The 143,231-nt window shown below is 44.9% G+C and overlaps 3 protein-coding genes across 3 annotated transcripts in view; 2 read left to right on the top strand and 1 right to left on the bottom strand.

The window, feature by feature from the left end:
• Positions 1-13,286: 13,286 nt before the first annotated feature.
• Positions 13,287-39,649, top strand: ITIH5 (inter-alpha-trypsin inhibitor heavy chain 5). The gene is made up of 13 exons (XM_070947127.1): positions 13,287-13,331; positions 14,484-14,647; positions 15,868-15,960; positions 17,584-17,837; positions 19,482-19,651; positions 20,562-20,678; positions 26,452-26,623; positions 28,169-28,478; positions 31,657-32,213; positions 34,372-34,425; positions 36,272-36,388; positions 37,774-38,151; positions 39,247-39,649. Exons 2-13 carry the CDS (start codon positions 14,499-14,501, stop codon positions 39,543-39,545), a joined length of 2,670 nt encoding a protein of 889 aa, XP_070803228.1. The 5' UTR covers positions 13,287-13,331; positions 14,484-14,498; the 3' UTR covers positions 39,546-39,649.
• A 7,807-nt stretch (positions 39,650-47,456) lies between these two features.
• On the bottom strand, positions 47,457-87,403 carry LOC139319535 (store-operated calcium entry regulator STIMATE-like). Its single transcript, XM_070947433.1, has 8 exons — positions 87,256-87,403; positions 77,933-77,981; positions 76,952-77,047; positions 74,556-74,677; positions 56,853-56,965; positions 55,254-55,337; positions 49,374-49,487; positions 47,457-47,997 (listed from the first exon to the last, which is right to left on the bottom strand). Exons 1-8 carry the CDS (start codon positions 87,401-87,403, stop codon positions 47,899-47,901), a joined length of 825 nt encoding a protein of 274 aa, XP_070803534.1. The 3' UTR covers positions 47,457-47,898.
• A 14,519-nt stretch (positions 87,404-101,922) lies between these two features.
• Positions 101,923-143,231, top strand: part of SFMBT2 (Scm like with four mbt domains 2) — a 48,241-nt gene continuing 6,932 nt past the window's right edge. Inside the window, exons 1-17 of the mRNA XM_070947376.1 lie at positions 101,923-102,031; positions 104,938-105,035; positions 107,646-107,886; positions 112,999-113,087; positions 113,458-113,704; positions 116,631-116,728; positions 118,543-118,644; positions 121,259-121,406; positions 124,906-124,988; positions 125,890-126,016; positions 127,177-127,293; positions 134,939-134,981; positions 136,143-136,210; positions 137,722-137,861; positions 139,961-140,070; positions 141,610-141,785; positions 143,165-143,231. The exon at positions 143,165-143,231 is cut by the window's right edge and continues 112 nt beyond it. Coding sequence (XP_070803477.1) covers positions 101,923-102,031; positions 104,938-105,035; positions 107,646-107,886; positions 112,999-113,087; positions 113,458-113,704; positions 116,631-116,728; positions 118,543-118,644; positions 121,259-121,406; positions 124,906-124,988; positions 125,890-126,016; positions 127,177-127,293; positions 134,939-134,981; positions 136,143-136,210; positions 137,722-137,861; positions 139,961-140,070; positions 141,610-141,785; positions 143,165-143,231 — 2,063 coding nt within the window. The remainder of the gene's footprint in view (positions 102,032-104,937; positions 105,036-107,645; positions 107,887-112,998; positions 113,088-113,457; positions 113,705-116,630; positions 116,729-118,542; positions 118,645-121,258; positions 121,407-124,905; positions 124,989-125,889; positions 126,017-127,176; positions 127,294-134,938; positions 134,982-136,142; positions 136,211-137,721; positions 137,862-139,960; positions 140,071-141,609; positions 141,786-143,164) is intronic.

A 143,231-nucleotide genomic window follows, 5' to 3' on the forward strand; every position in this document is an offset into this window, starting at 1 on the left:
CTTTTGTGAGGTGCTTTCATCGCACACAAAAGCGAAGGCCTTTTTATGATAACGTTTGTTCCTGGGAAAAGCTGCTACCAGACTCCCGATTCAGATCACCTGTTTATAGAATTACGAATTAATTATATGGAAATTGGAGACTTGACTTAACCTACTTCCTGGGTCTGCCAAAGGCAGTCTGAACTCTCTGGATCGACACAATAATAACCCCCCCCTCCTCCTAATTTTAAAACTAAATGCAGGTAGTCCTCGACTTACGGCCACAATTTGAGCCCAACGTTTCTGTTGCTGAGTGAGACACTTGTTAAGTGCCCCATTTCACGACCTTTCTTGCCAGAGTTGTTAAGTGAATCACCGGAGTTGTTAAGTTAGCGACACGGTTGTTAAGTGAATCTGGCTTCCCTGTTGACCACGCTCGTCAGAAGGTCGCAAAAGGGAAACATGTGACCCCGTCATAAATGTGAGTCAGTTGCCAAGCAGCTGAATTTTGATGACCATGACCAGGGGAATGCTGCAATGGTTGTATGTGTGGAAAAGGGTCGCGAGTCACTTTTTTCAGAGCCATTATAACTTCAGACAGTCATTAAATGAACTGTTGTAAGTCAAGGACTACCTGTAAAGTTAATATACAGTAGTGGCCAAAATTGTGGAAACCTTTTGGGAGAAGTGGATTTTTGAGGTTTGATGGCTAATAACACCACTTTTTTTTTTTTTTGAGTTTGAAGATAATCCTATTCCACTGCTGGAATGGCCTGGGAATAGCCCAGACCTTAAAACCCAATTGAAAATTAATTAACCCTAACCCTAACCCTAACCAGGCCACAAATTGGAGTGTATATGTTTTAACGTTTTAATGTCTTCTTTTAATTTTTGTATGGGATATTGTTGCATTGTTTTATTCTCTGTTGTAAGCCGCCCAGAGTCCCTTGGGAGTTGGGTGGCATAGAAATGCAAATAAATAAATAAATAAATAAATAAATAAATAAATAAATAAATAAATAAATAAATAAATAAATAAATAAATAAATAAATAAATAAATAAAATCTATGGAGCCGACCAGAGAAACTTTGTTAGTACTATCTGTACTGCATGATTCACTTAATAACTGCAGTGCCTCGATTTATGTCTGTGGCCAAAAAAAAAATCATTACATTACGGGCTTTACCAAACAGCAGGCTCATAATTTTCTCACACGTGAGAAGTCAGGATGTTTCTGATTTTTTTTTCCAGAATGAACAGGATGAGGAGTTTGGTGCAGCTGTTGCCATGGATTATATAGGAGAAAGGCAGGTTTTTAGAAACTGAGTCCATTAATAGCTTGTTGCAAAATCAACAGTTTTCCAGTTGGCCAGCGCCAAATCTCTCTTTCAGGAAGGAAACACTTAATGGGCTGTTTAATTAGGTGGCAAAAGTCGTTTGCAGTCAGCAATCGGAAAGTTTGCCACTTTAACTGAACTTTTAACTTTAAATAATTTCTTTATTTAAAGTTTTAATGTGTTTTTTTTTGGGGGGGGGATTTGGAACAACCTTATTTATTTTATTTTATTTGCTCAGTTTCTATAGCTGCTCATATAAAATAGAATATAATTCTTTATTGGCCAAGTGTGATTGGACACAGGGGTGGGTTCTAAATTTTTTTATTACTGGTTCTGTGGGCATGGCTTATTTTGTGGGCGTGGCTTCGGGGGTAATGTGACTGGGTGGGCATGGCCAACTTTTTTTTTTTACTTTTAAAAGCATTTTTTCTACAACCTTAAGAGGTTGCAAAAAAAAAAATGCTTTGAAAAGCCTCTGATGATTAGGCAACTCAGCTGGGATCGCCAGAGGCTTTTAAAGGCATTTTTTTTCCTACAACCCCTTCGGCTGAGGTAGAAAAAATACTTTTAAAAGCCTCTGACGATCCCAGCTGAGCCGCGCGATCATCAGAGGGTTTTTTTTTAACTTTTAAAAGCATTTTTTCGGCCGAAGAAGTTGTAGAAAAAATGCTTTTAAAAGCCTCTGACGATCCCAGCTGAGCCGCGCAATCATCAGAGGGGTTTTTTTTTACTTTTAAAAGCATTTTTTTGGCCGAAGAGATTGTAGAAAAAAATGCTTTTAAAAGCCTCTGACGATCCCAGCTGAGCTGCGCGATCATCAGAGGGTTTTTTTTTTACTTTTAAAAGCATTTTTTCGGCCGAAGAGGTTGTAGAAAAAAATGCTTTTAAAAGTTAAAAAAAAAAGCCTCTGATGAGGTGGGCGGGGTAAGCGAGCGGCGAACGGGCTGGGGACTGGTTTGGGGATGTAGCCAGCCAATGTTATTACCGGTTCTCCGAACTACTATAAATTTTTACTACCAGTTCTTGCGAACCGGTGCGAACCGAGAGCAATCCACCACTGATTGGACACATAAGGAATTTGTCTTTGGTGCATAGGCTCTCAGTGTACATAAAGAAAAATAAAATGCATTCATCAAGTATCAAAAGATACAACACTTAGTGATAGACATAGGGTACAAATACTATCAATCAATATCAATATAAATCGTAAGGATACCAGCAACAAAGTTACAGTCATGCAGTCATAAGTGGGAGGAGGTGGGTGATAGGAACGATGAGAAGATTAATAGTAATGCAGACTTAGTGAATAGTTTGACAGTGTTGAGGGAATTATTTGTTTAGCAGAGTGAGGGCAGAGTGATATCAATAGCAGAGTGGTATCAATATCAAGTACAACCTTAAAACAATTAAAGCATATACAAACATTAAAAGAAAACCCGAACTAACAGCAACCAGAACATGAACAGAATAAGGGGGTTGGAAGGGACCTTGGAGGTCTTCTAGTCCAACCCCCTAATTAAGCAGGAAACTCTATACCATTTCAGACAAATGCCTGTCCATTGTTTTAATGATTTATGCGGTGTTTTATGCCATGCCCGTAAGCCGCCTAAAGTTACTTTGGCTGAGATGGGCGGCATATATGTTTGATAAATAAATAATAAATAACAATAATATTTATTTATTTATTTATTTATTTATTTATTTATTTATTTATTTATTTATTGGTTCGATTTATATGCCGCCCTTCTCCGGAGACTCAGGGCGGCTTACCATGCGTTAAGCAATAGCCTTCATACTTTTGTATATACCTGCTTAGTAGGGATTTTCCCCCCCTCCAAGCGGTGTTCTTTTTTATACAAAGTCAGCTTATGGCCCCCACAATCCGGGTCCTCATTTTACCTCCCTCGGAAGGATGGAAGGCTGAGTCAACCTTGAGCCTGGTGAGATTTGAACTCGCAGTAATTGCAGGCAGCTGGCAGCTAAGTGCTAGCACTTAACAGCACTTTAGTCTGCTGCACCACCAAGGTAATAGTTAACATAATTGTTAAGCTCATCCTTTCCTTTTCTCTCTGCCTCCCTTCCCTTCCAATTATCCTTGTTTCACACCCAGCTTAATTTCTGCTTTTTAATTCATTTTGCGATACCTCTTGCGGCAGTCATTAAGTGAATGCCATGGTTTCAAGGCAGCCAACATAGTCATTAAGCAAACACCATGGTCATTAAGCAAGCCAATGGTTCGCTAGGTCCGGTTTTGCTGAAAACCAAAAGTAAATGCCAATTTTGGATTAAACCGTCATAAAACCCAGGTCATGTGAATGTGGGAATGCTACAAATGAGTGTAAATGCAGGCCAGTGGCTGAGCACTTCACATTGCAGTCACAAGACCTGGAGTTGGCTGTTAGAAGTTCAGAACCAGGACATATGTACAGATAGTCCTCCATTTACGACCACAATTGAGCCAAGCAACTGAGACGGCTGTTAAGTGAGTTTTGCTCCATTTTACAACCTTTCTTCCCCCAGTGGTTAAGTGAATCCATGCAGTTGTTAAGTTAGGAATACGGTTGTTAAATGAATCGGGCTTTCCCATGGACTTCGCTTGTCAAAAGGTCACAAGAGGGGATCGCATGACCCCGGGATGCTTCAACCGTCATAAATGTGAATCAGTTGCCCAAACATCTGAATTTTGATCATGCGACTATAGGGATGCTGCGATGGTCATGTGGAAAAATGATCATAAGTCATTTTTTTCAGTGCCGTTATAACTTCCAACAGTTGCTAAATGGTTGAAAGTCGAGGACTACCTGTACCCCCGGTGATGTCATTTGTGACTTGAAACGGTCTCTAAGCGACCAGTCATAAGTCGAGGACTACCTGTAATTTATTTATTTATTTATTTATTTATTTATTTATTTATTTATTTATTTATTTATTTATTGTTAAATTTATATACCGCCCTTCTCCCTGAGGACTCAGGGCGGTGTACAGCCAAATAAAAACATAGACTACAAACATTAAAATACTATTAAAAAGATATATATAAATTTGGCCCCGTAATTAAAAAAAACAATGACAAACCAATTAAAAAACATTTAAAAGTGTTAAGCCAGCCCAGCTTGCTGAAAAAAGAAAGTTTTAAGGGCACGGCGGAAGGCACCGAGGTCTTGGATTCTCCTTATCTCTGGGGGCAGCGGATTCCAGAGGGTAGGTGCCCCCACAGAGAAGGCCCTCCCCCTGGGGGTCACCAGCCTATATTGCTTGGCTGATGGCACCCCGAGGAGGCCCTCTCTGTGGGAGCGCACAGGTCGATGGGAGGCCGTCGGTAGCAGCAGGCGGTCTCGAAGATAACTAGGTCTTATGCCAATTGATAAAAATACTCTCCAACTCCCACTAATTCATTCCATGTGTGTTGTATTCTATTCACGTGTTGGTTGCTGAGAGCAAAAGTAATTATTCTGCAGTTTGCAACTCTACTGTAAATATCACCGACGATCGTGATGTCTGCATCCTGCCCTTTTAAGATCTGTGTTGCTGCCTTTTGCTCTATGTTCCTTTTCTGTTGTGACCTAGGATTCCTGAGTCATTAAAACACACGAGTAGTCCCAAAAACCTGTTTTATTGCAATAGCTGTGAATTACGTTCATTCACAGCTGAGTCCCAATTAGCTGCAAAAAGTCCTTTGGGATAATCACTAACCTTTATCTCCCTTGACACGCTGCCAAAGAGCTATTTGGCAAAGCCACGCGGAGTCCAGAATCAAACAGAGTTGCCGACTGGGAACAGAATTAACAATGTTGCTTTCCTGCAAAGTGCCCATGTGCCTTTGCTCCTCTTTTAAGCCTTATGGGAGGGGCCAATCATCTCCAAGCCTTACTCCCGAGTCGTCCCTTTTGTTTTACCTGTTTGTGCCTTCTGGCAGCTCTGCGTATGCATGCACTAGGAACAGGCTCCTCCTGTTCCTCTGCCTCTCTGATGTCTGACTCTGGAGGCTCCGGAGTCCGCAGATAACTCCTAGATGGCCCTGACCCCATCTCTGCCTCCGACACAGAGCCCTCATCCGAGCCTTCCCCAGACTCCAGGACTGGCCCATGTTCCTCCCCAGCCTCCTCACTCTCAGACTCCACTGCCAGCTCCGCAGGCTGCTGGCGGACCACAACATTTTCGCTCCAAGAACCATAAAGGGAGCAAGTTGCAAATCCCCGCATTTATTTTTGGCATAGAGGGCTGGTTTTGCTCCAGCGCCTTGGTGCAGTTGAAGCTTCATGTAAGCAATCTTAAAATCATCTCGCTTGGGTGAGCAGGTCCCTGTGTAGTGGAGATGCAGAGAAAAAAAGAAATAGTAGAATAAGAGAGTTGGAAGGGACCTTGGAGGTCTTCTAGTCCAACCCCCTGCTCAGGCAGGAAACCCTATACCATTTCAGACAATTGACTGTCAATCTTTTGTTAAAAACTTCCAGTGTTGGAGCACTCACAACTTCTGGAGGCAAGTTGTTCCACTGATTAATTTTTCTCAATGTCAGGAAATTTCTCCTTAGTACTAAGTTGCTTCTCTCCTTGATTAGTTTCCACCCATTGCTTCTTGTCCTGCCTTCTGGTGCTTTGGAGAATAGCTTGACTCCCTCTTCTTTGTGGCAGCCCCTGAGATATTGGAAGACTGCTATCATGTCTCCCCTGCTCCTTCTTTTCATTAAACTAGATATACCCAGTTCCTGCAACCGTTCTTCGTATGTTTTAGCCTCCAGTCCCCTAATCGTCTTGGTTGCTCTTCTCCGCACTCTTTCTAGAGCCTCAACATTTTTTTTACATCGTGGCGACCAAAACTGGATGCAGAATTCCAAGTGTGGCCTTACCAAGGCATTATAAAGTGGTATTGACACTTCATGTGATCTTGATTCTATCCCTCTGGGTCAGTGGTGGGCTTCAAATTTTTTTACTACCGGTTCTGTGGGTGTGGCTTGATGGGCAGGGCATGGCTTGGTGGGTGTGGCTTGATGGGCAGGGCATGGCTTGGTGGGTGTGGCTTGATGGGCAGGGCATGGCTTGGGGGGTGTGGCCTGGTGGGCGTGGCAGGGGAAGAATACTGTAAAATCTCCATTCCCTCCCCAATTCAGGGGAAGGTTACTGCAAAATCCCCATTTCCTCCCGATCAGCTGGGACTTGGGAGGCAGAGAATAAACTCTCTGTCTTTCATCCAGGAAGTTTGACGAAGGGGCTGCAAAGTGTGAGGGGTCAGGCCGTTCTTCATTTTGCAGAATGCCAAAACTTTCCACCCACCAATCTTGAGGTTTTTCAAACTGTGTTCCTAGGCTTCTGCAAAGCCTCAACGGAGTTCTGCGAGAGACTAGTAGCAAAAACTAAATTTAAAAAGCCTTTTAAACACAGCCAGGGACATCTACGGCCATATCTCTAAGGAACGGCCATTTACATTCCAGCTCCTTAAACCACCGATTCGCTTGGTTAAAACATTAACCGCTCGAGTGATGGCGAAAACCATGTTTTAATCTTTGTAGATCGGAAAAGTTAATGTTGCATTTACTTCGCTGTTTGTACTGTATTTATCTGTGATTGTAGGCAGGGGTGAGTTCTACTGACATTTACTACTGGTTCGCAACGGGATCACATCCGCACGCTCACTTTGCATGCGTACGTGCCTTGCTTCTGTGCCTGCGCAGATTGTTTCTGATGACATCAGGGTCAGTGGGCGGAGCCTCCCGCCGGTTTTACTACCGGTTCTATAGAACCGGTCTGAACCGGGGGCAACCCACCACTGATTGTAGGGTGATAGCTGGAGCTTATCTGGGATATCTGTTTGTACAGGTAGTGTTCTGCCTCAGCTACGGACCCCAAAGAATGCAGCACACACAAAGTCTGTACAAACCTTAGTTTACTAAAATAAAATCAGGGGTTTTTTTTTTCAAACAAAGGCTGTTAATTAACTTTCTTAACAGCCTGCAAGAATCCAAAGAATAAATAATCTTAATATAACTATGGTTGGCAGAAAGCGCAGAAGCAATTTGCAGATAACTAAGATCAAGGCATGAAGGAGAGTGAACGGTTGTTCCCTGCAAATTGCTTCAGTCAGTGTTCCTCCTTAAATAGGCTAAGGGAGTGGCCAATTAGCCCCAAGCTTTACTCTCAAGGAGACCTCCTCCTGAGGAGCCACTCCTGCCTTTTGGCAGCTCTGCGTGCCCGTGCATTAAGAAGAGGCTCCTCCTCTTCGTCCTCTTCACTTAAAGAAGCTTCTGGAGGTTCTGAAGGCCCTGGCTGGATCCCCACCTCTGGCACCACATCTTCTCCAGCCTCCTCATTGTCTGACTCGAGCGCCAGCTGCACAGGCGGCTGGCGCAGCACCACACCAGCCTCCTCGCTGTCTGAATCAGCCACCAGCCGCACAGGCCGCGTACGGGCCACAACAGGTAGTCCTCGATTTACGACCAAACTTGAGCCCAGAATTTTTGTTGCTAAGTGAGAAATGTGTTAAGTGAGTTTTGCTCCATTTTATGACCTTTCTTGCCACATTTGTTCAGCAAATCAATGCAGTTGTTAAATTAGTGACATGGGAATCTGACTTCCCCATTGCCTTTGCTTGACAGAATGTCGCAAAAGGAGAAACATATGAATTCCTGGACTCTGCAAACTGTCATAAATATGAACCAGTTTGTCAAAAAGCCTCCAAATGTAAATCACGTGACCATGGGGAAAGCTGCAACTGTTGTAAGTGTGAAAAAGGGTCATAAGTCACTTTTTTTAGTGCCGTTGTAACTTCGGTCACTAAATGAACTGTTATAAGTCGAGGTAGTGATTTTCCAAGTACTTTCGTATAGAAAGTGGCATGAAATACACAGATTTCCTTTACCTCCAGGTTTCTGTCACTCATGCTTTGTCTTTTGCTCAGAGGTTCTGGGAACGGTTATTTTTTTAACCAACAACCCCCCCACCCCCCCAAAAAAAGTTGGAAAATTTCTTGCTTACAGAGACCAGCGTACAATATATAATTATAGGAGCTGAGTGCATTGCCTAGTCTTGTTACCCTGAACTTGTTTTCTTTATTCATGTCAGAAGCATCACAATTAAAATAAAACATACGATATGACAGTGATGGCTAACCTTTTTTGCCATTGTGTGCCAGGAGATAGAATAGAATAGAATAGAATAGAATAGAATAGAATAGAATAGAATAGAATAGAATAGAATAGAATAGAATAGAAAATAAGGAATGGAATGGAATAGAATAGAATAGAATAGAATAGAATAGAATAGAATAGAATAGAATAGAATAGAATAGAATAGAATAGAAAATAAGGAATGGAATGGAATGGAATGGAATGGAATGGAATAGAATGGAATGGAATAGAATAGAATAGAATAGAATAGAATAGAATAGAATAGAATAGAATAGAAACCTCACTCTCTTTTTGCACTGATGATGTTATCTAGTTGGGTAATGAGAGAGAAGGGAAGAGAAGGGGAGAGAGAGGAGAGGAGAGGAGAGGAGAGGAGAGGAGAGGAGAGGATAGGACTGGACTAGACTAGACTAGACTAGACTAGACTAGACTAGACTAGAATAGAATAGAATAGAATAGAATAGAATAGAATAGAATAGAATAGAATAGAATAGAATAGAATAGAATAGAAATAAGAATTGGGATAGGCTAGGCTAGGCTAGGCTAGGCTAGGCTAGAGTAGAGTAGAGTAGAGTAGAGTAGAATAGAATAGAATAGAATAGAATAGAATAGAATAGAATAGAATAGAATAGAATAGAATAGAATAGAATAGAATAGAATAGAAACCTCACTCTCTTTTTGCACTGATGATGTTATCTAGTTGGGTAATGAGAGAGAAGGGAAGAGAAGGGGAGAGAGAGGAGAGGAGAGGAGAGGAGAGGAGAGGAGAGGATAGGATAGGATAGGATAGGACAGGACAGGACAGGACAGGACTGGACTGGACTGGACTAGACTAGACTAGACTAGACTAGACTAGACTAGACTAGAATAGAATAGAATAGAATAGAATAGAATAGAATAGAATAGAATAGAATAGAATAGAATAGAATAATAATAATGAGAGAGAAGGGAAGAGGAAAGGAGAGGAGAGGAGAGAATATTAGGATAGGATAGGATAGGATAGGATAGGATAGGATAGGATAGGATAGGATAGGATAGGATAGGATAGGATAGGATAGGATAGGATAGGAGCTGGAAGGAAGTCTTCTAGTCCAACTCCCTGCTCAAGCAGAAAACGCTATACCATTTCAAATGGTTGGCCGATCTCTTCTTAAAAACTGCCGGTGTTGGAGCATTCACAACTTCTGGAGTCACTGATTAATTGTTCTCACTGTCAGGAAGTTTCTTTTTAGTTCTACGTTGCTTACAGCATGCAGTGCAGTAGCAAGAACTTTCTGACTTGCAAGTTGAAACATTTTCCAGGGTTTTGTTTTTTTCCCCCCCCCTCTCCAAAAAGACAGCTTGGCTGGGACTCAAACATCTTGCATTCTTTCATACAACTTCTGCACGTTCGCCATTCAAACCCTGCAGAGGACAATACAAAGAGAATTCCATCTGCCTCTTTGATCTAGGTCTGTCATGGCAGAGAGGGAGACCCCAGGTGGGAGGGTGAGTCTATAAAAAAACTATAAAACTATAAAAACATAAAAACTCCATGGCTGAGAATATTGGCATTGCGCTGCTCTTTAGGATTTCTATAACGTAAATATTTATAACCGACACTTTGGACTCCATCTAAGGAACGTTCAGAGCAGCCGACGGCCTCCCCAGCCAAACGAACCCTGGATAGCAAAAGTGATGCAGAAGTTAAATATTCAAAGAATGCAGCATAGGCGTAATATTATAAAGGACACGAAATGGCTCTGTTTACACTAGAAGTGTCCAACTTTGGCCATTTTAAAACTTGTGAACTTCAACTCCCAGAATTCCCCAGGTAACATGGCTGGCTGGGGAATTCTGGGAGTTGAAGTCCACAAGTCTCAAAATTGCCAAAGTTTAGAAACCCTGATTTAGACAAATGCCCTACACCCGTGATGGCGAACCTATGGCATGCGTGCCACAGGTGGCACTCAGAGCCATATCTGCGTTGTGGCTCCGTTGCCTGAGCCTGAGCTATTGACAGATGCAGACTCTGAGAGTGAGGGAGAGGAGTTGGCAAGGCCTCCCTCTCTAGGACCCTCCTCTCTGGCAATGCCTCCGGAGGACACCGAAGGCCAAGAGATAGGCCCAGAGCCAAGCACGTCCCCGCAGCCACAGATGGACGGCGACGAAGGAGATAAGTGCTGGCTGGATCCTCGACAGCGGCTCAGGGAGAAGTGTGCGCAGCAGAGGGGAAGGCGTGCCAGAGATTAGCTGAGTCACTGGACCACACCCCACAGGGTATAAATGTGGGTATGGTGGCCGGTTCAGTTTGTGACGAGCAAAAACTAGAAATAATCCATGATCTCTGCATTACTGGACTTCTGTCTGCCTTGTCGGACTGCATTTGGACTAATCCTTGTATTGCTGAAACTTTGCCTGCTTTATCAGAATGCTAGCAGTCTAATCTTTGTTTTGTGTGAGTAAAGTCTGAATTGGCAGCTAGCCACTGGGTTACTGCCAGCTTTATCTTCAAAGACTTTGTTGTGTGGCTTATTAACTCCGGGCCGTCTGTGGGGGTGCGTGTGTGGGACAGGGACAGAACAATCTGTGGGCACGTGAACATTGCCCTAGCTCAGCTACAGCACGCATGCGCGTGCCGGCCACCTGATTTTCAGGCCTTCTGGGCCCACCAGAAGTCAGGAAAGGGGCTGTTTCTGGCCTCCAGAGGTTTTCTGCGTGGTGTGCGGGTAAGGCCTCAAAAAAAGCCTCTGGAGCCTGGGGAGGGCGAAAAAACGGGCCTACTGGGCCCATTGTGCCATCACGGGCCAAAAGCGGGGGAGCGCGGGGTGGTCTCGTGGGGGGGACAGGGTGCATTGAATTTTGGGTGTGAGCACACAACGTGAGCGACCCCCTGCGCGACCCCCACTTTTGGCACGCGACGGCAAAAAGGTTAGCCATCACTGCCCTACACAATAATACATCTCTATTGAGAATTAAATAGCACGAAAAAGTAGTTGTTGCAAGCTTCACAAGACAGGAAGTTGACAATTCAAGAACCCACAGAAAGGAAAAACTAGAATTGATGGACATTTTCTTTGCAGTTCTACTTCACTGGAGAACAATGCTGGAAAATATATAGAATAAGAATGAGGACATTTTAGAACTGTTTTATTTCTCGTGTTTGAATATCTCCCTAATCCTTTCAGCTGGATTCAAGAATTTTTGTAGCAGAGTTTGCATTAACACATACATTTATTTTGGTGCGTATTTTTCTAAACATAGGCATTTTTATTGCTATGGACATGATTTTTATACGTTTGTGTGTGACTGTGTAGGGTGGGGGTACGTGTGGTGTGTTTGTGTCGGTGTGTAGGTGTGTAAAATACTGAGTCTGTGATTCCTCAAATAAGACATTTGTACATTGCTTTCACTAAATGATGCATTCTCCAAGGAGTTTGAATAAAAATAATAATACAGATAGTCTTCATTTAGCAACTGCCTCATTTAGCATTCGTTCTCAGTTACAACTATGAGGAAAAAGTACCATAACTTTTTGACCAATCTTCTCATTTACAGCTTTCGCACAGCTACACCATAAAGCCAAGGAAAACGGAAATAAGATGATAAGCACAGTTGTGGTATCATTTAGCGACCATTGGCTGAATGACTGAGTTGCCAATCCCAGTTGTGGTTGCTAAATAAGGACAACCTGTAATAACACCCCAAAAATAAGACCCAACCGGAAAATAAGCCCTAGCATGATTTTTCAGGATGCTCGTAATATAAGCCGTACCCCCAAAATAAGCCCTAGTTAAGATTGTCAGCCAGATGGATGCATTTAGTACCGTATTTGTCCCAAAATAAGACCTAACCAAAAAATAAGGCCTTTGCGTGTTTTGGAGCAAAAATTAATATAAGACCTGGTCTTATTTTCGGGGAAACACGGAATTAATTTATTAAATTAATAAGCTGCTTGACTCGCAGAAACTCTGGGCATTCTTCTTGTAGCGTATATTTTTTAATAACCTAACAAACTGTAAAATGTGGGGTGGGGGGAAGTCTACATTTTGAGCAATAACTGTTCAGTGCACTGGTTAAATAATGAGAAATTATATCAGTTTATGTTCAGAGGCTGAATGTCCACTATTCTCTCTCATTATTAATGGAGGCTTAGCAGCCAGCCTAAGGATGCAGAAATGGCTTCTGGCCAGAGGTAGGATTCAAAAATTTTAGCAAGGGGTTCTCTGCCCAGTTGCTGGGTGGGTGTGGCCATGGTGGGCGTGGCCTACTCGGACTCCTGCACCATGGTTGGGAGGCATTTTCACCCTCCCCAGGTTCTGGAGGCTTTCCTTGAGCCTCTGGGAGGGCGGAAACGGCCTTCCCTGGGCTCTGGTGGCCCTCCGGAGGCTGGAAATAGTCCCATTTATGAACTTCCGATACTTCTGGTAGGCCCGTTTTTCACCTCCCCAGGCTCCAGAGGCTTTTCTTGAGCCTCTGGGAGAGCAAAAATGGTCTGCCCCAGGCTCCGGAGGCCCTCCGAAGGCCGGAAATGAGCCCGTTTCCAGACTTCCGGGAGGCCCATTTTTTACCCTCCCAGAACCTCTGCTCGGGCCCTGCACTTACCTGGTATCCAAAACGGGCCGTCTGGAGACTCCGGGGAGGGGAGGGGAGGGATGGGCGGGGCCAGATAGTCCTTGCAAGTACCGGTTCGGCGAACCAGAGTAAAATTAACATCCGGTTTGCTTGAACAGGTCCAAACCGGCTCAATCCCACCCTTGCTTCTTGCAAGCATAACATTTAAAAGGCACCGTTTTGACTTCTGCTGAACCTCTTGGTTTCCATTTTTAGCGGAAAACACCCTGAGTGATGGTCTTTTTTCCTTTGCAGGTTGCACGGAGAGTCCCAAGACAGACACGGTTTCTGCAGAGATTGGTGTGTAATATTCTAACTCTGAATTGTTCTCCTCTTGCAAGAAATTGTCGGCAATCGCCCTCTCCAGAAGAGCAGTGCGCAGCTGCTCTTCTGGTTTCCGGCCAGCTGGTCTTTGCGGGCACTGGAGTGCCGGAAAACAGCCTGAAAGTGGCTCAAAAAAATGGCCAAAAAACAGGCCGGTTTTGGGGCCATTTGGGGGCCTTTTTCAGACCATTTTTCAGGGTGTTTTTGGCCTGAAAAACACCTGCAAAACACCCTGAAAATGCCCCCCAAAACATCTTGAAAATGGCCCGAAAAATGGCCCAAAAATGGCCAAAAACAGGCATGCGGCCGCCGACCAGCTGGTCTTTGGATTTCTGGTGCTCCATGCACGCACATGCACACACGTGCACGTGCATGCACGCGTGTTCCGGTTTGGCCACTCAGTGCCAAAAAGGTTTGCCATCACTGGACTAAATGATCTCCATGACTAAGGGTGGCATGATAGCAGTCTTCCAATATTTGAGTGGCAGTCACAGGGGGAATCAACCAGAGATAGGTTTCAGCAGGTTCTGACCAGTTCTAGAGAACCGGTAGCGGAAATTTTGAGTAGTTCGGAGAACCGGTAAATACCAGCTCTGACTGGCCCCGCCCCCATCTATTCCCTGCCTCACGAGTCCCAGCTGATAGGGAGGAAATGGGGATTTTGCAGTATCCTTCCCCTGGAGTTGGGTGGTAATGGAGATTTTACAGTATCCTTCCCCTGCCACGCCCACCAAACCACGCCCACAGAACTGGTAGTAAAAAAACTTGAAATCCACCACTGGGCTCAACCTATTCTCCAAAGCACTTGAGAGCAGGACAAGAAGTAACTGATGGAAACAGATGGAAACCTTCAGTAATTCACAGCTTAAGGAAGGAGGACACCATTGCCATTTTTAGTAACAGGCAAATGGTTCGTAAATACAAGCTCCATCCGGCCTATAAATTCAAGTTAAAACAGTTAGGAATGGAATTTGTGCTTAACCTGGGCACTACCTATAACAAGACTTCCAAGATTCTGTAAATGTAGCAGCCTTACAATAAAGTAGAATTAGCTTATCTGGTCGTGTTTTGTGTCTACCTGGCATAACATTATCCTGCCTTTGTGGAACTATCGTTGTGTCCCCACAGGAAACCCGACCACGTATGTCCGAATTCTCAGTGAAAGCCACAATAATTTCTCGATACGCATTTACCACAGTCTCCTGCACTTTGGTGAATGGCGGCTCGGAGGCTCGCGAAGGTGTTTTTGAGATGCAAATACCCATCACGGCCTTCGTCTCCAATTTTACCATGTAGGTGAGCGGTTGTGTCCTAAAATAAATGGGATGGTCTGTGCGAATGGCCTTGGGAGACGGGAGGGAGAATCACAGAGTGGGCAACGAGGATATAAAAAGTATCTCAGCGTTTCAGAAGGGAGCTGCCCTAGTTTTCTCGGGGAGAAAAGGAGAAGGGGGTAGAGAACTTTTTAGATTTGCAAGACTCTATTAATGTAACCTTACAATAGGTAGTACAGATAGTCCTCAACTTACAACAGTTCATTTAGTGACCGTTCAAACATACAATGGCACTGCAAAAAGGGACTTATGACTATTTTCACACTTATGACCGTTGCAGCCTCCCCATGGGTACATGATCAGAATTGAGACACTTGGCAACTGGCTCAAATTTATGACGGTTGCAGTGTCCCTGAGTCTTCTATTCTATTCTATTCTATTCTATTCTATTCTATTCTATTCTATTCTATTCTATTCTATTCTATTCTATCCTACCCCATTCCATTCCATTATTCTAGTCTATTCCATTTCACTATTCTATTCTGTTCTATTCTATTCCATTCCATTCCATTCCATATCATTATCCTATCCTATCCTATCCTATCCTATCCCATTCCATTCCATTCCGTTCCGTTATTCTAGTCTATTCCATTTCATTATTCTATTCTATTCTATTCTATTCTATTCTATTCTATTCTATTCTATTCTATTCTATTCTATTCTATTCTATTCTATTCTCATTCTATTCTCATTCTTTTGCAACCTTCTGACAAGCAAATTCAACAGAGGAAGGCAGATTCACTTAACAACTGTGTTACTAACTTGACAAGTGCAGCGATTCACTTAACAACTGCAAGAAAGGTTTTAAAATGGGGCAAAGCTCACTTAACAACTGTCTCGCTTAGCAACAAAAATTATGGGCTCAATTGTGGCCATAAGTGTGACTACCTTACAGGCCTAACAATAAGAGATCTCTTATTGCAAAAAGGAGTGTAAATAACGAATTAAGGTGAAATTCATAGGGAAATCATTAGGTGTTAAAGGTGCTAAAATCAGTATAGGATTTTTGCTGAGTCCTTTTTTTTTTTAGCGAAATGTAATCTAATTCAAAAGTAGGAAGGAAGCAGTTTAAAGCTGAATAAATGAAAAATGGGAAGAAACCAGAATCAGAGGATTGATTCATCAGTCCCTGTGCCTATTTTTTTTCATGCATATCCTCTCTTTTGTCTCGATGCCAGGATTATTGGTGGCAAGATTTATTATGGAGAAGTGATTGGTAAAGACTGGTTACGTGCAGATCAAGAAATATATTCAAGACCCAGAAATGACAGGTAAGGTCTGCTTCGTCTTGATTTGGGGATTATGGAGATATAGCAACCATGATGAAGGACTGCAAGAATCATTAAGCAAAGGGCAATTCGCCCTGGGTAGGAAGAAGGGGTGAGAAAGAAGATCAAAGTAACCCTGCCTTGATTCTGATTGGTATAAGAGGAGGTTTAGGAAGCTCTGTTTTCAAGCATCTGTTATTATTATTGTTATTGTTAGTCACGAAGTCGTGTCCGACCCATCGCAACCCCGTGGACAATGTTCCTCCAGGCCTTCCTGTCCTCTACCATCCTCTGGAGTCCACTTAAGCTCACGTCGATTGCTTCAGTGACTCCATCCAGCCACCTCCTTCTCTGTCGTCCCCTTCTTCTTTTGCCCTCCATCGTTCCCAGCATTAGGCTCTTCTCCAGGGAGTCCTTCCTTCTCATTAGGTGGCCAAAGTGTTTGAGTTTCATCTTCAGGATCTGGCCTTCTCAAGAGCAGTCAGGGTTGATCTCCTCTAGGACTGACCGGTTGGATCGCCTTGCAGCCCAAGGGACTCGCAGGAGTCTTCTCCAGCACCAGAATTCTAGAACTTGATCTGGGAAGTTGAAAAACAACATCCTGGAAGGTCCTTGGTGCCCTCTGAGTTGGTGGTTTTCTTGCTGACCTTTCATTACCAAGGTAGATAACATCATCCGTGCTAAAAGGGACTGGGGTTTGTGGAGAGGAGGAGGAAGAGGAGGAGGAGGAGGAGGAGGAAGACTGTGGGGTCCTTGGTGCTCTCCAATCTTGGTGGTTTTCTTGAAGATGTTTCATTACCAAACTAGGTAACATCATCAGTGATAGGTGAGTCCTAGTTTGATAATGAAACATCACCGGGGAAGCCAAATTCACTTAACAACCATGTTACTAAAGTATGAACTGCCGTGATTCGCTTAACAACTGTAGCAAGAAAGGTCGTAAAACGGGGCAAAACCCACATAACAACTGTCTTGCTTAGCAATGGAAATTTTGGGCTCAGTTGTGGTTTTACATCGAGGAAAACCTGTAAAGTAGCCTTAGATTATCCGGGTGTATTTCCTGCCTGTCTATCTCATAAGGCTGCTGGCAGCAGCCGATGTTGGACTACCACACCCATCTCTTCAGCCATTGAGGCCTCTTCTCCCTGCTCCTTCCCTCCCAGTCTCATCAGTAGCCCCATCTAGCCTTGATATGCAGCAGGAAGCATGGAAAAATGTGTGTCAGTGTTCCAAGTAACGCACCCATTGAAAGCAGAACTTTAGAGGTAGATTCCTCAATTTATTGGATACATCATATTGGCACAACTGGTGAAAACCGACTCTGAAAGTTTCCGCGGTTTTCACCTAATTAAAAAGTGAAAGTTCACCCTTCCCCCCAGGTCATCAGTCACGTTGTCCAATAGAGGTGCTGGCCGGTTGCTTGGTGACTCTGCTCCTCCTCTCCGCAGCCACCTGTTGGAATGAACTTGGTTCCCACAGGAAAACTTTTTATTTTGACGGCAAAGCTGAGCTATCTAAATTTTCCCCCTCTCTGCCTTGTCGCAACCATGAAGCCGCAAAGATGGCCTCAGCCAGGTTTCTTCAGGGTTGACAATGTGTCTCTAAACAGCCTTTGAATTCTTCCAGCAGAGAAAGCCAAATGGAGACGTTCAAAGCCTCTGGATTAATCCCCCGGAAGGTGGAAGCCACCTTCATCCTGCATTATGAGGAGCTCCTACGGAGACGGTTGGGGAAGTATCACTACACGGTCAGCATCCGACCCCAGCAGCTGGTGGGCAAGTTACGTGTGGAAGTCAACATCCTCGAGAATTCAGGAATTAACTCTTTGGAAGTTCTGCCGCTCCAAAATAACAAAGGCAAGGGAGCAGAGAGCACCAAAGGTGAGTGGATAAAATGAGAGCCAGATAGACCAGATAGGAAAACACGACCAGATGAGCTCGTTATTGTTTATTAACAGAATCTTGCAAATCTGAGAGGACAAATCTGCCGTTGTTGGAAGAAATATCCATCCGGTTCAGTTCCAAGTGTGGAGAAAGACCCTGGAAACATGGAGGCTGATTGGAAAGATGGTTTATTGATGGACAGGATCACATGGGTTTTAGGTCCTGGGCAGCTAAGCACATGGAGTGGAGAGAGAGAGAGGTATTTATACCCTCTCTTGGGCCTTGCCCTTGAGCTTCCTGTTCCTGTGGCAAGAGCATGTATTCTATTGGTTGCTGTAGGGGTCACTGCTAACTTTGTAGGCTGTCTGAGTCCCAGGCTTGGTTGAAGCTTGCTGGATGATGCAGTGAAGGGGCTTGTTGTGCCATGTGGTGAGCTCTGCTGCTAGATGGTAGAGGGCTAATCCTATTATGTCCTGAGGGGTCATGTCTTAATCCCATCACCCTGGAGCTGAAGGTCTTTTGTCTTGTAGATAGGCTGGCCCAGTCCTGCTGCGGCTATTAAGAAAGGTGGGGGCTGCTTTCCAAGAGCATGTTTTTCTTTTAGGGAAATATAATATTCTGCCTTTTTTAATATTTCCCAAAATATTTCATTCTTCTAGGAGCGGGGTGGATGCTAACTTTCTACACTGTCCATCTGGATTGTCCTGTCTGCTTATTTTCATTCTTCCTTTTCATGTTGTTAGTTCTGTAATACAAGATGGAGCATGATATCTTTTGCTCAGAAAACACGGTATTTTGATTGAAATCAATGTTTCTCAACCTCAGCAACTTTCAGATGTGCGGACTTCAACTCCCAGAATTCCTCAGAAATTAGAAAGCTTTGCTGGCTGGGGAATTCTGGGAGTTGAAGTCCACATATCTGAAAGTTGTCGAGGTTGAGAAACACCCATCTAGGAATTCGAAGTCTCCTTCTCTTCGCTTGTTATCCAGAATGACAGGCAGGAAGGCTGCTATCAGAGTCAAAACAAACTAAATATGAATCTTGGAAGGTTACAAATTCAAAAGAAAGAATTAAAATAATAAAAAATAAAATAATGAAATAAATAAAGTAAACTAAACTAAAAATAAAATAATAATGAAATAAAATAATAAACTAAAATAAATAATAAAATAAAATCTTGGAAGGTTACAAATTCAAAAGAAAGAATTAAAATAATAAAATAATAAATTAAATAAAACTAAACTAAACTAAAATAATAAAATAAAATAAATGAAATAATAATGAAATAAAATAATAATGAGATTATTATTGAATAATCAAATAAAATAATAAACTAATAATACCCTGTTTCCCCCAAAATAAGACATCCCCTGATAATAAGCTCAATCGGGCTTTTGAGCGCATGGCAATAAGGCCAAGCGCTTATTCCAGGGTTCAAAAAAATATAAGACAGGGTCTTATTTTCGGAGAAAACGGTAAAATAAATAATAAAATAATAAACTAAACTAAACTAAACTAAACTACTAAAATAAATAAAATAATGAAATGAAATGAAATAATGAAATGAAATGAAATGAAATAAAATGAAATGAAATAAAATAAAATAAAATAAAATAAATAATGCTATGCTTCCTCAACAGATCACCCCACTCCACCCCCTTCAACTGTAGTTGGCCAGACAAAGACCTTGGCTAAAGTAACCTTCAATCCCAACTTGGCGCAGCAAGACAAGATCGCGAGGAATGGCGTTCTAGGAGATTTTATCATCCGATATGATGTCAACAGAGAATTGAGTGTTGGAGAAGTCCAGGTACGTTGGAGAAGGTCCTTTGTTTCATTTCTACCTGTACTTTCCTGGAGATGAACTCCAGGCCAGCATTCCCACCAGTGCTTTTTGGTACCTCTCTAGAGGTAGCCCTCAATTCACAGCCATTGGTTTAGTGATGGTTTGACGTTACAACGGCACCAAAAAAATGGACTTATGACCAGCTTCCACACTTAACGACCGTTGCAGCATCCCCATGGGTCACGTGATCAAAATTTCTATACTTCTATATGGGTGCTAAGAGTCAACAGCAACTTGAGGGCATGTAATCAACTGATTATTCCAGATGGATCCCCATTTAGGATTCCAGATTTAGGATTTGCTGATATTTTTCAAGATTTGGCAGATTAAATTCCTGAATTTTCTCTCCTTCTGTTCCCAATCCTTTGGAAAAAGGTAACTGGACTTTGCTTTTTTTTTTTTTCCTTTGAAAATGTCTCGCTTCTCATCCAAGAAGCTTCTTCCGTTCTTGACTGAATGGTGGAGGATGGAAGGATTTACGTTCCTTGCAGTCATCTGGTTGTTAGCACTCTCTCTGAGAATCATTGAGGCCCCTTGGAGGTTTAATTTGCCCTCAGGGTCACCTGAATAGTGCAAATGGCTGTGGGACCTTCTTTGAACTGTTGAAAGGACTATGTTGTAAACAGGAGATAGGTGGTGTCGTATCCCTCCCCATAGATGGCCAGTTTAGACCCCTCTTTCAGTGGTCCTTTCTCACCAGAATGTGGACTTTGCTGTCCTGAAAAGAATGACCTTCGTTTTTTCAAGTGCAGATGGACTGCTGAATCCTGTCCCCCATGCGTTTGTTCTCCTGTGTTGTGCCATGCGTTGGCGAAGTAGTTTTGCTAACAGAGAATCCCCATAGACACCTCTCCTTCTCTTGTTATCTCACCAGGTTTTGGATGGCTACTTCGTGCACTATTTTGCCCCCAAAGATCTCCCTCCCCTGCCAAAGAACATTGTCTTTGTCCTCGACAGAAGCGCATCCATGGTGGGCACCAAAATGAAGCAGGTGAGGGACTTCATTCCTGATCCATGATTTAAAGATGGTGAGATTCTTTTGCCATATTTGGGATTTTAAGTTGAGGCTAGTTTTGCCTCGCTTTAGACCAGGGGTGTCAAACTCAAGGCAGGGGTGAAATACTCCCGGTTCGAACTGGATCGCCTGATCTGGTGGCAATGGCTGTGGGTGGTTCGGAGAACCAGTAGCAAAAATCCCTGCCCCTCACCCCCACATGCCCAGCTGAGCCGCGCAATCATCAGAGGCTTTTTTTTTTTACTTTTAAAGGCATTTTTTTCTGCAATCTCTTCCGCCAAAGAGGTTGTAGAAAAAAAAATGCCTTTAAAAGCCTCTGAGGATCCCAGCTGAGTTGCCTGATCGTCAGAGGCTTTTAAAAGCATTTTTTTTCTGCCACCTCTTAAGGTTGTAGAAAAAATGCTTTTAAAAGTAAAAAAAAAAGTTGGCCACGACCACCCAGTCACATTATCCCCACCCCCCAAGACATGCCCACAGAACCAGTAGTAACAAATTTTACATTTCACCACTGACTCAAGGCCTGCAATGTGCTCGAATCCGGTCCCTGGGGCTGTCCTGCAAAATGTAAGGGGCCGTCCGGCATTGCTTTGGCTCGGTTTTCCCAGTGCAAAGAGCAAACATTGGGCCTCTGGGTCTATCCAGTGTGAAGAGGAAACATTGCGCCAGTGTGGCTTCGGCCCAGTCTACCCAGTGTGAGGAGGAAATATTGGGCCAGTGTGGCTTTGGCCCAGTCTATCCAGTGTGAGGAGGAAATATTGGGCCAGTGTGGTTTCGGCCCAGTCCACCCAGTGTGAGGAGGAAATATTGGGCCAGTGTGGCTTCGGCCCAGTCTACCCAGTGTGAAGAGGAAACATGCCAGCAGTTTGGGGAATGCCATCAACCTGGCCACCCCCACCCAGTCGGCCATGCCCAGTCAGGGCCCCCCCCCCAGGTCAACCAAAGCCCTCATGTGGCCCTCAATGAAATGGAGTTCGACACCCCTGCTTTAGACCAGTGTTTTGAAGATGTGTGGAGTTCAGCTCCCAAAACTGGGTTATTTCTGTTGTGCAAAGCTCAGTCTCTTTGGAGAACTGGGGGCTGGCGAGACAGACCTTGGCAGGTGCCCAACAATGCTGATCCTTGACTTAGGAGGAAGGCCTGCCCCAAAACACATCCACAGAAGAGCGCTTCTGAACTTCCTTCAACGGGTTTTCCGTCTGCAGAAGTTAGGTCAGAGTCATCTAACACATCCCAAGCAAAGGACTGACTCGGCGCCCAGTGGAAATGGCAAAGGGGTGAACCTGGAACCACCCCCAGAATGAGATCACTGTTGCCAGCCTACAAGTTCATAGGAAGCCTGCTCTGGGTCAGGGCTTGAACAGTTGAGCCTTGTCTTCTCCTGGAACGGGTTGGGCTTGCATTTCGTGGGCATCCTTTCAACCCGCACCGGGTAACAAGTGAGGGATTGTGAGACGGAAATGTCATTGCCCCTCCGTCTGTCTCTGCGTCGTGATCTCAGCTTCTTGGAACGAGCAGGCCAAGACCTGTGGCAGGTGGGAAGGGTTTGGTTCCGAAGCTCAGGAGATCTGCAAGAAGGGAGGGAGACAAGGTTGAGTCCCTTCCAAGTCAAGTCAAATTGTAAAATAGCAATGCGTAACTGGCAGTCCATGGGATCCCTAAATGTCTTAGTTGTACCCCTTGCAATCTTGCCCCTCGATTCTCAACAAATTGCAATATTTGATTATAACACAAGGGCAGTGGTGGGTTTTAAAAATGCTTACCACGGGTTCGCCCTGCGTACACACGCTCGCTTCGCACGTGTGCGCGCCTTCTTCGCATGCACCCAGCCTTCCGTGCAAGCACTTTGCTCACACGCGCACCTTCCACGCATGCGCCTGGCCTTGAAAACATGGCTAAATAGGATGTGTTTATGCCGGGGCAGGCCCCCACCCTCAGTCGCCACTACCAGTTCGCCCGAACCAATCTGAACTGGCTGAATACCGAACCGGTCCGAACCGGCTGAATACCGAACCGGTCCAAACCGGCTGAATACCGAACCAGTCCGAACTGGTCCGAACCGGTCCGAATCAGCACAAGGGAGATATTTTTCAGAATCTAGGTAGTCCTTGACTTACAACAGTTCATTTAGTGACCATTCGAAGTTACAACGGCACTGAAAAATTGTTACCGCTTTCCGCACTTATGACCATTGCAGCATTCCCGTCATGATGTGATCAAAATTCAAATGCTTGGCAACTGGCATGTATTTATGACGGTTGCAATATCCCGGGGTTACATGATCATATTTTGCAAACTTCTGACGAGCAATGTCCATAGGGAAGCTAGATTCACTGAACAACAGTGTTAATAACTGAACAACGGCAGTGGTTCCTTTAACAACGGTGGCAAGAGAGGTCGTAAAATGGAGCAAAACTCACTTAACGACTGTCTCACTTAGCAATAGACATTTCGGACTCAATTGTGGTTGTAAGTCGATCACTACCAGTAGTTGAATCCATGGATTCAATTTGCTTACCTTTCAATTAAAGATAACATTTGCTTGCGTTTCTCCCCTCCCTTTGTTCTTTTCATTTTTTTGGAGCATAAATCCTGGCAAGCCACTCAAAAACCAAGTTTGGCCAGAGACCCCAAAGTTTTTGGCTTAGAGATAATGGAAAATATCGCAGCTGTTCCCTCTTTAACAAAAGGGACGGCGAGGTTGGAAACAACAAGTAATTCACCTAACAGCCACAAGTATGGATTTTAATCCAAAGAAATGGCCTGGGTCTGGGGTCGAGGGGTGGGTATTCCCCTTGATCTCATCTGTACTAGAACTAAAAAAAAGATGTATAAATTAAAACCTTGGCCCTGATAGTTCCCGGATGTGATGGCAAGGCCACCAGCTGGAAGACTGACTCGGAATTCCTCTGCGGTGGATAATGTATTTCATCATGATGTTCCTAACATCCGGGCACAATTACAATGGGAACAAAATCTTTGCAATCTTCTCCAAATTTATCCTTGCGATCCAAAAAAAAAACCATTTTTCTTCTGACAGCAGAAAGGAAGAATCGAGATCTAGCTTCATTTCTTTGCGGAGCTTTTTTGACCAATGTTGCTGAAGTGTAGATGAGAATAGACAAGCCATACAGTGGTGGTTTGCTATTGGATCTGCCCGGTTCGGGCGAATCGGTAGCGGAAAGGGTGAGGTGAGAGCGAACCGGTTCGCTCCGACTGTCAGTTGGGCCCTCCTGTTCGCCTCTGCGCTATACCTACTATATTCGTTCGTTTTTAGCCCAGCTGATAGGTGCGGCAGAGTGGATTGCCGTGCCTCAGGTGTGCGCAAAGAGCATGCGTGAAGCGAACTGGTGGTAACACCGGTTGAAACCCACCACTGAAGCCATAGGATGCCTCCTAGATGGCTCGTACTACAGCTTCTGTTGTCCCTGGCCCACATGCTAGGGAATGATGGGGGTTGGAGTCCAATAGGATGGGAAGGCAGGAAGTTAGCAAGAGGCCTATTTAGCATCTGAGACAACTGACAACCAACCGGATGGAAGTTAAATAGAGGTTTGGCAACCAGATTCTGTAACGATAGATTTGTGATGGTGAACCTATGGCACACGTGCCAGAGGTGGCATGCAAGCCATTGCCTCAGTCCAGCTGGTCAGTTGGTCTTTGAGTCTCTGCTGAGCATGCGCAGGGGGCCAGGGTGCATGTGGGGGCTGCATGTGCATGGAGGGCCCACACACGCATGTAGGGGGAGCAGGGCACATGCAGGGGGCAACACAAGCATTGCATTTTGGGGTTCGGGCATGTGTGCACACGCGCTTTCGGCACTCGGTCCAGAAAAGGTTAGCCATCACTGCGATAGATGAACTGCTGCTAGGATTTTAGCCTGAATGTCAGCCTGAATTTTTAGATTCTTTAATCCTGGTCTTTTCCAGAGATTAAATCTGAAAAATCGCTGGTAAATCCATAAACTATAAAAATGGATGGTGGCTCCATCCCAGTCTGAATGCCTCCATTCCTTACAGAACAGAGGGTCTGTAGATCTGCAGATATTGGAAAGGAATTCCCATAAAAGTAATAGCACTTAGACTTATATATTGCTTCATAGTGCTTTACAATGCTCTAAGCAGTTTACAGAGTCAGCCTATTGTACCTCCAACAATCCGGGTCCTCATTTTACCAACCTCGGAAGGATGGAAGGCTAAGTCAACCTTGAGTCGGTAAGGATCGAACTCCTGGCAGTCGGCAGAGCTTGCCTGCAATACTGCATTCTAACCACTGTGCCACCAGGGCTCCTAATAATCTGAGATTATTAGTCACATTAACTCGGGCTAATGGAAGTGTAAGGTCACTGAAGGTCATTCCAAGGCAATGTAACACAATTGTTATTTCTTCCAAGAATGAGCATCCTCTGATGGTTTAGAACAATGGAACATGGCTGGCTGGGGAATTCTGGGAGTTGAAGTCCACATATCTTCAAGCTGCCAAGGTTGAGAAACACTGGTTTAGAACAGGGGTGTCTAACTCGCATCATCACGGTGTCATCACATGATGTATCACGACTTTTTTCTCCTTCGCTAAACCAGGTGTGGGCATGGCCAGATCATGATGCATCTGGCCTGCGGGCCGTGAGTCTGACAGCCCTGGTTTAGAAGAAGCAACCAGAAAGCTATCCTTAGCATCTGCCTGTCAGGGTTCCAAGTAATCCACCCATAGCAAACAGAACTCCGAGGCAAGCAGGTTCCTCAGAGAACAAGTTTATTGGATATATCGTATTGGCACAGACTGGTGAAAACCGACTCTAAAGGTTCCTGCGGTTTTCACCTAATTAAAACTAAAGTTTTTCCCTGCTTTCCGAAACAATCCAAGTGGATTGGACCACTTGATTGATGGTCCAATCAAGATGCTGTCTGGTTGCTCGGAAACTTCACTCCTCCTCTTTCCAGCCACTTGTGGGAATGTCCTTGGTTCTCAGGGGAAACTATTTTGTTTTGGCTACAAAACCTCAGCTATCTCTATTCCCCGCCCCCTTCCTATCCCTCACCACCATTGTGGCAGCCCTGACGCCTCCAGGTTGGCCTCTGTCAGGCCAGCTTCAGAGTTGACACTGCCATTCGAGACCCTTCTTTCATTCCTTCTAATGGTGGAGCCACCAAACCACGGAACCCAACGACATCTGGAGAACCAAGGTTCCTCGTTCCTCCAGATCCTACATACTCTCTGAAGATTGCTTGGCTTTCCGCTGTGCTGTGTGGGCGCGTAGATCTTTTTGCAAAGAATAAATCGCTAGGTTCAATTTATTTTGCGTATGATAGGATGCCCCTTGTTTATTTTTGGCTGCAGTTCATTGTCGTGTGCATTATAAGAAAGCACACACAACCTCTGCAGAGGTGGTATTCAGCCGGTTCGGACCGGTTTGGGCGAATCGGAAGCGGCAACTGCGGGTGGGCCTGTCCCACCCACCCGCCTCGGCATAATGCCGTTCTATTTAGCCACATTTTCGAGGCCGGGCGCATGCGTGGAAGGTGCGCGTGTGAGCAAAGTGCACGCACGGAAGGTCGGGTGCGTGCACACAAGGGCAGGCGCGTATGCGGTGGTCAGAATATGTGAAACCCACCACTGAACCCATGCCACATGTTTGATCGGTGGCAGCTTGTCCTTGGATCGTCATAAATCCATGGTGTCACAGGGTTTAACCAGCCCATTGTATAAACCACACCAACATTCCCTTACTGGTTTCCCTCCGTTTCATTTCCAGACCAGGGAGGCCCTGTTCACCATTCTCCATGACCTCCGGCCTGGAGACCACTTCAACATTATTGGCTTCTCCAATGAAATCAAGGTCTGGAAAGAAGAGCAATTGGTGCCGGTGACTCCTGAAAATATACGAGATGCAATCTTCCACATCCATCTCGTACCACCTAATGAAGGTAATCTTATTACTGATTGATTGATTGATTGGTTGGTTGATTATATCTCACCTTCTTTATTTTTATAAAGAACATAAGGTGGTGAACACATACCGAATACTCCTTCCTTCTCCTATTTTTCCTGCAACAACAGCTCTATGAGATGGGTTGGGCCAAGGCAGAAACCCAACTGGCTTTTATGGCTAAGGTAGAACTTGAACTCGCCTTCTCCTGGTGATTGGCCCAAAGTCACCCAGCTGGTTTTTATGCCTAAGGCAGGACTAAAACTATCAGTCCCCTGGTATTGGTCCAAAGTCATCCAGTAGAGTTTCATGCCTAAGGCGGGAGTAGAACTCAGAGTCTCCAAGTAATTGGCTCAAAGTTACCCAGTTGGCTTATATACCTAAGGTGGGAGTAGAACTCAGAATCTCCTGGTGATGGGCCCAAAGTCACCCAGCTAACTTTCATGCCTAAGGCAGGACTAGAACTCACCATCTTCTGGTTTGGCAAGAAATAACCCAACTTTTTTGAGCTGGAGTGCTCATTAAGAGATCTCCTCCTCCTCCTCCTCCTCCTCCTCCTCCTCGTCCTCCTTGTCCTCCTCCTCCTCGTCCTCGTCCTCCTCCTCCTCATTTCTCCTTCTCCTTTTTCTTTCTCCTGGAAATATAAGATTCTGGTTTTTGCTTTCTTGGCAGCCCCTACCATTGTTATTTGGTGCTGTTGTAATGGCACTGAAAATCTTCTGGATTTGCCTCATGTTATTTGACCTTCTCTCTTTTTGTATATGCCTTGTATGGTATGGAATCCCAAGGCATGGAATCTTGTCTCCTGTTGTAGTAAATTTGGATATTTCTAAGGAAATATCTTCCAAGCACTCATGTCTAAATGCAGCTGGATAAGATCAATCTCCACAATCTTATCTAAAGCTTTAGTTCACAGGTATCCATCTTGGCAACTTTAAGATTTGTGGACTTCAACTTCCAGAATTCCTGGCTGGGGAATTCTGGGAGTTGAAGTCCACAAGTCTTAAAGTTGCCAAGATGGGACACCTCTAAACTAGTTGATGAAAATTGGACACCTCCGACCTACCTAACCAGGGTTGGGATTCAGCCGGTTCAGACCAGTTCGGGCAAACCGGATGTTAATTTTAATCTGGGTCGCTGAACCAGTTGTTCCAAGGACTGGCTGACCCCGCCCACCCCTCCCCTCCCCTCCCAGGAGTCTTCATGCAACCTGTTTTGGATGCCAGGTAAGTGCAGGGCGCACGCAGAGGCTCTGGGAGGGTGAAAAACGGGCCTATTGGAAGTCCAGAAATGGGTCCATTTCTGGCCTCCGGAGGGCCTCCGGTGCCTGAGGGAGGCCATTTTGGCCATCTTGGAGGGTTAGGAAAGCCTCTGGAGCCTGGGGAGGGCAAAAATGCTCCCCCCTGCCGTGGTGCAGGAGGCCACATAGACCACGCCCCCATGGCTACGCCCACCCAGCAACCGGGCAGCGAACCGGTTGCTGAAATTTTTGAATCCCACCCTGATACCTAACATCACATCTATTTCCATGGTATTGTCACAGGTACCAATATCAACGAGGCTCTTCAGACCAGCGCAAAAATCCTGAACGATTACATCACCCAGAACGAAGCGGAATCACGAAGCGCCTCCTTCCTGGTGTTCGTGACTGATGGGCGCCCCACGATGGGCGAGGTCCAGACGAGCAAGATCGTCAACAACCTCAAGGAAGCCATTGGCAACAAGTTCTGCGTCTTCACTATCGGCATTGGGAATGACGTCGACCAGCACTTGCTGGAGAGGTTGGCCTTGGAGAACTGTGGGATGATGAGGTTGATCCGGGAGAATGAGGACGCTGCAACACACTTTAAAGGGTTGGTGAGAAAAATTTATTCCCTGCCATCTCTTCTGCTGGATCTCTGTTAGATTGTGTCAGCCTTTCCCAGGTCCGATGGCTTCTTCCTTCCTTCCTATACTTAATGGCTCCTTCAGAGCTTCCCTAAGGTCTGTCTTAAATTAACAGATTAACAGAGTTGGAAGGGACCTTGTAGGTCATCTAGTCCAACCCGCTAAACCAAGCAAGAGACCCTACACCTACACCATTTCTGACAGATGGCGGGGGCAGGGCGCATGCGCGGGGGCTGCATTGCATTTGGGGGGTTCAGGGGCACATGCGTGCATTCACATCTGCACATGCTTTAGGCACTCAGTCCAGAAAAGGTTAGCCATCACTGGTATAGGGTCTCCTGCTTGAGCAGGAATTGGACTAGAACAGGGGTGGGCAACTGTGGCCTGTTTACAACCTATGGAGTTCAATTCCCAGAATTCCTGAGACAGCCAAGCTGGCTCAGGAATTCTGGGAGTTGAAGCCCACAGGTTGTAAAAGAGCCACAGTTGCCCACCCCTGGACTAGAAGTGTTCTGTCCCCATTCCACTCACGCACCCCCACAGACAGCCCGGAGTTAATAAGCCACACGACAAAATTCTTTGAAAATAAAGCTGGCAGCAACCCAGTGGCTAGCTGCCAATTCAGATTTTACTCACATAAAACAAAGATTAGACTGCCAGCATTCCGATAAAACAGGCAGTTTTCAACAATACAAGGATTAATCCAAATGCAGTCCGATAAAGCAGGTAAAGTCCAGTAACGCAGAGATCATGGATTATTTCTAGTTTTTGCTCATCACAAACTGAACCGGCCACCACACCCACATTTATACCTTGTGGGGTGTGGTCCAGTGACTCAGCTAATCTCTGGCATGCCTTCCCCTCTGCTGCGCACGTTTCTCCCTGCGCCTCTGGCGAGGGTCCAGCCAGCACTTATCTCCTTCGTCACTGTCCACCTGTGGCTGCGGAGACGTGCTTGGCTCTCAGCCTACCTTTTGGCCTTCGGTGTCCTCCGGAGGCATTGCCAGAGAGGAGGGTCCTGGAGAGGGAGGCCTTGCCAACTCCTCTCCCTCACTCTCAGAGTCTGCATCTGTCGATAGCCCAGGCTCAGGCAACGGAGCCACAACAAGAAGACCTCCAAGGTCCCTTCCGACTCTGTCCTGTCTAAGGCAGGACTAGAACTCGTTGTCTCTCAGTTTGTAACTTGGTGACTTTAATGACTATTTTTGGTTCAGCTGGGCACAATTCCAACTGCTAAACGCAGTGTCCTTTCATTCTGAGTCAACGGTATTAGCCAGCTCTTCATTGGAGGAAATTAAGGTTATCTTGAAAAAAGCACTTAAGAAAATTGGTTTAAATTGGCTGGATTCCCAAATTTTCTAAAGCCAAGTTTTAGAGACGTCTTTGTGGAAATTCAGCCACCTTGGTTTGAAATCCATGGTTTGTTTTTGAATGGACGAGACCAGCCAAGTCATTTGCGATTTGTCCAAATAACCATGGTTACATGAATCATGACTTCGAACGAGAGGATCAGTGGTGGGTTGCTCCCGGTTCGCACCGTAAAAATTAGTAAATTTTAAAATTTACTAAAATTAGTAAAAATTTGTAGTAGTTCGGAGAACCGGTAATAACATTGGCTGGCCACACCCCCGAACCGGTTCCCAGACCGGTCGCCACTCGCTTACCCCACCCACCTCATCAGAGGCTTTTTTTTTTTTTTTTTACTTTTAAAAGCATTTTTTCTACAACCTCTTCAGCGGAAAAAATGCTTTTAAAAGTGAAAAAAAAAAAGCTTCTGATGATCCCGCGGCTCAGCTGAGATCGTCAGAGGCTTTTCAAAGCATTGTTTTCTGCAACCTCTTAAGGTTGTAGAAAAAATGCTTTTAAATGTAAAAAAAAAAAAAAGTTGGCCACGCCCACCCTCACATTACAGCCACGCCCACAAAATAAGCCACGCCCACAGAACCGATAGTAAAAAAAATTAGAACCCACCCCTGGAGAGGATGCTGTTGAGAGGAGAGTTTCCATGCAGCATTTTTCCTATACTACTTGGTGGGTAGCATAGGGATTGGAAGTGGAATTTCTGTCAGAATCACAGCTTCCTAAAACCGTTTTCAAGAATTTGTAGAGGTCATAAGAATGAAGGAATGGACAGAGCTGTGTTTCTAGGTGGGGTACAGATAGTCTTCAATTTACAAGAGTCCATTTACTGACCGTTCAAAGCAGGGGTGAAATGCTCCCGGTTTGGACCGAATCGCCCGATCCGGTAGCGATGACGGCGGGTGGTTCGGAGAACCGGTAGCAAAAATCCCTGCCCCCCCTCCGATGCCCAACTGAGCCGTGCAATCATCAGAGGCTTTTTTTTTTAACTTTTAAAAGCATTTTTTCTTCGGCTTAAAAATTCCTTTTAAAAGTAAAAAAAAAAAAAAGCCTCTGACGATCAGGCAACTCAGCTGGGATCGTCAGAGGCTTTTAAAAGCATTTTTTCTACAACTCCTTTGGCCGAAGAGGTTGTAGAAAAAATGCTTTTAAAAGTACAAAAAAAAAAAAAGTTGGCCACACCCACCCAGTCACATTACCACCACCCCCACCAAGCCACGCCCACAGAACCGGTAGTAACAAATTTTACATTTCATCCCTGGTTCAAAGTTACAACGGCACTGAAAAAAGTGACCCCTGACCATTTTTCATACTTACAACCTTTGTAGCATCTCCATGAGATCATGTGATCAAAATTTGAATGTTTGACACCTGGTTCATACTTATGACCGTTGCTGTATCCCAAGGTCACGTGATCCCCTTTTGCGACCTTCTCTCAAGCAAAGTCAATGGGGAAGCCCGAATCATTTAACAACCGGGTTAGTAACTTAGCAACTGCAATGATTCACTTAACAACTGTGGCAAGAAAGAGTGTAAAATGAGCCAAAATTCACTTCGCAATGCAACTGTCTTGCTTAGCGACAGAAATTATGGGCTCAATTGTGGTCATAAGTCCAGGATTACCTGTCCTAAATGTGAGGACTGGTCAATCGGTCACTTTCCTCAGTGTTGTTGTAACTTTGAACTGGGCGCTAAATGAATGGACGTAAGTCGAGGACTCCCTCTGTGTTGGTTTCCTTATGACTTGCGCTCGTGTTTTAAGAGTAACCAAAGGTGTCTATGCAGATTCTATGATGAGATCGGTACCCCACTTCTGTCGGACATCCGGGTGGATTACCCCGTGGACAGCGTGGAGAAAGTGACTCAGAATTTCTTCCCCAACTACTTCAACGGTTCTGAGATTGTCATTGCGGGGAAACTCTACAACAAGACCGCCCACAGCTTACACGTAGAAGTGACCGCCAGCAACAGTGACAAGCATGTCCTGCTGAAAACCGACGTGGCCGTCGATCTTTCGGGGCACAACCTCCTCGAGGCGAGTTTCGTTGGCCCGCCAAACTCCTCAACCGATCAAAACTACGTCGAGCGAGCCTGGAGTTACCTCACCATCAAGGAACTGTTGGCCTCCTGGTTGAAGAGCGACAACAGCAAGGAGAAGGCCTCTCTGAGGGAAAGGGCCAAGAACTTGGCCCTTGCTTACAATTTTGTCATGCCCTTCACCGCCCTGAAGATGAAGACCCTTCCATTTCAAGTGGAACCCCCAATGGAGGTCTACGCTGGTCCTTCAACCGAAGGCGTTGGAGAAATCGTGCAGGGCCTTCAAGGCCACCAGGTGCCCTCAGGTATGGGCTACCACCAGGGGTGAGATTAAACATTTTTTAGCAACCAGTTCTCTACCCGGTTGCTGGGTGGGCATGGCCATGGGGGCGTAACCTACTCGGCCTCCTGCACCACGGCAGAGGGGGGGCATTTTCGCCCTCCCCAGGCTCCAGAGGCTTTCCTCGAGCCTCCTCCAGGCTCCGGAGGTCCTCTGGAGGCCAGAAATGGGCCCCTTTCTGGACTTCCGGAGCTTCCAGGAGGCCTGTTTTTCACTCTCCCAGAGCCTCCATGCAGGCCCTGCATTTACCTCACATCCAAAACGGGCTGCGTGGAGACGCCTGAGAGAGGCGGGGCGGGGCAGGTGGGGCCAGCCAGTCCTTGCAACAACCGGTTCGGCGAACCAGATTAAAATTAGCATCTGATTCGCCCAAACTGGTCCGAACCGGCTGAATCCCACCTCTGATTCTCTCAGTGCATCTTCATTTAACGTCCTCTCCACCCACCCAACCACTCCTTTCCATGCCTCTTGCATGACAAATATTTTCCTCCAAAACATGTCAAGATTGCACATGGCAAGCCAAGCATATAAAAATAAATAAAAATAAAAATAAAAAACTAAAGTGTTCTACAAATGGATTTTTCACGATCTTTGTTTCTGGTTAATGAGTCACTTACAGCTAGTCCTTGACTTACAACAGTTTGTTTAGTGACCATATGTACCTTGTTTCTCCCCAAATAAGACCTCCCCTGATAATAAGCCCAATCGGACTATTAAGCGCATGACAATAAGGCCAAGCACTTATTTCAGGGTTCAAAAAAAAAATAAGACAAGATCTTATTTTCGGGGAAACACAGTATTAATGTCCGATATGCAGTGCAGGTTCCAGACAGATGAGCTGTATTCGAGAATTGGTCTAGCAAAGGTTTTGTATAACATATAACAAGTGCTTATGATCGTTTTTTCACACTTATGACCGTTGACGTCTCCCCGTGGTCCCGTGATCGAAATTTGGATGCTTGGCAACTGGCTCATATTTATGACTGTTGCTGTATCCTGGGATCACACGATTCCCTTTTGCGACCTTCTGAGAAGCAAAGGCCACAGGGGAACCCAGACTCACTTAACAACGGTGTTACTTACTTAACAACTGCAGTGATTCATTTAACCGCAGTGGCAAGGAAGGTTATAAAACGGGACAAAACTCACTTAACAACGGTCTCATTTCACAACAGAAATTCGGGGCTCCATTGTGGTCGTAAGTCGAGGACTATCTGTATACCGGCAACATGGCACTACTCAAACTCCGAAGCAGAGATCAGGGACCACCTGATCCATGGACCAGGTGTGGTCCACACCCACTTGAGTGATTAGGGACAAAGAATTTGGATTCTTGAGGTCTGGGAAAAGGTTAAGAGATGAAATAGCTGCTTTAAACCTTACAAATTAAGTGCTGATAATCCCCGATTCCTCAAAATCAGGGAAATTTCTCTTTTTGGGGAATTAAAAAGCCAAACCTCTGCTTCTTAAACTCGACTCCAATCCCAAAAGGTCTTTATTGTAGTCATTAAACAAGTAGGAGAGAATTGGTATTCAAATATTGAAAATTCAATTGACCGTATTAGGATAATTAGGAAAAGTACATACAGGCAGTCCTCGATTTACGGCCATTTGTTAAACGACTGTTCAAAGTTACGACAGTGTTGAAAACAGTAACTTAAGGCCCAGTCCTTGTGCGTATAATTGTTGCAGCCTTCCCCCGTAGTCACATGATCAAAAATTGGACAACTGGATGGAAGCATTTGTGAGGGTTGCAGCCATCCCAGAATGATGAAATTGCCGATGGAGACCTTCCCAGCCAGCTTCTGACAAGCGAAGTCAAAGGGGGGGGAAGTTGGATTCACTTAACGCCAAAAAAAGGTTGCAAAATCGGGTGCAGTTATGTGTCGACTCATTTAATGACCGCATGGCTTGGCGACGGAAGTTCCCCAGTCCCAATTGTGGTCTTAAGGCGAGGACTACCTGTATAGACCCAGTTGTAAATAAGTTGTTTAATGTGTAAGCGAGCCATGGCTCTTCTCTGGGGGAGGCCTAATAGTACTTTGCCCTGGGTTGTGGGGTAGCTGGGCTTTTGTGTGTCTGTGTGGCTTTGTGTCATCTCATTTCCTCTTCTCTTGTTTCAGGCTCTACTCCTGAAAAATCAGAGGAGCCAAAAATCAATGTAACTAAAACTTCAGGTATGTGGTCCAGCAGTTAATCATTATACAAGGGTTTGGCCGTGTTCAGTTTTCTAAGTTTCATAAGCAAAACAGGTTTTCTTTCTTTCTTTCTTTCTTTCTTTCTTTCTTTCTTTCTTTCTTTCTTTCTTTCTTTTTCTTTCTCTCTCTCTCTCTCTTTCTTTTTTCTTTCTTCCTTCCTTCCTTCTTTTCTCTTTCTTTCTTTTTCATTCATTCATTATTTCTTTTGTTCTTTCTTTCCTTTCTTCCTCCCTCTTTCTTTCTTTTTCTTTCTTTCTTCTTTCTTTCTTTCTTTCTTTTTTCTTTCTCTCTCTCCCTTTCTCCTTCTTTTTTTTCTTTCTTTCTTTCTTCCTTCCTTCTTTTCTCTTTCTTTCTTTTTCATTCATTCATTATTTCTTTTGTTCTTTCTATCCTTTCTTCCTCCCTCTTTCTTTCTTTCTTTCTTTCTTTCTTTCTTTCTTTCTTTCTTTCTTTTTCTTTCTTTCTTTCTTTCTCTCTCTCTCTCTTTCTTTCTTTCTTTTTTCTTCCTTCCTTCCTTCCTTCCTTTCTCTTTCTTTCTTTTTCATTCATTCATTATTTCTTTTGTTCTTTCTTTCTTTCTTTCTTTCTTTCTTTCTTTCTTTCTTTCTTTCTCTCTCTTTCCTTCCTTCCTTCCTACTTTCCTTTCTTTTTCTTTCTTTCCTTTCCTTTCCTTTCTTCCTCTTTCTTTCATTCTCTTTTTCCTTCCTTTCTTCCTTCCATCCATCCTTCCTTTTTTCTTTCCTTCCTTCCTTCCTTTTTCTTTCTTTCTTTCTTTCTTTCTTTCTTTCTTTCTTTCTTTCTTTCTTTCTCATTCATTCATTTGTTCATTCATTATTTCTTTTGTTCTTTCTTTCCTTTCTTCCTCGCTCTTTTCTTCCTTCCTTCCTTCCTTCCATCCTTCCTTCTTTCCTTTCTTTTTCTTACTTTTCTTTCCTCTTCCTCTTTCTCATGAAACATCTGCAAGAAAACAAGCAACCTCAGAGAGGTTAGGATTGGGCCCTATCTAACAAAATGAAATTCAATGTAGAGAAAAGTAAAGTCTTACACTTAGGCAAGACAAACCAAAAGTGCACGTATAGACTGGGTGAAACTAGGCTTAATAGCAGTAACTGCGAGAGGGATCTTGGAGTCTTAGTGAACAACCAGCTAAATATGAGCCAGCCGTGTTCAGCGGCAGCCAAAAAAGCCAAGGCAATCCTAAATTACATTAACAGAGGGATACAATCAAGATCATGTGAGGTACTAATATTAGTACTAAGCCTTAGTAAGACCACACCTAGAGTACTGCATCCAGTTTTGGTCACCACACTGCAAAAAAGATGTTGGGACTCTAGAAAGAGTGCAGAGAAGAGCAACCAGGATGATTAGGGGACTAGAGGCTAAAACATACGATGAACGGTTGCAGGAACTGGGCATGGCTAGTCTAGAGAAGAGAAGGACCAGGGGAGACAGGAGAGCAGTCTTCCAATATTGGAGGAGCTGCCACAGAGAGGAAGGAGGGGATCAAACTATTTTCCAAAGCACTTGAAGGCCAGACAAGGAATAACGGATGGAAACTGAACCAGGAGAGATTCAACCTAGAAATAAGGAGAAATTTTCTGACAGTGAGAACAATCAACCCATGGATCAGAAGTTGCCTTCGGAGGTTATGGGAGCTTCATCACTGGAGGCTTTCAAGAAGAGATTGGACTGCCATTTGTCAGAAATGGTGTGGGGTCTCCTGCTTTGGCAGGGGGTTGGACTAGATGACCTACAAGGTCCCTTCCATCTCTGTTAATTTAAGCTAATGTTTCCCTTCCTATTTTGTTTTGAATTGTTTCTCCAGCGGACGGGGACCCTCATTTTGTTGTCGATTTGCCGCGGAACAAGCTGACCGTCTGCTTCAATATCGACGGACAACCTGGCGATATCCTTAGATTAGTTTCGGATCACAAGCACTCAGGTAGTAACCAGTAACCTTGGCTGGTACGGGAACCACAGAGCTGGTGGGGCTATTGACTTCTTCCGTCAGCAGAGTTGAGTAAAAGTTTGGCCTGGCCTGACGGAAAGGAAACACTGAATGAATTTCCATCTCCCAATCCGTTTAATGGGACAAGACAAAGTTCAGAGTCAGTTTGGGACAATTTTGTACAAGCATCACAAAAGGAAGCAAATATGAAACGGCGTTTCCTCTGGCGTTGGTTTTAAGACCCGCAATTATTGTCCAACTCCGTCAAGAACAATACATCTGTTTCTAGGAGGCAACGGTGGTCGCCTCAAAAATAGGAAATTGCTAAAGATCCGTTGGAATCGCACAACAAGCCAGACTAAACTAAAGTGCATTGTTTTGTGATTCAGTGGGTTGTGGGAACTCACCCATTGTCTTACCCTGGGAAACAGATCGTCCCAGTCTATCCTATGAGGATATTTGTGGCTCTTTTCTTTGCATTTTTTTAAAAAAAATACAGCTCTGTACCATACTGAGAAGTACAGCATGCAAACGGGGGGGGGGGGGGGGGAGGGGGGAATGGCAACAGATTATGTATTAAAAACTCTGGTGCAAAATCATCCAGCTTGTTTTCATGGCTAAGGTGGTTCTAGAACTCCTTGTCTCCTGGTGATTGGCCCAGGGTCACTCAGATGGCTTTCATGCCTAAAGCAAGACTAGAACTCTCAGTCTCCTGGTGATTGGCCCAAAGTCATTCAGATAGCTTTCATACCTAATGCAGGACTAGAACTCACTGTCTCCTGGTGATTCGTTCAAGGTCACTCAGATGGTTGTCATGGCTAAGGCAGGACTAGAATTCATTGTTTCCTGATGATTCGCTCAAGGTCGCCTAGTTGGTTTCTAAGGCTAAGACAGGATTAGACCTCTCAGTCTCCTGATAATTGGCCCAAAATCACCCAGCTGGCTTTCATGCCTGAGGCAGAACTAGAACTCACAGTCTTCTGAGAATTGGCCCAAAGTCACCCAGCCGGCTTTCATACCTAATGCAGGACTAGAACTCACTGTCTCCTGGTGATTGGCCCAAAGTCACCTAGTCGGCTTTCATGGCTAAGGCAGGACTAGAACTCATTGTCTCCTGGTGATTCGTTCAAGGTCATTCAGATGGTTGTCATGGCTAAGGCAGGACTAGAATTCATTGTTTCCTGGTGATTCGCTCAAGGTCACCTAGTTGGCTTTGAAGGCTAAGGCAGGACTAGAACTCTCCGTCTCCTGATAATTGGCTCAAAGTCACCCAGTCGGCTTTCATACCTAAGGCAGGACTTGAACTCAAAATCTCTTGCTTTCTAGCCTGGTCTCTTAATCACAAAATCAAACTCTTGACATCTTTGCTTGTCCCTTAGGAGTGACCGTCAACGGCCAGCTCATCGGGGCACCTGCCCCACGGAAAGGTCATAAGAAACAGCGGACGTACTTCAAGAGCATCACAATTCTCAGCAACAAACCGGAAAGATCCTACCTGGAAATTTCTCCCACCAAGGTCATCTTGGATGATGAGAAGAGGCTGGTCTTTCCTTGCGACCGCAACGCCATGGTGGTGGGCAAGAATCTCCACGTGTCCATCGTGGCCCACGCCAACGTCACTGTGGTCCTACAAGAGTCCATCAGTTTTGTCATTCTGATCCACCACTACAAGAACCCCGCTCGGTATCAGAAGAACCATTTGGGTTTCTACATCTCCAACGGTCAAGGACTTTCGACCGCTTCGCATGGGCTGATAGGTAAGGGAGATGTTGGTTTCTAAGATTGATTGGTTGGTTTAATGCTGGTTTCTAAGATTGTGTGCAGAGAGACATACAGTCGTGGCCAAAATTGTGGAAACCTTTTGGGAAAAGTGTATTTTTGAGGTTTGATGGCTAATAACGCCACTTTTTTTTTGGAGTTTCAAGATAATCCTATTCCACTACTGGAATGACCTGGGAATAGCCCAGATCTTCACCCAATTGAAAATCTATGGAGCTGACTAAAGAAACTGGTTAATCAGAAGCGGCCCAGCAATAAAACCCAGTTAACAGAAGCCATCATTCAATCTTAGTTTCATATTAGAACAGCTGCAGAACTCAAAGACTTGGTTCCCTCCATGGGAAGACCTTGTAAGGCCGTAATTTATGCTAAAGGTTACCCAATGAAGTATTAACTGACATGGTGATCATTTTTGCATATCTCGGTTTTTCTACGGTGATAATTTTTGTATATCTCGTTTTTTCTATGTGTTTCACTTTTCTTCTTTATCCTGTAACTGCTATTCTAATAGCAAATCCTTCCTAAAAGTTATTGCATTACATTCTTGATTCAATTATCTTTCCATTGATATATAATTTTATGGTACTACTCCAAAAACAAAAAGTGGTTTTATTAACTAGTTTTAGAAAATACACTTTCCCCAAAAGGTTTCCACAATTTTGGCCACTACTGTATATCTTCCATCTGGATTCTGAGAGTCGCAGTCCTAAGTACAAGTAGTCCTCGACTTACAACAGTTCACTTAGTGACCAAACTTACAACAGCACTGAAAAAAGTGATTTATGACCCTTTTTCACAGTTACGACTTTTGCAACATCCCCCCCCATGATCATGTGATGATCAAAATTCAAGTCAGCAGAGGAAGTCAGATTCACCTAACAACCGTGTGATTCATTTAACAACGCAGTGATTCGCTTAACAACTGTAGCATAAAAGGTCATAAAACTGGGCTAAACTAAACTATTGCCTTGCTTAGCAACGGAAATCCTGGTCCCAGTTTAGTCATAAGCGGAGAACTACCCAGAGTCTCATTAATTCACTTGCTCACAAATTCCTTTTTTTAATTTTTGCAGGCCAGTTCTTGCACCAAGACGTTCAGCTGTTGACCGAGCCATTCTCAGAAAAGTGTAGCCCGGATGACTGCCAGGAAATAAAGTCTGGGAACTCGAACTCGGAGCACGCCCTCAAGTTGAAAGGGCGTTTGGTGCCCGTGGTGTGGAAGCAGAGAAAGATCTACAACGGCAAACAGGAAGTGGATTGCTGGTTTGCCAAACACAACGCCGAGAAACTAATCGACGGGGATTACAAAGACTACTTGGCCTCCCATCCCTTTGACACAGGGACTAGCACCTTGGTGGAAAACAGACTTTGAAGAGAGGAGAAACTCCCTTGCTCTCCTCCGAGAAGAATTTGTTCTTGCTCTCAAGAGAACTTTTGGGTTTTAATTGGGCTTCGTGGTGCTGAAGGAACACACTTTAATACAGGTAGTCCTCGATTTACGATCACAGTTGAGCCCAAATCTCTGTAGTTAAGGGATTTTTGCCTCGTTTTATGACCTTCCTTGCCACAGTTGTTAAATAAATCAGTGCACTGGTAAAGTTACTAACATGGTCATTAATCTGGCTTCCCCATAAACTTTGCTTGTCAGAAGGTCCCAAACGGGGATCGTGTGACTCTGTGTGACTCCGTGTGACTCCGTGTGACTCCGTGTGACACTGCAACCGTCACAAATACGAGTCAGTTGCGAATGATTTTTGATCACGTGACCACGGGGATGCTGCAATGGTCGTAAGCGTGAAACACGGTCATAAGTCACTTTTTCCAGTCGTGTTGTAACTTCAAACCCGGTCACTAAGTGAATCGTTGTAAGTGGAGGACTACCTGCATTTCTCACAGCCTCGACTTACGACCACAATTGAGCTCAACATTTCTGTTGGTAATGAGAGTTAAATGAGTTTTAGCAAATTTTACGGCCTGTCTTGCCACAGTCGTTAAATGATTCACTGCGGTTAAGTTAGTAACACGGTCGTTGAGTGAATCTGGCTCCCCCATTGGCTTTGCTTGTCAGAAGGTCGCAAAAGAGGATCATAATTAGCCCGGGAGGCAGCAATGGTCATAAATATGAACCAGTTGCCAAGCATCTGAATTTTGATCACATGATCGTAGGGATGCTTGCACAGGTCATAACTATGAAAAACGGTCATAAACCACATTTTTCAGTGCCGTCGTAACTTTGAACGGTCACTAAACGAACTGTTGTAAGTCGAGGACCACCTGTAGTTCTTCATTTGCAAGCAGCTGCTTGACGTTTGGTTATGCTCTGCCCCAGCTATGGACCCCAAAGAACGCAGCACACACAAAACCTATACAAAGCTTATTTTACTCAAATAACTCAGTCTTTTTCAACCAAAGGCTGTTAATAAACTTCCTTAACAACCTACAAGCATTCTAAAATAAGGTAATCACAGTCTTACTAGAGTTGGCAGAAAGCCCAGAAGCAATTTTGCAGAGAATCCAGACGCGAAGGAGAGTGAACTAAAGTTGTTCCCTACAGCTTGCTGCAATCGGCGTTCCTCCTTAAATAAGCTAAGGGAGTGGCCAATTAGCCCCAAGCCTTACTCTCGAGGAGACCTCCTCCTGAGGAGCCACTCCTGCCTTTTGGAAGCTCTGCGCGCCCGTGCATCGAGAAGAGGCTCCTCCTCTTCGTCCTCTTCACTTAAAGGAGCTTCTGGAGGTTCTGAAGGCCCTGGCTGAATCCCTGCCTCTGGCACCACATCTTCTCCAGCCTCCTCATTGTCCGACTCGAGCGCCAGCTGCACAGGCTGCTGGCGCAGCTCCACACCAGCTTCCTCGTTGTAGGAATCAGCTACAATCCGCACAGGCCACTAACGGGCCACAACAGGTTAACCAAGGACATCATCGTAAGCAGCTATAGCAAAATCCAATGTATGATTATTATCTAGTTAAGAAATTGTTCTTGAAAAATCACTCCTCAGTTGGAACAGCTTGGTAAAAGTTGCACACAACCATTTTTTAAAAAATGTATTTGCACTGTTTGTGTAATGTGCGAGCGAGTGCTCCCAGCGTGGAAAGTTTGGGAAATTATGCTCAGATATTAAATGGCAATATCGTGGGAAATTATGCTCAGATATTAAATGGCAATCAAACGATGAAGCCATTTTAATTTCAATGGAGACCGTTAAGAATGTAAATATATTCTGTTTGTACTGTAAATACTGTTGTACTATAAATTTGCTAAGCAGGATTGGAATCGTGGTAACCAGGCTAGTATTTCTATTCACACAACCTGCTAAACTCGGCTAGCATTTTGTGGCTTAGCCTGTTATGCAAACTTAGTTACACAGCGCCAATGTTGTTATGTAACGCAGCAGGATGGGTATGGATGGGTATCACACATACGCTCACAAATTTAACTGTTTGCAGAAAGTAGCTGCCTTAATATAGGGGTGAAAAATTTAAACTAGGGTGGTATTTTAAAAATAAAAATAGAATTTCTTTATATATTGATGCAATTCATTGATGCAATTCAAAATGCATTGATCAACAGGGGATGCAGACGTTGCAAAATTGCAGATATAGTCAAAGATAATTTCCAACTGAAGGTAGCCATTCACAAAAAAGTTGCACGTGATAAAGACATTTGTGCATAGTTGAAGCCACTGACACTTTTGGGGTGATGTGACTCTTTAGTTAATGTTATTTCGCCACAAAAAAAGATGTTGAGATTCTTGAAAGAGTGCAGAGAAGAGCAACCAAGAGGATGAGGGGACTGGAGGCTAAAACATACGAAGAACGGTTGCAGGAACTGGGTATGTCTAGTTTAATGAAAAGAAGGACTAGGGGAGACATGATAGCAGTGTTCCAATATCTCAGGGGCTTCCACAGAGAAGAGGGAGTCAAGCTATTCTCCAAAGCACCTGAAGGCAGGACAAGAAGCAATGGATGGAAACTAATCAAAGAGAGAACCAACCTGGAATTAAGGTGAAAATTCCTGATAATTAAAATAATCAGTGGAACGTCCTGTCTCCAGAGATTGTGTTGCTCCAAGATGGGAGACTTTTAAGAAAAGACTGGACAATCATTTGTCTGAAATGGTATAGGGTCTCCTGCTGGACTAAAAGACCTCCAAGGTCCTTTCCAACTCTCTTATTTTGTGATGCTGTTAATCCCTGTTTATATCTTAAAATCAATCTGGATCCACATGCTGTGTTTAGCATGTAATAATAACTTTATGGTACCACTTAGAAAAGGGTCACATCTCACAACTCTTAACACAACTGTTCTCAGTTAATCTCTTCCAAAGTGAGTGCCAAATTTCCTGCGTTTATTACGTTTGAAAGAATCCGAATCTTGCAAACATGTCCAAGATTCTCAAAAATTTTAATTTAATTTAATTTAATTTCGAATTTATATACCGCCCTTCTCCCTGAGGACTCAGGGCGGTGTACAGCCAAGATAAAAAACATAGAATACAAATATTAAAACATTTAAAAATATATATAAAATTTGGCCCAAAAAATTAAAAATCACAGACTAATTAAAAGAATTTAAAAATTTTAAAAATTTCTTCTTAAGCCAACCCGGCTTGCTGAAAAAGATAGGTTTTCAGGGAACGACGGAAGGCATTGAGGTCCTGGATTCTTCTTATCTCCGGGGGCAACTGATTCCAGAGGGTGGGAGCCCCCACAGAGAAAGCCCTCCCCCTGGGGGCCACCAGCCTACATTGTTTGGCTGATGGCACCCTGAGGAGGCCCTCTCTGTGGGAGCGCACGGGTCGATGGGAGGTCATCGGTAGCAGCAGGCGGTCTCGGAGATAGCTAGGCCCTATGCCATGGAGCGCTTTAAAGGTGATAACCAACACCTTGAAGCGCACCCGGAAGACCACCGGGAGCCAGTGCAGCTCGCGCAGGAGTGGTGTTACATGGGAGCGCCATGTTGCTCCCATCACTACCCGCGCTGCTGCATTCTGGACCAGCTGGAGCCTCCGGGTGCTCTTCAAGGGGAGCCCCATGTAGAGAGCGTTACAGTAGTCAAGGCGAGAGGTGACGAGGGCGTGAGTGACTGTGCACAGGGAATCCCGATCAAGAAAGGGCCGCAACTGGCGAATCAGGCGAACCTGATAAAAGGTCCCCCTGGTAACAGCCGTCAGATGTTCCTCCAAAGACAGCTGCCTATCCAGGAGGACTCCCAGATTGCGAGCCCTTTCAGTGGGGGCCAAAGACTCGCCCCCAATAGTCAGTGATGGAGTCAACTGACTATATCGGGATGCCGGGAGCCACAGCCACTCAGTCTTGGAAGGGTTGAGCCTGAGCCTGTTCCTCCCCATCCAGATCCGCACAGCCTCCAGGCACTGGGACATCACTTCAAGGGCATCGTTGGGGTGGCCTGGGGTGGAGATGTACAGCTGGGTGTCATCAGCGTACTGGTGGTATCTCACCCCAAAGCCACGGATGATCTCGCCCAGTGGCTTCACATAAATGTTGAACAGAAGGGGCGAGAGGACCGATCCCTGCGGCACTCCACAAATGAGAGGCCTCGAGGTCGACCTCTGCCCCCCTGCCAACACAAACTGCGACCGGTCGGAGAGAAAGGAGGAGAACCACCGTAACACGGTGCCTCCCACCCCCAACTCTTCCAGCCGGTGCAGCATGATACCATGGTCGATGGTATCAAAAGCCGCTGAGAGATCTAATAGGACCAGAACAGAGGAATAACCCCTGTCCCGAGCCCTCCAGAGATCATCAACCAACGCGACCAATGCCGTTTCCGTGCTGTGCCCAGACCTGAAACCCGACTGGAACGGATCCAGATAGGATGTTTCCTCCAGGAATTGTGGAAACTGTTGCGCGACCACACTCTCAACAACCTTCGCAATGAAGCGAAGGTTGGAGACAGGACGATAGTTAGCCAATATTGCTGGATCCAGGGACGGCTTCTTGAGGAGAGGCCTCACCACCGCCTCTTTCAGGGCAGCGGGGAAGTGACCCTCACTCAAGGGGGGGTCATAGCTGTTCAAGGATCCGGGATTCAGCGCCGGGACGCCATCTTAGACATGCGCAGTAAGAAAAATGCACGCTATATATATCATCATTCCAGAATTAGCCTACTAACAGAACCAAATTAGTCTCCCTTCAGCTCACTTCACTTTTTCCATTCAAGGGTCACTTTTGTTTGATATGTGTCAAAAGTCTTGTTCTCTAATTCAATATCGGCGAAGACCGGTGTTTCTCAACCTTAGCAACTTTAAGTTGGGTGGTCTTCATCTCCCAGAATCCCTCAACCATCATTGTTTGCTTTTGTTCTAGAATCGGGGGGGGGGGGGGAAATAGAAACATTCTGGAAGAAATTTAAATGATTCCCTTTTGCTGGGCTTTGGGGTTTTAACCTAATTTGGGGAGGGGAGGAATGGGGTGCTGCTATTATATATTACCAGATGAGTGGAGTGGAAACCCCACTCCTTTCTTGCACTGATTATGTTACCTAGTTGGGTAACGAAATGTCTGGAAGAAAACAAGCAAGCTCAGAGAGTAACAAGGACCCCTCATTTCAACCCTGAGATGCAAATATTCAATAGAGATTAGATTAGATTAGATTAGATTAGATTAGATTAGATTAGATTAGATTAGATTAGAGTAGAGTAGAGTAGAGTAGAGTAGAGTAGAGTAGAGTAGAGTAGGATAGAATAATGGAATGGACAGAACAGAACAGAACAGAACAGAATAGAATGAAGAATAGAGTAGATTAGATTAGATTAGATTAGATTAGAGTAGAGTAGAGTAAAGTAGAGTAGAGTAGGATAGAATAATGGAATGGAATGGAATGGAATGGAATGGAATGGAATGGAATGGAATGGACAGGACAGGACAGGACAAGACAGAACAGAACAGAACAGAACAGAACAGAACAGAATAGAATGAAGAATAGATTAGATTAGATTAGATTAGATTAGATTAGATTAGATTAGAGCAGAGCAGAGCAGAGCAGAGTAGAGTAGAGTAGAGTAGAGTAGAGTACAGTAGGATAGAATAATGGAATGGAATGGACAGGACAGGACAGAACAGAATGAAGAATAGTGTAGAGTAGAGTAGAGTAGAGTAGAGTAGAGTAGAGTAGAGTAGAGTAGAGTAGAATAGAATAGAATAGAATAGAATAGAATAGAATAGAATAGAATAGAATAGAATAGAATAGGAATAGGACAGTTCTGTCATGGCCACCATCTTGACTTTTTTGACTACTCCAGAGGTCCTTTGAGCGCAAATAGGATAGAAAGCAGAATGGAACAGCAGCCAAAGAAACCATGTCATAAAGATTAGAGAGAACTATTTGAAAAACACAGAAAGAATTTGGAAGTCTGACACTCCCTTGCTTGTCTCTTTGGAAAAACAAACACAGTTAATGTATTTTTAAAAAATAATTTATGTCTAGGCTTCCTGTTTAAACTGAAAGGAAAAAAAAACAAAGCCCACGCAGAGCAATTTAGCTCAAAGATCAAACAAAAACCTTGCCAAGCAAACAATCGGTAATGAGGTGGAAGAGATGCTCATTTAAACAGCTGTTTTCCAAGGCCAAAGAATGAGCTGAAGAAGAACTCCACAAGGAGCGGCTGCGGGTTCAGGGAAGGTAACCAATGGCACACGTCAATAAAAGAGCTCTTGGTTATTAAGTGGGCCAACTCACAAACCCAGTGATTTTAATATCCACCCTAAAAAAGCCAAAATGCACGCTGCGTGGAAGGATAACTTTGTAAAAAGTTTTGCCTCTTCCTTTTTGCTCATTACAAGAGGCTGAGAAAGAGGATTTGTTTAAAAAAAAAAGCATACAAATCTGGATTTTGTAATTTCCCTTGGAGCTGTATAAAGTGATCACAAATCCCATTTTACAAATGAAGGCTCAAACTTAGCCCGGTGTTTCTTAAACTGAGCAACTTTGCGATGGATGAGTTTCAAACTCTCAGAATTCCCCTGGCAGTATTGTCAAGCAAGAGCATTCTATACCAGGGGTGAAATGCTACCGGTTCGCTCCGGTTTGGGCAAACCGGTAGTAAAAAAATGCTAACATCCAACGATCAGCTGTGCTGCGCGGTTTAGTTTTGCTAGAAAGCAGGAAATCCTGCTTTCTAGCGAAGCTAAATAGCGCAGCACAGCTGATCCCCCCTGTTCTACTTACCTTCCCAACCCTTTTTTTAAAAAAAATTAAAAAATTTTTTTTAAGACAAACAAACATTTAATACATCAATCCTCCCTTTCCTGTGACATCTCGGTGCTATCTTCCAAAATTCTTCTCCTTCTTCCATTTAGTTTCTTCTATCTTGATCTTCATCCGAGCCATTCTAACAATTCATTGCTAAAACAATATTCTAGTCATCAAATTTTTATACATAATTATAATATTAATCATTTATATCTCTTTTCCTACCAACAATAAAAATAATTACGTATCTTAAAATATTCTGACTCTTCCCTATCCTTAATCATCAAAGTTAATCTATTCATTTCTGCACAATCTAATTTTTTTTTTATTACTTCTTCTTCCAAAGGTAATTTTCTCTGCTTTCCAATTTTGAGCATAAAACAATTCTTGCAGCTGTTATTATATGTATAATCAAGTACATATGCGCGCGCTCACAGCACGCGCCAAAATTAGGCTTGGGAAGGTAAGTAGAACAGCGAGGGTGGGATCAGCTGTGCCGCGCGGTTTAGCTGATCGTCGGATCGTAGCTTTTTTTAACTACCGGTTTGACCAAACTGGTAGCTTTTTAAATGCGCAGCGCGTGTTTGGTGTGCACTGCGCATGCGCATATAGCAGCTTTGGTGTGCACTGTGTATGTAGCATGCGTTTGGTGCGCATATGCACGAACAGTGCCCGCTTGGCGCACAGCATGTATGCGAGGCCAGCCAACCGGTAGCAAACTGGTTCAGATTTCACCACTGTTCTATACTATAAAGCTATAAAATAATTTTATAATTACTTTATAATTATTATAAAAAATAATTATTATAATTATTTCCCCCGAAAGCAGAGCTCGGAACACACCAGTGATAGTTTCTGTAGCCATTTGAATATGAAATATTTATTATTCTTACAAAATGGGAGTAAAAAAGAAATTGAGTCAATAAGGCTCAAACAGTAAGGTTTTTTTTTAAATTCAGTCTTTGTAACCAGATTCTATTTACAAATGATTTGTACTTTTGTGAGTCGTTCAGGTTTGCACAGGGCAAATTCAATTTGATTCTCATTTCTTTCTTTCTTTCTTTCTTTCTTTCTTTCTTTCTTTCTTTTTCTTTCTTTCTCTTTCTTTTTCTTTCTTCCTTCCTTCCTTCCTTCCTTCCTTCCTTCCTTTTGTTCTCTTTTTCTCTCTCTCTTTCTTTGTTTCTTGCATGCTTTCTTTCTCGTTCTTTCCTTTTTTTGTTTTAAAAAAGTGCTACGATGTAGAATCAATCCAAAACTATCGCCAACTGGCCAGCCAGAATAAACAGTCTATCTAGAATCAGCAGGACAATACACAACCCCAAAAACGCAATTTTAAGCCCCTCAAACAACCCAGAGCCATATTACAAAATGCAGCAGGCCACAGGTGCAAACCACCTTAGGATGCTTCAGTGGTTCACGTTGTACAGTCTCTCCAGTTTGTGGTCTCTAAAATGAAGTTTCTTTTGTTGTTGTTGTTGTTGAATTAGGAATTATTGAAGGGCCACTCAATAATCTCAGTTTTTTAAGCTTGGGCTCCTGTTTTGAGGAAGAGACGCCAGGAGATCGACGTCACTCCTGGAACTGTCAAAATCCAAAGTGGGACAAAGGAGGACCTGTGGAGGAAAGGGGGAAAAGCATTCACAAATTCATTTCACGGGCCATTTCTTCTTATCATTTGCCAATTAGAACTATTCATGAGCAAATAGGGGCAAGCAGCAAAGAGGAAGAAGGACTTTTAATGTCTCCTGACGCTTGAAGAGCAGAAAAGACAAACTCGATAAAGAGTTTTCCTGCTTACTTCCGTGGGTGCACCATCACTGGAGGTTTTTAAGAAGAGACAGGAAAGTCACTTGTCTGAAATAGTATAAGTCCGTGATGGCGAAACTGTGGCACACGGAGCCATACCTACAGGCACGCGATCTGTTGCCCTAGCTGATTTTCGGCTGGCCCTACCGACACCGCCCCTCCCCTCCCAGGAGTCTCCACATGGCCCATTTTGGATGCCAGGTAAGTACAGCGCAAGAAGAAGAAGAAGAAGAAGAAGAAGAAGAAGAAGAAGAAGAAGAAGAAGAAGAAGAAGAAGAAGAAGAAGAAGAAGAAGAAGAAGAGGAGGAGGAGGAGGAGGAGGAGGAGGAGGAGGAGGAGGAGGAGGAGGAGGAGGAGGAGGAGGAGGAGGAGGAGGAGGAGGAGGAGGAGGAGGAGGAGGACGAAGACGAAGACGAAGACGAAGAAGAAAAAGAAGACTGCACACAGAGGGAGAGTCAGTTGCAGCCTTGATCCCTGTAAACATTTTGAAGGATGTGGAGACTCGCAGGGTGTGTGTGTGTGTGTGTGTGTGAAGGCAGGGACACCACCGATAACCATCCCCCAACCAAATTTCGCCCTTTGGCACAGACAGCACATCTGCAAACAGAGACGGCCAGATGCTGAGCACACAATCCTTTGTGTGCATCAACAGAGAACAAAGGCTGGCTGGAAAAAAAATTAGGCACTTTATTTCCTCCCCACTTTGAACCTACGAGGTGCTCAGAGGATATCCCAAATAGAGGAGGCTGCGTTTTGCTGAGCTTGGGGCTTTCCTGCAAATAATTATTGGCCGTTTTCTGCGCCAAGCCTAGCGAACGTGCGTTGATTTATTTATTTTTTTTCCCCCTCTGAATGCAAACTTTGCTCGCTGCGATATCGGCCTGCCTCAAGTTCTCTCCCTTGCTTCAACCGGGCTTTGGCATGGAAATATTTATCAGTGGGTTTGATGATGGCAGCTCGGGGATTAGTTTATTTCCACTTTTAACGGGGAAAGGAATGCTTGTGTACATGCACACACGCACACCGACACACCCACAGATGTCACATGCTGCAGGCCAAGACAAATGTGCTTCCACGGAGCAACCATCTCCTTGGTGAATTCTTGGAGATTCTTCAAAGCTCAGCGTGCAACCGGCCCATTTTTTTGTTTCTCTCCTGCCAACATTCCTGAGTCTTCCTTTACCTGGATATCGTCATCTTTCAAAGCTTCAGGATATTCCGCCGTGCTGACTTCCAGCTTTTCCTTCCCCTGGTGTTTTTTCATCGTCAAGCTGTCCACAACCCAGAACATAACAGCCTTAAAAGGAGACGGAGGGAAAAAAAGAGAGAAAAATATATATGCTTGTACGGGTAGACTAGTGCGTCTCTCAACCTTAGCCACTTTTTAAGATGGGTGTGTCAGAGGTGGGTTTCAGCAGGTTCTGACCAGTTCTGGAGAACCTGTAGCGGAAATTTTGAGTAGTTCGGAGAACCGGTAGTAAAAATTCTGACTGGCCCCGCCCCCATCTATTCTCTGCCTCCCGAGTCCCAGCTGATGGGGAGGGAATGGAGATTTTACAGTATCCTTCCCCTGGAGTGGGGTGGGAATGGAGATTTTACAGTATCCTTTTTTTTTTTTAATTTGATTTATATGCCGCCATTCTCCGGAGACTCAGGGCGGCTTACAATGCGTTAAGCAATAGCCTTTATACTTTTGTATATTTATACAAAGTCAGCTTATTGCCCCCACAAACTGGGTCCTCAATTTACCTACCTTAGAAAGGATGGAAGGATGAGTCAACCTTGAGCCTTGTGAGATTCGAACTTACAGTAATTGCAGACAGCTGGTGTTAATCACAATGCTATCAGTCTGCTGAGCCAACAGACTCCTTCCCCTGGAGTGGGGTGGGAATGGAGATTTTACAGTATCCTTCCCCTGCCACGCCCACCAAGCCATGCCCACCAAGCCACACCTACAAAACTGGTAGTAAAAAATTTTGAAACCCACTACTGGGGTGTATCAATCCTGAAGCTGACCTGATGGAAGCCATCTTGGAAGCTTCAGTGTTGTTGCCACACTGGAGCTGAGGGATAGGGAGGGGGGATTTTTAGATAGCTGGGATTTTGTAGCCAAAACAAAATACTTTCTCTTGGGAACCAAGGACATTCTCCCACCTGGTCAGAGGAAGGTGGAGTGATGTCAGCAGGTGTTCTGACCTAGGCTTCCCCAGCAGCACGAAGCCGAGTTTTCATCCCGATAAACCCCTTTTATTTAATTGACAGTGATTTCCTCTCCAGCAAAGTCTTTCCTCTCCAACAGTCTTTCAAGATAGTTCACAATTACCGACCTTTATCAGGCTTGGAGAGTGGCCAGGCCGATATCTTTCAGACGCCCACAATACTTGGCAAGAATGCAGGAATGAACTAATTGTCTCCTGCAAACTCCACTCCCCTTTCGCTCCTCTTTTATTCCCTATGGGAGGGGCCATTCACCGTCCACCTATGGCTTTACTCCTGAGTCGGCCCTTGTTCCTTAGCTGTTCCCTTCTCCTGGCAGCTCTGCGCATGCGCACACTGGGAACAGGCTCCAGCTGTTCTTCTGCCTCACTGATGTCCAACTCCAAAGGCAGCTGACAACTGTCAGACAGCCCTGGCCCCATCTCTGCCTCCGACGCAGAGCCCTTATCAGAGCCTTTCCCAGACTCCAGGACTGGCCCATGTTCTTCCCCAATCTCTTCACTGTCCGAATCTGCTGCCAGATCCACTGGCAGGCCATAACACCAGGCAACCAGACAGGGCCATGATTGGATCATGTGACTGATTGTTTGGGGAAGGGGAAAAAACTTTTAGGTGAAAACTGTGGGAATCTTCAGAGTCAGTTTTCACCAAATCTGTGCCAATATGATATATCCAATAAAGCTATTCTTTGAGGAATTTACCTGCCTCGGAGTTTTGCCTTCTATGGAGCTGTTACTTGGAACCCTGAAATTGTGGACTTCAACTCCCAGAATTCACCCAGGCAGGAAGTCTTCAGCAACCTTAAGATGGGTGGACTTCAACTCCCAGAATTCCCCAGCCAGCCATGCTTTATGAAGCAAGATATAAAATTACAGGCAGCTTTCCACCTTTCGTTTAGTGACCATTTGTTGTGATCCGCCAGCAACCTGAGGAGCTGGCAGCGGAGTCGGACAGCGATGAGGCTGAGGAAGAACATGGGCCAGTCCTGGAGGCTGGGGAAGGCCCGGATGAGGGCTCTGCGTCGGAGGCAGAGATGGGGCCAGGGCCATCGGGGAGTGATGTGCCAACTCCGGAGCCTCCAGAGGCTGACAGTAGAGAGGCAGAGGAACAGGAGGAGCCTGTTTCTAGTGCGCACATGAGAAGAGCTGCCAGAAGGCAGGAGCAGCTAAAGCAGAGAGGACGACTTGGGAGTAGGGCCAAGAGATGATTGGCCCCTCCCATAAGGCTTAAAAGACCAGCAACGGCTCTTGGGCTCTTTGCTGGAAAACAACTGTTGAGAGATTTGCTTCGTGTTTGGCTGTATTTCTTTCTTCTCAGCGTCTTCTGTTCCTGAACTGTTGCCAAGAAAAGCCTTTGGCAGTTTGCCTAATTATCCCAAGGTCAGAGATAAACCGAAGAATGATGTTTTGAGGACTTTGCTTTCATTTAATTTGGAATACGCTGAGAGTGAGTTAATTCTCAGCTGTTTGAATAAAATCTGTTTATTTTTTGGAACTGTTTTGCATTTACTATTAAGTACATGGGCCTAGGTCACAACACCATTCAAAATTACAACGGTACTGAAAGAAGGGATTTACGACCATTTTTCACACTTATGACCATTGCAGCATCCCCGTGGTCATGGAATTAAAATTCAAATCCTTGGCAACTGATTCGTATTTATGATGATTTTAGTGTCCTGGGGTCACATGATTGCCTTTTGCGACCTTCTGATGAGCAAAGTTGATGGGAACACCGGATTTACTTAACAATTGTGTTACCAACTTACCAACTGCAATGATTCGCTTAACAACCGTGGCAAGAAAGGTCGTAAAATGGGGCAGAGCTCACTTAACCACTGTCTTGCTTAGCAATTGAAATTTTGGCTTCAATTGTGGTCCTAAATCAAGGACTACCTGTTTTTAAAGAGACACAAATATACACCAGTGGGGCTCAAACTATCTATATATTTTACAGACATTCAGAGACACTTATAATAGTTGGGATCACTGATTCTCTTAATGGTTTGCTTTCATTCTGGTGGGTTAGCAAGATTTGGGCTTTTGTAGCTTTTACGTTATACATAACCTAAGAGCAGCTACCACCTGCCTATAGTAATGTTAGGTCCCCGGTCTTCCTATGCTGTTGTGGTTTCTGGCAGCTTTAATTTTATTTTTTTGTTTGTTTTGTTCTAACTGGTTTAACATCTGGTTAACAGAAGCTCCACCAACGTTTTCGGTTTCCGTTCTTAATGTAATTTATGTCTTGACAGAACAAACTAGGGTGTCGGCTTCCTGTTATTTTAATAATAAATTTGTCAATGTCCTGTCCAATAACCTGACATAATTTTATACTGTATTGTTGGATGGGGGGTGGGGGGAAAAGTCGTTAACTTTTTTACATAGGAGCTTGTGGTTCTCTTATTCAAACTTTCATATTCATAATCTTGCAAGCATTCCTGACTGGGGAATTCTGGGAGTTGAAGTCCATACATGCTGGGTGGGGAATTCTGGGACTTGAAACACGTCTTAAAAGTTCCCAAGATTGAAAAACTCTGCTTTAAACTATTTCTGACAACCTGTTTCACCCACCTGTCCCATGCCAGTTTGGGCTAGTGGTTAAGGTACCAGGCTAGAAAATGAGGGACTGGGAGTTCTAGTCCCACTTTAAGCTTCAAAGCCGACTGGGTGACTTTGAGCCAATTCCTAGGAGAAGGAGAATTCTAGTCCCATTTTAGCCATGAAAGCCAGCTGAGTGACCTTGAGCTAATCACTAGGAGACTGTGAGTTCTAGTCCCACTTTAGCCATGAAAGGCAGCTGGGTGACCTTGGGCTAATCACTAGGAGACTGTGAGTTCTAGTCCCACTTTAGCCATGAAAGCCAGTTGGGTGACCATGGGCCAAACACCAGGAGACGGTGAGTTCTAGTCCCGCCTTAGACATCAAAGCCAGTTTGGTGATTTTGGGCCAATCACCAGGAGACAGTGAGTTCTAGTCCCGCCTTAGGCATCAAAGCCAGTTGGGTGATTTTGGGCCAATCACCAGGAGACGGTGAGTTCTAGTCCCACTTTAGCCATGAAAGCCAGCTGAGTGACCTTGGGCCAACCACTAGGAAATTGTGAGTTCTAGTCCCACTTTAGCCATGAAAGGCAGCTGGGTGACCTTGGGCTAATCACTAGGAGACTGTGAGTTCTAGTCCCACTTTAGCCATGAAAGGCAGCTGGGTGACCTTGGGCTAATCACTAGGAGACTGTGAGTTCTAGTCCCACTTTAGCCATGAAAGCCAGTTGGGTGACCATGGGCCAAACACCAGGAGATGGTGAGTTCTAGTCCCGCCTTAGACATCAAAGCCAGTTTGGTGATTTTGGGCCAATCACCAGGAGACGGTGAGTTCTAGTCTCCCCTTAGGCATGAAAGCCAACTGGATGACTTTTGGCCAGTCTTTCTCTCTCAGTCCAACCCTCTTCATCTAGTTGTTGTCGTTGGGAAAACAGGAGGAAAAAGCCGTGTCAAATATGTTCCTCACCTTGAACTACTTGTAAAACTAGTAAAGACAGGATACAAATAACTAAAATAATAAAATAATGCCTGTTTTGGCTAAGATAATTGTCTTCCCCATTATATTTGCTGCTAGGACTGTTTTCTGTCCCTTCCTTTTTCTAATCCTGGGGTGTCAAACTCGATTTCATTGAGGGCCTCATGAGGGTTGTGTTTAATCTCGGGGGGGGGAGGGGCGTGTCCAGGTGGACCTGTCTAGGTGGGCGTGGCCTAGGTGGGCACGACCTCCACTCAATGTCACTAGTATCAGGGGCACCTGTGGTGGCCCAGGCGGAGCTGGGAGGATTCACTTTTATTTATTTATTTATTATTTCAATTTGTATACCGCCCTTCTCCTAGTGGACTCAGGGCGGTGAACAGCCAGAGCTAAAACACATGCAGATACAAAATTTAAAATTATTAAAAGAATTATATAACTGGCCCAATTTAAAACAATTCAATTTAAAACCCCATGACAATTTAAAACTAAACAACTAAAAAGACTAAAAAAGGGGGAGGGGTTTCACGCCAGCCCTGCTTGATGGAAAAGAAAAGTTTTCAGGGCATGGCGAAAGACCCGGAGATTTGATATCCTTCGTATCTCCGGGGGCAAATCGTTCCAGAGGGCGGGAGCTGCCACAGAGAAGGCCCTCCCCCTGGGGGTCGCCAGCCGACATTGCCTGGCTGACGGCACCCTGAGAGGAGTCCCTCTCTGTGGGCGCGTACTGGTCGGTGGGAGAAGGCGGTCCTGCAAATACCCAGGTCCTATGCCATGCAGCGCTTTAAAGGTGGTAACCAACACCTTGAAGCGCACCCAGAAGACAACTGGAAGCCAATGCAGCTTACGCAGGAGAGGTGTCTCATGGGAGCGCCATTTGCTAGTAGTTTGTTTTGCTAGCACTCTGTAAGTGAAAATGGAGCTCGAGGAGCCCCCAGATTCCATTTTCAGCTGTGACGGCCTCCTGCAGCCCTCTGCCAGTGAAAATGGAGCTCGGGAGTGGGGGCTGCACACGTTTTCGCAGGCAGAGGCACCGCGTGCCAATCCTTCACTGTTTCCATGTTGCTCCCACAGGCCAGGTCTAAGCGCCCCGTAGGTCGCATCCGGTTTGGCGCTGCTGTTCTAATCAGTACACTATGCAGAAGTGCTGCTGAATCGGATGGCCTTGTGCTCTAAATTATCTATAAAGCAGTCACATTTTCCAAGGCAAAGATTTTCTGACCCTTGCGACCATCGGATGACCAATGGAAAACCCCGCGTCCTTCTCTCTCTCTCTCCCCTTTCATCAGTTCCCTTGACGAAAGAATCATTTCCTTCCAAATCTTTTACTCACGTTGACTATAAAAGGAACCACCAGAATCACCAAGATCAGCTCCAGCTGAGGAGAAGGGATGTAATCCAGGAGGATTTCCTGAAGCTGAGAGAGAGAGAGAGAGAAAAAAAAAAGAATCAGAGTCCTTTTACGGAAGAAGAAAAGAGCTGGGCCTGAATAATATTTGGATAAGAGACCACCAGGAGATCACAGGGCGGTCAATTAGTTTGGGAAATTGGAAGAAAAAAATAACGTGGAGGAAAGCAATGGCTAACCCCTTCTACAATTACAGATAGTCCTTGACTTACAACCATTATTTTAGTGGCTGTCCGAAGTTACAAAGGCCCTGGAAAAAGTGACCTATGTCCATTTTACACACTTAGAAGCACTTCAACAGCCATAGTTCTGTTGTGTTGTAGCATAGCAGGGGTTAGCCAATTAATCCGACTGACAGTCACTGCCTTGACTGCACACAACCACAATTTTCTTTACATGAGCTGTAAATGAGATGGCTAGTCTAGAGAAAAGAAGGACTAGGGGAGACATGATAGCAGTCTTCCGATATCTGAGGGGCTGCCCCAAAGAAGAGGGAGTCAAGCTATTCTCCAAAGCACCTGAGGGCAGGACAAGAAGCAATGGGTGGAAACTGAACAAGGAGATATTCAACTTGGAAATAAGGAGAAATTTCCTGACAGTTAGAACAATTAACCAGTGGAACAGCTTGTCTCCAGAAGTTTTGGGAGCTTCACCACTGGAGGTTTTCAAGAAGAGACTGGACACCCACCTGTCTGAAATGATATAGGGCAGTGATAGCTAATCTTTTTGCCATTGCGTGCCAGGAGAGGGGGCCGGTGGGGATTGCATGCACGCATGTCCACACCCATAATTCTATGCGCCCTGCCCTCACACATGCACATGCGTCCCGCCCCCGCTCCTGGCATGTGATGGCCCGGTAGGCCCGTTTTTCTCTCTCACCTGGCTCCAGAGCCTCCCTAGGAGTCTGGGGAGGGCAAAAATGGCTTCTCCCCCCCCTTGGAGGCCCTCTGGAGGCCAGAAATAGTCCGTTTGCCAACTTCCAGGGAACCTCCGCGGGGGTGGGGGGAGGCAATTTTCACCCTCCCCAGACTCCCTAGAGAGGCTCTGGAGGCTGGGGACAGCAAAAAATGGGCCGTTTCTGGCCTCTGGAGGGTCTCCGGGGGGGAGGCAAAAATTTAACCCTCCCCAGACTCCTAGAGAGGCCCCAGAGCCAGGTGAGAGAGAAAAAAGGGCCTTCCCCACCTACCCCTGAGGCCCTCTGGAGGCAGGAAACAACCTGTTTCCCTACTTCCGGTGGGCCCAGAAGGCCCGAAAATCAGCTGGTTGGAGCTGAGCTCGTGTGCCCACTGATATGGCTACGCGTGCCACCTGTGGGGGTTGGACTAGAAGACCTCCAGGATCCCCCTCCAGCTCTATTCTGATGGATCGATCTTCTAGCTGTGGCAAAATATTGCCAAATATGGATTTTTCTCCCTAATGCATGTCCTCAAAGGAGGCATTTAAATCCATGTGCTTATTTGCCCCTGAAAAATCAGTAACGTTCATGAGTTAGCCGAAGATGAGAATCGGGCTCTTCTTCCTTACCTTTGTCCAACCGGGAATAAGTAAGACCAGAGCGACTGCCGTTTTCTCGAAGATCATTATGAGCAAGTAGAGAAAACATTGGCCAATCCAAGCAGCTGCCTGTGGTGGATCCCCTAAATAAAGGAAACAAAAAATAGAATTAAACCCATGATTTATATAGCCTTGCCAGGTGTCCACTATTTGAGCGGACAGTCCGCTTTTTCCACATTATGTTCACTATGTTTTTTCACAAAATAGTGGACATTTTTTTTATTCAAAAGCTTTATGATGAAATGGTACGTAATCTAAAGCTGTACAGTCTAAGAGAATAAGGATAGGAGAATTGCGTTTTGTCTTTTTTTTCATAAGTTCGAATGAGACAAAGATTGAATATCCATTGAACTCGATTCTCCGAAAAAATTAATGAGATTAAAATAAAAATATATTATAAAATTATGTACAGTTCACATTTTTAAAATGTATTGTAGCTTGTGTCGACTGACCTAAAATGGCGTCGAGTGATGAGAGTGACAGCGGCGAGATTTCGAATTCTTTAAAACGAAAGAGAGGAGTGTGCAAATACACCAAAGACTGGGAAGCTACTGTTGCATGGATTACCAACAACAAAACCGACAGAACAAATACGACGGCCTACTGTAAATTGTGTCAGAAATCGTTCACAATTGAATATAATGGTATAAAAGCTGTCACACAGCATGCAAGCACAAAAAATCATTTACATAAGGAGAAAATATCTTCCAGCAACAAGCGAATCAATTCGTTTTTCATTGTTAAAGACTCCCTGTTAAAATGTTTGTAAGAAAATATATAATTTAATTGTAAACATTTTTTTATTTTTTTACTATTTAACTCCCCCCCCCCCCCCGCTTGTCCGCTATTTTTTGGAAGTAGACCTGGCAACCCTAGATTTATACACCCACTATATTAAGAACTAGCTTCACAAATCCATGGCTTCCTTTCAACACATGCCTCCAGGAGATTATAACATGGTACTACTACGTTGCTACAGGTAGTCCTCGACTTACAACAGTGCACTGAGTGACCGAAGTTACACCATCGCTGAAAAAAGTGACTTGTGACTGTTTTTTACACTTATGACTGTTGCAGCATCACGTCACGGGATCAAAATTCGGATGCTTGGCAACTGGCTCACATTTATGACGGTTGCAGAGTCCCTTGGGGTCCTGCGATCCCCTTTTGTGACCTTCTGACAAGCAAAGTCAACGGGGAAAGCCAGATTCACTTAACAACCGTGTCGCTCACTTAATAACTGCAGTGATTCATTTAACAACCGTGGCAAGAAAGGTCATAAAATGGGGGGAAACTCAGTTAACAACTGTCTTGCTGCGGTGGCGCAGTGGTCAGAGTGCAGTACTGCAGGCTTCTTTTGCTGACTGCCGGCTGACTGCAATTTGGCAGTTCAAATCTCACCAGGCTCAAGGTTGACCCAGCTTTCCATCCTTCTGAGGTGGGTAAAATGAGGACCCAGATTGTTGGGGGCAAAAGTCTGACATTATAAACCGCTTAGAGAGGTAAAGCTTTACTTCAGAGTAAAGCACTGTGAAGGTTGCCTGATAAACACAGATAAACCTCCAGGTGGCCTCAACGCCTCTCTAAAAGGATGCAAATGACCAGCATATCTGCAAGGAGTATAAATCCTTCCATTCCCCACCATTTAGTCAGAGCTGAAGAAGCTTCTTGGATGAGAAGCAAAACGTCTTCAAAGAAAAAAAAAACAAAGTCCAGTTGCTTCCTGAAAAAAGCACTTTTGGGTAAACACATGGTTGTAAGAAGCATTATATGTAATGTAATACATTACAAATAATTCCCTCAACACTGTCAAACTATTTACTAAGTCTGCACTACTATTAACCTTCTCATCATTCCCACCACCCATCTCCTTCCACTTATGACTGCATGACTGTAATTTTGTTGCTTGTATCCTTACGATTTATATTGATATTGTTTCCTGATTGCTTATTTGTACCCTATGACTATCATTAAGTGTTGTACCTTATGATTCTTGATGAACGTATCTTTTCTGTTATGTACACTGAGAGTGTATGCACCCAAGACAAATTCCTCATGTGTCCAATCACACTTGGCCAATAAAGAATTCTATTCTATTCTATTCTATTCTATTCTATTCTGTTCTATTCTATTCTATTCTATTCTATTCTATTCTATTCTATTCTATTCTATTCTATATCCCATCCCATCCCATCCCTTGTTCTATTACTATTCTATTTCCTATTTTTTTTCTCTTTTTCTTTTCTTTCTCTTTTCTTTTCTTTTTTTCTTTTCTTTTTTCTTTTCTTTTCTTCTCTTCTCTTCTCCTTTTTTCTTTTTCTTCTTCTTTCTTTTTCTTCTTCTCCTCCTCCTCCTCTTTTTCCTTTTCTTTTTCTGTTCTATTATTCTATTCTATTCTATTCTATTCTATTCTATTCTATTCTATTCTATTCTATTCTATTCTATTCTATTCTATTCTATACATGTACATCTTCTTTAGATACTTGTGCTATTTGAAATTGCTGTTGTGTTCATTCGACGTGCTTAACCTGGTCGTTGTATTCACCTACTGTATTTTCTGGGTTTTCCCAAGAGAAAGGTTAACCAAATAGAATTGACCCTGGTGCACGCAACACCCAACGCCACATTAAAAACTAACCAAGGTTAACACTGAACAAATTCAGCATCTTATGCAAACACTGTAACACCAGATGCCTCTTACTGCCTTCTGTGCGTGCACTTTGTTCACGCGCGTGCCTTCCCCACATGCACCTGGCCTCAAAAATGTGCCTAAATAGGACGGCACCAATTTGCCCGAACCGGCTGAATACCACCTCTGGTGCAAATTCAGCTAAATTTTTTTACACTCAGAAATTTCTTAGAAAGGCTTTGATGATCTTTCCAGACGGATGTATTTTTTTTAAAAAAAAATGTATTTCAAAAAAAAAAAAACCCCAAACCCCCCAAAAACTCTCAATTTAACAGACCTCAATCTGTCAGATTTTGGATGCAAGCAAATAAATCTGTCCATATGCCGTTTGATCGGCACAACTACAGATAATCCTTGACGTTATGACCATAATTGAGTAATCAGAATTACTGTTGGTAAGGGAGACATTTTGTTAAGTGAGTTTCGACCCGTCTTACCACCTTTCTTCCCACGGTTATTAAGTGAATCGCTGCAGTTCTTAAGTTAGTCAAACGGTCGTTAAGTGAATCCGACTTCCCCATTGATTTTGTTTGACAGAAGGTCGCAAAAGGGGATCACGAGACCCCGGGACACTGCGACCGTCATGAATAGGAGTCAGTTGCCAAGCGTCTGAATTTTGATCACATGGCCAAGACTAAATAAATAATAAATAAATAACTTTATTGCAGTGGTGAAATCTAAAATTTGTTACTACCGGTTCTGTGGGCGTGGCTTGGGGGGGTAATGTGACTGGGTGGGCGTGGCCATTAAAAAAAAAACTTTTAAAACTATTTTTTTCTACAACTTCTTCGACGAAGAGGTTGTAAAAAAATGCTTTCAAAAGGCTCTGACGATCCAAGCTGAGTTGCCTGATCGGCAGAGGCTTTTTTGAAAAGCCTCTGCCGATCAGGCAACTCAGCTTGGATCGTCAGAGCCATTTAAAAGAAAAAAGGCCTCTGATGATCGCGCGGCTCAGCTGGACATGGGGGGGGGCAGGGATTTTTGCTACTGGTTCTCTGAACCACCCACCGAGGTCATCTAGTCCAACCCCCTACTCACGCAGGAGTCCTGTACTAGGATTCGAACTGCCGAACTGCCGACCTTTCTGATCGACAAGCTCAGTGTCTTAGCCATTGAGCCACCTGGTCTTTTTTCCCCCACCTGAAGTCTGAAGTCAAATGCAAGAATTCATGGTTCAGCTGAACGAGAGGAATTCGGCATGGAGGAAGAATGTTATGGAAGAATCCGTTGCTATGAGTTAACAACGGTTCTTTCTGAATTCAGCTTTGGTGGAAAGAACCTTTTGACCTCTTTAGAAAAACTCCAGATGTTCTCTTTGGGGGAATACAGAATAAGCCCTGATATTTCCAAACATGACGCATGCAATTTCAGAGGCATCTCTCTGGCTTCTTCGATCACACCTCCGTCCAAAGTTATAATGTAGGAATATTGGTGGAGCAGTCTGGAATCTGTCCAGAAAAATTCAATCTAGCTCTAGATAGAATAGAATAGAATTCTTTCTTGGCCAAGTGTGATTGGACACATAAGGAATTTGTCCTAGGTGTATAAGCTCTCAGTGTACATAAGGAGAATAAAATACATTCATCAAGACTAAAAAGATACAATTTTGTAATAGTCAAGGTTACTAATAAGCTATCAAATCATACTAGGAAACAAATAAAAACAATATAAATTGAAAGATACAAGCAACATGGTTATAGTAATAAGTGGGAAGAGATAGATACTAAATAAGGAAGAGAAGAATAATAGTAATACAGTCTTAGTAAATTATTTGACAGCGTTGTGGGAATTAGTTGTTAAGCAGGATGTTCGGGGAAAAAACTGTCCTTGTGTCTAGTTGTTTTGGTGTGCAGTGCTCTATAGCGTCATTTTGAGGGTAGGAGTTAAAACAGTTCATGTCCAGGATGTGAGGGGTCTGTAAGATATTTTCTCAGCCCTCTTTTTGACTCGTGCAGTAGACAGGTCCTCAATGGAAGGCAGGTTGGTAGCCATTGTTTTTTCTGCAGTTCTAATTATCCTCTGAAGTCTGTGTCTGTCTTGTTGGGTTGCAGAGCCAAATCAGACAGTTATAGAGGTGCAGATGACAGACTCAATCATTCCTCTGTAGAACTGGATCAGCAGCTCCTTGGGCTGCTGTTTGAGCTTTCTGAGTTGGTGCAGAAAGAACATTTGCACCTTTGGGACAACTACGACCTGAATGACTGAGAATCTCCCCAGACTTCCATCACTGGAGGTTTCCAAAAAATAAACCGGACAACCATTTGACCAGGATGATATAATGTCTGTTACCTTGAGCAGGAGGTTGGACTAGAAGACCTCCGAGATCCCTTCCAGCCCTGTGAAATTCTGTGATTCTAAGTTCTAAACGAATGCACGCAGGGGTGGGCTTCAAAAATTTTAGCAAGGAGTTCTCTGCCCAGTTACTGCGTGGGCCTGGCCATGGTGGGTGTGGCCTAGTCGGTCTTGTGCACCATGGTGGTGGGGGTGTTTTTGCCCTCCCCGGGTTCCGGAGGCTTTTCTTGAGCTTTTCTTGGAAGGGCAAAAACGGCCTCCCCAGGCTCTGGAGGCCCTCTGGAGGCCGTTAACAGGCCCGGCCTTCCTGAACTTCCAGTAGGCCTCCCCAGGCTCCGGAGGCCCTCTGGAGGCCGGAAACAGGCCCGGCCTTCCTGAACTTCCAGTAGGCTTGTTTTTCACCCTCCCCAAACCTCTGTACTTGCCCTGTACTTACCTGCATCCAAAACGGGCCACGTGGGGACTCCTGGGAGGGGCGGGGCCAGCCAGGAGTGGGATTTGGGGGTTCTCCAAACCGCACAGAATCTTAGCTAGAGGTTCTCCCGAACCCCTGCAGCCCACCCCTGAATGCATGATAAATCCACACTCTAGCCTCCTCTAGTCCAAAAAAGGCATCTGCGTGGGGCACTTTGCATTAAACGCCTTCCACCGCCCCCAATCTCCTCCTTTTCCAAATGAATTGCTTCCTTTTCTTCTCTGTTTTGTTTTTCTTTCACGCTCCTAATCTACTTCCATCTGGCACGGAAAAATCCTCGGAGGGGAACAACAGGTTAGCCAACTGAAAAAAAGAAAAACCCCAACAACCACAAAAGCTTTTAGAGGCTCCCAGCTGTTCAGCTAAGCCTTTCCAGATGTGGGTTCTGACTTGCACCGAGGCTGCGTCTCTTTGCAAAAGGGGGAGCCACCCACCTGCTGCAGCCCGTGGGGGTGCTTGCATAGGAACGGGGCCCGGCCATGCTTTGCCATGCGAGTTCTCGACTAAGCCAAACAAACAAACAAACCAACAGGCCAGCATGAACCTAACATCTGGATGGAGGTTTCTGAGGACATGAAGACCAGTCCTGCAGGACAAGGATGAAAGCCGGCACCTTCCTTCCCCCAAAAAATTTTTACTTGGTTAAAAAAAAAATTAAAAATGGTAAAGAAACGCTGTAGGAAAAAAATTAACTATTATCAGTGGTTAGATAATAGAAGTCGAAATTAGAAGGTAAAAGATTATTACTATGTACAAGTACATGAGGAAAGATTATTATTATGTATAAGTAAATAATATATTATGATTATCATGTATAAGTAAAGAATATATTATGATTATTATTATGACTATGATTGTTATCATTAGCAACATTATTATTATCAGCCTGTTTAAGCAAACTGACCCAGATAATACACTTTTTAAAAAAGCACTTATGTTGATTAAAGAAAAAAAACGTATAACACACACACATACATATATTTTATACCAAATTTATATTTATATTTTATATTTAAATTTATACCAAATCGACTTCGTGCTTCTAGGCAGTTAAAAGGAAGAAACAGCTACGATCACACACATTGCTCCTAGAAGCACGAAGCCGAAAACACCAGCCTGAAGATGACGAATGAGACTTCGTCGAAACGTTGCCAAGACACCTCCAATTTTACGTGGGAGAAAACCCGAATAACCAAAGACCTACATATATATGTATGTATGTATGTATGTATGTATGTATGTATGTATGTATGTATGTTTGTTGCTAAGCAAGGCAGTTAAGTCAGTGAGTTTGCCTCACTTAAGACTTTTTTGGACCTGGTTGTTTTAACCGAATTGTTGCTGTTGTTAAATGAATCATTCGGTCATTAAGCGAATCTGGCTTCCCCCATTAGCTTTGCTTGACGAAAGCTGGCTGGGAAGGTTGCACTGCTCTGTAGCACAGGGGGTTCTCGACGTACGACCATAATTGAGTCTGGAATTAGAGTTGTAAGGCGTGCCGGTCATTAATTGGATCTCCATATGGCTGCACCCATTTTTACAAGCTTAGGCCAACAATGGTCGTTAAGCAAATCCATTGTCCAGATGAAGATTAAGCCATTAAGTCACCAGTCATAAATCGAGGATTACCTCTAGCATAGAGTTGTGTGGCACAAACTTTTATAAATTAACCAACAATCACAGCCTAAATTTTTCAAAAGCGGCTTTAAGTAATGCTTCAGCCCTTAATGAATTTATTTAAAAAATTTAGATGCCGTACAAATTCCCAGCGTTGAGTTGCAAGAGAGCCAAACTGAGTCTTCCCTGAGAATTTAGTAACCAAACAATATCTTGAGCTGGAATACTAGAATTCAGCCAATCCACAAATCTGGAAGAATTTATTTTCTAATTTGTTTCTGTCCAAGATTAGTCCAGGGAGGAAAGACAGAAAGGAGGAACAGCAGCTTCAAATTGGAAAACGTTGGAGGGGAAAAAAAGATGGATTTCTCCTCAGAGAATATACAAGGTATTTTTAGTCAGTTCCATCTGCAAACTGTTTATTAGTTGTGCTTAAGAGAAGGAGAAACTTATCCAGCAAATGATTTTAAGGTTTTTAAAAAGAATGATGCCGGTTTTTTCCTCTTTTATGCCAAAATACAACCTATACCAGGGCCTGCAACCTTAAACGCTCAAAAGAGCCATTTGGACCCGTTTCCCACAGAAAAGAAAACACCGGGAGCCACAAAACCCTTCTCGTGCCTGACTATTTCTTGAGTGGCCACAAAACGGGCATATGTAGTTGAATTAAATATTCTGTTTTCTTCTGAAACTTTTATTTTCTTGGATTTATCCATGGTTGGCTTACCGGGAGTTGAAAATAAATAATAAATTTATTTTATAAATCGTGTGCTGGTCGATGTCGCACATTGGCGGTTGTGACGTATATTTTGAGTGACGGAGCTGCAGCAGAGTGAAAGAGCCACATACGGCTCCAGAGCTGCAGGTTGCTGACCCCTGACCTATTACTATTCCTCCAGCTATATTGTTAGAAAAACTTGTGATGGCCTCTGGTTGGGGTGGAGAAAAAAAGCTAATATAAAGAACCTGCTGGATTTCACCCGTGATTGACAACCAGTTTGGTCTAGTGATGAAGGAGCTGGACTAAAAAGCAGGAGATCGTGAATTCTAATCGTGCCTTGGACTTGAAACTAACTGGGTGACTTTGGGTCAGTCCTTTTCGCTCAGCCTTGGGAAGAAGAAAGGGGAGGAGGCGAGAGCAAGTTAATCCCCCAAAAGTCTGCCAAGAAATCTGCAGGGACTTGTCCACGTAATTGCTAAGAGTCAAGAATAACTTGAAGGAACTAAAAAACAAAACAAAAACAAGAAGTATTAATAAGAGTTATATCAGCCTCAAGTCGTCCTACAAGGCTGCCTACTTGTACCAGCTGGAAAATGATCCTGGAAGGGATGAGCAAAGAACAACCCCGGGAAAGGTGCCAAGCGTCTATATTCCCAGCAAAGGGACAGCCAAGAACGTATAAGAACATAGAATCGTAAGTCTGGAAGGGATCTCAGAGGTCTTCTAGTCCAGCCCCCCCGCCCCCCCCCCGGGTTCAAGTCAAGACACCCTACATCAAGGGTGCCAAACTCGATTTCATTGAGGGCCGCATCAGGGTTGTTTTAGACCTAGGGGGAACGGGTGGGTGTGGCCAGGGTGGGTGTGGCCAGCTCGACATCACTTGTGTTGGGGCGGGGGGCACCTGTGGTGGCCCGGGTGGGGTTGGGGGGGATCCATTGTCTCCAACGGAGGAAGGCGAGACCAGGGAGAGCGCCAAACCCTGTCCTTCAGAGGAGCCTTGCCGTCTGCTGGTGGCCAAGTGCTAAGGCAGGACTTCCTTTCCTTCCTTCCTTCCTTCCTTCCTTCCTTCCTTCCTTCCTTCCTTCCTTCCTTCCTTCCTTCCTTCTTTCCTTCCTTCCCCTGCCAGTGTTAGTGGAGTGTGAGATAGTTCCTTCATTATAATATTGTTTTCTGCTTGATTGTTTATCTGGTGTTAATTCCTGCTTATCTGGATGTTGGCTGCTGTGGGGATGTGTTCTGATCCCTTCCTTCCTTCCTTCCTTCCTTCCTTCCTTCCTTCCTTCCTTCCTTCCTTCCTTTCCTTCTTTCCTTCCTTCCTATCTTCCTCTTCTTTTTCCTTCCCTCTTCATTCTCCTTTCTTCGTCCTTCCCCTCTTTCCTTCTTTTTTCCTTCCTTGCTCTCTTCCCATGTTTCCTTCTTTTCCTTCGTCTTTCCTCTTTTCCCTTTCTCCTTTCCTGTCCCTTCTTGGATGCTCAAATGCAAAAGGGGAAACATTTCTCCTTTTGCTTTGCTTTTAGTTTGTTTCGCTAGCCCTCTGCCAGCAAAAACAGAGCTGAAGGGGGCCGCACGCAGGGATGGGATTCAGCTGGTTTGGACAAGTTCAGGCGAACCAGATGCTAATTTTACATCTGGTTCACCGAACCGGTAATTGCAAGGACTGGCTGGCCACGCCCATCCTGCCCCGCCACTCCCAGGAGTCTAGACGCGGCCCGTTTTGGATGCCAGGAAAGTGCAGGGCCCGTGCAGAGGCTCTGGGAGGGCAAAAAACAGGCCTCCCGGAAGTTCTGGAAGTCTGGAAACGGGCCTGTTTCCGGCCTCTGGAGGGCCTCTAGAGCCCAGGGGAAGCCATTTTCGCCCTCCCAGAGGCTCAAGAAAAGCCTCCAGAGTCTGGGGAGGGAAAAAACGCCCCTCCCCAACCGTGGTGCAGGAAACCGAGTAGGCCACGCCCACCATGGCCACGCCCACCCAGCAACCGGGCAGAGAACCTGTTGCTAAAATTTTTGAATCCCACCCCTAGCCACGCGCAGAGCTTGGAATAGCTCCCAGAGCTCCATTTTTGCTGGCAGAGGCACCGTGGTCCTTCGCGGTTTCCATGACTGCCCCGTGGGCCAGTTCTAAGCACCTCACGGGCCGGATCCAGACCCCGGGCCTTGAGTTTGACATCCCTGGCCTATATGATCCAGGTCAAATGATTCTCCAATCTCTTCTTGAAAGCCTCCAGAGATGGAGCACCCACAATTTCTGGAGGCAGGTTGTTCCATTGATTAATTGTTCTAACTGTCAGGGAATGTCTCCTTAATTCTAGGTTGCTTCTCTCCTTGATTAGTTTCCATCCGTTGCTTCTTGTTCTACTCTCAGGTGCTTTGGAGAATAGCTTGACTCCCTCTTCTTTGGGGCAGCCCCTGAGGTATTGGAACACTGCTATCATGTCTCCCCTGGTCCTTCTTATCGTTCAACTAGACATACCCAATTCCTGCATAGCAATTGTCTATCTATGCCCATGATGGCGAACCTATGGCACACGTGCCTGAGGTGGCACACAGAGCCATCTTTCCGGGCACGCAAGCTGTCACCCAACTCACCTGTAGCTGCGCATGCATGTGCGCCCCAGCTGGTTTTCAGGCCTCCAGTGCGCATGCATGCAATTCCAGAGACCCCGCTGATCTTGAGAGCTCTCTTATGCATGCGTGCAGTGTGCACATGCGCAGGTGGCATTCGTGTGTATGCCCAGATGGTGCAATTGCATGCACAGTGCATGGGGAGAGCTGTGGGAAAGCCATGCGCATGTGTGGATGGTGCGCTTCCATGCGCAGCGCATGGGGGGAACACACAAAAGCCGGTGCGCAAATCTGGTTGTGCGCACAGCGCCCGGGAGAGGAGCCACACATAAGCGAAGCACGTACCTGTTTAGCACTCAGTGACTAACAGTTCTTAAACTGTCTGACCCACTTATCCTGTTTCTTCATCTCAAATAATGTCACCACCCCCACACAGCTACCCCCTAGAGCAGAGGGTCAGCAACCTGTGGCTCTGGAGCCGCATGTGGCTCTTTCACCCCTCTGCTGCGGCTCCCTGTCACTCAAAATATGCATCACAACCGCCAATGTGCGACACTCGCTGGCATACAATTTATTGAGCTTTTCAACCGCCAGTAGGCCAACCCTGGATAAATCCAAGAAAATAAAAGTTTCAGAAGAAAACAGAACGTCTAATTCAACTACATAAGCTAGTTTTGTGATTGCGCAAAGAATAGTCAGGCACGGGAAGGGTTTTTGTGGCTCCCGGTGTTTTCTTTTCTGTGGGAAACGGGCCCAAATGGCTTTTTGAGTGTTTAAGGTTGCAGATCCCTGCCCTAGAGAGTTGTTTTACACAAGTATCTCAGCAGCCGCGCTCACAACGGTTACTCACAAACAAGTCACTACAAATGATTCCACTAACCCCCAAGGTACGCCAAATTACACCCACTTTTAAACAACTACGGGGGCGGGGGAGGCGTCTTTGCTAAGCCTCGACATTGAGTTGATGGCATATAATTGAGAGGTCTACTGTAGTTATGCCGGTATTTTGTTTATATACATAATACTGCAAGGGTGAGGCCGCAAAATAGAACCAAGTAATAGGAAACGCAGAAGCTAACGTGCTCTGGGACTTTGGAATTCAAACAGACCAGCACCTGCCACGTAAGCCCCTCCACCCCCCCAGACTTCACAATTGTCGATAAGAAAGACAAAAGAATTCTGGGATAGAAGATGTGGCAGTAACTGCAGGCAGCAGAATACAAGCGAAAAAACTCGACCGGATTCATCCAAGAAGCTTCTTCAGCTCTGACTGGATGGTAGGGAATGGAAGGATTTAAACCACTTTTGAAATTCTCCACCGGTCTCCACCAGTTCGCTGCCCACGCATGTGCGCCAGACACACACTGCGTGTATGTGCATGCACACTGCACACCAAATGCACTGCGTGCGCATGAATGTGCAGTGCGCACCAAACACATGCTTCACACGGAAAAAGGAGCCCTTTAAAGGTAAGTAGAACAGCGAGGGGGGGGGAAACAGCTGTGCCACGTGATTTATATTCGCTAGAAAGCAGAATTTCCTGCTTTCTAGCGAATATAAATCGTGTGGCACAGCTGATCATTAGAAATACCGGTTTGGACTAACCTGTAGCTTTTTTTTTTACTACCGGTTCGCCCGAACTGGTGCGAACCGGTAGGATTTCACCACTGATTTATACGATCAGCGAGCCTCGGTGGTGCAGCGGACTAAAGTGCTGTTAAGTGCTAGGACTTAGCTGCCAGCTGCCTGCAATTAGTGCAAGTTCGAATCTCACCAGGCTCAAGGTTGACTCAGCCTTCCATGCTTTCGAGGTAGGTAAATTGAGGACCTGGATTGTGGGGGCAATAAGCTGACTTTGTATAGAACAACACCGCTTGGGGGGGGGGGGCAAAAGCCCTAATAAGCAGGTATATACAAAAAAGTATGCTGGCTATTGCTATAATGCATTGTAAGCCGCCCTGAGTCTACGGAGAAGGGCGGCATATAAATTGGACTAATAAATAAATAAATAATAAATAAATAAATATACTCCTTGCAAACAGCTGGTCATTTGCTTTCTTTTAGAGAGTCATTGAGGCCATTTGAGGTTTGTCTGTGTCCTCAGGCTTTGCACCACTCAGGTGGCCCCGAGGACACAGATAAAGTGGCCTCAATGACCCTCTAAAAGGATGCAAATGACCAGCTGTCTGCAAGGAGTATCAATCCTTCCCTTCCTCTCCATCCAGTCAGAGCTGAAGAAGCTTCTTGGATGAGAAGTGAAACGTCTTCAAAAGAAAAAAACACCTTTGGGACAACCACGACCTGGAGGGCTGAGAATCTCCATAGATATTTAGAGTTTCTAGGGTTTTTTCTTTTCCTCCGCAACAATCTTGCCCCAAACTTCATGCCATGCCTCAGTTGTCCTTCATCCGAACGCTAAAATTATTTTAAATCTTGTCTTGATTTCAAGTCCCCAAGCAAACACTATGCATTAACCTCCATTTTTTAAAAGAGCCAGAGTAAAATCAATCTTCGCCAACACTTGCTCGGGGGGGTGGGAGGACGGACGGACGAGGGGGGGGGGAGGAATTGTAGCAATTTTGACAGCCGTGAGGAAAAGCCCAGCAAATGACCATTTTTACACTGCTCTTATAAAAGGGGGGAAAAAAATCAGAGCTGTAAAGGTCACTTCCATTTAAAGAGAAAATATTTTGCTTGCCGCTTGGACGGACAGAGAGAGAGAGAGAGAGAGAGAGAGAGAGAGAGGGAGGAAGGGAGGAAGAAAGAGAGGGAGGGAGGAAGAGAGAGGGGGAGGAGGGAGAAAGAGAGAGAGGGAGGGAGGGAGAAAGAGAGAGAGGGAGAAAAAGAGAGAGGGAGGGAGAAAGAAAGAAGGGGAGGGAGGGAGAAAGAGAGAGGGGGGAGGAGGGAGAAAGAGAGAGGGGGAGAAAGAGAGAGAGAGGGAGGGAGAAAGAGAGAGGGGAGAAAGAGTGGGAGGGAGGGAGAAAGAGAGAGAGGGAGGGAGGAAGAGAGAGGGGGAGGAGGGAGAAAGAGAGAGAGGGAGGGAGGGAGAAAGAGAGAGAGGGAGAAAAAGAGAGAGGGAGGGAGAAAGAAAGAAGGGGAGGGAGGGAGAAAGAGAGAGAGGGAGAAAGAGAGAGGGAGGGAGGGAGGAAGAGAGAGAGAGAAAGGGAGGGAGAAAGAGAGAGAGAGAGGAAGGGAGGGAGAAAGAAAGAAAGAGAGAGAGAGATGGAGGGAGGGAGGAAGAGAGAGGGGGAGAAGGGAGAAAGAGGGAGAGAGAAAGAGAGAGAGGGAGAGGGGGGAGGGAAGGAGGGAAGGAGAAAGAGAGAGGGAGGGAGCGAGGGGGGAGGAAGAAAGAGAGACAGAGAGAGGGGGGAGGGAGGGAAGGAGAGTGAGTGAATATTAGAGATTTATTCCTCCCTTGAAGTATATGAGAACAGTCTATGAATTACTGGAGTCTCCCAGCCTGGCATCCTCCCAGCATGGTGGAGACTGGGATTCCTGTTTTCCTCACCCAACCTGGTGTAAGACTTGGACATGCTGGGATTAAAAATCCTCCCTCAGCTGTGAAACGCTTGAGTTGGCAGTTCATACAAGACGTTGATCTCGGTTCACAATTCAATTTCTATGTTCCCATGACCTGCCTTGCCAAAATAAAACGGCCTGCTTCATCCAGCGTGCTAAGGAGGATGGCTGAATTTCCGTAACCCCCTGAAGCTGAATGCACCCCAATATTTCATCCAGACTAGCATGCTGGGTAAATACAGCTACGGGGGAATGATTAAATTCCAGCTCAGCTCTGAACAGTAGAGATTTCCAAAAAATAAGCATACGGTTGGACAAAAGGCCTCAAATCTCTGATGACATCCTGGCCGGGGATTTCTGGGAGCTGATGTCCACACATCTTAACAGTGGCCAAATTTGAAAAATGTTGGTTTATCAAATCAAAGCTCCACAATGGCTCATATGACCAGTAGAGGGTTAGGGTTAGGATTTGTTTCCTTTACTTCCTTTCTCCCTTCTTTCTCCCTTTCCTTCTTTCCTTTCTTTCCTTCTCCCTTCCTTTCTTCTTTCCCCCTTTCCTTCCCTTCCTTTCTTCTTTCCCCCTTTCCTTTCCTTTCCTTTTTTCCTTTCCTTTCCCTTCCCTTCTTCCCTTCCCTTCCCTCCCTTCTTCCCTTCCCTTCCTTCTTTCCTTTCTTTCCTTCTCCCTTCCTTTCTTCTTTCCACCTTTCCTTTCCTTTTTTCCTTTCCTTCCTTTTCCTTTCCTCCTTTCCTTTCCTTCTTTCCTTTCCTTCTCCCTTTCTTCTTTCCCCATTTCCTTTCCTTCTCCCTTCCTTTCTTCTTTCCCCCTTCCTTTTCTTTCCTTTCCTTTCCTTTTTTCTTTTCCTTTCCTTCTCCATTCCTTTCTTCTTTCCCCCTTTCCTTTCTTTTCCTTCTTTCCTTTCCTTTCCTTCTCCCTTCCTTTCTTCTTTCCCCCTTTCCTTCCCTTCCTTTTCCTTTCCTTCTTTCCTTTCCTTTCCTTTCCTTTCCTTTCCTTTCCTTTCCTTTCCTTTCCTTTCCTTTCCTTTCCTTTCCTTTCCTTCTCCCTTCCTTTCTTCTTTCCCCCTTTCCTTTCCTTCTTTCCATTCCTTTTCTTCTCCCTTCCTTTCTTCTTTCCTTTCCTTTCCTTTCCTTTCCTTTCCTTTCCTTTCCTTTCCTTTCCTTTCCTTTCCTTTCCCTCCCCCTCCCCTCCCCTCTTTTTTCTCTTTTCTCTTCTCTTGGAACAGCATGCTTAATTTAATAACCAAATTTACCGTAACCCACTTCCTAGTTGTTTGCAATCCATTAAACCAGAAGCGAGACCGGCCTCCCTCCCAGGCCCCTCGGCCAGACCTACCCACCGTTAACTCTGAAGCCTCCTTAAGGTCTTATGCAAACGCAGCTACATTACAGGGTCTTTCTCTCAATCGGTTCCTTGTGTTGTTTGAACACACCGTCATTTGTGGTGTGTGTGTGTGGGGGGGGGAGAGGCACCTGTGTTTTCACCGACGCCAGGTGCTTCCTTCTCCCAAACGACGTGTGCTTCCCCAAAAGTCCCACTGAGAGCTTCGGCAGTGGGAGTGGGCAGCCTCATCCTTTCGTTGCCCTTCCAAGCAAATTCAGGAGCTCGCTTGGCTAACACACCAGCTCTGCCAAATTGTACAGTTGTGATGGAAATGTTTGGACACCACCATGACAACGCCTGCCCGCCCTTGGCTCCCAGCTCAGCAGAGGGAAGAAAAAGAGACTGTTCAGCCTTACAGTAGCGTTGCCCCCCCCCCCCACCCCCGCCGGGGCCAGGAGATCACAGAAAGTTGGAGGGCTTGCTGAGTTCACGGTCTATCATGGGAGAACTTTGCCGATCTAAGGACCATCTATTTTGGAGAAGACTCCGTTGTTTGGGGATGCCAACAGAAGAGGATTTTTGTAGGCCAGGGTTGTGGGGTGTCCTTAATGTTCTCTGAGCTCGGTTGTTTTCTTGAAGATGTTTTATTACCCAAATAGGTAACACCATCAGTGCAATCAGCAGGGATCATGTTACCTACTTTGGTAATGAAATGTCTGCAAGAACTCAAGTTCAGAGAACATCAAGGACCGCACAGGCCTCCTCTTCCTTCTCCTCCTCTTCGTCCTATCCATCCATCCAACCCTTCTCCTCCTCCTCCTTCTTCTCCTCCTCCTCTTCCCCTTCCTCCTTCAACCCCACTCTTTTCTAGCACTGATGACGTTACCTAGTTTGGGAATGAAATGTCTGCACGAAATCAACCAAGCTCAGAGAACATCAAGGACCCCTCAGTCCTCCTTCTCCTCTCTTTCTGCTCTACTTTGTAAACCCCACTCCCTCCTAGCACTGATGATGCTACCTAGTGGGGTAATGAAACGTCTGCAAGTAATCTTGCAGCTCAGAGAATATCAAGGACCTCATAATAATAATAATAATAATAATAATAATAATAATAATAATAATAATAATAATAATAATAATAATCCTCCTGTCTTTCTGCTCTACTTTGTAAACCCCACTCCTTACTAGGGTGGCCTAGAGGGGGAGCTCTTGCCTCACAATCAGGAGGTTGTGAGTTCGATCCTAGGTAGAGGCAGATGTAGGGCAGTGGTGAAATTCAAATTTTTTTACTACCGGTTCTGTGGGCATGGCTTGGTGGGCGTGGCAGGGGAAGGATACTGCAAAATTTCCATTCCCACCCCACTCCAGGGGGAAGGATATTGCAAAATCTCCATTCCCACCCCACCCTGGAGCTAGCCAGAGGTGGTATTTGCCGGTTCTCTGAACTACTCAAAATTTCCGCTACCAGTTCGTCAGAACCTGCTGGATTTCACCCCTGATCTGGAGGGTCTCCTGTCTTGGGCAGAGGGTTGGACTAGATGACCTGCAAGGTCTCTTCCAATTCTGTTAATCTGATGATGTTACCTAGTTGGGTAATGAAACATCTGCAAGAAAACAAGCAAGCTCAGAGAACATCAAGGGCCCTACAGTCCTCCTCTCCCTCTCCCTCCTTCTCCTCCTCATGGCCTGACAGCTCATCGGTTGCCTTTTGCAACCAAAAGGCTGCAATCCTAAATAGCTACAGGTGTTGAGTCCGCAATAAAGCACAGGAGGAGTCACTTTCTAAACCTGGAGAAAATGGGCCGATATTCTGTGGCCTCTTTCTGGCCAATTCCCTTGGTCAGAATTTTTAAAGCAAATTTAGGCCTGCAAAATTATCCCTATTTGGTAGGGACTGCTGCCCCCTGGTGGGGCTTTACTAGAATGCGAATCGCGAAATGCAAAATACGAAAGAAGAAATAAAAACAAAGAGGAGGAAAAAAGTTAAACTTGTCAAGGGAAGCTTGATGACCTCTTTTGAAATTTAAAATATTAAGAAATATTTTTTTTTTTTTTTAAAAAAAAAACCTGTCTGTTGGCTCAACTTAAGCAGAATTTCTTGTTCTTAAATTCCAAATCAGGGAATGTTTGTAAATGGAAAATCGAAAGAGCAATGACAATTTAGCAACTGACCCCAAAATATTTACAGAGGCGTACAGGAAAGCCTTGAAAATTTTGATCACTGCTGCAACGGTCGTTATGTGTGAAAAACAGTCGTCTTTTTTCAGTGCCGTTGTGACTGTGTCACGAAATGAGCCGTCGTAAGTCGAGCACTATCTATAAATTTAAGGCTGCAACTGAATTCCATAATTAAAGAATTTCCTGCCTTCCGCTGTTTTGTTTTGTTTTTTCAACAGACGCCTTGCAATCTCTGAAGTGGCTAATAAGGGCAAATTTGCAGCTGCGGAAGCAGCCGTGACTTACCGTACTCGCCAAAGACAAGATAGGCGCACTGACACCATGCCACGATCCACGAGACCGTTTTCACCCCGAGCCAGATCAATATCATTCCCAAAGTGGCATCCAAGATGAAGTTCATCAGATAACTGTGACAGAAGCAGGAGAGAAAACTTTTAAGAGAGCCAATCTGGGCCACTGGTGAAGGACCTTGGCTAGAAACCAGGAGTCTGTGAGTTCTAGTCCTGCCTTAGGAATGAAAGCCAGCCGGGTGACTCTAGGCCCATCACCAGGACACTGTGAGTTCTAGTCCTGAATAAGCATGAAAGCCAGTTCAGTGATTTTGGCCAATCACAAGGAGACGGTGAGTTCTAGTCGTGCCTTAGTCATGAAAGCCAGCTCAGTGACTTTGGCCAATCACCAGGAGACGGTGAGTTCTAGTCCCACTTTAGGTATGAAAGCCAGCTGGGTGACTTTGGCCAATCACCAGGAGACAGTGAGTTCTAGTCCCACTTTAGGCATGAAAGCCAGCTGGGTGACTTTGGCCAATCACCAGGAGACAGTGAGTTCTAGTCCCACTTTAGGTATGAAAGCCAGCTGGGTGACTTTGGCCAATCACCAGGAGACAGTGAGTTCTAGTCCCACTTTAGGTATGAAAGCCAGCTGGGTGACTTTGGCCAATCACCAGGAGACAGTGAGTTCTAGTCATGCCTTAGGCAATGAAAGCTGGCTGGGTGACTTTAGGCCAATCACTAGGAGACTGTGAGTTCTAGTCCTGCTTAGGCATGAAAGTCAGCTGGGTGGGCCAATCACCAGGAGACCATGAGTTCTAGTCCCGCCTTATGCATGAAAGCTGATTGGATGACTTTGGGCCTGTCCCTCTCTTTCATCCCAACCCACCTCACAGGGTTGTTGTGGAGAAAATAGGAGGGAAAGGGAGCACTGGGCATCTTTACCGCCTCGCATTATTTATAAAAATAATAATTAAGCTGTAGCTATATAAATAAAAAGAAAATTAAATAAATATGTGAACTCAGTCAGTTTGTACTGCAAACCATAGAATGTTGTCTAAATCCAATCTATACAAAAAGCCTGAAACCCACAGAGGAAATTGATTATTAAATTGGGTGTTTTAAATTTTGGGGGTTTTAAATCTGAGCCAAAATTATGTAATAATTTTAATTATTTTTAACTGATGTCTGTCTTTGTGCTTTTAATAGGCTGTACACCGCCCTGAGTCCTTCGGGAGAAGGGCGGGAAAGAAAGAAAGAAAGAAAGAAAGAAAGAAAGAAAGAAAGAAAGAAAGAAAGAAAGAAAGAAAGAAAGAAAGAAAGAAAGAAAGAAAGAAAGAAAGAAAGAAATTTATTTATTTATTTATTTATTTATTTATTTATTTATTTATTTATTTATTTATTTATGGATTCTCGTTCGCTACAAAGCCAATGGTGTCTGATACACCACCGTTTCCCCATATAGGTGTAAAAAAACAAACCATGGTTTGCTGTGAACCAGAAATCTAGGAGGACAGAAGGATACAAAACATTTGCTAGACCAATTCTTGAATACAGCTCATCTGTCTGGAACCCGCACTGCATATCGGACATAAATACGATCGAGAGAGTCCAGAGATATTTTACGAGAAGAGTCCTCCATTCCTCTAACCGCAATAAAATACCTTATGCCACCAGACTTCAAATTTTGGGCTTAGACAATTTAGAACTACGCCGACTTCGGTCTGGCGTAAGCATAGTACATAAAATTATCTGTCACAATGTCCTTCCTGTCAACGATTACTTCAGCTTCAACCACAACAATACACGAGCAAATAATAGATACAAACTCAAGGTAAACCGCTCCAAACTCGATTGCAGAAAATATGACTTCAGTAACCGAGTGGTCAATGCCTGGAATGCACTACCTGATTCTGTGGTTTCTTCCCCAAACCCCCAAAACTTTAACCTCAAACTGTCTACTGTGGACCTTACCCCATTCCTAAGAGGTCTGTAAGGGCGTGCATAAGAGAACCAGCGTGCCTACCGTCCCTGTCCTAATATTCCTTTTTACTTACTCTTTTCATGTATTCAAATTATGTTTATACTTTTACCTGTTATCTTATATATGCTTGACAAATAAACTTATGATTACGATTATGATTGTACGGGTTTAAAGGCACAATTCTTTTTACACAAAATTTTATTTATTATTTATTTAAATTTACATACCGCCCTTCTCCCGAAGGACTCAGGGCGGTGAACAGCCAAAGATAAAACACACAGAATACAAAAAGTTAAGAACAGTTTAAAAAACATATTAAACAATTTAGGCCCAACAATTAAACAATTAAACCCTTTTAAAATTAAAATTAAAATTAAGCAATTGGAGAAGTTAGGCCAGCCCAGCTCAAAAGAGCCAGACTCACTCACAGAGAGCACGGATCTCGGTCCGTAAGATCAGACAGGAAGACGTTGGCAAAGTGGATGAAGAGAGCTCCGAGGCCTTGCTTGGAGGTGTCATAAAACCTTGAAAGGGTTTGGATTCAAGAGACAACAGTGCCTTAAAGACTTGGGAGAGGATTTTAATTAATCAAAACAGAACAGAAAAGGAAAAAGACAGATAAGTCCTCGACTTACGACCACAACTGAGCCCAAGCTTTCCGTTGTTAAGTGAAACATTGGTTAAGTGAGCATTGCCCCCCCCCGAATTGTACGACTTTTCTTGCCACCGTTGTTCAGTGAATCGCTGCGGTGGACAAGTGAGTAAACCCAGTCATTAAGTGAATCTGGCTTCCCACCATTGACTTTGCTTTGTCAGAAGGTCGCAAAAGCGGATCACGTGACCCTGGGACACAGCAACGGTCGTTAAGTATGAACCGGTTGCCAAGCATCTGAATTTTGATCAAGCGACCATGGGGACGCTGCAACGGTCATAAGTGTGAAAAACGGTCGTAAGTCAATTTTTTTTTCAGTGCTGTTGTAACTTTGGACGATCGCTAAATGAATGGTTGAAAATCAAGGGCTACATATACAGCTTTACAGTTTCATTAAAAAAAAAATGACTGTATTTCTGTTTAGAACTGATTACTTGCCCAAACACAGGCGATTTCTAAAAGCACAGAATTCATTCCCCAACTTCATCCTTATTTTAGCCAAAATTCATTACCAACTTTTCCAAGAGAAAATATCTCTATCTCCATCTCCATTTCCATATCTATGTTTATCTATCTCTATATTTCAAGCCATCTTTCTCCCCTCTGCCTCCCTCTCTCTCTCTCTCTATATATATATATATATATATATAAAACCATATTCTCTATCATAAAACCATATTATCTATCTATCTATCTATCTATCTATCTATCTATCTATCTATCTATCTATCTATCATCTATCATCTATCTATCTTACCATATTCTCCAAGATCGTCTCTCTTCTTTGGGCTCCTTAAATCGTTTGACTGTGAAAAGAAAATGTTTTTTTTTTTTAAATGAAAATATGATAAATGGAAAAATTTATTTAACAACAATCTGGCTAGTTGAACCTTAAATACATTGCATTCAGTAGTGTTCATATGGCCTTCCAGAGACCCAGGATTCGAATAATTGAATAATCTCCACTCTCCTACAAGTAGATATAGGTACCACTTTGGTGGGAAGGTAACTGCGTCCAGTGAGTCTTTGGCGTATTCCCTCCCCACTCCAGGGGAGGCTACTGGAAAATCCCCATTCCCTCCCCACTCCTGGGGGAAGGATATTGCAAAATCTCCTCCTTCCCCACTCCGGGGGAAGGATATTGTAAAATCGCCAAGCCAGCCAGAGGTGGTATTTGACCGTTCTCCAAATTACTCAACATTTCCGCTACCGGTTCTCCAGAACCTGTCAGAACCTGCTGAATTTCACCCCTGGTATGTGGGTATATGCATAATATTGATTGATTGATTGATTGATTGATTGATTGATTGATTGATATAGTGTATATTGGAGGTGGTGACCCTTTGAGAGCTGTATGCAACAAAATTTCATTTTAATGTATGTCGATTAGGGTACATTAGTGTACTGTTAGGAAGCTTCTCCTTAACTCCAGCTTGCTTCTCTGCACTTTTCCGAAGTCTCAACCTCTTTTTTTGTAATTTGTTGTCCAAATACTGGATGAAAAGTCTATCTGGAACAGGGGTGGGTTCTAAAATTTTTTACTACCGGTTCTGTGGGCGTGGCTTATTTTGTGGGCATGGCTTGATGGTCATGTGACAATTCTTTAGGATTTAGCAGTGGGACTGGTCTACCAGGCTTTTAACTGCTTGCAGAGCTGTACCGATCTACCCATTTATTTTTGCAGGCACTGGTCTACTCATTTATTTTTGCAGACACTGGTCTACCCATTTATTTTTGCAGGCACTGCTCTACTCCTTTATTTTTGCAAGCACTGGTCTACCCATTTATTTTTGCAGGCACTGGTCTACTCATGTATTTTTGCAGGCACCGGTCTACCCATTTATTTTTGCAGGCATCGGTCTACTCATGTATTTTTGCAGGCACTGGTCTACCCATTTATTTTTGCAGGCACTGGTCTACTCCTGTATTTTTGCAGGCACTGGTCTACCCATTTATTTTTGCAGGCACTGGTCTACTCATGTATTTTTGCAGGCACTGGTCTACCCACTTATTTTTGCAGGCACCCTTCTACTCATGTATTTTTGCAGGCATTGGTCTACCCATTTATTTTTGCAGGCACCGGTCTATTCATTTGTTTTTGGAGGCACCGGTCTACCACCAAACTGCCTTTTACCACTGAGGGCCAGCTGTAGGGCGGCCCTTTGAAGCCCCACGGCAAGAGTTTGAACAGTTTTTTTCCTTATAGCCCATATAGCTATTCCTTATAGCTGGGACTCAGGAGGCAGCAATAGATTGGGGGTGGCGCCAAATAAAAGGTAAGAATAACGCTGGGCGGGGGGGCAGAACCGGTTCGGTGACGTCATATCGTCACCGCTACCGGTTCGGCGGAACCGGGAGGAACCCACCACTGACCTGGAACCTTTTCTGCGGGGGGGGGGGGGGACGGGACAACCCTCCAAAAATAGATCTCACAGATTTTGTCCTACCTCTCAGCCCCTCTTTAATCCTAGCCAATACTCCATAATGTGGTATCATGATTGAATTGATGTCTATTGTGCAATTAATTATTTCCCTATCAAGCTCCCTTTTGTCTTTTAAACGCCAGCATTTTACTGCCGGTGATATTCATTACGCTGCCTCTGATCACTCTCTCAAACTGAACGGAGCTTGGTGAGAAGGCGCAGATCATTAGCTCTCATCATTTTTAAATTGCCGTCTTATCACACTTGACAAACTGTGTTTAAGCATTCCTAGACGGGGCTCAAAAGTATTATTTCCCATCGATGGGGAAGATTTAAAAACATGACAATCCAGGGATCGTTTTACAAGCCGAAAATTCTGGTTTTGCTCTTTCAAAACCTGTTGTTGTGGCTCCGTTACCTGAGCCTGTGTCATCGGCAAGAGAGGACTCCGAGAGTAAAGGAGAGGAGTTGGCAAGGCCTCCCTCTCCAGGACCCTCCTCTCTGGCAATGCCTTCGGTGTCCGCCGAAGGGCAAGAGATAGGGCTGGGGCCAAGCACGTCCACGCAGCCACAGATGGACAGTGATGAGGGTAATGAGTCTTGGCTGGATCCACGCCAGCGTCGTAGAGATAAGCGCGCGCAACAGAAGGAAAGCCGTGCCCGAGATTAGGCTGAGTCACTGGACCACACCCCACAGGGTATAAAAGGGAGCGTGGTGGCCAGTCAAGCCTTGTGACGAACAAAGCTGAAAGCTTCCACGCCATTCTGCATTGCCGGACTTTTGCTATAGGCTTTGCTTACTCTGTAATTATTGAACATTTTACTTTGATGTACCAGAAGCGGAGAGACGTTATCTCTTCTCTTCGTGAGTAATAAACTCTTGGCAGGCAGCCACTAGGTTGCTGCCAAGTTCCGTTATCATAAGGAAAAGGATTTTGTCGGCTGGTTTGGTTTTTTACTCTTGGACGACTGTTGGTGTGTGTGCGTGTGGGACAGGGACAGAACACCTGTCAACTTCCTGGCTAGCAAAAAAATAAATAAAAAAATCAGAGCCTGCGCTGGGTGGAATTTCGATTTTTGCTTTAAAAGGGGCATGGGGTTGTGGGTTGATGAAGTCATGAAGATGTCATCTTGCCAAAGACTCAAACGGCACAACTGGCGTCATTTGCACAATGAGGCACGCAACCTCAGAAAAAGCTCGCATCAGAGGCTTGCGGGAATGTTTCTGTTTCGTTGTATGGGAGAAACCGGACGCGGCTGAAAACAGAAAAGATTTTTGATGTCTGGAAAAAGATCTAATGCGGCAGGGAAGGGGTTATTGCGTTGCTCCCATTATATTGCGAGACAAGTTGCATATGAATGTAATATGGAATGGAATGGAATGGAATGGAATGGAATGGAATGGAATGGAATAGAATAGAATAGAATAGAATAGAATAGAATAGAATAGAATAGAATAGAATAGAATAGAATAGAATAGAATAGAATAGAATAGAATAGAATAGAACAGAACAAAAAACAGGAGGAATGGAATGGAATGAAGTGGAGTGGAGTGGAGTGGAGTGGAGTAGAGTAGAAGAGAACAAAAAACAGGAGGAATGGAATGGAATAGAGGAGAGGAGAGGAGAGGAGAGGAGAGGAGAGGAGAGGAGAGGAGAGGAGAAGAGAAGAGAAGAGAAGAGAAGAGAAGAGAAGAGAAGAGAAGAGAAGAGAAGAGAAGAGAAGAGAAGAGAAGAGAAGAATACGATAGGATGAGAATAGAGTAGAATAGATAACAGAATATAGAATGGAATGGAATGGAATGGAATAGAATAGAATAGAATAGAATAGAATAGAATAGAATAGAATAACAGAGTTGGAAGGGACCTTGGAGGTCTTCTAGTCCAACCCCCTGCTCAGGCAGGAAACCCTAAGAATAAGAATAGGATGAGAAGAGAAAAGAAGAGAAGAGAAGAGAAGAGAAGAGAAGAGAAGAGAAGAGAAGAGAAGAGAAGAGAAGAAAAGAAAAGAGAAGAAAATAAAAGAAAAGAGGATGAGAATAGAATAGAATAGAATAGAATAGAATAGAATAGAATAGAATAGAATAGAATAGAATAGAATAGAATAACAGAGTTGGAAGGGACCTTGGAGATCTTCTAGTCCATCCCCCTGCTTAGGCAGGAAACCCTAAGAATAAGAATAGGATGAGAATAGAATAGAATAGAATAGAATAGAATAGAATAGAATAGAAGAGAAGAGAAGAGAAGAGAAGAGAAGAGAAGAGAAGAGAAGAGGATGAGAATAGAATAGAATAGAATAGAAGAGAAGAGAAGAGAAGAGAAGAGAAGAGAAGAGAAGAGAAGAGAAGAGAAGGGGATGGGAAGGGAAGAGAAGAGAAGAGAAGAGAAGAGAAGAGGATAGAATGGAATGGAATGGAATGGAATGGAATGGAATGGAATGGAATAGAATAGAATAGAATAGAATAGAATAGAATAGAATAGAATAGAATAGAACAGAACAAAAACAGGAGGAATGGAATGGAATAGAGGAGAGGAGAGGAGAAGAGGAGAGGAGAAGAGGAGAGGAGAGGAGAGGAGAGGAGAGGAGAGGAGAGGAGAGGAGAGGAGAGGAGAGGAGAATACGATAGGATGAGAATAGAGTAGAGTAGAATAGATAACAGAATATAGAATAGAATAAGAATGGAACGGAACGGAACGGAACGGAACAGAACAGAACAGAACAGAACAGAACAGAATAGAATAACAGAGTTGGAAGGGACCTTGGAGGTCTTCTAGTCCATCCCCCTGCTTAGGCAGGAAACCCTAAGAATAAGAATAGGATGAGGACAGGACAGAACAGAAGAGGAAGGGACCTTAGAGATCTTCCAGTCCAGCTCAAGCAGGAGACCCTATACCATATCAGAAAGTGCCTGTCCAGTCACTTCTTTAAAAACTGCAGTCTTGGAGCATTTAATATTTATTTACATAAATAAATATGTAAAAAAAAATGACAAAAAGTGATGGCACAAGGGGGGGGACGGGACTGTCCCTCTGTTTAGTTTTTTCAGCACACAATTGCCCGGCCTATACATCCAGAAGGTAGAAGTTGAAACAATTTACATTCAGGATGTGAGGAGGTCTATGGATATTTTCTCAGCCCTCCTCCTTTCCCGTCCAGTATACAGGTCCTCAATGGAAGGTTGCAATTGGTCCTATTTTTAAGCAGATTTGAAAATTAAATTAAAAAAAGAAAGAAAGAAAGAAAGAAAGAAAGAAAGAAAGAAAGAAAGAAAGAAAGAAAGAAAGAAAGAAAGAAAGATTGCAGCTGTCATGGGTGTTTGAGGTTTCACTGGCAAACTGCTCAAAACGCATAGAGAAGGATGCTAATTCTCGTTTCCAGTTTATAGACTGTTGTGGCTCCGTTACCTGAGCCTGTGTCATCGGCAGGAGAAGACTCCGAGAGTGAAGGAGAGGAGTTGGCAAGGCCTCCCTCTCCAGGACCCTCCTCTCTGGCAATGCCTTCGGTGTCCGCCGAAGGGCAAGAGATAGGGCCGGGGCCAAGCACGTCCACGCAGCCACAGGTGGACAGTGATGAGGGTAATAAGTCTTGGCTGGATCCACGCCAGCGTCGCAGAGATAAGCGCGCGCAACAGAAGAAAAGGCATGCCCGAGATTAGGCTGAGTCACTGGATCACACCCCACAGGGTATAAAAGGGGGTGAGGTGGCCATTCAGACTCTGTGACGGACAAAACTAACTACTATCGAGTCACATTGCATCTTTGGAAACATTATCGGCCTTGGATTTATTTTACGAACTGGACAATTCTTGACCGTGGGTATTTTGTTTATTGAGTAAAAGTTCTTGGCAAGCAGCTACTGGGTTGCCGCCAAGCGTCTTATCGGAAGAATTGGTTGTCTGCCAGTTTATTTAACCCCTGGCTGTCTGTTTGTGTGCCTGTGTGGGACGGGGACATAGACTTTCTGTGCCTCTCTGGTAAGTTATTGTGTGGGATACAAGATGCTACGCCAGATACATCTTTTGGTGTCCAGCAGGGCTGTTGTTCAGCATCCTCACCATGCCAAAGAGGCCCTGAACTTTATTTTGTCGAAACCCCCTCCCCAAAGGGAGGGAGGGAGCCCTAAAAAGTTCCAGACACAAAACAGGCTGCAGGGCTTCTTCAACCCAACCCCAGGGACTTCATTTCCCCCCCCCCTCCCGTCTCCCACTCCCATTCAGCTCAGCTTCTCCAGATGGCCAAGTGGGTGAAACAATGGCAAAAGACGCCGGAGCAGCTGCCCCACAGAAAAGCCAGCACAGGCAGCCTCACGTTGCCAAGCCGAGATGCCAAATCTGGCAGGGAGACCTAGGAAAGGAAAGGCCGGGCTGACAGGATGGGGAAGAAAAAAAGTTTGCGGCTTTTGAGTTTTTCACGACGGATGGCCCGATAACGGGCACCCTGGGCTGTCTTGCCCACAGAGAAGCCACATGGGATCGCTTAAGACAAGTCAATAAAACAATAAATTGAAGCCTTAAAATTGTACACTGATTCATGGATGGATAGATGGAGATGGAGATAAATAACTGTAGATAGACAATTAGAGATAGAACTAGATATATGACAGACAGACAGATGGCAACAGACAGACATATACAGACAGACATAGTGATATAGATAGATGAATGGATGGATAGATAGATAGATAGATAGATAGATAGATAGATAGATAGATAGACAGACAGACGATAGATGATAGAGAAAGAGATAGTAGATAGACTATAGACAGATAGCAATAGACAGACAGGCAGACAGATACAGATGGAGAGACAGCAATATAGATAGATGAATGGGTAGATGGATGGATAGATAGATAGATAGATAGATAGATAGATAGATAGATAGTAGATATAGATAAAAGATATAGATAGATAGATGAAAGAAAGAAAGAAAGAAAGAAAGAAAGAAAGAAAGAAAGAAAGAAAGAAAGAAAGAAAGAAAGAAAAAGAGAGGGAGGGAGGGAGGCCAAGAGAGAGGGAGATAGACAGGTAGATAGAACCAAAAAGACAAGATTCAGTTTAAACAATCAAGCTTCTAGACTTCATGATTGCAGAATAGATAGATAGATAGATAGATAGATAGATAGATAGATAGATAGATGATAGATAATAGAGAGAGAGAGATAGTAGATAGACAGACTACAGACAGATAGCGATAGACAGACAGGCAGACAGATACAGACGGAGAGACAGCAATATAGATAGATGAGTGGGTAGATGGATAGATAGATAGATAGATAGATAGATAGATAGATAGATAGATAGATAGATAGTAGGTAGATATAGATAGATAGATAGATAGATAGATAGATAGATAGATAGATAGATAGATAGATAGAAAAAGGGAGAGAGGGAGGGAGGGGGGAGGGGGCCAAGAGAGAGGGAGATAGACAGGTAGATAGAACCAAAAAGACAAGATTCAGTTTAAATAATCAAGCTTCTAGACTTCATGATTGCAGGATAGATAGATAGATAGATAGACGATAGATGATAGAAAGAGATAGTAGATAGACAGACTACAGACAGATAGTGATAGACAGGCAGACAGATACAGATGGAGAGACAGCAATATAGATAGATGAATGGGTAGATGGATAGATAGATAGATAGATAGATAGATAGATAGATAGATAGATAGTTAGTAGGTAGATATAGATAGAAGAGATAGATAGATAGATAGATAGATAGATAGATAGATAGATAGATAGATAGTAGGTAGATATAGATAGAAGAGATAGATAGATAGATAGTAGGTAGATATAGATAGAAGAGAGAGAGAGATAGATAGATAGATAGATAGATAGATAGATAGATAGATAGATAGATAGATAGAAAAAGGGAGGGAGGGAGGCCAAGAGAGAGGGAGATAGACAGGTAGATAGAACCAAAAAGACAAGATTCAGTTCAAACAATCAAGCTTCTAGACCTCATGATCGCAGAAACAAGAATCACCCAAATTTCAAAAGTTTCTATTATGTTAGCTAAGAGCATTACATGGAGGATTGGGGAGCAGTACTCATTCAAAATCTGGTATTATTTTGATTATTTTTTGTTCAAAACCCCTCTTTGAAACCAAATGACCCCCGTGCCCAAACTGGATTTGGTTTGAACCCCACACAAGTCTGATTTGAACCCAATCTAAGACTTTCAAGATTGGGGTTCGTTCCTTCCCCAGCATCTCTTCAGACCCAACAGGTGGGGGGGGGGGGGAAATAGCAGGGTACCAAGTAGGCAATCTTCCAAGCTGCCGTGAGATATAATAAATAGGTTGACTATTTCTCGCTGATTCCTGGGACAGCTCTTCTGTCTGGCAACATAATCACAGAATAAGGTCTTATGCAAATCAGCCATCAGTTAAAGGCCCAGGATGAGGTCACCAAACTTGGTGAAAGTTAAAGAAAAAGAAAAAGAAAAGAGTTATCTTGGATTTAGAGAGGCTTCTCAAAGAAACAAGCATTTTGCTTACCACGGTCCACCTGAAACACAATAATTGGCCATAATTTCTTTAGAAACAGTGGCCCTTTGGTGTCACTCTGTCTCAGAAAATTGGAAATATCTTCAGTTATCCCAGGCAAATACTGTGCCTAAGATAGGCTGAGCAGAAAGAAGCAGAGAAAGGAAGTTGGGAGAGAGAGAAAGAAAGAGAGGAGCGGGAAAGGAGAGAAAGAAGGGGAAGGGGAGAGGTAGAGGGGAAGGGGGAGGGAGAGAGGGAGAGAGAGAAAGAGAGAGATGAAAAAAGGAGAAAGGGAAGGGAAAAGTGAGAAAGGCCACAAAGAAGAAAAGGGAAAAGGAAAGGAAGGAATAAGGAGCAGAGAGAAAGAGAGAAAAAGTAACAAAAAGGAAAGAGAGAGGGAAGAGCAGAAGTGAAAAATGCAAGAGGGAGAAAGAGAGAAAAAAGAAAATGAGAAAGGGAAGGGAAGAAGCTAGAAAGACAGGAAGGGAGGGAGGGAGGGAGGGAGGGAGGAAGGAGAAAGCACAGGAAATGAGAGAGGAAGGAGAAAGGAAAGGGAAGAAGTGTGAAAGACAGGAGCGGAAAAAAGGAGAAAGGGAAGGGAAAAGCGAGAAAAGGAAAGGAAGGAATAAGGAGCAGAGAGAAAGAGAGAGAAAGTAACAAAAAGGAAAGAGAGAGGGAAGAGCAGAAGTGAAAAATACAAGAGGGAGAAAGAGAGAAAAAAGAAAACGAGAAAGGGAAGAAGCTAGAAAGACAGGAAGGAAGGAAGGAAGGAAGGAAGGAAGGAAGGAAGGAAGGAAGGAAGGAAGGAAGGAAGGAGAAAGCACAGGAAATGAGAGAGGAAGGAGAAAGGGAAGAACTGAGAAAGACGGGAGGGGAAAAAAGGAGAAAGGAAGGGAAGAAGAACGGAGGAAAAAAACAGGGAAAAAAAGAAACGAAAAAGAAACAAGGGAAAGCGGAGAAAAAGGCAGGAAGGAGAAAAGAGAAAGGCAAGGAAGGAGAACAGAGGAAAGAAAAAGAGAGAAACGAGAAAGAAAAGCGAAAGGAGGGCAAAAAAAAGGGAAGGAGAAAAAGAGAAAGAAAGCCAAGAGAAGAAGCCAGAAAGAAAAAGAAAAGAAGGAAAAAGAGAGAAAAGGAGAGAGAAAACGGACGAAGGAAAGCAAAGCCACTCACGCATTAGGGTGCTGAAGGCGACCAGGGCCAGCAGCGCCTGGACAAAGACCCCGAAGCGGTCGAGCAGCGCTCCGGGGCCGCAGCCCTGCGGGCGGATCCTGACGCGCGTCAAGTTGGGCGCCGGGAGCTCGTCGGAAAGCAGCGCCATCCCGGACCGAAGGCTCAGAGGCAGCTGCGGCCGCGGGACTCGCGCATCGAGAGGCTCAAAGCAGCGAGAGACGCTTCCTCGGGGAGGGGCTAAGAACGCTCTCTCCCCCCCCCCCAACCCCGGGAAGGGCGCGGCTTATAGGATTGCGAGGGGGGGGAGAGGGGAGGAGAGGGTCCCGCTCGGGGGTGGAATCCAAACTCTTCCCCTACCGGTTCTGTGGGCGTGGTTTGGTGGGCGTGGCAGGGGAAGGATACTGCAAAATCTCCATTCCCACCCCACTCCTGGGAGGAAGGATACTGCAACATCTCCATTCCCACCCCACTCCTGGGGGAAGGATACTGCAAAATTTCCATTCCCACCCCACTCCAGGGGAAGGATACTGCAAAATCTCCATACTGCAAAACCTCCATTCCCACCCCATTCCAGGGGAAGGATACTGCAACATCTCCATTCCCACCCCACTCCAGGGGAAGGATACTGCAACATCTCCATTCCCACCCCACTCCAGGGGAAGGATACTGCAACATCTCTATTCCCATCCCACTCCTGGGGGAAGGATACTGCAACATCTCCATTCCCACCCCACTCCTGGGGGAAGGATACTGCAACATCTCCATTCCCACCCCACTCCTGGGGGAAGGATACTGCAAAACCTCCATTCCCATCCCACTCCAGGGGAAGGATACTGCAAAATGAAACCGGGCCTGGTGGCTCAGCAGACTGATAGCATTGTGATTAACACCAGCTGCCTGCAATTACTGCAAGTTCGAATCTCACCAGGCTCAAGGTTGACTCAGCCTTCCATCCTTTCTAAGGTAGGTAAATTGAGGACCCAGATTGTGGGGGCAATAAGCTGACTTTGTATAAAATATACAAAAGTATGAAGGCTATTGCTTAACGCATTGTAAGCCGCCCTGAGTCTCCGGAGAAGGGCGGCATATAAATCAAATTAAAAAAAAAAATAATAATAATCTGTTTTTGACCTACCCATGTTGGCTTTTGGTTATGACTTTGTTTGACTCTAGGTGTTCGCTGATTCGTTGCTTGATTATCTTTTCCAGAATTTTCCAAGGTATTGAGGTCAGGCTGATTGGTCTGGGGGTTTCCTGGATCTACTTATTTCCCCTTTTTTGAAGATGGGAACTACATCAGCTCTTTTCCAGTCCTCTAGTTCCCCGATGATACATCCATCCATCCATCCATACATACATACATACATACCAGTGGTGGGTTCCTCCCGGTTCGGCCTGGTTCTCCCAAGCCGGTAGCGGTGACGATATGACATCACCGAACTGGTTCTGCCCCACCCCCCACCCCCACCCCGCGTTAGTCTTACCTTTTATTTGGCCCCACCCCCAATCTATTGCTGCCTCCTGAGTCCCAGCTGATGGCTAGAGGGAAGAAAACTGTTTAAACTCTTGCCGAGGGGCTTCAAAGGGCCGCCCTACAGCTGATCAGTGTTAAAAGCAAACAAATGGGTAGACCGGTGCCTGCAAAAATACATGAGTAGACCAGTGCCTCAAAAATAAATGAGTAGATCAGTGCCTGCAAAAATAAATGGGTAGACCGGTACAGCTCTGCAAGCAGTTAAAAGCCTGGTAGACCAGTACCTCTGCTAAATCCTAAAGAATTGTCACATGACCATCAAGCCATGCCCACAAAATAAGCCACGCCCACAGAACCGGTAGTAAAAAAATTTAGAACCCACCCCTGATACATACGTACGTACGTACGTACATACATAGAAACATTTTGATGAAAGCATCAGATCCTATGGAAAGAGTGGTGCGGTGGCCTAGAGGTGGAGTTCTCGCCTCACAATCAGGAGGCCGTGAGTTCGATCCTAGATAGAGGCAGATATTTCTCTCTCTGGGCACGTTGAGAATATATCTGCTGAACAAAACTCCGCATTGGAGACAGGAAAGGCATCCGGCCAGTAAACACTCAGTTGCCCAGACTCCACCCTGCAGGGGATTATGGCGTTATTAAAAGGAGATGATGATGATCAGATCCTATGGAAACTTCTAAGGCACAGCCCAATTCTGGAACTGGATCAGCCTCAGGTGAGCAGAGATAAAACTGAGACTTCCACGCAATTTTGAGCACCCTAAAACTTAAACAAGGAAAGGCTATTGTTTATCTAGGCCGGTGTTTTTCAAACTTGGCCACTTTAAGATGTCAGATACAGATTAAGTTGGAAGGGAGCTTGTAGGTCATCTAGTCCAACCCCCCACCCAAGCAGGAGACCCTACACCATTTCTGACAGATGGCAGTCCAGTCTCTTCTTGAAAGCTTCCAATGATGAAGCTCCCACAACTTCTGAAGGCAACTTCTATTTACTCTCAGTGTTCTCACTGTCAGAAAAATTCTCCTTATTTCCAGGTGGAATCTCTTCTTGGTCAGTTTCCATCCATTATTCCTTGTCTGGCCTTCAGGTGCTTTGGAAAATAGCTTGAACCCCCTCCTCTCTGTGGCAGCCCCTCAAATATTGGAACACTGCTATCATGTCCTCGATGTACGACCACAATTGAGCCCAAAACGTCTATTGTTAAGTGCGACGAGTGGACTTCTAATCCCAGAATTCCCCAGCCTGCGTGTTTAAGGGAATTCTGGAATCATGCTGGCTGAGGTATTCTGGGACGTGAAGTCCACACATCTTAAAGCATGTTGACGGGGGAATTCTGAGAGTTGAAGTCCACACATCTTAAAGGAGGTATTTGAAAAACACCCATCTAGGCATTCAGGAATTATCAACTATCAACGAGCCTTGGTAGTACAGTGGTCTAAAGCACCCTGTTATTAAGACCAGCTGCCTGCAATTACTGCAGGTTCAAATCTCGCCAGGCTCAAGGTTGACTCAGCCTTCCATCCTTTCTAAGGTAGATAAATTGAGGACTCAGTTTGTGGGGGCAATAAGCTGACTTTTATAAATATACAAAAAAGGATGAAGGCTATTGCTTAGCACATTGTAAGCCGCCCTGAGTCTCCGGAGAAGGGCGGCATATAAATAAATAAATAAAAAAAATCAACTGCACCCCTTAAATTGTCCCCTCTAGCCATTTTCAGCATCTCTCTCTGTTCTTTCACCTTCAGGGGTCTTAGTTCTCACACTGGAATGATGTAATCTGTTTGATGACTTACTTGTCTTCTGACTGCATCTCCATACTTTCTGTCTACCTAGCAAAGCACTTAAGGAAAATTATAATTTATAATAAGGATCTACAATGTAAACGACATGACCCAAAGGACCGTGAATAGGAAGAGAAGGGATAAATTATGCGCAAACATGTTTCCTATACTAGAGAGGCTTGCAATGCACGTTAAACAGAACATTATCTTAACTTAATATTAGCTGAAAAACTAGATTTATGCTTTAGCATGGTGCAAGGAATGCTATATTAACAAAACGTCATTAAAAACACAACATAGCTAAGTATCATCATCATCAAATGTTTTGATGGCCGTGCCATCAAAACATTTCTTTTCCAGCAGGCCGGCGTGGCCTAACCTCTCTTTTAAAGTTTTTTTTAAAAAAATTAAAATTCTTCAATTTTAAATTTGTCTTATGAATCTGGGGTGTTTTAAATTTCGTTTTCCGGGCCAATTATTTAATTGTATTTTAATGGTTTTTTTTTAACATTGGTATTATATGTATTTTATTTGGCTGTTCACCGCCCTGAGTCCTTCGGGAGTAGGGCAGTATACAAATTCAATAAATCATCATCATCATCATCATCTTTTAATGACCCCATAATCTCTTTGAAGGGTGGAGCCTGGGCAACTGAATGGAGCTGTTTACTGGCCAGATGCCCTTCCTGTTGCCAATGTGGAGTTTTGTTCAGCAGTCTCATTGTGTCCGGAGAGAAATATCCGCCTCTACCTAGAATCGAACTCACAGCCTCCTGATTGTGAGGCAAGAGCGCCACCTCTAGGCCATCGCATCACTCACAAGCTAGCTTAGTATGATGAGATGATATTGAAGCCTAGTTGGATGAAACACTATTGATGTCAACATTCTTTAATCTATCTTCTGAACAGTTGTTTTTTTTTACCTATTTGTGGGAAATTACTGGGGAGGGGAGTGAATTCTACTAATCTCATTTAAAGCACCACTGAGTGGATATACAGGTTAATCCCAAACTCAAACTAGCCACATGGATGGGTTCATATTACAGGCAGTCCTTGACTTGCAACCATTTGTTTAGTGACTGTTCAAAGTTACAACAGCATTGAAAAAAAGTGCTGCAGCAGAAATTTGGGTCCCAATTTTGGTCATAGGTTGAGAACTACCCATACTGGCTGGCTACAACACATCAGATAGCTTTCTACTCTGGGTCTCGCGTGAATCCCAGGCAGTTGGTGTTATTTGGTAAACTATGGCTTGATTAATCATGGTTAAAAGCTGGGTAAATCTGGCTGGACGTGTCATCCAATTCACTCTCTGGATTTTATTTCCCAATCAACACACCAGAGCCAAGTTTTAAATGGATGACACCCAACTATCTTTTGTTGGTGATATTAGAACAGAATGGAATGGAATGGAATGGAATGGAATGGAATGGAATGGAATGGAATGGAATGGAATGGAATAGAATAGAATAGAATAGAATAGAATAGAATAGAATAGAATAGAATAGAATAGAATAGAATAGAATTCTTTATTGGCCAAGTGTGATTGGACACACAAGGAATTTGTCTTGGTGCATACGCTCTCAGTGTACATAAAAGAAAAGATACATTCGTCAAGAATCATAAAGTACAACACCTAATGATAGTCGTAGGGAACAAATAAGTAAATCTTAAGGATACCAGCAACAAAGTTACAGTCATGCAGTCATAAACGGGAGGAGATGGGTGATGGGAACGATGAGAAGATTAATAGTAGTGCAGACTTAGTGAATAGTTTGACAGTGTTGAGGGAATTATTTGTTTAGCAGAGTGATGGTGTTTGGGGAAAAACTGTTCTTGTGTCTAGTTGTTCTGGTGTGCAATGCTCTATAGCGTCTATTACATGCGGAAAGAATCATTTCCATAAAAATCACAGGATTACAACATCCAAGAGTTGTCCCGACTTCCGTGGCGTTTGTACTGTGTGCAAATGATGGGAAATGTAGTCCAGCTCATCCAGATCCAGAGGGAGAAAGTTGGAAAATGACCTAGGCCTGCAGGAATTCCTGTCATTAAACTAGACTAGACTAGACTAGACTAGAATGAGGAGGAGGAGGAGGAGGAAGAGAAAGGAGTGGAGTGGAGTGGAGTGGAGTGGGGTGGGATAGAATAGAATAGAATAGAATGAATAGAATAGAATAGAATAGAATAGAATAGAATAGAATAGAATAGAATAGAATAGAATAGAATAGAATAGAATAGAATAGAAGGAGGAGGAGGAAGAGAAAGGAGTGGAGTGGAGTGGGGTGGGGTGGGATGGGATGGGATGGGATGGGATGGGATGGGATGGGATGGGATAGGATAGGATAGGATAGAATAGAATAGAATAGAATAGAATAGAATAGAATAGAATAGAATAGAATAGAATAGAATAGAAGGAGGAGGAGGAAGAGAAAGGAGTGGAGTGGAGTGGGATGGGATGGGATGGGATGGGATGGGATGGGATGGAATGGAATGGAATGGAATAGAATAGAATAGAATAGAATAGAATAGAATAGAATAGAATAGAATAGAATAGAATAGAATAGAATGAGGAGGAGGAAGAGAAAGAGGAGTGGAGTGGGATGGGATAGGATAGAATAGAATAAGGAGGAGGAGGAGGAGGAGAGGAAGAGAAAGAGGAGTGGAGTGGAGTGGAGTGGGGTGGGAAGGGATGGGATGGGATGGGATGAGACAGGATAGGATAGGATAGGATAGGATAAGGAGGAAGAGGAGGAGTGGGATAGAATAGAATAGAATAGAATAGAATAGAATAGAATAGAATAGAATAGAATAGAATGAGGAGGAAGAGAAAGAGGAGTGGAGTGGGATGGGATAGAATAGAATAGAATAGAATAGAATAGAATAGAATAGAATAGAATAGAATAGAATAGAATAGAATAGAATAGAATAGAAGGAGGAGGAGGAAGAGAGTGGAGTGGAGTGGGATGGAATGGAATGGAATGGAATGGAATGGAATGGAATGGAATAGAATAGAATAGAATAGAATAGAATAGAATAGAATAGAATAGAATAGAATAGAATAGAATAGAATAGAAGGAGGAGGAGGAAGAGAAAGGAGTGGAGTGGAGTGGGATGGGATGGAATGGAATGGAATGGAATGGAATAGAATAGAATAGAATAGAATAGAATAGAATAGAATAGAATAGAATAGAATAGAATAGAATGAGGAGGAGGAAGAGAAAGAGGAGTGGAGTGGGATGGGATAGGATAGAATAGAATAAGGAGGAGGAGGAGGAGGAGAGGAAGAGAAAGAGGAGTGGAGTGGGATGGGATAGGATAGAATAGAATAAGGAGGAGGAGGAGGAGGAGAGGAAGAGAAAGAGGAGTGGAGTGGGATGGGATAGGATAGAATAGAATAAGGAGGAGGAGGAGGAGGAGAGGAAGAGAAAGAGGAGTGGAGTGGGATGGGATAGGATAGAATAGAATAAGGAGGAGGAGGAGGAGGAGAGGAAGAGAAAGAGGAGTGGAGTGGAGTGGAGTGGGGTGGGAAGGGATGGGATGGGATGGGATGGGATGGGATGAGACAGGATAGGATAGGATAGGATAGGATAAGGAGGAAGAGGAGGAGTGGGATAGAATAGAATAGAATAGAATAGAATAGAATAGAATAGAATAGAATAGAATAGAATAGAATAGAATAGAATAGAATGAGGAGGAAGAGAAAGAGGAGTGGAGTGGGATGGGATAGAATAGAATAGAATAGAATAGAGTAGAATAAGTTGGAAGGGACCTTGGAGGCCGTCTAGTCCAACCCCCTCCTCAGACAGGAAACCCCGCCACCATTTCAGACAAGCAAGGAGGCTGTCCGAACCCGCTTAGAACCTACAGCTTATTAACCTCTTCCAAGGTTTGCCCGCCGCACCTTTTCACCCTTTGCGCGCTCAAAAACTTCTTAGCCACCCCCTGGCCAGCATTCCGCGGGAGATCCGGGCGAAGGCGCGACCACCACCACCCCCATTCACGGGAAGCCCCGCTTTGGCTCGGTAAGGCGCGCCCGCCAGCCCACGCGCGCACCCTTGAACCCTCGCCCCGGGTGGGCGGCTTCCACCGGGGACGAGTAGAATATCCGCCCACTCGGATGAGGGCTGCCAAAGGAGGCACGCGCGCTCGCGCCCACATAACACACACTCTGAGGCACGCGGGGAGAGTCCCCCAGCCACCCCCCCCCCACGAGCCGAGGCAGGCACACACATGCGCAGTGCGCGGATGCCATATTGGAAGCAGGGTGGGTGTCGAAGTGGAAGAGGGAGGGGAGGGGAGGCGAGCGAGCGCGCGGGAAGGTGGGGTGGGCGCCGTGGGTTTTTTTTTTTTTTTTTTTTTTGTGGTCCCCGCGCCGGAGGGCAAGAAGGATCGCAAACTTCGCGCAGGGAAAGGTAAGGCCGCCCCTCCGCTGGCCCCCGAAAGGGAAGGTTGATGCCACGCAGGATGCGAGATCTCGTGTGGGGAGGAGGGGGGGAGAGAAAGATGCCTGGATGGTGGGGCTGGGGTCTTCTTCTTCTTCTTTTTTTTTTCTTTTTCCTTCCTCCTCTCTCTCTCTCTTTTTTTTTCCACGATTCCCATTTTTTGGCACGGGTTTATTGATCGCCCAGTTGCGGGAAGGGAAGGTGGGTGGGTGGGGTGGGGTGGGGGGTCTCCGGGGTCCGCCTGCCTTTCCAGGAGGAGGTTTTTTCCCCCCTCGTGGGGTTTCCCTAGAAGCCGCGCAAGCCGCCAGCCTGCCGTTTGCGCAGGAGGAGAAGCGCGGGCGCCCCTGGGCTCCTTGCTCCCAGGGTGGTCGCCCCAGCTGTGGGGAGCCCCCGTCAAGCCTCCCCTTGTTAAGGAGACGACTGAGCAGCCCTGGGGATTTAGACCCGATCCGGAGATCCAAATCCACGCCCTTTTAAGATCCCGACTCTGGAGACCTGCGGGGCACATTGCGCGGATTTGGCTACGTTGGGTTCTCGGGAAGGAAGGAAAGAAGGTGGGTGGGTGGGGAATCTGCAGCCCCTTCCTTAACAGGAGACGGTATTGGATCGCTTTTGGTGCGCCGCGCATCTTCTGGGCTTTGGGGTGACCCTCTTTTTCTTTTCTCCCCCCCCCGACTGGGTATGTTTGAAGGTGCGCTTCGCTGGTCTCTTCGGAGTTGACAGGTGAGAGCGAAAGCTGGGTCCCCCCCCCAACAGACCCGCCTTCTTTTTCCAGGCACGTTGCATTACAGTCCCCATCATCCTTGGAAGGGACCTTGGAAGTCTTCTAGTCCATCCCCCTGCTTAGGCAGGAAACCCTAAGAATAAGAATGGGATAAGGACAGAGTTGGAGGGGACCTTGGAGGTCTTCTAGTCCATCCTCCTGCTTAGGCAGGAAACCATAAGAATAAAAATAGGATGAGAAGAGAAGAGAAGAGAATGAGAAGAGAAGAGAAGAGGATAGGATGAGAAGAGAATAAAATAGAAGAGCAGAGGAGAGGATGAGAAGAGAAGAGAATAGGATGAGAAGAGAAGAGAATAGGATGAGATGAGAAGAGAAGAGAAGAGGATGAGAAGAGGAGAAGAGAAGAGGATAGGATGAGAAGAGAAGAGAAGAGAAGAGGATAGGATGAGAAGACAAGAGAAGAGGAGAGAAGAGGATAGGATGAGAAGAGAAGAGAAGAGAAGAGAAGAGGATAGGATGAGAAGACAAGAGAAGAGGAGAGAAGAGGATAGGATGAGAAAAGAAGAGGATAGGATGAGAAGAGAAGAGGAGAAGAGGATAGGATGAGAAGAGGAGAAGAAAAGAGGATAGGATGAGAAGAGAAGAGGATAGGATGAGAAGAAAAGAGAAGAGGATAGGATGAGAAGAGAAGAGAAGAGAAGAGAAGAGAAGAGAAGAGAAGAGAAGAGAAGAGAGAATTCTTTATTGGCCAAGTGTGATTGGACACACAAGGAATTTGTCTTTGGGGCATATGCTCTCCGAGTACATAAAAGAAAAGATAAATTCATCAAGAATCATAAGGTACAACACTTAATGATAGTCATAGGATACAAATAATGGTGTCAGGAGCGCAGCAACAGCAAAGGTGGGCTGGTTTTGGTTTCTTTGGGGAGGGGGAAAGTCAATTTAGGAGGGACGGCGTGGCTTGTTAAAACGGGGGGGGGAGATGGTGGCTAGAATGACTCATTTCCCCACGAGGCTCTTAAACCGGGAAAATTTAAGAGAGACTTGGCTGCGTTCGCCCAACGCACTAATCTTCATTAGTTCTTCATTCTGTTTAACATTTGGGAGGAAGGAGATTTAGGTTCACCTCTGCTGGTTTTGTGAGCTCCTGAGTGTCTTGTGTGAACCCAAATAAAACCGGTCAGTTCTGCAAGGGGGAGGAAATGTGTTGTGTGAACGCAGCACATACACGTGCACAAACGCATCTCTCTTCCCCCACTTCCAAACTTGCAGAAATCATTCCCAAGGGACTCATCCACTGTTTTTCATGAATTTTTATGCCCCGCATGGAAATAAAGCTTTATTTCAACATGGCGAGCTCAAAAAAAAAAAGAAAGAAAGAAAAGAAAAGAAAAGAAAAGAAAAAAAGAAAAGAAAAGAAAAGAAAAGAAAAGAAAAGAAAAGAAAAAAAGAAAAGAAGCAAGCCAGTTCAATTTCTGCCGAGTCCACAAGAGCGAGGATCGGGACCTTGTGGTGGGAAATCCCAAATTGCGATCCTAAAAGCGCTTGGAGCTTCGCCACCCTGTCCCTTTTCAGGGACGGAATCCGCTGGTTTCCATCCTGGGACTCGCTCACATGTTCTGGGTTGTGCAAGCTGAGTAACCACGCTTCGGCAAGTTACTCTGGCCGTTACGTATCCTTAACCCCCCCCCCCTCGTTGTTAAGGGAGTGGCGTTGTTTTCCGTAGAAGCAGCGAGGACGAGTTCACACGACCCTCTAGACTCGGAGCGAGTTGGGAGACAACTGAGTCTTCGGATTCGCGTGTGATGTCCGTAACGCCAATTTATCAAGGCGTTTCCTAGGAACGCAGGAATGTGTCTTTTGGTTTAAAGGCGGGTTTAGACGTCTCGTGTGAACAAGCAATCGGGACAAGGATTGAAGCCTTCAATTGGGAGCCTGCCGGCTTTTCTGTTTGAAGCATGATCTCTAGCAGATTTGCAGCATCCGTGTTTTAACATCCCAAATATTCCGAAGACTCGAAATGCATCACGCAGACAGCTGGTCATTTGCATCCTTTTAGAGCAAGGGGTGAAATCCAGCAGGTTCTGGAGAACCGGTAGCGGAAATTTTGAGTAGTTCAGAGAACCGGCAAATACCACCTCTGGCTAGCCCCCGAGTGGGGTGGGAATGGAGATTTTGCAATATCTTTCCCCCCCCAGGAGTAGGGAGGGAATGGGGATTTAGCAGTATCCTTCCCCTGGATTGGGTGGGAATGGAGATTTTGCAGTTATCCTTCCCCAGCCACGCCCACAGAACCGGTAGTAAAAAATTTTTTTGATTTCACCACTGTTTTAGAGGGTCCTTGAAGCCCTCTTGGAGGTTTTATCTGTATCCTCACGGTCACCTGAGTGGTGCAACTGGTTCCTGTAATCTGCAATTTTTTTCCCCCTCTGGAAATCCATTCCTACTCCCACCCCATTCCAAGGGTATCCATCCCAAATTGTATAGCTAAACCTCTGTAGAGATTCTCGACTCTTTAACAGATCCCGGGAGAAGAAAAAAAAAAAACCGCTTCGATCGCGAAATCCAACCAACTTTTGGATGGGATGATCCACTTGTCTTGCGAACGCTAGAACTGCCATTCGGATCGCTCAATCCCGACGTGCCAACCTGTTACGGGCTGCTCTTCTTTGCTGGAAAGCGTGTTTGAAAAGGAGGAGGAGGGGGATGTCCGGACTTCTTGCGCGCATCCATAAAAAAAAAAAATTGCGATCATGCGGGTGGATCGCATTGAGCAAAGAGATCGCTGGCTCCCGACAGAACGCGGGAGGCCGGCGCCGGCGCGGATGGCTAGCTGCGTTCACACGACCCGTGTAACCCGCAAGATCAAATTACATTTTCTGAGCCTGCACAAGAAACCGCAACTGAGCAGGCTGGGGAGCTCGCAAGGCTGAGCCCAGCCGTGCAATAAAGCAAGCCAGTCCATGAATGAAGGCTTAGCGTGTGTGCCGTTAGGTTGGCAACCAAGGATTGGTGGCTTGTAAAACGGGGGGGTGCGGTTTATTCCAGACGACGCTTGTAAAACCGGGTGGGCGCGGCGTGGATTTGGGGTGGCGCAATCCCGCGTCTTGCATTCGAGGGAGGATCTTCGGGAATTATCACGTTGGTGGTTTCCAGGTCCCGCGCACGTGTGAATGCAGGATTCGATCCAGGCTTGTCTCGGAGGGAGAGGCTGGTTCGGTTTCTCCCGGGTTAAGACGGCTGTCCCAGGGCAGGGACGGGAAAGGGGTCCGGAGAAGCCAGCGGAGGTTTGAATTGCGCGCCTTGCGCAAACGACCCTCCCTCTTTTTTTTTTTTTTTGGCAAAAGAAGGGAGAAGCGGGAACTGGGGTCGTGTGTGGTTGCAAAATCAGAAGGATTTGTGTATGTGTAAAAGTGTGTGTGTGTGTGTGTGTGTTTGTGTGTGTGGTCGTTTGGCAACCAAATGTGGAGTGGGAATCTTTCTTGGATTACAGATCCCTTACTTAGAGCAGTGTTTCTCAACCTTGGTAGTTTGAAGATGGGTGGACTTCAACTCCCAGAATCCCCCAGCCAGTTTATGCTTTAAATCAGAGATAGGTACCATATTTTTCGGAGTATAAGATGCACCTTTCCCCCCCCCAAAAGGGGGTGATTATTTAGGTGCATCTTATACTCTGAAAAATACGGTAATTATGGCAACTTTACCACAAGACCTGAGGACTTCAACTCCCAGATTTCCTGAGCCAGCCATAGTTGCCCACCCCTAGATCAGACTGGCTCAGGAATTCTGGGAGTTGAAGTCCACAGGCTGATCTAGCTGCTATCTAATTTGGGTTGCTAAAAAAAAAATGTCCTCGACTTACAACCACAATTGAGCCCAACATTTCTGTTGTTAAGTGAGACATATGTTAAGTGAGTTTTGCCCCATTTTACGACCTTCCTTGCCGCAAATGTTAAGTGAATCACTGCGGCTGATAAGTCACTCACCCAGTTGTTAAGTGAATCTGGCTTCCCCGCAAAGGGGGATCACGTGATATTTACGACAGCGACGGTCGTAAATATGAATTGGTTGCCGAGCATCTGAATTTTGAACACATGTTCATGGGGATGCCGCAAAGGTCGTAACTGAAAAACGGTCATAAGTCACATTTTTCAGTGCCGTTGTAACTGTGAACCAGTCACTAAATGAACTGTGGTAAGTCAAGGACTACTTGTAGACTATTTGAATTGAAGTCTTGGGTCTGTTAATAGAGAAACCCAACATTCTCTCTCTCCCACCCACCCCCCCATCCATTTATGTGACACTATTATTCTGCGTGTGTGCGAACACACATACATGTTTGCATAGTATAGCTATGTGCACGCTTTAAAAAATGATTGGAAAGAACCAATGCCAGCACAGCACTTTAGACTTGGCTGATTTCCTTCCAAACCTCTTTTAAAGAATCTACTCATTAAATTGAAAGTCGATTCTTAACGCAGGTTTTCCAAATCAAAGAAACCAGAAATTCTCAATTATCCAGGTCCTTCTGGTCCCGAAAGTGCTTTTCAAAAGGCAACTGAACTTTCTTGGTTTTTCAGGGGGAAAAAAATCCCCCCAAAATCCACATTTAAGACTTGCGGACTTCATATTCCCAGAATTCCCCAGCTAATATGACTGGCTGAGGAATCCTGGGAGTTGAAGTCCACAACTCTTAAAAGTTGCCAAGTTTGGAACCCTGGGGCAAAGCATGTGGAATGCTAATGAGGGATAACCCACATTTGGGACCAGCATTTCTGTTGCTAACGAAGAAGATGGTTATATGAGTTGCATCTGATTTGACGATTTTTTTTTTGTTGAACTGCTGCAGTTGTTATATGAATCAGTAGTCGTTAAGCAAATCCAGCTTTATGCGACCGGGGTGGGATGCAGTGACAGTCGTAAATGCAAGAACTGGTCAGGGGTGTGGTAACTTTGAACAGTCGCTTAACGGATGGTGGTAAATCAAGGACTTCAGTAGTGGCCAAAATTGTGGAAACCTTTTGGGAAAAGTGTATTTTCTAAAACTAGCTAATAACACAATATTTTTTTTTGGAATAGTACCATAAAATTATTTATCAATGGAAAGATAATTGAATCAAGAATGTAATGCAATAACATTTATGAAGGATTTGCTATTAGAATAGCAGTTACAGTATAAAGAAGAAAAGTGAAACACGTAGAAAAACAAGATATACAAAAATGATCATCATAGAAAAAAATGAGATATACAAAAATTATCACTATGTCAGTTAATACTTCATTGGGTAACCTTTAGCATGAATTACGGCCTTACAACGTCTTCCCATGGAGTGAACCAAGTCTTTTAGTTCTGCAGCTGTTTTAATGTGAAACCAAGATTGAATGATGGCTTCTATTAACTGGGTTTTATTGCTGGGTCGGACTAACAAAGTTTCTTTAGTCGGCTCCATAGATTTTCCATTGGGTTAAGGTCTGGGCTATTCCCAGGCCATTCCAGCAGTGGAATAGGATTATCTTGAAACTCCCCCCCCCCCCCAAAAAAAAGTGGTGTTATCAGCCATCAAACCTCAAAAATACACTTTTCCCAAAAGGTTTCCACAATTTTGGCCGCTACTGTATCTTTATGAAGCATTTTGAAGGAGTGGCTTAAAACTCTTCAAGTTGCCAAAGTTGAAAAACATTGGTTTCGGGCAGGGGTGTCAAACTCGATTTCATTGAGGGCCGTATCAAGATTGTGTTTGACCTCGGGGGGGGGGGGAGACGTGGGCGTGGCCAGCTTGACATCACTCATGTTGGGGTGCCTGTGGCGGCCCCAGCACTCTGCCAGCGAAAACGGTCTCCCGAACTCTGTTTTCGGCTGCAACGGCCTTCTGCAACCCTCTGCCAGCAAAACCGGAGCTCGGGAGGGACACATGTGGCCCTCCTGAGCTTCATTTTCACTGGCAGAGGCACTGTGGGACAGTTTTTCACTGTTTCCAGTGCAGCATCGCGGGCCAGATCTAAGCACCCCGCAAGCCGGATCCGGCTCGCGGGTCTTGAGTTTAACACCCCTGGTTTAGGGTATCCGGTCCAAACGTCCCCAGGTTTTGGATACACAGAAGGAAAGAGCAAAGGGAAAAGATTTTACAGTGAGAAAAGTTTATTTTAAGGCTCTTGTCTTTATTTTTAAAGGAATGTCATGCTCTGGGATGAAGAAAAAACCGACTTTGGCCTGAGTGATGGAGAACGGGAAGTCTCTAGTCCTTAAGATGGACGAATCGCTTCACCTCCCTCTGGAAAAGCATCCCAGCCCAGCAGCTAACGGCAACAAGGAAAGCTTTCATTCAGGTGCTTTAAAAAATTTTTCTTTGAAAAAGAGACAGCATGAAACTCCATCTCGATCTATTTATATATCCTTATCCGGCCGGAAATTTGACAAGGTTGTCCAACAGTGCACTTAAAAGATGCCCTTTTTAGCGCTTACATGTTTGCAAACGGTGCTTTTCTATTCCTATAAAATAATAAGGGTCGCCACAGGGGCTGTTGTTGATGTACCTTTTATAAAATCCGTCTGAGGGAAGTTGTTGCTTCGGGCACTTTTGTCTCGACAACCTTTTTAAATCCTCGGGGAGCCTTGTCGATCGATGTTTTCCTGCCGTGCACGGGAAGCATGGATTAATAAAGGCACAGCAAAGACATATTTCTCAAAGCTGAGTTGATTAGGTTGCTTCTGTGTTTCCAAAGATGAAGAGACGAGGGAGAAAGCATGGAGTTCGTCTTTCTGTTTTCAGATCTTTTGGTTTATCCAATCTTTTCTTGGACGAGTTGCATTCCAAGAAAAGTTGCGTTCAGAAGAAGAAGGAAAGAAAGGACAAGATTATCCGTGATATTGAATGTATATCTGTCAGGGTGGATTTGATTTAAATTGAGTTGATTTAAATCACGATTTAAATCACTAGTAAAAAGGCTTGATTTAAATCAACTCAATTTAAATCATAATTTTTAAAGAGCAACTGTCATCTCTGCTACTCCTTTGACCCACTGTTGACTCACCGATAGTCCCAGTGTTGCAGAATATACAGCCTCATGCTATATAACTAAGCTCCATTTCATGCTGAATAAACTAAATTATTTATGTATCTTAAATAGAAAACTATCTTAAGATAGATTTTTACCCCAAAAGTTTTTTATTAAAATAAATTCGATAAAAATCAAAAAAATCCGATTTAAATCAAAAAAATCTGATTTTTTTGATTTTTTTAAAAAAACCATTGATTTTTATCCACTCTGATATCTGTATCTAATTCAGCGCTTCTCAACCTCAGGAACTTGAAGATGTGTGGACTTCAACTCCCAGAATTCCCCAGCTTAGCTTAGCTGGGGAATTCTGGGAGTTGAAGTTCACACACCTTCAAATGTGTTGTAAATCAGAGGTCCAGGCTTTTGCTCTGTTCCAAGATGCCTCTCAGATGTCTCTCTCGCTTTTCCAGAGAGTTTTATTTTTATACATTTTTACACAGGCAGGTAAAAGGCAGGACAGCAACAGCATCCTAATTGGTAGAAATTATTCACCCCCCTCTCAAGATGCCATCCTCTGAAGGTGAGATGAGATCATCTAGAATGATCAGAGCCAAAATGAGATCATAGAAGCAGGAAAGACCCACAGCGCATGAGCTATAACAGTGTGCTTCTAAAAAGCTTGGCACCGTGACCTTTGACCTACCTCTACACAAATGCCCCAGATTGAGAAAAACTGGTGTAAATATTGCCTGGGTCTGCAAAAGTTTCAGATCTGCTCATCCAGACCTAATAATTTATTACTACCATCTCTTTGCACGGCAATTATAAACACTTACAGTATATAGTATCTAAGAGAATAACAGAGTTGGAAGGGACCTTGGAGGTCTTGTAGTCCACCCCCTGCTCAGGCAGGAAAGCCTATACCATTTTCAAACAAATGGCTGTCCAGTCTCTTTTTAAAACCTTTCAGTGTTGGAGCTGCCACAACTTCTTGAGGCAAGTTGTTCCATTGATTAATTGTTCTGTCGGGAAATTCCTCCTTAGTTCTTGATTGCTTCTCTCCTTGATGAGTTTCCACCCATTGCTTCTTGCCCTGCCCTCAGGTGCTTTGGAGAATAGTTTGACCTCCTCTTTGTGGCAACCCCTGAGATATTGGAACACTGCTATCGTATTTCCCCTGGTCCTTCTTTTAATTAAATTAGACATACCCAATTCCAGAAACATCTAAAGCTTTAATGTTCATAAACATTTGTTATTAATACCAACTTATTTTTCTGTGTTATCTTTAAAGGTTTAAGTTATTCGAACGTAGTGATAACAATTTTGGTATTATTTAGTGTATGCATCATGGAATCAATGATATGCAACATGAATAAAATAATAAATAAATAAATAAATAAATTTATTTCTATACCGCCCTTCTCCCGAAGGACTCAGGGCGGTGTACAGCCTATTAAAAAACACAAAGACAAACATCAGTTAAAAATAATTAAAATTATTTCATAATTCGGCTGAAATTTAAAACCCCAAAAATTTAAAACCATATTTAAAAATCATTAAATTGATAACCCGGCTTGGCGGAACAGCAGGGTCTTGAGGGCACAGCGAAATACACGGAGGTCGGAGATCTTGCGCATTTCCGGGGGCAGTTCATTCCACAGGGCAGGGGCTCCCATAGAGAAGGCCCTCCCCCTGGGTGTCGCCAGCCGACATAACTTGGCAGATGGCACCCTGAGGAGACCCTCTCTATGGGAGCGGACTGGCCGGTGGGAGGCTGTTTGTGGCAGAAGTCGGTCTCGAAGGTACCCGGGTCCTATGCCATGGAGCGCTTTAAAGGTAGGTACACATTGTACCTACAAACACAAATGTAAGCTTATATAAAGCATCAGCATAGACACGTTTTCTGTAAAATTGCTCATTTGTTTGTTTCTTATATTATTATTTTGGTCGGTCGCAGAGTAAGCCAGATGTTTAGTCTGGACTTGGCATTTTTTCGCAACTATCATGTCCTTTGTAAGCTGTTCTGAGTAAAGCTGCCTTTTGCAATTGACTGATGAGGATGTTGTCAATGCCAATGACGTTTATTTTATTTTTTTATTTTTATGATTTTATTTTTAGGATTGTATTTAATTTGCCACCCATCTTGTTTCAAAACGACTCGGGACAGCTTACGCAGCATTCAAATCATAAAATAAATATTTTTTAAAATTATAATCCTCATTATCGTTTAAAAGCAGATGAAAGCTCCAACCCTGAAGAGGCTGGCTTCAGTTGGGATGAATACCTGGAAGAGACAGAATCTACAGCAGCTCCACACTCCTTATTTAAGCACGTAAGCGCATTGCCAGAACGGTAGGGTTTCTAGTCCTCATTGAGATTTTAGAAACGGGGGTCCAGTATCTGACAAACAGCACAATTCTGTTTAAGGTAAAGGTTCCCCTCGCACATATGTGCTAGTCGTTCCCAACTCTAGGGGGCGGTGCTCATCTCCATTTCAAAGCCAAAGAGCCAGCGCTGTCCGAAGACGTCTCCATAGTCGTGTGGCCGGCATGACTAAACGCCAAAGGCGCACGGAATGCTGTTACCTTCCCACCAAAGGTGGTCCCTATTTTCCTACTTGCATTTTTTACATGCTTTCGAACTGCTAGGTTGGCAGAAGCTGGGACAAGTAACGGGAGCTCACCCCGTTACGCAGCATTAGGGATTCGAACCGCTGAACTGCTGACCTTTCGATCGACAAGCTCAGCGTCTTAGCCACTGAGCCACCACGTCCCTTCACAATTCTGTTTACCAGTACTTAAAAGAAATTTCTGTGGAATTCAGGAATCCATGTGCTACCCGATGCGGATTACAATTCCCATTCTCTGATCATTGGCTCCTGGGTATTGATATTTGAAATTGTACAGAGTTTCTAGTCTTGGTTTAAATGGGCAGGAAATGGGAAAAGAAGCAGAGGAGCTCAGTTAAGGACCTAGAAAAAAATAAGCTTAAATTGGCTTGGTAGAAGCCAATTTTTTTCCTGCAACTGCTCAGCTGTGAAATTAAGACAGAGAAAGATAAAGAGACACACATATTCAACTTAAGTCTGCAAATTAGTGAAAAAATGCTTAGCGAAGTTTAGCCTGGGAATCTTTAGTTTGGCCAAACAGAGAGTTGAAAGGCATGTAGCTGGCGTCACGGGGAATTGATCGTGGCGGTTTCTAAAACTCAAACTTCTATTAATAAAAATAGAAGAACATATTTGAACGATAACGAGACCTTATTAGTAGAAAGAAAATGAAGACTCGCGTGGTATTTTTGAACAAATTGGTTACAGCTTTGGTTGTTCGCAATCCTGACAAGTCTTCATCTGTTTTTATTTTTTTTTAAAAAAGCTTTGTAAATGTATTTTCTCTTACTGATTACAGTAAAACTTTAAAATAGATGAAAACGGTGCAGCCGTGGTAATTCAGTAAAGGTTTACACAATGGTGACTAGAATAAACTAATTATTCTGTCTTTATAACCACTGGAAAAGAAGAGTGAAAGAAAAAAAAATAGAAAGGAACAACAGTAGATATACACATAATAGCTTCCCTTGCATGTATGTCTGTGTGTGGTTTCAATAAAGGATAACTATTTCATTGTAATGATCTTTATGTAATCTACATCTGTACAGCAGTCCTGGATTTACAATCACAGTTGGATCCCAAATTTCCGTTGCTAGATTGTTAAGTGAATTTTTTCCCATTTTGTGACTTTTTTTTTTTTTTGCCGCAGTTGCTAAGTGAACCACTACAGTTGTTAAATTAATCACACGGTCCTTAAATGAATCTGACTTTACCAGCTGCTTCAAATCTGGCTTTGAAATTAATAATGGCACCATAACGAAAATTATGACTGTTTATCACACAAGCTGGCATCTATTTATGACAGTTGCAGGTCACGCGATAATCTTTTGAGACCTTCTGACAAGCAAAGTCAACAGGGAAGCCAGATTCGCTTAACAACCGTGCTACTCACTCAACAACTGCAGTGACTCGCTTAACAACTGTGGCGAGAAAGGTCATAACAGGAGGCAAAACTCACTTATGAACCGTCTTGCTTAGCAACAGAGATGTTGAGCTCAGTAGCAACTACATACAAGGAAAACCTGTATAAAATGTTCTACAGGTGGCATTTGCCACTGGCAAAGCTAGCAAAGAGGTTTAAAAACATGTCCACCAAATGCTGGAAATGCAATCAGATACCAGGAACTTATTATCATATGTGGTGGTGGTGGTGGTGCAAAAAAAATTTGGACGGAAATACATATATGGTTAGAAAAAATGATAAAACAACATACTGTATAGATTTAAAGCCAGAAATATTTTTGTTAGGTATTTTGCCAGAAAAATACAACAAAGGGAACATGTATTTAATTTTACACATTTTGACGGCAGCAAGAATTTGTATTTGCGCAACATTGGAAAAATGAGGCAACTCCTTCAGATGAAAATATATAAAAAAAAATATTAGAGTGTGCAGAAATGGATAGGTTAACATTAAAGATAAAGGACAAAGAAGACAGAGAATATTTTTTTGTTGGGATTTGCTTTATCAATGGTTAGATAATAAGAATAGAAATTAGAAGTGGAAAGAATGTTATTATATATAAGTAAAGAATATTATTATTATTATTATTATTATTATTATTATTATTATTATTATTATTATTATTTTCATGTAAAATGACCCAGACAATACACTGTTTATTGAATATTGTATATTAAAGAAAATGTATAAATAAAAATTAAAAGAAAAATAAATGTTGAGCTCAGTCGGGGTTGTAAATCAAGGACCACCTGTATGGCTTTGGAATGTAGTTACTCAGATTAGCTTAATCCATACTACAGATTGCTGACCCTTCTCCTCCCTTTGCTACCTTCCAAAATGACATTTACCCCTATGTTTCCATTCTCCAGGTGGAAATCAGCCTTCAAAGCAGTTTGCAGCCTGGTATGAAACTCGAAGTGGCCAACAAGCACAACGCGGACGCTTACTGGGTGGCTACTACCATCACCACATGTGGCCAGCTGCTGTTGCTGCGTTACTGTGGTTACGAAGATGACCGCCGCGCTGACTTCTGGTGTGATGTGATGACCGCCGACCTCCACCCTGTGGGCTGGTGCACGCAGAACGGGAAAGTGTTGATGCCCCCGGACGGTGAGTCCGAAGCTGTGTTGCGGGTCTCAGTTTGTGTGAGGCACCTCCCGTATGGAGGTGGTGCCCTCCCTTTGATGCAGTTGCAGAAATGTTTGGCAGAGCTGGGTGTGTTTACAAGGCTTGGCTTGACAAGGGAGTGTAGGTCTCTGAAGATCTGTGGAGCAGAGGTGAAATGCTCCTGGTTTGGATCGGATCGCCTAATCCGGTAGTGATGGCGGCAGGTGGTTCGGAGAACTGGTAGCAAAAATCCCTGTCCCCCCCCCCATGCCCAGCTGAGCCGCGCGATCATCAGAAGCTTTATTTTTTTTACTTTTAAAAGCATTTTTTCTTCGGGCAAAAAAATGCTTTTAAAAGTAAAAAAAATAAAGCCTCTGATGATCGCGCGGCTCAGCTGGGATCGTCAGAGGCTTTTAACAGCTTTTTTTCCACTTTTAAAAGGCTCTGACAATCCCAGCTGAGCTGCACGATCATCAGAGACTTTTTTTTTACTTTTAAAAGCATTTTTTCGGCTGAAGAGGTTGTAAAAAAATGTTTTTAAAAGCCTCTGGTGATCAGGCAACTCAACTGGGATCGTCAGAGGCTTTTAAAAGCATTTTTTCTACAACCTCTTCAGCCGAAGATTCATCAGAGGCTTTTAAAAGCATTTTTTCGGCTGAAGAGGTTGTATAAAAAGTGCTTTTAAAAGCCTCTGACGATCCCAGCTGAGCCACACAATCATCAGAGGCTTTTTTTTTACTTTTAAAAGCATTTTTTTGCCCAAAGGAAAATGCTTTCAAAAGTAAAAAAAAAAAGCCTCTGATGATCTCACGGTTCTGCTGGGCATGGGGGGGAGGGGCAGGGATTTTTGCTACCGGTTCTCCGAACCACCCGCCGTCATCGCTACCGGATCAGGTGATCCAGTCTGAACCAGGAGCATTTCACCCCTGCATTACACACCAGAAACCGGAGGACCAAGTGGCCAGTGCGCATGTGCATGCCGGTAACCAGAAGAGCAGCTACCCGGTGCACACATGCTCACCAGGCGGTGGCTGTTTTGGTTTCCGGCATGCGCACGCTTCCATTTCGGCACTCGGTGCTGAAAAGGTTCGCCAACACTGGTGTAGTTTTTCCTGCTTTGTGCAGGGGTGTTGGATTAGAAGACCTCCAAATGTCAGGGTTCCAAGTAACACCCCCAATGAAAGAAGACTCGAAGTCCCTCAAAATTCCATGTCATATTGGCACATCTGGGGAAACCCAAATCTGAAAAACTTCCAGGTTTTCCCCACCCAAAAGAAAATCCAAGTCCCTGCTCCAGCACCCACATGTCCATCACATGGTCCAATCAATGCACCATCCCAACTGGAGATGCCTCCCCGTCACACACCTCCAAGTGCAGGGCAGGATGTCCTTGACTCTCAGAGAAAAGACTGTTATTATGGCTACATATCTCCCAACGCCATACAATCCCCCCTCCCAGTTTCCCACAGCGCAGATCCAAAGTAAAAGATTGCCTCCAGGGCTGACACCAAGATCCCTTCCAACTCTGTTTATTCTCTTCTCTTCTCTTCTCTTCTCTTCTCTTCTCTTCTCTTCTCTTCTCTTCTCTTCTCTTCCCTTCCCTTCCCTTCCCTTCCCTTCCCTTCCCTTCCCTTCCTTGTCTTGTCAAATATTCTTCTTTTGATCCCAGAAAAAAATTCCTTTTTCAGAGTTTTTCTGCAGGCCTGCTGGCCCCCAATTATTCTTGTAGTTTTTTAACATCTGTCTGAACATGTGTCTATTGGCACCGCTCAAGGCGGACTGTATTTTTCCCTTCCTGGAAACATATCTAACCCAGACCAATAAATAAATAAATGAATATTGTCCCTTTGCCAGGAACGTGGCTACCTACATTAGGAGGAATGCCACAAAGGAGGAAGCCGATCGTACAGAACCTTCCGTTTGTCTGTGGGATTCATTTATTAAGTTTCTAGTCCTGATGATGGAGAGCTTTGGAATTCTGGGTGTTGTAGCCAGACATATCTAGAATCCACTGACGAGGGAAGACTTTTTAAGTTTAAAAATAGTCAAGATTTCTCACTGTTCTATCCAGGCAATATAAAAGTACATCTTTTTTACCTCAGTCCATTCATTTCCATCTTTTATTTTGTTTCCACCCCGTTGTGTTTTATTAGACTTGCATCTCCCATTTGAAACGTGTGGTTTTTACCTCATGATACCAAGTTGTAGACCTGCCTGAGTTTTCCATATGAAATGTTCGGCAGATCTAAAGCTCCATTTTTATTTTATTTTATTTGGAGAAAATCTCCCGGTATCCTAGCAACTTCCAAATAACCTGTGGATGAAGCAAACACTGGCAAGAAAATGTACAATTGGCTTCAGGCGGTAAGAAGCAAGCTAATGGCCCATAACTACTTCTAAATAATATTTTGAGTGCGCTGAAATGCCAGAGGTGAAATTTATGGAAGATTTAATGAGTACCAATTTTGTGCTAATACAGGGGTTTTTCAGTGACATGCAAGTTAGTTAAAAAAGAGAAAGAGCTAAGAGGTTCTGTTAATGGGCTTAAATGCAGCTAATTTTATCAATTTCTCCACGCAACTTTGAGAGTTGGTGTGGTGGCCTTTGGGCTCTGTGTGTGTGTTTTGCATTTTGAGCTGAGTCCCTTTTTCTGTTTTCTATGGCTGCTGTTACAGTTAAACTATTGAGTTGTGTTTGGCTTGTGTAATTGGATGAAAACTGCCTCTTTCTCCACCCTCCCCTTGGCGAATGGAGAGATTTATTCTGCAATCCACTGGGTTAAGGAAATCGATTGGATTATGTTGGGATGAAGCTGGAGAAATGGCAGTTTTGACAGAGCAACTAAGAAGGGTATTTAGAAGATACCCCAAAGATTGGGGCTGTGAGCTTCCTCGTAGAAAACGTTGCAATGCCCAGGTGCCAAAACAGAGGTCGTAAAAGGAGGGAGGGAGGGAAGAAGGAAGGAAGGAAAAAAAGCAGGGAAGGAAGGAAGGAAGGAAGGAAGGAAAATAGACAGAAGGAAGAGGGAAGGAAGGAAGGAAAAAAGGCAGGGAAGGAAGATGGAGGGAGGGAGAGAAGGAAGAGAGAAGGAAGGAAGAAAAAAGGCAGAGAAGGAAGGAAGAGGGAAGGAAGGAAAAAAGGCAGGGAAGGAAGATGGAGGGAGGGAGAGAAGGAAGGAAGGAAAAAAGGCAGAAGAGGAAGAGAAGGAAGGAAGGAAAAAAGGCAGAGAAGGAAGGAAGAAGGAAGGAAGGAAAAAAGGCAGGGAAGGAAGATGGAGGGATGGAGAGAAGTAAAGAAGGAAAAAAGGTAGAGAAGAGGAAGGGAAGGAAGGAAAAAAGGCAGGGAAAGAAGGAAGGAAAAAAGGCAGGGAAGGAAGATGGAGAGAGGGAGAGAAGGTAGAAAGGAAAAAAAGGCAGAAGGAAGTGGGAAGGAAGGAAAAAGGCAGGGAAGATGGAGGGAGGGAGAGAAGGAAGGAAGGAAAAAGCACAGAAGGAAGAAGGAAGGAAGGAAGAAAAAAGAGAAGGAAGGAAGAGGGAGGGTGGGAAGGAAGGAAAAAAGGCAGAGAAGGAAGGAAGACGGAGGGAGGGAGAGAAGGAAGGAAGAAGGAAGGAAGGGAGAAAAAACAGAAGGAAGGAAGAGGGAGGAAGGGTAGGAAAGAAGGAAAAAAGGCAGAGAAGGAAGGAAGATGGGGGAAGGAAGGAAGAAAAAAAGGCAGAGAAGGGATGAAGAGGGAGGGTGGGAAGGAAGGAAGGCCTTAGCATAATACAGTATATGAGAAACTTGACTTAGCAGTAGTATACTTGAAAAAGAAGACTCTGGATGTCCCAGTACATCATAAATTGAAAATTAACCAACACTTCACAAGTCATCGCGGTAGCATTGTTCAAAATGCAAACACTATTTGTGGATATAATAACAGATTCCCAGAATCCAGATTATGAGAAGTCATTGCCTCGAATCTGTTTCGGAAGGGACAGGCCCCAAAACCAAGAATGACACGTTGTGATTCTTCCCGAGCTCGGCCCTTTACTGTTATCACACCTGCAAACAAAATCTTGCCAAATTGAAAGACTCTACGATCTGCATCTCCAATGTACTCTGGGAACTGTTAGGGAGAGACTGTCCTCACCCGCTTTCTCTCACACATAATATCTAAGCTGAGTTGCCTCTTCCTCCTCTGGGATGCAGCCCCTCCCTCCTGGGGATCTCCTTACATTCAATTACCGTATTTTTCAGAGTATAACACACTCCGGAATATAAGACGCACCTTAAATTTTTGGGGAGGAAAATAGGGAAAAAATTATTTCTGCCTACCAGGTATTGGTACCTGGTACCAAGAGCCTTGGTAGTACAAGGGTTTAAGGCATCCTGTTATTAAAGCTGCTTAAGACCAGCTGCCTGCAATTACTGCAGGGTTCGAATCTCGCCAAGGCTCAAGGTTGACTCAGCCTTCCATCCTTTCTAAGGTAGGTGAAATGAGGACCCAGTTTGTGGGGGCAATAAGCTGACTTTGTATAAATATACAAAAGGATGAAGGCTATTGCTGAGCACATTGTAAGCCGCCCTGAGTCTTCGGAGAAGGGCGGCATATAAATCAAATTAAAAAAAAAAAAAAAAAAATTCATCTGGCTAGCATCCTTAGCCTGGTCAGCTTCAGCACATCAGTTTGCTGGTTATGAGCATGCACAAAAAGCATATTGCTGCCGATCACCACCTGAAAACGTGATGCGCAGAGGCCAAAAATGGAGCAGGTGGAGGCCAAAAACACGATGCGCGGAGGCGGCGATTGGCGGCAATGTGCTTTGGTGATCCCCGCAGCCTTGAACAGCTCTCAAACGGAGCATTTGGAGGCTGAAAATGCGAGGCGCTGAGCCCAAAAACACAAGCCACTATCAGTGGCAATCTCTGCAGCCAAGATGAGGATGCGCGGAGGCCGAAGGGTGGGGGCTGGCGGGTGGGTGGGGCTACATTCGGAGTATAAGGCGCACCCAAATTTTTCAGCCTCTTTTAGTGGGGGAAAAAGTGCGTCTTATGCTCTGAAAAATACAGCACATAAAGAAAGAGATTAGTGATCATGTCCTTCAAGTAATCCCATCTTCCTCTTCTATTTTTAAGCTATCAAAGAGAAATACTCGGACTGGACGGAGTTCCTCATACGTGATTTGACGGGCTCACGAACGGTGCCTGCAAATTTACTAGAAGGCGTAGGTATTGACTTAATTTCTGTTGTCAAGGGCTGCTGTGTTTTATGGTGCTCTTTACTGTAGCTCTGCCACCCAGCAGAAAATAAGGGACGGGATAGGGGTAGTCCTCGACTTACAACAGTTCATTTAATGACCGTTTGGAGTTACACCGGCGCTGAAAAAAAGTGGCTTATGACCCTTTTTCAGACTTAACAACCATGGCAACATCCTTACCGTCACGGGATCAAAATTCTGACAACTCGGCAACTGGTTCATATTTACGACGGTCGCAGTGTCCCGGGGTCACGCGATCTCCTTTTGCGACCTTCTGACAAGCACAAGTCATGTTCCGTGAAGTTTAAAATAAGGCGTTTTGCTTCTGTTCAAACAGCCCCTGCGAGGGAAAAACGCTGTAGACCTCATTACCCTGGACTCCTTAATAGAGCTACAGGATGGCCAGAGTCCCTTTCAGTTCTGGATAGTGAGCGTGGTTGAGAATGTCGGCGGAAGATTGCGCCTTCGCTATGCAGGATTGGAGGAAACTGACTCTTACGACCTGTGGCTGTTTTACTTGGATTGTAGACTTCGACCGGTGGGATGGTGTCAAGAGAATAAATACCAGCTGGAACCACCTGCAGGTACCAGAAATTACTATCTATTCACTTATCATTTGTCCATGTATCCATCCATCCATCTATCCAACTAACCAATTATTCCACTATCCATCCATGAATAAATCCATGCATCCATCCTCCCATCCATTCATCCATCCATGAATAAATCCATCCATTCATCCACGAACCCCTTCATCTCATCCATCTAGCCAACCATCCATCAACCCATCTAACCAACATGCATCCATACTTCCATCCATTGATCCATCCATCTAACCAACCGTTCAACCATCCATCCATGCATAAATCCATTCATCCATCCATCCATGAACCCCTCCATCTATCCATCCATCCATCCACCCATCCACCTAACCAACATGCATCCATCCACCCATGCATAAATCCATGTATCCTTCCGTCCATCCATTCATCCATCCATGCATAAATCCATGCATCCATCCACCCTTCCGTCCATCCATGCATAAATCCATTCATCCTTCCATCCATCCATCCATGAACCCCTCCATCCATCCATGCATAAATCCATGCATCCATCCATCCTTCCGTCCATCCATTCATCCATCCATGCATAAATCCATCCATCTATCCATGAACCCCTCCATCCACCCATCCATCTAACCAACATGCATCCATCCTTTCACCCATGCATAAATCCATGCGTAAATGCACCAACATGCATCCATACTTCCAACCAACCAACCATCCATCTATCCATCCATCCATCCATCCATCCATCCATCCATCCATCCATCCAAGGTGTTAATGTCATTTGGTTCATCTTGAGAAAAGCTAAACAAAGTCAGAAGTGGGTAGTCTTTGGACAGGAGGCCAGGGAAATCTCAGGCTAAATTGGGAATGCAAAAGCACACACACACACACACACACACACACACACACACACACACACACATATATATATCACCCTACCCTAGAAAAAGGCTACTGTTGCAAATAAAACCAACTTGATGTGTCTCAAAGTCAACAGGAGCCACCTTAGCTCAAAGCAATCTTCATTTAAGGCAAAAAAACATCTAGACATCCTTGGCTGATCTTGAAAAGCTAAGCAGGATTAAATTTAGCGGGCTATGTGTAGAAGTAAGCACCCCCCTAGGGCTATAATTTTCCTGGGAGAAACAGATGAATATCTCTGCGCGATCATCAATCTTCTTTTGAAACTTTTAATAAAGTCTTACTTAAAATAATAATCATAAAGAGATGAACTTGATTCAAGGGAGCCTTTACTTCCCCTAATCCTATTTTAAGCAGCTGTTTTATGTCTTAACAATATGGATTTTAAAGTGTGGCGACTTTGCTTTGTCAAGATTCCTTTTTGCCTGTTTTTGACATCAGGTGAGGCTGGCTGGCTGGCTGGCTGGATAATTCCGGGAGTTGAAGTCCACAGTTTTTAAAATTACCAGAGGTTGAGAAAACACTGCTTTGAAACCAACCAGAATATTTGTTGTTGTTAGTTGCAAAGTCGTGTCCGACCCATCACGACCCCATGGACAACGTACCTCCAGGCCTTCCTGTCCTCTACCATCCTCTGGAGTCCATTTAAGCTCACGCCGACTGCTTTGGTGACTCCATCCAGCCACCTCGTTCTCTGCCGTCCCCTTCTTCTTTTGCCCTCCATCATTCCCAGCATTAGGCTCTTCTCCAGGGAGTCCTTCCTTCTCATTAGGTGGCCAAAGGATTTGAGTTTCCTCTTCAGGATCTGGCCTTCTAAAGAGCAGTCAGGGTTGATCTCCTCTAGGACTGACAGGTTGGATGGCCTTGCAGTCCAAGGGGACTCACAGGAGTCTTCTCCAGCACCAGAGTTCAAAATGAGCTGCATTGGAGCTGCTGCAAAAAGACCATCATGATACAATAAAAGCTCGTTTAGGGCAAAGTGCCAGAGCATCTGAGCTTTTTGTCTTCATTAACAATTAAATTAACTTTCTCTTCCTCTATAGAGATGAGCTAGGCTTCCTCAATTCAAATAACCCTTTTCACTTTCCCATCGTGGTTCTTTCTGGACGTGGCATGGAGGACGGACGTCCTAAACAGAGCGAACGAGAACAGCTAGGAGGAAAAATATATCTAAATTTACTTTTCTCTGTGAAAAGAGTTCGTTTTGCTTAAAATACTACAAGGAATCCTCAACTTAAACTTCACAGACTTGGTTCAGTTCAAAGGACACTTTATAGCCAGACGTTTATGAAAAGTTGCAAATATAAAGGTTTAATACTCAACTTACAACAGTTCACTTAATGACCATTCGATGAGTGGTGCGGTGACCTAGAGGCGGAGCTCTCGCCTCACAATCAGGAGGCTGTGAGTTTGATCCTAGGTAGAGGCAGATAGTTCTCTCTCTGGGCACAATGAGAATATATCTGCTGAACAAAACTCTGCATTGGAGACAGGAAAGGCATCCGGCCAGTAAACACTCAGCTTCATTCTCAGTTGCCCAGACTCCACCCTGCAAGGGATTATGGGATCATTAAAAGAAGATGTTTTAGTGACCATTTGAAGATATGCCAGCACTGAGAAAAGTGACTTATGACCGTTTTTCACATTTATGACCGTTGCAGCATTCTCCCGTGGTCACGTGATCAAAATTCAGATGCTCAGCAACTCACTCATACTTATGATGATTGTAATGTCCCGGGGATCATGGGATCACCTTTTGCAACCTTCTGACAAGCAAGGTTTGAGGAAGCCAGATTCAATTAACAACCAAATTAACAACTGCAGTGATATGCTTCACACAACGCTGGCAAGGAAGGCCATATAATGGGGCAAAACTCACTTAACAGGTGTCTCACTTAGCAACAGATTTTGGGCTCAGTTGTGGTCATTAAGTCGAGGATTACCCGTATGCAGGATCATTAAATGTATCCAACTGGTTTAATCAGCCAGCGGGAATTCCCGGTGTGTTTTTTTACTGCAGAAATCTCTTTGCTGAAGACTGCGTCTGAATGGCGGACAGTCCTAAACACGACTCTGACCAAGGCAGAAAAACGTTCCCTTCCCATGGAAGTGTTTAAGGTAAACCTTAGTAAACCCTGATTTCTTCTGAATAAACCATTATTTCTTCTTTGAACCATTTGACTCGCTGCCCTACCATCCTTCTTTTTTTTAGATTTGAATCAAGCAAGGGGGAATTTAGCATCGGGAACGGTAGATATTCCTTTTTAAAGCTTTCTTTTAATCTCTCTCTTTCTTCCTCTCTCTTCCTCCCTCTTTTTCTCTTTCTCTCTCTCTTACATCCACAAACACGTACAGAGGGTCCAACCTTGGCACCTTTAAGACTTGTGGACTTCAACTCCCAGAATTCCCAGCCAGCATGGGAGTTGAAGTCCAGTTGAATCCTGGGAGTTGAAGTCCAGTTGAATCCTGGGAGTTGAAGTCCACAGGTCTTAAAAGTGCCAAGGTTGGACAGTTCTGCTCTAATTAATATTGAGTATTTAATCAGTTCAGTAAATGAACAGTAGTCTATATATCAGTGGTGGGATTCAAATAATTCAACAAACGGTTCTCTGCCCTAATAACCGGCTGGATGGACGTGGCCAAGGGGTGTGACTCTGCCTCCTACACCCCCCTGGGAGCAAAAATGGGCCGTGGGGGGGCACGCCCCCCCTCGCGCCCTGTTTTGGGCCTAGTAGGCCTCCCTGCAGCCTTCCGGGAGCAAAAACGGCACCGGGGGGGGGGCACCACAGCTCATGAGTCATGAATTAATTAGGGCATCTTTTGGAAATTTCACACCCTCCTGCACCCGTTTTGGGCCTAGTAGGCCTCCCTGCAGCCTCCCGGGAGCAAAAACGGCGGCCGGGGGGGGGCACCACATCCCTCCCGCAGCCATTTTGTGCCTAGGAGGCCACCCTGCATTTACCTGGGAGCCAAAATGGGGTGCATGGAGACTCCTGGGAGGGACGGAGCCAGCCAGCAATTTAACTACCGGTTCACTTGAACCGGCCCGAACCGGCTGAATCCCACCACTGTTTATATTGTTTGCACGTGCAGGATAGGGATGAATGTCCTATGCCTTTTCCTACCTGACAGTTCCCTAAGGTTGCATCTCTTCCCCATCATCTCATCTGGGCTTCCTCATGTACCAATACATGCAGGAACCGTAGGAAAAATGGAGCAAAATGCTAATAAATGAAGCTTAGCGTTGATAGTCCTCGAGTTACAACCGTTTGTTCAGTGACCCTCCGAAGTTGCAACTTACGACCGGTTTTCACATGACCGTTGCAGCATCTCCCATGGTTACGTGATCAAAGCTCGGATGCTTGGAAGCTGACATGTATTTAGGAAGGTTGCAGCTTCCCAGGGCCACATGATCGCCACTTCCCAGTCTTGCTTCCGAACGAGGGGAAACCAGATTCACTTAGTGACCAAAAAAGATTGATTTAACCACCGTGACGATTCCCCTAACTCAGGGGTCAGCAACCCGTGGCTCTGGAGCCGCATGTGGCTCTTTCATCCCTCTGCTGCGTCTCCCTGTCACCGGTTGGCTCCACAATTGATAGGGCTTTTGGTTAGGACAGGCAGAGGAAAAAGGATGCCACTCTAGGAAGAGACTCTATGGTGGGGGAACAGGACTTCCGGTCGGCTCCAGAATTGAATGGGGGACTTCCGGTGGTTCTTTGAGTATTTAAGGTTGCTGGCCCCTGCCCTAACCGATGTGGCAAGTAAAGTCGTAAAATAGGACAAAACTCTCTTCACCCCTGTCTTGCTTAGCAGTGGAAATTTTGTGCTCCATGGCGGTCGTAAATCGAGGACCACCTGAGTAGGCTGTCCCTAGCAGGATGGACCAAAGTCTCAGCCGGGATGCCAAGTTCACCGCTTGTTTTTCCCAGGATCATGCCGATTTGAGGAACCACTCGTTCACGGCGGGGATGAAATTGGAAGCAGTGGATCCGCGAGAACCAGCCACGATTTGCCCGGCTACCATAACTAAGGTGAGGAATCCAAAATGGGATTGAGAATTAAAGCCAGATCGTCCACAGCCAAGGGAAAGCATGAGGGTTTGAGGTCTACCAGGGATGCTCCAGAGCAGAGGTCCCCAACCTTTCGGACCTCAAGGACCACTAAATTCATAATTTTAAATCCCGCGGACCACTAATATGACCTGCCTAATGACCGGCTGGGTGGGCGTGGCTACGTGGTCATGTGACTGGGCTGGTGTGCCCAATTCGATAGCCAACTCGATGTCACTCACATCGAAGGGCGCTTTGCCGGCCTCTACTCACTCCTCTCCTGCCAGCCACTCCTCGCCTCTCCGCCCGGGCTCCTTAGGCCCCAACAGGAAGCAGTTGTTGGAGCTAAGCAGCCGCCACGAGAAAGAGTTGGCAAAACAGCTCAGTTCAAATTGGATCTGACCGAGAAGGAGACTCAGCAGAAGCACCTCACTGAGGACTAGGAGCATAGGCTTTCCAAGCAGAGGGAAGACCTGCGGGAGTGCAAGGCCAGGTACTGGCACCTGGAGGCTCAGCGGGCAGAGATGGTCAGCCAGTTCCAGGCCACGATGCAGTCCCACTGGAACGAGGCCCTCCGGCTCTTTGCCACCAGTGGCACTTCCCTCCAGCCTTCTCCCAAAGCCCCTCAACCAGGAGGCTGAAGCAGACCCCAAGTCGGAATTTCTGCCCCCCTCCGACCCACACAAAAAGACCCCAAAGGGGGAGACTCTCTGCAGCAACACAAACGTTCATTGTACATATCCGGCCCAGGGGGCATAGTTTGAGGACCCCTGATTTTGTGCAATATTTTTAAAAAATGCAAATAATTTTTCTGCAGACCACCAAAATTTTCTCATGGACCACCAGTTGGTGACCGCTGCTCCAGAGGCAACATAGATTTGTTCCATCCATCCATCCATGATTTGACCTTTTGTTGTGACCCCTGCTCTGAGTTTACCTCTAGAGACCTTAAAAGTGTCTCTTGAGTAGCATGGTGGAGTTTGGAGGAAATTCTGGAAATTTTCCTTTCTCATGCAACCTCAATGCAGGCAGTCCTCGACTTACAACGGTTCATATAACGACCGTCTGACGTTACAACAGCACTGAAAAAAGGCACTCGTGGCCATTTTTCACCCTTACGACCGTTGCAGCTTACCTGATCAAAATTTGTGCATTTGGCAACTTGACTCATGTTTATGACTTTTACAGACGGTTGCCTTGGTTACGTGACTGCGAATTGCAATGTTTTTTGTCACTGGCCAAAAATACTCATAGGAATACATTAATTCATTTAACAACCTCCGTATTCACTGCAGCGTTTGCTTAACGACTACCACAAAAAAAAGGGTCGTAAAATAGGGTCCGGAAATGGGAGGGCCTCGACTTATGACAGTCATGACTTAAGATGGAAATTCCAGGCTCCATTATGTCTTATGAATTAAATCTGCCTGGGTGGCTTTGGGCCAATTACTGTCTCTCAGCCCAACCCACCTCACAGGGTTGTTGAGGGAAAAATAGGAGAAGGAAGGGTTGTGTTGTGTTCACTGCCTGGAGATTTATAAAATAATAATAATACAGATAGGATATAAATAAATAGAGATGAGAGTCAGTTTGGTCTAGTGGTTAAGGCACCAGTTTAGAAAGCAGGAGTCCGTGAGTTCATGTCCCGCCCTCACCATAAACCAGCTGGGTGACTAAGCCAATCTCCAGGAGACTGTGAGTTCTAGTCCCGCCTTAGGTACGAAAGCCGGCTAGATGACTTTGGGCCAATCACCAGGAGGCTGTGAGTTCTAGTCCTGCCTTAGGCACAAAAGGCAGCTGGGTGACTTTGGGCCAATCACCAGGAGGCTGTGAGTTCTAGTCCCGCCTTAGGTACGAAAGCCGGCTAGTTGACTTTGGGCCAATCTCCAGGAGACTGTGAGTTCTAGTCCCGCTTTAGGCACGAAAGGCAGCTGGGTGACTTTGGGCCAATCACTAGGAGGCTGTGAGTTCTAGTCCTGCCTTAGGCACAAAAGGCAGCTGGGTGACTTTGGGCCAATCACCAGGAGACTGTGAGTTCTAGTCCCGCTTTAGGCACGAAAGGCAGCTGGGTGACTTTGGGCCAATCACTAGGAGGCTGTGAGTTCTAGTCCTGCCTTAGGCACAAAAGGCAGCTGGGTGACTTTGGGCCAATCACCAGGAGACTGTGAGTTCTAGTCCCGCCTTAGGTACGAAAGCCGGCTAGTTGACTTTGGGCCAATCTCCAGGAGGTTGTGAGTTCTAGTCCTGCCTTAGGCAGGAAAGGCAGCTGGGTGACTTTGGGCCAATCACCAGGAGACTGTGAGTTCTAGTCCCGCCTTAGGCACGAAAGGCAGCTGAGTGACTTTGGGCCAATCTCCAGGAGGCTGTGAGTTCTAGTCCTGCCTTAGGGGAAAAAAAGCAGCTGGGTGACTTTGGGCCAATCCTTCTCCCTCAGCCCAACCCACCTCACAAGGTGGTTGTTGTGAGGAAAATAGAAGAAGGAAAATACGTTGGATACAGTTTCAGCCTTGAATTATTTGCAAAAATAATAAAAGAGGGCTACAAATAAATAAATAAATAAGCAAACAAACAAACTTCTCCACTTGCTTCCCTATAGGTTTTCAACCACCATTTCGTGGAAGTCACTCTGGACGATCTCCGTCCCGAACCATGCAACACGTCGATGCTTTGCCACGCCGATTCCTTGGGCCTCCTGCCAGTGCAGTGGTGCCTTAAAAATGGAGTCCATCTCACCCCTCCCAAAGGTTTGTCTCGGCATTGCAGAATGGTGCCTGGATTTGGGTGGTTTGCATAATCAGTGGAACGACTTGCCACCAGAAATTGTGGAGGCTTTTAAGAAGAGATTGAATGACCATTTATCCGGAATGGTATGTAGGGCCGGAGTGTCAAACTCGGTTTCATTGAGGACTGCATCAGGGTTGTGTTTGACCTTGGGCGGGGGAACGGGGTGGGCATGGCCAGCTCGACATCACTCGTTTTGGGGGCACCTCTGGTGGTGGCCAAGTGCTAAGGCAGGACTTCCCTCAGACCCTCCCTCCTTCTCATTATAATCTTCCTTCCTTCCTTCCTTCCTTCCTTCCTTCCTTCCTTCCTTCCTTCCTTCCTTCCTTCCTTCCTTCCTTCCCTCCTTCCTGTTCTGACCTAAGCTTCCTGAGTCAGTAAAACACACGAGTAGTCCCAAAAACCTGTTTTATTTTAACAGCTGTGAATTCTGTTCATTCACAGATGAGTCCCAAATAGTTGTAAAGAGTTCTTTGGGATAAGGCTGATAAACACTCACCTTTATCTCCTTTGACACGCTGCCAAAGACCTAATTGGCAAAGCCACATGGAGTCCAGAATCAAACAGAGCTTCCGACTTTAAACTGAACAGAATTAACAACGTTGCTTCCTGCAAAGGCCCACGTGCCTTTGCTCCTCTTTTAAGTCTTATGGGAGGGGCCAATCATCTCCAAGCCTTACTCCTGAGTCGTCCCTTTTGTTTTAGCTATTCTTGCCTTCTGGCAGCTCTGCACATGCGCGCACTGGGAACAGGCTCCCCCCGTTCCTCTGCCTCGCTGGAGCCAGCCACGATCCTCCCTGAGTAACTTTGTCCAGGTTTCTTACTTTCTTGAGCTTTATGTATCTCAGAGGGCTGTTATAAAGCTAAAATGGCAGAGGAGTGACAGAGAGACTAGACTAGACTAGACTAGACTAGACTAGACTAGACTAGACTAGACTAGAATAGAATAGAATAGAATAGAATAGAATAGAATAGAATAGAATAGAATAGAATAGAATAGAATAGAATAGAATAGAAGAGTTGGAAGGGACCTTGGAGGTCTTCTAGTCCAACCCCCTGCTCAGGCAGGAAACCTGTACCATTTCACAGTCCTTGGCTTCTTGTCTGCAAAGCTTAATCTTTAGAGAAATATAAAAACCATCGATGTTGCCACATTGGAGCAGCAAACTCCTGATAAGGCTTCTAGCTTCTAAGGGAATTTCTTCTTCTTGTTCCAAGACACGGCTAAAATAGATTAATAATTGGGGAGTGACGTACACATTGCTTTTAATGTACACATTAATGTACGGTTAGAAGAGCTGTTTAGATTCCCTAAGGAGAAAAAAAAAGATGTGTTTTATTTGATGCCAGCCAGCAAATTAATATCCATTAATTTCCTACCATATGAAAGCACTCCGTTGACACTATTTATATTGTCGTCAGCTAGAGTTATAGGCTTCTTTTTCTTTAAGCGTTCACAGCTGTGGGGCGGATTTCTCTCTCTTTGCTTGGAGACTGGCAAATTTCTGCATTGGTGTTGTGTACTTGTACGGGGCACCTTGCTTTTTGCTGCGCGCTTCATTCCAATGAGTGCAATTTCCGAAGCGATTAAATATTTAATATGTGAAAGCAGGGGATGCATAGGCCCAAATTGGAGGCAGGCCATGCAGAAATTCAAGAGGGAGATTTCAATTCAGTGGGCGAGGAAACAGACTGTGAAGGAGACACGTCCCTTTCCCCACCCAAAATGGACAAATTTGTCTGCTTTGCAGTACACAGAATATATAAACCCTCAGCAAACAATGAAGAACGTGTGATGCTTTTACAGTTTTTTTGTCTGGTCAAGGCTGAGCCTTTTCTGACCTAAGCTTCCTTAGAAAGTGTAAAGCACAATCTTAGTCCCGTAAAACCTCTTTTATTTATACGACTGCAAATTATTTCATTTACAGTCCGCAAGGCTTAATAAACAGTCTTTCAGAGGAAGGTTATCAACACTCACCTATCTCACGTGGAACGCTGCCAGAGAGCTAATTTCCAGACGCAGGGCAAGGCCAAACTTGGCACAGAGTCACAAACAGAAGTTTCCAATCTTGAATCAGTCAGATGAACTAATTGCTTCCTGCAAAAGCGCATGCCCCATTCGCTCTTCTTTTATGTCTTATGGGAGGGGCCAATCATCTCCAAGCCTTACTCCCAAGTCGACCTTGTTTCTTAATTGTTCTTGTTGTCTGGCAGCTCTGCGCATGCACACATTGGGAACAGGCTCTCGCTGTTCTTCTGCCTCGCTGCTGTCAGACTCTGGAGGCTGCACAAAACTATCAGATGGCCTTGGCCCCCTCTCTGCCTCCAATGCAGAGCTCTCCTCTGAGCTTTCCCCAGCCCCCAGGACTGGCCCAAGTTCCTCCCCAACCTCCTCACTGCCTGACCTCTGCTGGCCACCGGTGGGCCACAACAGAGCCATCTTTTTGTGGATAGAGAGTGCCCAGCATTTTCCTAAGAGGTTCCTAAGAGGTGCAGAATTAAAGCATAATTAGGCAGAAGTATAACTCAGAGTGGGTTTGGTCTAGTGGTGAAGGCATCAGGCTAGAACAGGGGTCATCAACCTGCGGCTCTGGAGCTGCATGTGGCTCTTTCACCCCTCTGCTGTGGCTCCCTGTCACTCAAAATATGCGTCACAACTGCCAATGTGCGACACCCGCCGGCACGGGTGAGCTTTTCAACCTCTGGTAGGCCAACCATGGATAAGTCCAAGAAAAGAAAAGTTTCAGAAGAAAACAGAACATTTAATTCAACTACATATGCTAGTTTTGTGGCCGCTCAAGAAATCGTCAGGCACGGGAAGGGTTTTTGTGGCTCCCGGTGTTTTCTTTTCTGTGGGAAACAGGTCCAAATGGCTCTTTGAGTGTTTAAGGTTGCAGACCCCTGGGCTAGAAGCTAGGAGAAGTAAGTTCTAGCTCTGCCTTAGCCATGAAAGCTGGCTGGGTGACTTTGGACCAATCATCATGAGGCAACTGATTGACAGTTAAATAGATCCTCAAAACACAAATAGAAAGAAAGAGAAAACGTACAGTAATAGTTCAACCGATGCAGCTCCCAAAAACTCCAACTAGAATTGAGGGAGATTTCGCCTTGATTTACATTTTTATTGATGCTGCTTAACATCGCATTCAGCATTTTTGCCGCCACAGTACAGTGCTGGCTGCCATCCACCAACCCATTGCAAACAACAGCAACAACAACAATCATATGGGTTGGGTGATGTTTAAAAGCTTCTGGATTATGTATATTGGCACAGCTCATCCGATTCCTGTAAACTCTAGTTAGCGAAGGACTCTAACCAACATTTGAGCTGGCTGAGGTAAATTTTCTCAGATAGTTGTGTTATTCTTGAGGGTGGGGTACCATCGGGCTGTCCACTTCTGTCTTCACCCGAACAAAATGAGAGAAAATAATTTTTTGTTTGTTTCCTGGGATTTCCTGCAGGTTATTCTAATCTGGATTTTGACTGGGCGGATTACCAGAAGCAGTGCGGAGTGGAGGCAGCTCCTGAAGGCTGCTTCAGAAATGTAAGATCTGGTTTTCTTTTCACTGCATCGTGATCTTTCTCATCCTGTGCCCATTGCCGTTAATGATCCTACACCAGTGGTGGGATTCAGCCGGTTCTGTCCGGTTCGAGCAAACAGGTAGCGGCGACTGTGGGAGGCTCCGCCCACCTGCCCGGACATAATGCCGACTGCTGCTCATGGGCAGAGTCGGTGCGTGTGAGCGTAGCCAGCACATGCGCACGCGTGCTTACATTTGTGTACTGGTAGGGAAGGTAAGCGAATCCCACCTCTGTCCTACACCTTCGTTGTATGTATTCTTACCCAAAGAAAAATCACTTTTGTAGAAAGTTAAGGTCAAAGAGGTTGGGGTCACAGCACTCCTTCCTTCCTTCCTTCCTCCCTCCCTCTGTTTCTCCTCTTCCTTCTTCCTCCCTCCCCTATTTCTTTCTTTCTTTACTTCCTCCCTCCCTCTGTTTCTCCTTTTCCTTCCTCCTCCCTCCTCTATTTCTTTCTTTCCTCCCTCCCTCTATTTCTCCTCTTCCTTCCTCCTCCTTCCCCTATTTCTTTCTTTCCTCCCTCCCTCTATTTCTCCTCTTCCTTCCTCCTCCTTCCCCTATTTCTTTCTTTCCTTCCTTCCTTCCTCCTCTATTTCTCCTCTTCCTTCCTCCTCCCTCCCCTATTTCTTTCTTTCCTTCCTTCCTTCCTCCTCTATTTCTCCTCTTCCTTCCTCCTTCCTCCTCTCTTTCTTTCCTTCTTTCCTCCTTTCCTCTATTTCTTCTCTTCCTTCCTCCTCCCTCCCCTATTTCCTCCCTGCCTCCCTTTCTCCTTCTTTCTTTCCTTCCCAGGTCCCAGATGACCGCGCAGGTCCCTTCTAACCCTGTTGTTTTATGTTCTACTTTTGTTTTCTGTTTATCCCATTCAGGCTTCCTGTAACCGAGCTTTTATGAAAAACATGATGCTTGAAGCAGTGAACCCCCAGAATCCGGCCGCAATCTGCGTGGCATCTGTCACTTCCATAAAAGGCCGGCTAATGTGGCTGTCTTTTGAAGGTATGTTACAAAACTGCCTACAAGGCAAATCCTACCCTACTTGACCCCTGCTGACCTCCTGAAACTAACTTTCTTTCTTTCTTTCTTTCTTTCTTTCTTTCTTTCTTTCTTTCTTTCTTTCTTTCTTTCTTTTTCTTTCTTTCTTTCCTTCCTTCCTTCCTTCCTTCCTTCCTTCCTTCCTTCCTTCCTTCCTTCCTTCCTTCATACAGGCATGCATAGCTTCTTTCTGTAAATTTTATTTATTCATTCTCCAATGAGCTCCAATAAACCACTAGATGTATTTATACATTTAATTTTTTATTAAATTTATATACTACCTAACTCCTTGATAAGGCGACTTTTAAACATATATATTCCCTTTTAAACAAAACACTAAGCATGTATTCCCTTTGGAGCAAATTCAAGTTGCTTTTTTAAAAATTCAGCGTTCTGGTTTCTGTGTATTGTGTTAGATGGGTGCTTGTGAAGCCTGACAACTTGGAAGCGGTGTGTACTTCAATTCCTGGAATTCCCCAACCAGCATGCTGATAGGAGGAATTCTGGGAGTTGAAGTCTTCACCTCTTCCGAGTTGCTGGGTTTGAAAAACTGTGATGGCGAACACAGTTTCCGGCCTCTGGAGAGCCTCCGGGGTGGGGAGGTGAGGAAGGCTCGTTTTTCGCTCTCCCCAGGCTCCAGAGCCTTTCTAGGAGCCTGGAGAGGGCGAAAACGGCCTTCCCCACCTCTCTGGAGGCTCTCCAGAGGCCGGAAATGGCCCATTTCCCGACTTCCAGTCCCACCGGAAGTCCTGTGGCTTACCGTGCCATCACATGCCAAAAGTGGGGGGAGTGCAGGGGGGGCACGCGCATGTGCGTGGGGCGGGGCACATGGAATTATGGGTGTGGGCATGTGCGTGCGCGACCCCCCCACGCTCTCCCCACTTTTGGCACTCGATGGCAAAAGGGTTAGCCCTCACTGCTGTAGTAGATCATGCATTCATTCATTCATTCCATTTCTATTGCCACTCAACTCAACCATGTGACTCAGAAATTAATGAAGCACATTTAAAGCTGGAGAAGACGGATTCTTCTCCCCGCGTGTATGCATCTGTGCTTGTTCTTTTCTTTTTGCCACCACACTACTGCTTTTCTGGCGTTTCTAATGCATTCTAATGCATCAATAGGTCTACCTCATGCACCTGCTTCCGAATATATAGTCGATATGGAATCGATGGACATCTTCCCTGTGGGCTGGTGCGAAGCAAATGGTTATAAGCTCTTGGCACCGCATAAATACCCCGGTAGGTACCCGGTAGAGTAAATTTTGATTGCTAAGTTTTGCAATAATCATTCAGTTATTTGGCCTTTTCCAGGACTACGGGTAGTCCTCGGCTTACGACCATAATGGAGCCCCAAATTTCCATTGCTAAACGAGACAGTTGTTAAGTGAATTTTGCCCCATTTTACAACCTTCCTTGCCACAGTCGTTAAGTGAATCCCTAAGGTTGTTAAGTTAGCAATGCGGTTGTTAAGTGAAACTGGCTTCCCCATTGACTTTGCTTGTCAGAAGGTCGTAAAAGGGGACTCCAGGACATTAAGACAGTCATAAATATGAGTCAGTTGCCAAGCGTTTGAATTTTGATCACGTGACCATGGGGATGCTGTAACAGGCGTGTGAAAAACAATCAAAAGTCAAGGGTTGACAACTGTCCCACTTAGCAACAGAAATTTGGAGCTCCATTGTGTCGTAAGTCGAGGACGGGCTGTATTAACCACGCTGGCTGTGTCTTCTAGCAACATCTGGAGCAGTGGTGAAATGCAAATTTTTTTAATACCGGTTCTGTGGGCGTGGCTTGGTAGGCGTGGCAGGGGAAGAATACTGCAAAATCCCCATTCCCACCCCATTGCAGGAGAAGGATACTGCAAAATCTCCATTCCCACCCCATTACAGGGGAAGGATGTTGCAAAATCTCCATTCCCACCCCACTCCATGGGAAGGATACTGCAAAATCTCCATTCTGACCCCATTCCAGGGGAAGGATACTGCAAAATCTCCATTCCCTCCCCACTCCAAGGGAAGGATATTGCAAAAACCCCATTCTGACCCCAATCCAGGAGAAGGATGCTGCAAAATCTCCATTCCCACCCCACTCCAAGGGAAGGATATTGCAAAATCCCCATTCCGACCCCAATCCAGGAGAAGGATACTGCAAAATCTCCATTCCCACCCCACTCCAGGGGAAGGATACTGCAAAATCCCCATTCCCTCCCCACTCCTGGGGGAAGGATATTGCAAAACCTCCATTCCCAACCCACTCTGGGGCCAGCCAGAGGTGGTATTTGCCGGTTCTCCGAACTACTCAAAATTTCCGCTACCGGTTCTCCAGAACCTGTCGGAACCTTCTGGATTTCACCCCTGATCTGGAGGGCCCCATAGAGTTTTGCCCATAAGGGAGGGACTAGAATGGGGGAAATGTCTGTAGAGCAGAATTTTAACATGATTTTTTTAAAAAATAAGACTAAAAAAATAGAGTGTTCAGACAAGCACATCACAATTTGATATTGATGTATGAATGAGCTTATCGGGCAAATTATGGTGAATGGTTTCAAAAAAAAACGAAGCCAAGATGCGGTTGAATTCACAAAGCCAAACCAAGGAATAGTTTAATGCCATGAACTAACCCTTAAAAAGGGAAATGTGGGTTTTTTTCCCCCTGGAGAATGAAAAGGTGGGAAGATTTTGCACCAGCCACATAATCTATAATTCGGTTTTAAGAGATTGGACAGCCATTTATCTAAAATGGTATAAAGTTGGACTCTGAAGTCCCTTCCAACTCTTGTTATTCTATAATTCTGCATTAACGTTCACAGGTTCGATTGAGAAACTGCCCGGTTCCGTTTTGCCGTCGTTTTGTTTCGAGAGCAAATTTGATTTTTAAATCAACAAGGAACCTAATTTGGAGAGCATGATGAAATTAAAAATTACCCCGGGTCTTGATTCCTTCTAATGCAGTCCATGGAATAAGAAACGCCGAAAGCAATCAGGCTTGCAAAATTTAATCCCAGATTATGTTCTTCTGAAACGGAAGAATACGGCTATTGTTTTTAGTTATTTATATTAAGTACAAGATCCCGTAAACTCGCAGTGAGCAAAGAGCTGAAGGGCGCTGTGGGGTCCTTTAGCATAATGCTTTAATGAAGTAGTAACAATTGTTGAAATTTATATCTCGGCACAGATGACTGGAATGTAATAGCAATTTCTTGTAATGAATATCCCGACGGCTGTAATGGTCAAACGGCTAACTTTATTATTAGTGGGTGATTTTGTCCACTTCTGTTCAAAAATGAATGCATTGTCTTCGGAAGGGTTTTCTCTCTTCTAAGACTATGCAGGCAGTCCTCGACTTACAACCTGCCTGTTTAGTGCCTGTTTGAAGTGACAAGCAGCACTGATTAAAGTGATTGATGGCCGTTTTTCCACACTTAACAACTGTTGCAGACTCCCCACAGTCACACGATGAAAATTCAGGCGCTTGGCTGCCGGTTCCCTATTTATGACCGTTTGCTGCATCCCAATCTCTGCCGTTGATAAATCAGTAACCCAGTTGTTAAGTGAATCTGGCTTTTACGATCTTCTAGGACAGTGGTGGCTAATCTTTTTGTTGTCGCGTGCCGAAAGCAACGCGCACGCGCCCCCCACCCCCTCACCCGCGTGACCACTGCGACCCGTTTTGGGCCTAGCAGGCCTCCCTGCAGCCTCCTGGGAGCAAAAACGGGCCACGGGGGGCACGCCTATTAGGCCTCCCTGCACTTATAACCAGTGGTGAAATCTAAAATTTGTTACTACCGGTTCTGTGGGCGTGGCTTGGTGGTGGTGGGGTAATGTGACTGGGTGGGTGTGGCCAATTTTTTTTTTTTACTTTTAAAACCATTTTTTCTACAACCACTTCGGCGAAGAAGTTTATTAAAAAATGCTTTCAAAAGGCTCTGACGATCCCAGCTGAGGTGCCTGATCGGCAGACGCTTTTTTTCTTTTAAAAGCCTCTGCAACTCAGCTTGGATCGTCAGAGGCATTTAAAAGAAAAAAAGGGTTTTTTTCTTTTAAAAGCCTCTGACGATCCCAGCTGAGCCGCGCGATCATCAGAGGCTTTATTTTTTATTTTTAAAAGCATTTTTTCGGCCGAAGAAAAAATGCTTTTAAAAGTTAAAAAAAAAGCCTCTGATGATTGTGCGGCTCAGCTGGGCATGGGGGGGGGAGCAGGGATTTTTGCTACCGGTTCTCCGAACCACCCACCTCCATCGCTACCGGATCGGGTGATCCGGTCCGAACCGGGAGCATTTCACTCCTGCTTATAACCGATAATGCAATACGTGCATGACAACCCCCCACCGCGCGCTCCGCCCACCCGTGCATGCATATGTGACCCCCGCACTCTCCCCCGCCCCCCATGCATGCACGCGTGTCTCTAGCATGCATCCCGCCCCCACACATGTGCGGCAGAGACCCAAAAATTAGTTGGTTGGTGGAAGGCGCGCACACATGCCGGTGGAGCTGAGCTGGGGCGATGGCTCGTGTGCCCGCAGAGAGGTCTCTGCGTTCCATCTGTGGCATGCATGGCATAGGTTCACCATCACGGTTCTAGGACAAGCAAAGTCAGTAGGGAAGCCAGATTCACTTAACAACCAGGTTACTGATTTATCAACTGCAGAGATGCATTTAACGACTCTGGCCACCCTAACCCTAACCCTAACCCCAAAGCAAAACAATATTGAAGTAAAATCAGACTAAGATTAGCCAGGTTTCCAAGCATTCCATCAGCCGAGGTCACAGGGGAGGGGCGGGGGGTAGCGGTTATCATTAAAGAAGGTCTGAGACCGAGGGAGGCCACTGTTCCTCAGACGGCCGGCTGTGAATCCCTTTTTGTGAAATGGGGTCATGGGGATCAGATGGGTTTGCTGATCACGTACCTGGCTCCCTGCCACGTGGCAACAGCCCTGCCCGAGCTACTCAACGTCATCGCCGCGGTGGCGGTTGATACCCCTAAGCTTATGGTCATGGGGGATTTCAACCTGCCGTCCGTGGGTGAGACGTCAGAGATGGCTCGGGAGTTCATGGCTTCCATGACAGCTATGGACCTGACCCAGTTAATTCATGGCCCTACCCACACAGGGGGAAACACGCTGGATCTGGTTTTTGTCTCTGGACAGTGGTTGAGGGATCTTGATATAGGGGATATAGTTACTGAGGGATCTTGATATAGGGGATATAGTTACTGAACCCTTGTCATGGTCAGATCACTCTCTCCTTCGTCTCGACTTTCGAACTGCTGCACCCCGCCACAGGGAGGCGGAGCCGGTAAGATGGTTCCGCCCCAGGCGCTTGATGGAACCTGACAGATTCCAGATGGAGCTTGGGCCATTTCCTGAGGTTCTGGCACACGCCTCGACTGGAGACCTGGTGGCCGCCTGGGATAGGGCGGCTGCTGGTGCTCTGGATCGGGTCGTGCCTTTGCGGCCTCTGACCCGGCGCCGATCTCAATTGGCTCCTTGGTTTACCGAGGAGCTGAGGGAGTTGAAGCGCCGGAAAAGACGCCTAGAGAGTAGTTGGAGGGCCAGTCTTCTTGAATCTGACCGGACACTAGTAAGATCCCACATTAGGAATTACTTAGTGGCGATAAAAGCAGCGAAATGTAGTTATTTTGCTGCTCTTATTGCATCATCAGATAATCGCCCGGCCGCCCTCTTTAGGGTGACCCGCTCCCTGCTCCACCAGGAAGCGCGGGAGGACCCCTTGGAGGGTAGAGCCGAGGATTTTGTTCAGTATCTGTATGACAAAATCACTCAGATTCGGGAAGATTTGGACTCCGACTGGGTAGTCTCAGGGGGAGAGACAGGGGCAGGTCTTGAGAATGTTATCTGGGATGAGTTTGATCCTGTGACCCCTGAGGACGTGGACAGGATTCTGGGTAGACTGAACGCGACCACTTGTTTATTGGACCCGTGTCCTTCCTGGTTAGTACTGGCTTCCCGGGAAGTGACACGAGGCTGGCTCCAGGGGATTATAAACGCTTCGCTGAGTGAGGGTGACTTTCCCGCCGCCTTGAAAGAGGCGGTGGTGAGGCCTCTCCTCAAGAAGCCTTCCCTGGACCCGGCAATGTTGGTAAATTATCGTCCGGTCTCCAATCTTCGCTTTGTTGCGAAGGTTGTTGAGAGTGTGGTCGCGCAACAGCTCCCCCAGCACCTGGATGAAACGACGTATCTGGATCCGTTCCAGTCGGGCTTCAGGCCCGGGTACAGCACGGAAACGGCATTGGTCGCGTTGGTTGATGATCTCTGGAGGGCTCGGGACAGGGGGTGCTCCTCTGTCCTGGTCCTGTTAGATCTCTCAGCGTCTTTTGATACCATCGACCATGGTATCATGCTGCACCGGTTGGAAGAGTTGGGGGTGGGAGGCACTGTGTTGCGGTGGTTCTCCTCCTTTCTCTCTGACCGGTCGCAGTCTGTGTTGACGGGGGGACAGAGGTCGACGGCCCCTCATATGTGGGGTGCCGCAACGGTCGGTCCTCTCGCCTCTCCTGTTCAACATTTATGTGAAGCCGCTGGGCGAGATCATCCGTGGTTTCGGGGTGGAGTACCATCAGTACGCTGACGACACCCAGCTGTACATCTCCACCCCGGATCACCCCAACGATGCCCTTGAAGTGATGTCCCGGTGCCTGGAGGCCGTACGGATCTGGATGGGGAGGAACAGGCTCAGGCTCAACCCATCCAAGACTGAGTGGCTGTGGTTTCCGACGTCCCGATATAGTCAGTTGACGCCATCACTGACTATTGGGGGCGAATCATTGGCCCCCACGGAGAGGGCTCGCAACTTGGGCGTCCTCCTGGATTCACGGCTGTCTTTAGAAGAGCACTTGACGGCCGTGACCGGGAGGATTTTTCATCAGGTTCGCCTGATTCGCCAGTTGCGTCCCTTTCTGGATCGGGACTCTTTACGCACGGTCACTCATGCCCTTGTCACCTCCCGCCTGGACTATTGCAACGCTCTCTACATGGGGCTCCCCTTGAGGAGCACCCGGAGGCTCCAACTGGCGCAGAGTGCGGCCGCGCGGGTGGTAACGGGAGCGACATGGCGTTCCCATGTAACACCTCTCCTGCGCGAGCTGCACTGGCTCCTGGTGGTCTTCCGGGTGCGCTTAAAGGTTTTGGTTACCACCTTTAAAGCGCTCCATGGCTTAGGACCCGGGTACTTGCGGGACCGCCTACTACCACCAATAGCCTCCCACCGGCCGGTACGCTCCCATAGAGAGGGGCTCCTCCGGGTGCCGTCAGCCAAACAATGCCGACTGGCGGCCCCCAGGGGGAGAGCCTTCTCTGTGGGGGCACCTACTATCTGGAACGAGCTCCCCCCAGAGATACGGAGGATCCCGGATCTGCGCACCTTTCGCCGCGCCTTAAAGACCTTACTATTTCACCAGGCCGGCCTGGCCTAATTTTCCCCCTCTTTTATAAAAGATTTTTAAAATTTTAAATATCTTTTAGTATTTATATATTCAATTTTAAATTGGTTTTAAAAGTGTGGGGTTTTAAATTTGTCGGGGCCAAAATTATTTAATTTGATTTTATTCTATTTTTTAAATTTTGTATTGTATATGTTTTTATTGTTTGGCTGTGCACCGCCCTGAGTCCTTCGGGAGTAGGGCGGTATAGAAATCTAATAAATAATAATAATAATAATAATAATAATAATAATAATAATAATAATAATAATAATAATAATAATAATAATAAAATTAGAAGAGCTAACCAAACAGCATATAGAGATGAAGCCAGAAATATTTTTATTAGGAATACTCCCAGGGACTTATGAAAAAAAATTACGATATTTAATTATACATATCATAACAGCAGCAAGAATAATATATACACAAAATTGGAAAAATAACAATATACCAGCGGAAGGTCCTTTGATTAGAAAAGTTTTAGAATGTGCAGAAATGGACAAACTTATGAAGGAAATACAAGAAAAAGAGGAAACAGAATATTATACAGTGTGGGAGAAAAGGTATGAATAGTTAGAGGAGAGAGGTAAAAGGCAAGGAAAGAGCAAATGAGGAAGATATAGGAGTGGAAACAAATAAGAGGAAATAGAAAAGATGCAGATTGTAGAAACGAAATTGTGTATACTGTTACTTATATGTATATATGTAAATAAATCAATATTAGAATTATATGTATAAAGGATAAATTGAAATAAGGGAGAAAAAATGGATAAGTAAGAAATGTCTACCGATGCAAAATTGTTGAAAAGAAAAAATTGTAAAAGATTATTTTTTGTTTTCAAAAAAAATAACAAAAGTGTTTAATAAAAATTATTTTTTTAAAAAAACGACTCTGGCATGAAAGGTCGTTAAAAAGGGGCAAAAGCGCACTTCACAAATGTCTCATTTAACAACAGACATGTTGGGCTCGATTGCGGTCGTAAATCGAGGACTAACCTGTAAAATTGAAAAGGATGAGATCATCTTTAATTTTTCCTGCTGGGAATCACACCCTGTACATTTGCAAACAGGCATTTGCCAGGAGCCTTGGTGATGCAGCAGACTAAAGTGCTGTTAAGTAGCACTTAGCTGCCAGCTGCCTGCAATTACTGCGAGTTCAAATCTCACCAGGCTCAAGGTTGACTCAGCCTTCCATCCTTTCGAGGTAGGTAAAATGAGGACCCGGATTGTGGGGGCAATAAACTGACTTTGTATAAAATAGAACACCGCTTAGGGGGGGCCGAAAGCCCTACTAAGCAGGTATATACAAAAGTATGAAGGCTATTGCTTAATGCATTGTAAGCCGCCCTGAGTCTCCAGAGAAGGGCGGCATATAAATCGAACCAATAAATAAACAATAAATAAATAAATAAGATTAACCCCTGTCCTTGTCCTCGTTTTCCAGCGCAAAGGAAGAGAAAGATTGCAATCGTCCAACCGGAAAAGCAGTGAGTACGCCCTTAAAATGTCAATTACAGCACAGTTTTATCATGCAAATAAAATTGATCTAAGATAGAAGGTGCTTGACTATATTGCAAGGGATAAATTAATATATAGGTAGTCCTTAACTTACAACCATTCATTTAGAGACCGATCGAAATTACAACCGCACTGAAAAAAGTGACTTATGACCAGTTTTTCACACTTATGACCGCTGCAGGCCCCCCACCCCCACCCCATGGTCACATGACCAAAATTCGGCCACTTGGCAACTGGTTCATATTTATGTCGGTTGCAGTGTCCCAGGGTCGTCTGATCCCCCTTTTACGACCTTCCGACAAGCAAAGTCAACGGGGAAGCCAGATTCACTTAATAACCATATTGGTAACTTATTAATTGCAGTGATTCACTTAACAACGGTGGCACAAAAGGTCATAAAATGGGGCATAACTCAACAAAATTAAAGTCTTTGGCCATTCAATTGTGGTCATAAGTCAAGGAGTACCTTTATATTTATGACGATTGCGGCATCCTGGGTTCACGTGATCGCCATTTGCAACCTTCCCAGCTGGCGTCTGTCAAGCAAACTCAGCTGGGATTTGCTTAACAACCGTATGTTTCATTTAACGACTGCAATAATTTGCTTAGCCACTTTATGACCCAAAAAAGGTCATAAAATCAGCTACCACAGAATCAATGAACGGCGGGCTAAGTTAGTATTGGAAATTCTGCTCATAATTGTGGCCATAAGTGGAGGACTACCTGTAGCTCAATAAATCAATATGTACTTATTCATCTACCCATTCAGTGTTTCTCAGCAATTTTAAGATATGTGATCTTCAGCTTTGATTACATGGTTGTGGCTGCCAACTTTTTTAACCTCCTCTCTGGACAACCCCCTCTCCCCCCCCATCGTTCAAGTATCACTAGTCCTCGTTTAGTGACCACAGTTGGAACTGGCCACCCGAACACTAAGTGACGGTGCTTACTCTCTTACTTGGGGTTCTCTTTGCTTTACAGACCTGCCAAGGCCATAAATGCAAGGATAGATCGTAGAGTTACCTTAATGATCAATACCTGTGAACAGTCACTAAACGGGTCAGTTGAAAAATGAGGACTGTAGTTTTGTAATCTGAATGGCTTGTTGTTGTTTTTTGGTCCTCTGTTAGGTTACCAGCGGGAGTGCCTATTGTGAAAATTCAGAATCCTCACTGCATTCCCCAGACGGACATGATGGGTGAGTTTGAGGGGAAAAGACAAACGTTTTTCTAATTTAGATCTGAAATACCACCACTTTAAAGGAGTAAGAAGATAAATCAAGACCTTTAACATAGGTGGACTTCAGCTCCCAGAAATACTCAGCCAGTGTAGCTAGCTGAGGAATTCTGGGAGTTGAAGTCCATCCATCTTAAAGTTGCTAACTTTGAAAAAACACTGCATTCCTGCGCTCATCATAAATAAAGATTTTTGAATTGGTAGTTTTGCATTTATGGTGCAATGCAAGTAGTTTTGCACTTACGACAGTTCATTTAGTGACCATTCAAAGTTACAACCGCAGTCATGCCCCTGTCAGAGTCTGAATCTGAGACGGAAGACAAACAGTTGACAGAGAGCGGGAGAGTGGCTCCGTTGGCTGTGGAGGAAACTGGGGAAGGGTAAAGTCAGGCTGGGCAGAGCAGGGAAGAGGTAGAACAAGGGAGAGGGTGGTTCAGATGAAGACCAAGGCCCACCCCCTCCTCATCCTTGGGTGCGCAGGGAAGAACACAGAAGAGAGCAACCTGAGTTGCGTGGCTTACGAGGAAGGAGAGGGCCCCGATTCCCTTCACAAGGCACACCTGGGGATGGAGTTTAAAGGAGAGGCAGTTGGGAGGGGAACAAACACTGAATTCATCTAGTGTTGAGAGTTGTGGCCTGCATTCCTGGCATTCCTACTGACTGAATTAGTGTGCTTATCTTGTCTTGCCGGAATTATTGCCGGCTTCTGGGACCCATTATCTTGCCCTGCTGGAGTGATTGATTGCAGTCATTCTGCTTATAGCATTTGGACTGGAGTATTTGCATCCAGAAGCTGCTGCAGGTTTGTGGGAGAGTTTTTCTCCAGGCCGGAGAGTAAACGGGACATTGGGGGCAAAGTTGGTGCCAATAAAGGGACTCATACCGGTTCTCCGGCTATGTTGCCTCCGTGCCACGCCCCGGCTCATCCCAACAGCATTGAAAAAAGTGACTTGCGACTATTTTTCATACTTACGACCATTGCAGCCTCCCCATGTTCCTATGATTAAAAATTCAGACGCTTGGCAACTGACTCATATTTATGTGACAGTTGCAGTGTCCTGGGGTCATATGATTCCCTTTTGTGACCTTCTGACAAGCAAAAGCCAAATTCACTTCACAACCGTGTGACTAACTTAACAACTGCAGTGACTCACATCAGCACGGTGGCGACAAAGGTCGTAACGTGAGGACAAAAACTCGTTTTAACAACTGTCTCATTCAGCAACAGAAATGTCGGACTGAATGGTGGCCATAAGTCAAGGACTACCTGCATCGTCCAAATCAATGCGGGATTATAATTCCCACACACCCAGGTCCCCGTATTGGTTGAAAGTGGAAAGAATAGATGAACTCCATAAACACAGTCGTTGCTTATGTCCCAAGATGGTGGAAAGGAGGAGGATAGAGAGGAAATGCGGCCCAGATGGGATGCTGGAAGAAGATGGAATATGGTTTCTGGTTTCTTCTCTGCAGGGACCATCAACGGGAGATACAACTGCCCCGTGCTCTTCATCAACCATCGCTGTTTCTCAGGCCCACATCTCAACAAAGGCAGATTGGCAGAACTGCCACAGTCTGTTGGGCCAGGGAAATGCGTCCTGGTTCTTAAAGAGGTAAGGATTATGAGATGTATGCTGTGCCCTGCTAGGAATGGGAGGATCCTGGTGTTCTGACCCAGCCTTAGCAGAAACTAAGTCACGAAAAACCCTTCTTTATTTACCTCTTGTGAATTAATTGCATTCACCCACCGAAAAGTCCCGGCAAGAGTCCTTCAAGGAGTTAACTGCACTAACAGACCTTATCAGTTCCTTGTGATAATTGCCTTGTGAGCTCCCAGCCAAAAGGCTGCAAATTAAGTTCTGGCAAGCAGTTTTTGTGACACCAAACACAATGAGCAAAATCTTCAGAAATACGAACGGTTGTCTCCTACGACAACCATTCCCCTTTCCTTTGATTTATTCCCCAGCCAGGGAGGGGCCATTCAGCGTCCATGTATGCTTTGCTTCCCGAGTCGACTCCTTGTCCTCTGTTGTTCAGCTCTCCTAGCTGCTCCGTCCATACGTGCATATGGAACAGGCCCCAGCTGTTCTTCCTCCTCACTCATATCAGCCTCCAAAGGCAGCTGCCTCTCCAGTGGCTGGGAAATGTCGGATGGCCCTAGTTCTATCTCTGCGTCCGATGCAGACCATCCATCAGAGCCTTCCCTAGACTCCAGAACTGGCCCAAGTTCCTCCCCAACTCCTCATCGTCTGAGTCTACCGCCAGCTCTGCTGGCAGCTGGCAGGCCACAACACCTGGCAAAGTGGGAAGGGGTCTAGGAGGCCATCCAAACCAACCCCCTGCTATATAAAGAGTCCAAATTGAAGCCAGTATCAATGGAAGAAAATAGTTACAGCTCAGGGTTGAATGATTGGGTCCTTGGTGCTCTCTGAGCTGGGTTGTTTTCCTTGCAGACGTTTCACGACCCAACTAGGCAGCATCATCAGTGCTAGAAGGGAGTGTGGTTTGTGGAGAGGAAGAGGGGAAGGAGGAGGACTGTGGGGTCCTTGGTGCTCTCTGAGGTTGTTTGTTTGTTTGCAGACATTTCATTACCCAACTAGGTAATATCATCAGTGCTAGAAAGGAGTGGAGGAGGATCTGAGATTAACAGTCTGTTAGACAAAAAGCACAGAATGATAGACGAGAGGGGGGAACACAGCAGAAATCCTGAACTCAATTACCACAGCTGCACAACTGCCATTAGCAAAATTTAAAATAATAAACAGAGTTGGAAGGGACCTTGGAGGTCTTGTAGTCCAACCCCTGCTTGAGCAGGAAACCCTTTACCAGTGATGGCTAACCTTTTCCAGACCGAGTGCCCGAACCCCCAAAATGCAATGTGTGTCCGGCGCATGCGCCCTGCACATGCACCCCGCATGTGCCATGCACATGCCCCCCCATGCATGCACGGCAGAGACCCAATGACCACCTGGCCAGCAGGAGGCACACACACATTTGCGACAGAGCTGAACTGGGGCGACAGCTCACGTGCCCACAGAGAGGGCACTGCATGCCACCTGTGGCACACATGCCATAGGTTCACCCTCAAGGCCCTATACCATTTCAGACAAATGTTTGTCCAGTCTCTTCTTAAAAACTCCAGTGTTGGAGCATTTACAACTTCTGGAGGCAAGTCTGAGTTTGTCTGAGAGCAAATAATAAGCTGTCCGGTTTTCAAGATTCTGTTAATATAGTCTATACAGTATATCAATAGTTTGTCAATATTGCTATCATGCAAATAGTGACATGATAGCAGTGTTCCAATATCTGAGGGGCTTCCACGAAGAAGGGATCCACCTATTCTCCAAAGCACCTGAAGGCAGGAAAAAAAGCAATGGGTGGAATCTAACCAAGGAGAGAAGCAACCTAGAACTAAGGAGAAATTTCCTGACAGTTAGAACAATTAATCAGTGGAACAACTTGCCTCCAGAAGTTGTGAATGCTCCAACACTGGAGGTTGGACTACACTAGAAGGTCTCCAAGTTCCCTTCCAACTCTGATTCTGTTATTCCGTTTTGTTATTCAGTTTCTAGTGGGGGGTTTTTTTGTGTGTGTGTGTGTGGTGGCTGTTTCCTAACCTGGCCTACCTCATAGGGCTGGTATTAACCTTGAGCTGTGGAGTTCTTGATGCTCTCTTTCACAGTTTCACGCCCAGTGTTTTTGCTCTGCTCAGATTCTTCGCATGGTGATCAACTCTGCCTACAAACCCAGGAGCATTTTGCGAGAGTTGCAACTTGTCGATGACCCCGGGTGGAATTTTCAGGAAGAGAACCTCAAAGCAAAGTAAGGACTGTTTCTAAAAGGAAGAAAAACCTAGAGGCTGTTTGTTATTTAAGAATATATCCATAATGGTGGACCAGGGAAGAAAGGAGGTTGGCAAAAAATTACTTTAGCTGAAAAAGATAGAAGAAAGGACAGGCAGTCCCCGACTTATGAACACAATTGAGCCCTAAATTTACCGTATGTTTCGAACTATAAGACGCACCGGAGTATAAAACGCACCATGATTTTGAAGAGGAAAACAAGAAGAAAAATAATTTTTGGCCTCCACGTGTCTGATTTTTGCCCTCCCCAGCCCCCAGGAGCAGTCTGCAGGCCTACCAAACCCGCTGCGTGTCCCGTTTTGGCGAAAAATGGACCCGTTTTTGGCCTCCCAAACCCCCCACGTGTTCCATTTTTGCCTCCCCGGCCCCCAGGAACACTCTGCAGGCCTCCCAAACCCTCTGCGTGTCCCGTTTTTGCCATAAACGGGACTGTTTTTGGCAAAAACGGGTCGCACAGGGTGGTGTTTTGGGAGGCCAAAAATGGCCATATTCTGTCTATATTCTACACTGACATTTCCACCCTCTTTTGGAGAGGGGGGAGTGCATCTTATACTCCGAAAAGTACGGTAAGTGAAACATTTATTTTGTCTCCATTTACAACCTTTCTTGCCACAGTTGTTAAATGAACCACTGCAGTTGTTAAGTGAGTACCATTTTTCACACTTGCGACCATTGCTTCTTCCCCACGATCATATGATTAAAATTTGAATGCTTGGCAACTGGGTTTTTACTCTTTTGCGACCATCTGACAAGCAAAGTTAACGAGGAAGCCAGATTCATTTAAGAGCTGGGTTACTTGACTTCGCAACTGCAGTGATTCACTTAACAACTGTCTTACTTAACAACAGAAATTTACAACAACCCTTGTTGTTGTAAGTCAAGGGCTACCTGTTACAGCTTCTATGCTCAGAACAAGAGTTTTGATGCATTCTTTCCAAGGTTTTTTTGTAAAGCGGTCCTTTGGAGATTTTTCATCTCCAAGTTTTCTACAACTTCAGTTATGTCACATTTAATTAGGAAAGAAAAATTAATTTTACTCGGGGAATTTCCGCTGTTCCAGACAGATACAACGCTTGGTAAACTATCATATCTTAAATTCTTCAAGCTAATATGTTTGGATAGGGTTTTTTTTTAAAAAAACTACCTCAATGTGGCTTCGTTAAAATTGCTCCCCTCCAACGAAGCAATTTCACGAGTTGTAGAGATCACTCCCCTCCAGCCATTGTGGGTAACCACGGAGATGGCCTTGACAGAGATATGGCTGGAATGTGCTTTTGTTTTGACTGACGTGCTGCCTCACTGCAGTATTCATTTTCCATCCCTCTTGCCTATGGCAACTTGAAAGCAGGTCAGGGATGCTTTGCAAGTTGACACTCGGTTGTATCCCTGTGAGCTGTCTTTGCGAGGATATAACATCCAACTGAGCTAAAAAGTCTTGGTCCCAAAATCTTGATTTATAATGTAATGTTTGTCGTGTTGTTGCAACTTTCCATGACAGATACCGAGGTAAAACGTACAGGGCAATGGTCAAGATAGTTCGTACTTCTGACCAAGTCTCCAATTTTTGCCGGAAGGTATGCGCGAAACTGGAATGCTGCCCCAATTTATTCGGCCCTGTTCCGGTTGCCGAAAATTGCCCCGAAAACTGTTCCAGTCACACCAAAACAAAATACGGTAAATGCGCATGGCAGCTGTGGGACGAAACTTGGTTTGGTTTTAGTTTGTGTGGATTTTGTTTCTCCTGCATTGCCTGGAGTATTATGATTGGGATAATCTAGAACACTGCAAATAAATCAGATTTGGTGTTGGCATTTGCTGATGGAAGCCCATCACTAACAATCTAGGATTGACTCTGGAGAACAACGTTGGGGAAGCCATCAGAATTCTTTGGATTCTGGCTGAGGAAAGAAAGACAGGTAGTCGTGGACTTATGACCACAGTTGAGTCCAACATTTCTGTTGCTAAGTGAGATAGTTCTTAAGTGAGTTTTCCCCCATATTAGAATCTTTCTTGCCACAATTAAGATGAACCACCGCGGTTGTTAATTATAACACATTTGTTAGAGTGAATCGGGCTTCCTCATTGACCTAAGAAAAGATTGGACAGTCATTTGTCTGAAATAGTATAGGGCCATGATGGCGAACCTATGGCATGCGTGCCACAGGTGGCATGCGGAGACATATTGGTGGGCATGTGAGCTCAGCTCCAGCATGCATGCGCGCACTGGCCAGCTGATTTTTGAGCCTTTTGGGACCACCAGAAGTCAGGAAAAAGGCTGTTTCCGGTCTCCGGAGGGCTTCCGGGGGAGTGGGGAAGACAATTTTATCTCTCCCGAGCCTCCTAGAAAGGCTCTGGAGCCTGGGGAGAGCGAAAAACGGGCCTACCTTGCCATCACATGCCAAAAGTGGGGGGAGCGCGGGGGGGGGGTCGCACACGCATGCGCGGGGGGTGGGGCGCATAGAATTATGGGTGTGGGCACGCGTGCGAGCGACCCCCCCCCTGCACTCCCCCCACTTTTGGCACGTGATGACAAAAAGGTTAGCCATCACTGGTATAGGGTTTCCTCTCTAAGCAGGGGGTTGGACTAGAAAACCTCCAAAATCCCTTCCAATTCTGTTGTTCTGTTCTGTTCCGTTCCGTTCCGTTCTGTTCTACTCTATTCCACTCCACTCCACTCCACTCCACTCCACTGCTATTCCTATTCCATTCCATTCCATTCCCTACTCCACTCCACTCCCTATCCTATCCTATCCTATCCTATCCTATCCTATCCTATCCTATCCGCTTGTCAGATGGTCGCAAAAGGGGATCACAATACACTGAGACACTGCAACCATCATAAATATAAACCAGTTGCCAAGCATTCAAATTTTGATCATGTGATCATGGGGGTGCTACAACAGCGTAAGTGTGAAAAGTCCTGGTTATAAGTCCCTTCTTTCAGGGCTGTTGCAACTTCAAACGGTCGCTAAACAAATGGTCATAAGTGGAGGACTACCTATAGAATTCGATGGTTTGATTTTTTTTTTTTAACCAGACTTTTTCCTCTCCAGCATACTATTATGGAAAAAGGAGGAAAGTCATTAAGCCTTCTCCCAGTGAAGAAAACCCTTACAGCCT

Source organism: Pituophis catenifer, unplaced genomic scaffold (genome assembly GCF_029215685.1).
Source record: "Pituophis catenifer annectens isolate HBS135680 unplaced genomic scaffold, rPitCat1.0.hap2 SCAF_7, whole genome shotgun sequence".
Classification (NCBI taxonomy): Eukaryota; Metazoa; Chordata; class Lepidosauria; order Squamata; family Colubridae; genus Pituophis; species Pituophis catenifer.

What these genes read in the sequence shown, in the direction of transcription:
- ITIH5 (XM_070947127.1), top strand. Translation starts at nt 14,499, where the DNA reads ATGTCCGAATTCTCAGTGAAAGCCACAATAATTTCTCGATACGCATTT. An exon ending in TGGGCACCAAAATGAAGCAG is followed by an intron (nt 20,679 to 26,451) that starts GTGAGGGACTTC and finishes TTTCATTTCCAG; the next exon opens with ACCAGGGAGGCCCTGTTCAC. An exon ending in CGCTTCGCATGGGCTGATAG is followed by an intron (nt 38,152 to 39,246) that starts GTAAGGGAGATG and finishes TAATTTTTGCAG; the next exon opens with GCCAGTTCTTGCACCAAGAC.
- LOC139319535 (XM_070947433.1), bottom strand. Translation starts at nt 87,403, where the DNA reads ATGGCGCTGCTTTCCGACGAGCTCCCGGCGCCCAACTTGACGCGCGTC. An exon ending in CGCCTTCAGCACCCTAATGC is followed by an intron (nt 77,982 to 87,255) that starts GTGAGTGGCTTT and finishes TTCTTTTCACAG; the next exon opens with TCAAACGATTTAAGGAGCCC. An exon ending in TCTTGTCTTTGGCGAGTACG is followed by an intron (nt 56,966 to 74,555) that starts GTAAGTCACGGC and finishes TCCTTTATTTAG; the next exon opens with GGGATCCACCACAGGCAGCT.